Source organism: Agelaius tricolor, unplaced genomic scaffold (assembly GCF_023055355.1).
Source record: "Agelaius tricolor isolate 1412-34295 unplaced genomic scaffold, bAgeTri1.0.p SCAF_4, whole genome shotgun sequence".
In the NCBI taxonomy this organism is placed as follows: Eukaryota; Metazoa; Chordata; class Aves; order Passeriformes; family Icteridae; genus Agelaius; species Agelaius tricolor.
The window spans coordinates 40,485,376-40,629,554 of NW_027269264.1; the positions used below are offsets into that span (position 1 = coordinate 40,485,376).

The 144,179-nt window shown below is 39.8% G+C and overlaps 3 protein-coding genes and 1 long non-coding RNA gene across 10 annotated transcripts in view; 2 read left to right on the forward strand and 2 right to left on the reverse strand.

Annotated features, from left to right (window-relative positions):
- The window catches only part of MIER3 (MIER family member 3), a 23,058-nt gene extending 22,802 nt beyond the window's left edge, over positions 1-256 (forward strand). For all 4 annotated transcript variants that reach the window (XM_071425378.1, XM_071425379.1, XM_071425376.1 and 1 more), the window contains exon 13: positions 1-256. This exon is cut by the window's left edge and continues 3,622 nt beyond it. The gene's annotated coding sequence lies outside the window, so the exon portion shown is untranslated.
- Positions 257-6,474: 6,218 nt separating this feature from the next.
- SETD9 (SET domain containing 9) lies at positions 6,475-14,060 on the reverse strand. The gene is made up of 6 exons (XM_071425380.1): positions 13,935-14,060; positions 12,822-13,186; positions 11,026-11,149; positions 9,965-10,080; positions 8,799-8,904; positions 6,475-6,619 (listed from the first exon to the last, which is right to left on the reverse strand). Exons 1-6 carry the CDS (start codon positions 14,018-14,020, stop codon positions 6,532-6,534), a joined length of 885 nt encoding a protein of 294 aa, XP_071281481.1. The 5' UTR covers positions 14,021-14,060; the 3' UTR covers positions 6,475-6,531.
- Positions 14,061-15,443: 1,383 nt separating this feature from the next.
- On the reverse strand, positions 15,444-76,164 carry MAP3K1 (mitogen-activated protein kinase kinase kinase 1). Of its 3 annotated transcripts, none has more exons than XM_071425382.1 (20): positions 76,035-76,164; positions 40,681-40,831; positions 38,524-38,730; positions 36,555-36,755; positions 35,682-35,798; positions 34,978-35,126; positions 32,512-32,633; positions 31,734-31,815; positions 31,433-31,610; positions 30,723-31,013; positions 30,165-30,286; positions 29,083-29,174; positions 28,684-28,873; positions 27,105-28,371; positions 25,909-26,061; positions 24,471-24,633; positions 22,994-23,125; positions 21,856-21,998; positions 21,250-21,381; positions 15,444-19,873 (listed from the first exon to the last, which is right to left on the reverse strand). In XM_071425382.1, the coding sequence occupies exons 2-20, from the start codon at positions 40,822-40,824 to the stop codon at positions 19,724-19,726; spliced, it is 4,035 nt and encodes a 1,344-aa protein (XP_071281483.1). In that variant the 5' UTR covers positions 40,825-40,831; positions 76,035-76,164; the 3' UTR covers positions 15,444-19,723. The 3 variants fall into 3 exon arrangements, with proteins under 3 accessions (XP_071281483.1, XP_071281484.1, XP_071281482.1); XM_071425383.1 differs by lacking the exon at positions 76,035-76,164 and adding an exon at positions 74,855-75,391; XM_071425381.1 differs by lacking the exon at positions 76,035-76,164 and adding an exon at positions 56,217-56,325.
- A 76-nt stretch (positions 76,165-76,240) lies between these two features.
- LOC139589198 (uncharacterized) lies at positions 76,241-81,486 on the forward strand. Of its 2 annotated transcripts, XR_011678966.1 has the most exons (3): positions 76,241-76,824; positions 77,815-78,865; positions 80,177-81,486. It is a non-coding gene; the product is annotated as an uncharacterized lncRNA (long non-coding RNA). The 2 variants fall into 2 exon arrangements; XR_011678965.1 differs by having other exon boundaries at positions 76,241-78,865.
- Positions 81,487-144,179: the final 62,693 nt, after the last annotated feature.

Genomic DNA, 144,179 nt, shown 5'->3' on the forward strand with positions numbered 1-144,179 from the left:
AGTAGGAATGGTTATAGTCTTCCTAATAAAACAGAGATTCCAGTTATTCTCAGTTCAAAGTAACTACCCTGTGCATAACAACAAATCAAGTGACAATCGGAACATGTTTTAGTATCAGATGTTCAAGAGGAAGTCGCTGTTGTTGCATTGGTTTTAATATTTGTACATAAACACTGATTTTTTTGAGCATTATTTTGTATTTGTTGTACTTTAATACCTGGTGTACAGTTCCAGAAATAAATGTCTGGAAACCTTTCTTTATTTGTAAATCTCTTCATGCATCTACACTGTGTTTGCCACTTCATTTCCAGAGATATTTAGCAGTAACTCTGAATGCACTTTTTAAGGACTCTGCACATGCAACCATCTTCGTAGAGGTACACCAAGGAGTGAAAAATGCAGCACATCGTGACGCAGGTAGCTAATGAGTAATGGTTTCCCTCAGACATTTAAAACATGGCTAAAGTATAGCAACTCTCAGATGGGACTTAATTGTAGCTTCAAGGTAACACATTGCAGCAGTGTCACCCAGAGCTCAGACTGTATCTAAGCTGTATGGAACACATACCTGTTTTCTGGGGAAAGAAAATTCACCCAAATTCATAAATCCATGTCAAGCTAGATTACAGCTGTGTATACAAAAATTTTACTAGGCCTTAATGTTGAACTTAAACAGTTTGAAATGCTTTTTGCCTTGATTTTCCAGTCCCTCAAGACAACAAGCACTGATCTTAGACCCTGAAAAGCTGTAAAATCTTATGTACCAATTCTGTCAAATGCCAGATGGAGTTAGTGGAGTTCTCTCCTAGACCCAGCATGCTTGTTTTTACACTGGCTGACACAGTAAATCTTCAAGTAAAGAAATTACTATTTTTTTTTTACTTAGACTGGAGTACAAGCTGGTATAATTCTAAACAGAAGTTGTAATTTGCCAAGTAATGAGCTTTGTTTCCCCTGATGGAGACATACAAGGATGTCTTTCTAATGATGGCCAATACAATCTGCAAAACAAAATACCTATCCAAAACATTTCAGTTACAAGCTGCACCTCCCTTTTTTAGTTGTTTAGCATAACGGTCGATGTTAGAATAAATTATTAGGACTGACCCCATCTAGTTCTTATTTTGATGCAACTAATTGTTAGCCTTGCAGTATTGGAGTCTTAAAAATGGTTGTATTTTCGTATGTGTATATTTAAGCTCCCCTCAACTCAGTTATGTAACTTACACTTCCATTTAGGTAGGAAACCTGAGTTTCTGTCAGCAAAAAGGTAAGATTAAGTCCTTAGAGTGCTTAGGCAACAAACAGCCAAGTCATAGGATCATAGAATATGCTAAGTTGGAAGGGACCATTAGGATCATCCAAGTGCAGCTTGCAGTCCAACCTCTCATTCCCCTGCACGCAATACCCACTGCACACCATGTGTCTGAGAGCATTGTCTGAGCACTTCTGGAACTCTGGCAGGCTTGGTGCTGTGACCACTTCCCTGGGGAGCCTGATCCAGTGCCCAAACACCCTCTGGGGGAAGAACCCTTTCCTGATACCCAACCTAAACCCCCCCAGGCACAACTCCAGGCCAGTTCCTTGGGTCCTGCCACTGGTCATGAGAATGAAGAGATCAGTGCCTGCCCCTTTGCTTCCTCTCCTGGGGATGCTGAAAACTACAGTGCAGTCTCCCCTCAGTCTCCAGGCTGAACAGACCAAGTGACCTCAGAGCTGTTCCTCATCAGGCTTCCCCTCCAGAACCTCCAACATCCTCATGGCCCTCCTCTGGATGTTCTCTAGTAGTTTAATGTCTGATACTGTGGCACCCAGAGCTGCCCCCAGCACTGGAGGTGAGGCTGCCCCAGTGCAGAGCAGAGCAGGACAATCCCCTCCCTTGCCTGGCTGGTGATGCTGTCCCTGATGCCCCCAGGACACGCTTGGCCCTCCTGGCTGCCAGGGCACTGCTGGCTCATGTTCAACTTGCCATGGACCAGAGCCCCAGGGCCCTTTCCATGGCACCGCTGTGCAGCTTCTCATTCCCCAGTCTCTATGTACATCCAGGGCTGCCCCATCCCAGGTGCAGAACTTGGCACTTCCCTTTCTTAAACTTCATATGGTTTGTTATTGCCCATCTAATTTTTTATGGTCTCTCTGCCCTCAAGGGAGTCAACAGCTCCTCTACATTTAGGGTAATCAGCAAACTTAGTGTTCCTTTTCATCATTTATCCAAGTCGTGTATGAAGATGTCAAAGAGCACAGGCCTGATGATGGAGCCCTGTGGAACCCCCCTAGTGACAGGTCCCCAGTCTGATACCACCCCATTCACTGTAACCCTTTGTGCCCAGCCCATGAGCCAGCTCTCACCCATCCCATGATGTGTTTGTCCAGCTGTGAGCTGATTTTGTCCAGAAGGATACAGTGAGAGAGAACAATGGAAGCTTTAGTGAAATCCAAAAGATCACACCAATTGGCTTTCCTACATGTGCTACCTCGTCATAAATGGAAATCAGGTTCAGCAAGCAGGACTTTTCCTCTCAAGAAGCTGTGCTGGCTGTGACCAGTGTCTGAATTGTCCTCCAGCTGTTTTTCAATACTTCCCAGAATAATCTTTTCTATGATTTTACTGGGCACTGAAATGAGACTGACAGGCCTGTGTTTTCCAGGGTCCTCCTTCTTTCCCTTCTTGAAAATCAGGACATTTGCCAGCTTCCAGACAGATGGAACCTCTCCAGATTCCCAAGACTGCTCAAAAATCATTGAGAGAAGTTTTGCAACAACATCACTCAGCTCTTTTAGGATTCTCTGATGAATGAATCCTATCCATCCTGATAGGATGAGTCCTGTCAGACCCCATAAATTTGTAGGGATCCAGCTGGGCAGCAGGTCCCACACAAGCTCAGGGTCAGCTGGGAGCTGATCATTCTCAGTCATGGTCCTCCAGCTCAGGGCACTGAGACTCCCTTGGTTCATCATCCTATCAATATTATTCTTTGTTACTGTAAGAATCAAGGAAAACACTACCTGTTACTCTTGATCCTTCAGACTCCCAGTTGTCCCAGGGACCTGAAGGCTCTTTTAATGGCCCTCATACTTCTCTTTGGTTTTTTGTCTCTGCCAGTTTGAAGTAATCAAATACCCCTCTAGACTGAAGAGCTTTCCAGTAACATCCTTTATCTGAGACCCTGGGAGCCAGCAGACTTCCTGGTGCATTGGGTCCGATTGCAGGTCCCTCTGCCCTTAGAAGGGAGTCTCCTATTAAAGCCACCCCTTTTTCTGTTAAAAGACATGTTGTGATGTGAAGTACAGGTGGTGTTGTTTTACAAGGCCTCACTATTCCAGAAGGATCTTTACTTACCTCATCTGTTGTCTGGACTTCTAGTTCCAGGGCCTCATATCTCTTGTAACAGGTGTTATTCATAATTGTTTTCAGGAAGAGAAGCCTTCCTCCTGGTACATGCAGTGATCTGCTTTCAGCCTTCATCTTCAGAAGATCCTTGGCTAATTACTTTGCAGGATTCTGAGTCCATCAGCTTCTCCACTACCATGGAGGTTTGAGACTCCTGAGAGTCTTGAGAGTGTAGCTTCTCTGTAAACAACTGGTCAATCTCTTACTCATTCACTCAAATGCTACTTAACTTGTTCACTTCTTCCTCTGCTCCTTCACCCAGTTACACATCTCTTCAACCACAGCACCTTCTGCAAAAGAACTGTTTGTTGGCCCAGCCTGAGAGGCATCAGACATTTCTGGAGAGATACATTTGTCATCAGCAGGTCTGTGTCCGGCTGGAGGCCTCTGACATGGCTGGGTCAGTGACTCCAGTAGCTTGCAGGGGAATGAGCTCTGTGACACAGCAACACCACAACTGAATCTTATGCTAATATTAGCTTACACTAATAGGACCAAGGCTGAAAGGATCTTTTTGTGGCTCTTCCCACCAGATAATGAGTCTGTTTATCTGTCTCTATTGGCTCCTTACAGATGGTCAAAGGATCCCTTCCTGGTCATCCTGCTGTGTTCCTGTTCACTGCATTCTGGGTTGCTGAAGCTCCTTGGAGCTGATTAAATCTGCTGCACTGTTCCTGGCAAAGTGGCTGATTGGCTGCCGAGGGCTTCCGGGTCCAGACAGGGCTTGGGGCTGCTGCTCAAGTGATGCTGAGCTCGGGGATCCTATGAACAGCATAACCTAACCCTCACCTCCAAATCTACCCAACCAGTCACTGCTGCTGCTTCGCCCACTGACTTGTTTTGTCTGCAAGTTGCAAGGCAACAAACACTACAAGCATAAACCCTGGCTATCGGTTTGATAAAACACTTCCTCTACTAGTTCTTGGATTTCTCTTCCCTCTCTGTAAGTAAGTCTTGTCCCTCTGACAGGGGAGAAGGTCAGGATGGCCCAGCAGAAATGTGCTTTCCTGCTCCCTTCACCGTGCTGAGCCATGGGCACACTCCTGCCCTGCAGCATGACTTCTTATCCCCACCTGCTCCTTTGCTGTGGCTGGCACGCACCTGCCTGCTATGCCAACAGGCCTGACATGTACGGTTCTCAAGGTGGCAGAACATCACCAATCCCTCTTGCTGCAGTTCCTTACATGGTTCCCTGTGTTGCCAGGTGAGCTCCAGAACCAGCACGAGGAGGAGCAACTGGCAGTGGGGAGCAAAGCAGCTTGGCAGGCAGTGAGCAAGTACAGCATCACCTTTATGTGCAAAATAGAATTGTCTGAAAGCACAGCTTTGTAAGAGCAGGGAGTCAAATTGGTCAACTCTGACACCACCTATGGGCTTCCTGCTCTCTGGCTCACTCTGGCCCTTCTAGAAGCTGTGTTCTATGAGTTGCTTCAGCTCACTGCAATAGAAGAGAACAAAATAGCAGAGAAAGCATGGGGTGGTGGTAGTGGTAGTGGTGTTACTGTGCTTAGCAAGTCAGATCATGGGAGGGTCTGATGAATAGTGGCCAGGAAAGAACAGCAGTGGCCAGGAAAGAACAGCAGTTTTAATAGCAAGGGAAAAGGGACAAATAAGCAGCAACACACACACACCCCCACACATACATACACACACACACACACATACACACCCTTTTCCTGCTCTCCTCCTTCCAGAGTGCCATGGGAGCTCCCTGGGGAACCACACCCCCTGGATGCAAGTGCACTTGACATCCAGCTTCCTCCATAGATCAAGAGGTCCTAATAACCTCTGAGAGAGCTAAGAAGAGTCAGCTCAGGAGAGAAGGGATCCTCGGAGACATGGAGGATGAATTCCTCTTTAGCAGTGGTGATCACTGCTCTGATACCTTACCAAGCAGTGATGACACAAAGAATGTCACCAGAAGTCACCCTGAGCATCATCATGAAACTTGCACAACCCATGCTGAGCCTGATGCCACTGTCTCAGAGCTCTGCTGGTTAACTTCAGCTGGTTAACTGCTGAAATAGCCAGCCTCCTCTGGCAGTGAAGGACTTCCAAATGAATGTGACACGCAAGGTTCAGGCTTGGAAGCACACCACATAATGCAAACAGAACAAAGCTTTGCATTCTGAAAAGGAGATGATGCCTCAGCAGCTAAGCAGGGCACCCTGGCTGCCCCAGCCACTACCCAATTTGTAACAGCACAGCATTTCCCAGCTCCTCCTCTCTCATGAGCTTATGCCAACCACAAATTCGTTGGGAGACTTGCTTGGACTTCTGCAGTTAAATACTGGTTTCATCTTTCTGAAAGCAGTTTGCAAATAGCAGCAAAACTCATCGTGGGAATAGCTGGCCCTGTTTATACCAGCAACTGATTAATGAAGTTCTCTTGCAGAATAAAAGCAATGGAAGTTGCTACATGCCAGGAAGCTTGCCCTGAATCACTGGAATCAGGACTGGGAGAGGCTTAAAGGCACACAGGACTGGCACAGCTGAAGCCAGCGGCTCAAGCTGGCCTCAAGATGACAGTGCACTGTGCAGGTACAGTTGAAGGCCCATCAGCATGGTTCCAAAATGGGCTTCATAAAGGATCAGGACAACTGCCTGTACTGCTGTGCTTTTTAAAAGCAAGCTGATATCAAAGGGGTCAGCCTCAAGAAAACCAAAAATAGACCTAGTAACTACTGTGAATTATGAGGATTAGCATTATATATTATACAATTCAAGAGGATAGTCATTCTTATGAGCTGCATCCCTTTAAAGCACAGGAAATTAAATGGAAAAATATTACAACAGTCCCAGTTACAGACAACTGTGCAATCTGGTAGATTAAATTACATGCCCAGAACTTAGGTTTTAATTTTATGAACTACCTTATGGGCAGCTAAACACCAAGTACAACTACAGAAATATTGACAACAGCAACATCTGAGAACCTAATGATGTAAATAGCTAAATCTTCACCTGTGCATCAAATGTGGACTATTTTCAGAGAAACTCAATTTTGCCGAATTTCTACAGTTTTGCTCTCTGGATGGTAAAACAACAGTTTTCCCTTACAAAAATGATGATGAAACTTGAAGTACAGGCACCATACATATTTTATTGACACAGATTTCTTCAGTATTGAATCTGATAATTCAGCTGACAACAGTGTAGTAATTTGAAAAAAGTTCTTCTCCTTGCTTGATGTCTCTGAGAGTGACAAGAACTACACACCTCAAGTGGCTGTAAAAGAAGAAGCAAAACATGTGAAAATGAAGAGTTGTATCTTCCTTTAAATTGTTTTCAATTCTTCACTTCAAGAAGCTAAACCAATGCCCTCATCCAGATTAGTTTTGAGTAATATGCATAATGCAGGGCAGGGAACATGGGAAAACAACACTGGAATACAGACAGCAATATAAGCAAAACAAATATAATTTAAAAACCAACAGCCTATGTGGGTATGCAAAAAGGGTTTCCATTCAATTGTTCCACACAATCATTCAGAGATGAAAAGAATTAGTCAAGACTGCAAGAGACGCACTTACTCAAACAGGAACAGAAGCTACAGCAAAGTTCATGCAGCAGAAGCCACTCCTGTGGACACACCTGTCCACAGGTGCCAGCTAGCTAAAGCATCTCTCCTAGGGCACACCACCACCCAGGAAGCCAGCTCCTATCTGCACCAGAGACCTGCTGCCATCTGCAGGGATGGGTCAATGATCACAGAATCACTAGGGTGGAAAAGACCTTTAAGATCATTGAGCCCAACCCATGCCCTAACACCTCAACTGAACCATGGCACCAAGTGCCACATCCAATCTTTTTTTAAACACATCCAGGGATGGTGACTCCACCACCACCCTGGGCAGACCATTCCAGTACTTTATCACTCTTTCCATAAAAAACCTTTTCCTAACATCCAACCTATATTTCCCTTGTCATAGCTTATGACTGTGTCCTCTGGTTCTGTCAGTTGTTGCCTGGTGAAAGAGACCAACCCCTACCTGACTACAGCTACCCTTCAGGCAGCTGTAGAGAGTGATAAGGTCACCCCTGAGTCTCCTTTTCTCCAGGATAAACAACCCCAGCTCCCTCAGTCAGCTAAAATCAGGAGCTGGCAGGCAGTTTTGCACAGAGAAATTTAGAGGGGTAGAAACCCACTCCTCTAAACTTCCTTTTAATGAATGATCATGCCCTAAAACTGAAGCATGTGTTCTGGGAAGGAGAGCACATGCTTAGCGTACTGATGAACCCGGAAGTGGAAAACAGCATGAACTCAAGTCTCCACTATTCAAAATTTAGTGTGAGGCCATTTTGAAACATATGAAACAAGGTAAATAAGTACTGAGAACTGTTTCATAAGACATAAAAAGATCTAGAAACCAGATAATCTATGTTGTCAGCAAGGTATACATCAGTATTGAAGCAAGCACCTAGAAGCAGATGGGATTTTTGTCTGGTGGCAGCACACTGGGAGAAATGATGACCAGAAGACCATATTTTCTTAGACAGATTCCAAGCAAGAGCAAAATTTCTCCTTCATGAAGCAGTCCTATGGTTTATGTGCTTTCACACCTTAAGTACAGTGTCCAGGGTTCCTGAGAATTTAGTCCTACTGCTTATTTTATTAGCACTTACTTAATTATCTGCAGATTCCAAGTGCATCTTTAACCTTCACTCAACAAACTCTAAGTTTAATCAGAAAAGCCGTTTTTCCAATATGCACCACAACTTTCTCAAATGAAATTTCAGAGTACTTAAATAATTCCAGAATTACACTAAAAGTTCAGATGATCTGCTCTAAAATTCTTATACATCCTTGAAATTAAAAGGATTATCTGAGAAATATTTCCAAGTGTTCTAATTTCTGAAAAAAGTTGGACTTTCAAGTCATAAAGAGGATGTTGTAATTTTACTAATTGTACTGTAACTATATGCCCTTATATTGCACAGTGTTTCACTTGTCTCAATACAATTTTAGGTTTCTTCTTGCAAATTCATCTGCTTATTTGTCACATAAGCAGAAGACATGGAGAACAGAAAATAAGAAGCCTAAATCTGAATTATCTCAGAAGGGCTTTGGTCAAGACTGAAACAGATTTGAGATATGTACTGAAAAGCCTCAGTACTGTAATACAAAGTTCAACTACTGCTTTATGGGATTCAGAAGAATTGCATTATAGTGCAACACTGCTTGTAAAACTGTGTCTTCAGTTATATTTAAATTAGTCTATAATTAAAATTAGTCTTATAATTAAAATTAATCTATTCAGAGAGGTAACTCCCCCATATAGTTGCACACTTTTGTGTATCTCATCTTCATATGGTTTGTTATTTTTCAACCATGTCTGTCTTTTCTTTACACATGCAGTATGCTTTGTATCATACAAATCTATGAGCTCTTTCATTTGCTGCCAACCTCTCTATGTCATGGCTGTAGACGATGTTTGGAAGATACTGTTTCAGTTCTACTGGAAAATGTCCTGGCACGTCAAACTCTTGATAACACACATTTGCTGCTTTTTCTAGGAATTAAAAAAAAAAAAAAAGTTATTAGATAGGGATTAGAGATGTGTAAAAACATCAAATGTGCTGCTACAGAACCAGATGCTTCACCAAGCCTGAAAACCATTCCTCTGTTGGGAGGTACCGTGCTCCTCTGAAGGCCTATTTTGAATTACACAAGAGGTATGCAATCAACTATAGGACCTTTGCCCAGTTATCAACATGTCAATGAAGAGGCACATCTTGTTTAGTACCAGGGGTAGCTTACAGCACTGCTAATAGTGCCAAATACACAGTGTTTGCCTTTACAATTAAAAAAAAATTGGAAAATATTTTTGCCTTGTGGTAAAACATGTCAGAAACATAGGCAGGGAAAAAAATCACATACACATGACCTGGAGGAAACAGTTTCATGGAACACCTCTGTATCTCAGTGCCAATCCCCAGCAAGCTTTGCTCCTCCAGCAGCCTTTCTGAATGCTACTTGGAGGCAGAGAATCTTTAGTGTAATGGAGGCTATGAAACTCACTTAGAAGCTGAGTACGGTATCAATTCAACTTTCTGTACAGTACAACTGTTCCCATGAGTTACTTAAGACAACGATTTCCTAGATTTTGTGCATAAATGTAAGGAAGTCTAAAAAAGGTCTTACAGTTCAAAGTGAGCAGTGATAGAATCTTACTGTACATGTCACCGTGGGTAGTTTTCTCACAAAGCCTTCCGGAACAATACTGGGAAACTTGATCTGCAACTCTAAATTGTCCTAGTCCGGTGGTATTTTGCCAGATATCCTTTCCCACCGTTTCACTTTTGGGGTGTGTGCCTTTCATTCTACATACCAGGAGGGAAACTGGGGCATCAGTGAGAAAAGAAAAAGTGTATTTGAAGTGTTGCTGCATGGAAGGATTCTAACAGTCAGCTGTGACAAAAAAACCTCAGGAAAGTTTTACTCCCTAAGTGCTTGCTTTAAACAGTACTACTGCCCCCATAAGATCAATTTCCTGTTCTCTCTGTCACCTTCAAAATAATTTATATCCATAAAGCCAAACACATTCTTGGAAAATTTACCTGACAACTTACCATGTGAGCAGTTGTTGACATACTGTCCCACTGCCAGTGGGTTTTGCAGGGTGGCTGTGAGCCAGCTCTCATCACTCATTTGAAAAGGGCCAAGTTGATCTCTTCTGCTGCAAGACCTGAAATGCCCGACAGCATTAGCGTGGATCATGGCTCCTTCATCTCACAGGTTATCTTGCTTCCTCTGTAGGAATGGCCACTGCATAAACTTACAGCTGCCCAACCCACCTGGGGTGGAGGGCATGTGCATAGACCAACAGATCCCACTAGTCTGTGGTGTCCTTCAGACCCTGGTGGAAGAACCTGCACCAAACTACCACACACTCTTCCACAAATCAACATCTAACATTACCATTACAGAAGTGTCAACACCTTTCATTCATCTCTTAAAATGCCAAGACTCATTACAGTATTAGCTTTCAACTCATTCCAAAAATTAAAATCTGGTATTCGTGGGTAGTACTATTCAAACTAGGCATTAATTTCTATCAACCTCCTAGTTCTTTTCACATCATATTTAAACACAAATTGCAACAAATTATATCTTAAGGTAAATCAACCAGTTAGCTGTGTCATGGGAAGCTCAGACTGGACATTATGAGAAGATTCTTCACTGAGAGGGTGGCCAGTCACAGGGCTCCTCTGGGGAGGGATCACAGCACCAAGTCTGTCACAGTTCAAGGAATGTTTCTGTGATGCTCTTAGTCACACGGTTCAGTTTTAGGTAGGTCCCACAAGGAGCAGGGACTTGGACTTCATGAAGTAAGCAGGTTTGAGTAACAGTTCAGAAACATTTCAATACTTTTACACTACATCCTGCTGTAGTACAACTATTTTCTGTACCGGAAGGTCTCTACAGCAAAATGCATCTCACTGGTGTTATAGATGAAGACACAAGTACATAATGGATCACATCCAACATCTCTCACCCTTGTGCTGTTTGCGTTATGATCAATGCACAGGTGGATGACAATCATGTACAACTCAGGGTAAGAAACAGGGAGGATGAGGAGTATCTGTGTTTTAAATCAGATGAGTGACAATCCTCTATTTCTTCTGCTTACCTGTACACTGATCTTGACAGTCCCTTATCGTTCCCATCAATAAGGACACCATCAATACACCTAAAAATAAAGGGATTGCCAAGGGACTGGAAAAAGATGGGCTCATGCTTTCTGTATACTGTACCTGTTGCAAGACAGATATTATTTCAGAAGAAAATAAGTTAACTGTCAGAATGGGCTTTCAGTCTCCTCCACACAGAAACTCAAAGGAGAGACAGTGGGTAGGACAGAAATCCCCTCTCACTTAGTGACACTGACATCTGTAAACCTACAAACTTTCAGACATAACTTTTTGGGATGTAAAAAATCCCCTCTCAAGTAAATGAGCTGATACATTATAAAGAGAGAAGCCTCACAGAAAATCATAGAAGGCCTGAAATTAGTATCTTTGGGAGAGCTAGATAAAGCCCTAAAGCCAACTAGTGTGCTTCAGAGAGGAAAACATCAGGTGATACTTGTTCAGGAGAACACAGCTTAAGATACTAAGCTGTTTTATTACTACTGCACCAGGACTCTGAAAAATACACACAGATTCACCAAAGAATCTGAAACACCTTCCTCCATTACCACAGGGATTTTGTTTGGTCCAGGAGATGAAAAATGACAAACCAGAAACAAAATATTTCAGCAGACTGTTTCCCAAATCTGAGGGGAGGATTTAACTTGCCACGACTTCCAAAGCAGAGAAAAGCAACCGGCAAGCTGACTGGCCTGCCAATTTTCATGAAATCGTTGTCCTGCATCCCTCACACCCACTACATCTTCAGCACCTCTCTGCAGAAATCCTGCACTGCAATCTCACCTCACAAGGAGCCAGGCAAAGCCACAGGCAGGCTGCAGTGCCTGTACACAGGTCCCATGCCCAGCATGGCAGGTCAATACCCTGAGAAGGCATTTCAACAGCCCATCCTCTTGTTTTGCTCTAAGAGCTGTCACAGGAGACTCTGAATGAGCCTATGTTCACATCTGGTGTGTGACTGAAATCTGACGTGAGCTGCAGAAGTAGCAGGCTCTCTCACTGTCACTCAACAACCAGTCAGTCCATGAGTATTCAACGGCAGTGGCCAGGCACTCCAAAATCTGCACTCCACTGCCCAGGGAATGCTGCGGCTGCTCCTGATCCTGCATTGCTGGCACAGGCCAGAGACCACGGGGGGTGATTTTGCTGTATGAAACATTAACAAACCCAAAGCAACTCAGCAGAGCTGCTAGCTTGGCCATACTGACAGAATTACAACCTTTTTAAGAAATGTATGCAAATACAGTTCCAAGAAATGAGGAAGAGAGAAGTACTGATTTTTCCAAACACACTTCATGGAATAAAGTTCTGCTAAATGAAGGTTTTATTTCCATTCTCCACTTTGTACTTCTGTACTTTGAAGAAGTTCATGCAATTGTCTACTGACCTGTGTGGAGATCTCAAACCTCATTTTTCAAATCCTGAACCAAAACGAAAACCCCAAGGAATGAAACTGTTCTGTTCATCTAATTTAAATTTCTCCTGTACATTTACATTTAAAGAATCTGAAACAAGTCTTGCAGCTGCAGGAAAAATCAGGCTTTAACTACTAAAATTTTTTTATAAACAAAATTATCCTTCCCAATATTGTTTTTTATATTTCCAAAATAACTCCAGATAGTTTATAAATATTCTCATGCAGCTTAACTGGTGATTTTGCTAAGGAATAACAGAAAGAAAACCCACAGAATAAAAATTAGTGCAGATCTTTGGCATTCCATGATCAGATGGTTAGCAGTCCCATCTAACTTAATCAAAAATATGAACACTCCATTACCAGGATACATAGACACAACCGTCCCCCTCGGAACAAAACCTCTGGTAACAAAGACTCCAGTTCCAGCAGACACCAGCGAACTCCGGTCTCTGCTAACAGTGAACCCAAGCGTGTTGAACAAAACCTCCTCAGGACTAAACACATGCTGACCCTGATGGTTACAAGACTTTACTTCTGATTGCTTCTGCTCCACAGAAAGTAATTCTAGATATTGACACTTGACTTCTGGAAGTAAGGCCAGAATATCTGCTTGTCTACTTAAGTCATTTATGAACAGAGCTTTAAATGTTTTCAGTAGTGTTTCAAAGACATCTTCATCAGCAATAATTTTGTCTTGAGAGCTTTCAGGAACATATCGAAGGGTCCTGTAAAGAAAATAAAATATTTTAAAATTAAAAACATGTATTACTTTTTTTTTTTCTAAATAGAGAAGAGCCATTTTGCAGCACCAGTAACTTCAATACACTGTTGTTTTAGAAAGCCCCAAGCTTTGTTCATGCTTGTTCAAGCTAAAGCCACTGTTCTTAAAACACTGGAAAACACCGTTTAGTAAAAACTAGTACTGTTCTACTATAAATCATCATCTCCGAGTATTTACCACAAGTAAGTTAAAGCCTACTGAGCTCTCAGTGAAAAAAGCACCGAAAATAAACCATAATTATCATAATGTTTATTTTAAAAAATACGAAGTTCATTACACTTTAAATGAGGCAAGAAAAATATTGCATGGGGAAGGAAGGTTTTAATTTAGTTACTTATTGTAATTTTGTTACTTATAACCATGTCATAATAACTGAAATTCAAACACCAGTTTTCGATGGCATACACATCTTACCAAGAAGAAATTATTTATTTTATCATCCATCTATCTATCTATCTATCTATCTATCTATCTATCTATCTATCTATCTATCTATCTATCTATCTATCTATCTAATCTATCTAATCTATCTACAACGTTAAACACCATTTTAATGTCCCTAAGTATTTAATGACAGCCGAGGGGCGACCAATGCTAAAGCACTTCTGAGTGAGCTCCTGCGGCGCCCCAGAACATCCCGACAAGGGGCAGCGGGGTCTGGGCTGGCGCCCGGGGTCTTTCCCGCGCCTCACCTGCGCTGGCGGCGGAGGTTGAGGGCGAGCCAGGGCACGAAGCGGTACTTGTAGGAGCGCCAGCGCCGCCGCAGCTCCCGCAGCATGGCGGCCTCTCCCTCACGGCCCCGGCACCGCCCCGCTGCCGCGCCGCGCCCGCGCAAACTGGAACAGCCAATCCGCGATCCGGACACACGCCGGCGCGTTTGTGTCCTGAGCTGCCATTGGCTGCGAGCGGCCGGCGGGGCGGCGAGCGGAGGGCGGGCCGTGAGGGGGAGCGCAGGGGCCGGGGGTGAGGGCCCGGCTATCGCTCCGCGGGTAACGAGGCGCAGTACCCAGAGCGGGGAGAGCTGCAGGCACCGGGAATGAAAACGCATAGCTCCTGGGTGCACACTTACAGACGGAAATACACACGGTTCTCTCGGAACAATGTTACGTTGCACCTTCTGTGTTGTACTGAATAATCCGGGAAGACAAGATCAGATGAAAAGGTGGTTTAAAAATTATCTAGAAGCGGCCGTTAAAGACCACTCCTTATACTGTCAGAGCACCTCTCCAAAATCATCCAGTGCCTGCTTCCAGCGATTCTAAGGGCTTTTAGTGCCTCAGATAGTCACAGAACGAATTAGGCTGGAAGAGAGCTCTCAGATCGAGTCCAGCCTATGTCCAAACGCCACTGTGAGGATCATTGTTCAATTTTCCCTTAAACACCTCCAGGGACTGTGACTCCACCACCTCCCCGGGCAGCCCATTCCAATGTCTTATCATCCTCCCTGCCAAGAAATTCCTCCTAATATCCAACCTGAACCTCCCTCAAAGCAGCTTAAGGCCTCATCCTCACATCCCGTTTCCCGGGAGAAGAGGCCGACCTGCACCTGGCTCCAAGCTCCTTTCAGGCAGGTCACATCTGAACTTCTTTTTGTCCAGGCTGAGCCCATCCCCACCCTCACCTGAGCTCCCTGAGCTGCTCCTCCTAAGACTTGTCCTCCAGAGTTGTGATCCATGTCATAAAATGAGTGGCTCAGTTATAGACCTGAGCCTTGTTACACTTCTGTCCACAGTTTTAGCTAGTATGTGGCTGTGGTCACAAGGAGACATGAGTTGTACTTTGTAGCATTATAAGCTACTGTAGATTTAAAGGAGCTTCTGACTGACTGATGTACAGCAAGCAGCAACATCGAAGTACACAGATTGAAGGGATATACTACAAATCACAAGAATTTACAAACAGGGGCATAAACCCTTTTGGTGCCACATTCTGCCATCACTTATCTCTAAGGTAATTTAAAAAAATGTAGGGAGGAAAACAATCATTCAGCAATTGGTCTTCAAAAATTAGCAATGGCCCCCAAACCATTCTCTACAAACCACCACAGATGTAAAGATAAGAGTACTGTAATAATTTTTGGCCACTGTTGTCCTTTGGCTGCTTGGATACCTAGTGTCATAAAAAATTTATCTTTGCATGCTGCTCTTTATCTTCAGTTTTAGTTTAACACTGCCAATGAACTGGGACAAAAAGAACATGTATGCACATATTTTACTTTATTCAGAAAGCAGTTTAAAAAATACAGAGCATTTGAGAATTGGTTTTGGAGTAAAGAGAGAAATCAGACCTCAAAACACTCTAAGAGGTTACACTCCTTCCTCTGGACCTGAAATTTTGCCAAGGGTTTCAGAAATTCGAGACAGGCCCATCAAAGCAATGTAACTATCAGAATTAACTTACCATCTCAGAGCTTTACAAACATTTAAAGCTGTGCCTTGATTTATTCCACAATCACTTCAATTCCACTGTTGGCCTGCCTCATCTTTTCCAAGAACAGGAGCTGAGGGAAGGGCTAGTGTGAACTGAAGAAATTGAGGGAAAATGCAGGAAAAGGCACAGTGGCTGCTGCAAAGTGCTTGCCTGCCATCTCCTGGCCTTCCTCGGTAATTACAGAAGAAAGGTCTTCGAGACTTGCAGCTCTGGTTTCAGCAGCCGTGTGCTATAACCACAAAACAAGATACATGGTCACCACATCATATGCATATTGTGGCTCTTGAAAGTAAGGTAGTCACAGCGGGACTCGGGTTACTAAGGAAGACTAAGCAATGCTTGAAAAGTTGGTAAAGGAAATAGAGAGCTTTAGGAGGTGGGCTGTCAGGTCACAACAGCCATTCACACAAGTTGCCCCCTTTCATGTGATGAAAGGACATACGTGACATTCCAGCATGTTCTGGAGGCAGTCCTTAGCCTCAAGTGAGAACTTGCAAAGATGAAACACCATCAGACCTTCGACCTATGACCAACACACAGAAACGTGATTTTATTCCCACCGGAGAAGTCACACCAGGCACAGAGCTTTCCCTTTGCCTGTGGAAGAACTGGACGTGCCCTGTGCACATACTTGGTTTCCTAAGTAGATGTCTTTGAAATTCACTGCCGTCTGCTGGGCACCAGTGACCTCTGCCCTCCCTCCTTCCTGAAAAGGAGGCTGCAACAGCACAAGTAGGACACAGTACTGCAGGATTCAGAACTTCCATAGTAAATCAGATAAAGATACATTATAGTAAGTTTATCTCCTACTAAATCCTTGCCACATATTTTCCTTTCTGACATTTCAGGTAGTACACTTTTCTGATTTGAGAAATCAGGTATTAGAATTTATTTGAAGATTTCTGCTGCCATTTTTTTCTGAATTGATGCACTTTTATCTATCTGCAGAAAGTATCATACCTAATAAAAATAATAAAAAGTGCAGTCCTTCAAAATACAAAATTTATAGTCACAAGAAAGCATATAGTTGAAATCTGTTTCCATTAAAAAATTATTAATTTTTAAAATCTCAAAAATATCTGGAGAAAGACAAGAACTGAAACAAGCCCCAGCTTTGCAATATATGGATTGCCTGGATGATAAAAGGCTTAAGTTTGCAATTAAAATCTCAAGCAACAGAATGATTTCACCAGAAACATAAAACAACAGATTGACTTCCAACACACACTTCAATGGCTCCAGAACTGACCTAACAAGCTCACTTAAATAGGTAATTGTTACCTTTGCAGTAATGCAAAATTTAGACAATTCCTGGCTTAAAGGCATAATCAAGTGAGATTCGTAGATAACAGTGCTGTCATAAGAGAAGTTCCTTTCTTTATCACGAATTTAAAAAAATTAGTCTTTGTTGCTGCCCTTTATTAGAAAATAAGTCTTGATATATCAAGTGTATGAAATTGTGTATAAACAGTGAAGTGTACCAGAAATATTTTATTTCCATCAGTAAAAGGAATGTGTTTGTCTTACAGTAAGCAAAGGACAAAGTTTGTTCAAAAACTTTTATTTACTATAAAGACAAAAAACACCAAAATACGTAGAAATTATACTATATAAAATTGGTTCAATGGGGTAAAAACTTTTAATTAAAATATCTTGATATATTTAAAATAACAAAGGATACAATGAAGCCAAATTTCTTAACCCAGAGATTTCTGTAAAATTTGCTTGCACAGTAAGGTGCTAATAGAAGTTAGCCCTTAAGCCCTGGAAGTCTTAGGAATCAGTCACATAGCAAATATAATTTCATTGTGAAAGTGAACTTTGGTAGAAGAAACTCTATAGGACACCTGAGGTAGTAGAAACTGGAATAAACAGCAGTAGACGTTATTTACAACTTAAGTACCAAATAACATTAAGAACACAAAAATAATTACACAATACAATTTTCAGTCCAGCTTTGATCCAAAGAAAATAAGAATATTACATCACATCTCCATTTTAAAAACACCACAATTACCAGCAAGCCGAGGGAAATGCAAACTCAAACAAATGCATTTGGACACCTAAGAGGCAGTTTGAGTTTGAAATGTGGTAGGCATGGTGATCTACATAGTAATACTGATTAGCTGAGGTTCATCAGTTTATACAGTTTACATTTCTGCCAGAAACAGTATTAATCTGAAAACTGATCTTCCAGTACATGAATTGGCAAGAGTGCATCCTTTAAAGCTTGCACATAGGAAAGACTTGGAAACAATCTTATTAGAATGAGAAATTCTAAAGTGGTCAAAAAAAAGTCAAGTACAAAACAAAGCTACCAAACTTCACATTTCGGTATTATCTTTTTAACTCTTCAAAGTATGCCAATCTTCAAAAACAAAGGAATGTAAAATTTCCAAAAGAAACACATTCACAACTAATGACATGGTTTGTTTTTTTTTTTTATTAGTATGAGCACTATCATTCATGTAAACTTATATTTAAGATGTCTTGCTTCCAATTTGTATTATACACTTTTAAGGTACTATAGCTTATTTAGTTTGTCCTGAGTCTTTGAAAATAACCAATTCTATTTGAGTCCAACAATCCAACTGGCTTCTGAAGAGTTATAACATGAACAGTATTTTTTTTCAAAATGGATTAAACACAATCATTATTAGATTAAAAAAGATCCCCATTTTTAAAAAAGCAAAAGAAAAAGCTGCCATTTTCCTTCAGAATTACATGCATCAGAATCTAAAAACCTGCCTTTAAAATAATTTTAAAAAACTGTTTAAAAAAAACCCCCACATCTCCTAAAAACCAACAAGTTTTGCACTACAGGTGAAGCTTTACTTCACATTTTACTTTATCTTGATCTTCAAGTCCAAGTTTGTTTCTTGTTAAAATAAATACCTTTCTTATGGTAATATTTTTAACATTTTCAAATTAAATTACCACTAATGGCTACAGTAAATAGATGATGTACGGCAGAAGGAAAACAGCAGGTAAAACTTGTTATCAGTAGAGAATGTAACCTCAGTTTCTTTACACAAAGAATGAGATTTGCTCATTTGGCACCTGCTCACACTGAAGTACATGCCAAAGTCTCCCATAAAAAGTTTAATGGAAGCTGGGTTTGGGGGACCCTTGACATGAAACTTCTCTAAACGATTTGCCAGAAGAAACTGCTATATGAAAAAAAAGGCTCAACAACTTCTAGCATGGTTCAGACTAAGTTGCTTTATACAGAACAATCTTGTTTATTAAATAACCTATACTATCAGAGCCTTCAACATCCTTGTTGAAGGTGGCATTTTATCCCAGATTTCCAGCAAATCTGGTTTTAAAACTCTTGTGTCAGGAAAATATTCCATGACACAGCTTGCATCTTTTTTTCTAAAGACTATTTTAAAATATCCCCTTTTCATGAAAGTTAAAAATACAAAGAAAAACTTTGATTTCAAAAGAAATTACATGGCCAGCAGTAAATGCACAGTGAACCATGAGTGCCTGCTCTTACTTTATAGGAAGGCAAATGCTTTTTTTAAAGTTTCCATCAATATTTGGATTTGTTACTCAGAGAGCATCAGGTAATTAAAAGGGACAGATACAGAATGTCCTTTTAACCAGTATTGAAAACTTACTAATTGCAGAGCATCTACATGTGAAATTGAACAGTGATTGCAATATTAAAATAGATCTTGAGCCTCTCAGCTTCTAATAGTGCTGAAAAAGTGCTCTAAATAAAATAAAAGTCACTTATCTGCTAAATAATCATGCAGATTTAAGGAAAAATGTTTTTATGTTAACATAGAGCCAGATGTTTGAAAAGGCACAGTTTACAAATCTCTGCATGAATTGTCAAATGTTGCATACTGAGCTTAGGTAAAGATTTTGATTTGTCAATCACATACTTAGGTAGGGTCCTCCACTGGCCTTATGCTCTTGATGTATCTATCATTAAAGCCAGCAGAATAATATAATATATGCTGCACGTAACTGCACTCCAAGACAGTTACTGTATATTCAGTAGCATTTTCTTCAGTATTTCAGCCTTACAAATAAGTAGCTACCATGTAGTACGGAAGACTGGGTGTTTCAGCAGCTCCCTTGAAGGTGGTCTGTCCTGAGGTTGAAGTTCTAAACACCGAAGAGTCACATCTTTCAAGCCCGGAGACAGATGTGTAGGGATTGATGGAGCAGTAGTTGCACTAGCAATCTGAACAAGGGGAAATAACTTTTTAGAAGTCAGTGATAATGCCTCCTCTCCTAGTCCAAAAACATTCTACAAACTGATATTTCAGCTGATGAACTTTTCTCCATTCAGCATGTTTCCTACTGCAGTTTGAAAATTACATTACTACTTTCAGTTTATTGTCCTTACGCCTATTGCTTTTTAATTTGACTCCCTCCTGATACTTTTCTCTAGAAGTTCTCCTCACAGCAAGATCTTGCAGTGATCATCTCAGAGCAGGCCACAGGAAAAACTGCTACAGCACACATATGGACATTCTTTAGTCTACTAGCTGCATTCACTGTTAACTGGCATGAGACACCATGGAGAGAGATGAAGCTGAGCGATGTTATGCTACAAGAAGTTACACTGGGTGTGCTTTCTTGCACTGCCTTTAGTGTACTTCTGCTACTACTCCAAAGGCAAATATTTCTCAGAAAGACACAGATCCCTTCCAATCAAATTAATTTTAATGTTATCTAGCTGGATTAAAGCAGGATGACTGGGAACACTAGAGTGGCACCAGCAGATTCACAGCGATGCAGAACCAAGACAATTACATCTCTTAGCACAAGTGATTTTACTTAGAACATATCTGAGCACTGCTGTGCAATGTCTGTTTTCTGCAAACACTTCCTTTACTTGCAGCAGTATTTTCTTCATTCATGTCTACAGTTCAACTGGACCTTTAGAATTAAAAATAATTAACTGATTTTAGTATAAAAAATGAATGCCAAGATGAATGATCTAGCAAGCAAAGGAAGGGGCAAAAATCATATATAGCATGGCATATTGGAAAATATCTTTCAGAAAAATCTGATTGTGGAACATTAGTCTTTTATAAAAGGACTTTCCCCACTGTGAAATATGAATACTTACACCAATGGTTTATGGAAAAAAGAGCTTCTGTATTTTACAGGAATGTAAGAAAAAGTTAACATCCCAGTCTTCTGCCTAATTTAAGATCAACTCTACTCCTAATTTTTTTTTTAGCCTGTTACACTATATTTTTATAGTGTAGATCAGACATGTCTAAGCAACCTGGTCTAGTAGAAGGTGTCCCAGTACATGGTGGGGAAGGTAGAACTAGATTATCTTTAAGGTTCTTTCCAACACAAACCATTCTATGATTTTGAATATCATGTATTCGTATCTCTTTTTTGGTATCAGTTTCTTTGTTGTTTTTTTTAAGAAGCAAGTATGATGATATTGGTACCAGTACTGCTTCTGTGCTAACAGCTCCAACATAAAAAAAACCTATTGCAACAACCCCTGCTACACACTTTTCTAAAATTCACATCGCTGTACACAAGATTACGTGTCTTTTTTTGTAGTATATTGGTAATAACAAAATACTATACCTTAAATATCAGAGCAAGATGATTGGAGTGTTTCTCTGCGTTCCAAGGAGGTTTAGCACAAGCCATTTCTATGACAACACAGCCAACACTCCACACATCACAGCTCCTTCCATATTGCTGACCTCTCAGGACCTGAACAGACAGACACCAAAAATCAGATTATATAATTCAAAGTATCTTAGCTCTAAGTCATTTAGACGTAAACCTCAACACATCATCAAACAAGTGTATTCTGATCAACATTTCAGGCTAAGAGAACGACCAGTGATGTAAATGCCACAAGATTTACACAGGTCTAGAGAACTAGTAAATAAAATGCTTGACCAAGTAGCAAGCAAAGTACCTTGCAATGGCTAGTTTTTGAGCAAATGGTCATTTGGGCATTAGTAGCAACACTTGTGATAACAATATCTTGTAGCAACTGCTTGAAACAATGATAGCAAGAAAGAAATGTCATCATTGCCATGATCATTCTTAATCTTTAGAACAAAGGCATTTAAAACACATTTGAATCACATAAAGCAATTTTCTGTTATTTGGCTACATGAATTAGCTTAAAGACTTCAAACAAACTTTTTGAAATAGCTTTAAAAATTGGTTTCTTACCTCTGGTGCCATAAATGCAATAGTTCCCAACAATTGTCCCTGAAACTCCCCAGCACCAGTTCCTTTTGATGCCAACCTGGCTGCAGCTCCAAAATCAGCAATTCTTAATCTATGACCTGTGCTGTCAATTAGCAAATTGGCACCTGTCAACAGTACAATAAAAATACTACTAGTTGGCTTTCTATTACAGGGAAAAAGATGAACATTTTTGCTCCCTGCACCTCAAAATTATAAAACAGTTTGACATTCCCCACCTCAGTATCAAGGAAATCTAAAAATCAAGAATACGGTCTAATAACCTCACTTTTCTGTTATGCCAGAATGATACTGCACACAGCTTGAGGCTGCTAAGAGATTTCGAGAGGCAATCAAATTTTCAAAGGAGGGCAAACACACAGGATTCTGGAACAACGCCTGGAGATGGTATAATGGAAGAAAATGGTGACCCAAAGTCCTGGAGGCTTTCATTGCCTGTAGCTCCTCATGAAATTTGAAGTTATTTCATGATCAAGCAACCCTGAGTTGCTTTAAAGATGTTACAAACAATATAAAGTTTTGCTGTTTCAAAAAGAATTAGTAAAGACACATTTGCCCTCAGAATGTTCTACTTATATAATATACCTCCAGTTCACAGACAGCTATAGTGACATTAAAGGAAAAGATTCAGTAAGACTGGTATTTCCCAGTTAAGTTCACATTTTACTCAGGGTGCAACTGTATTTATGTTCAATTAGGATGGAGTAAGAAAACTCATCACAGTATCTCCACACATTAGAAATCTGGCCTCTTTATCTTGGTTTGTTCACATATTTTACTATCATTTCAGCATAAACATTAATTTAAGTAGCAGTAGTTTTAAAACTGCATGGTAACTTACTAGCTTATTTTAACCAACTCAGACAATTTTTCCAAACTATTAGTACAGGTAGCAAATACCCACAAACTTGCCACAAACATTTTGATTAATTTCAGTAGCATTTTGATTAATTTCAGTTATGGAATTTCTTATAAATGATCAGACAATCCCAGTAGAAATACCACTCCTGAGATGGTATCTGAGAGAACAAACAGATCTCAGGCCAAAACATATGCTGCTTTTTGAATACTCATTCTAAAAGAATTTATCAGTTATTCTCACCTTTAACATCTCTATGGATTATCTGATTCTCATGGAGGTAAGAGAGGCCACGTAAAAGCTGTTCTGTGTAATTAATAATAACTGATTCTTTGAAGGCTCCATATTTACTTAACAAATGAGCAACGGAACCCCCTAAAAGACAAAACAATATATTCTATCAACAATTAATACATTCTGTTAGTAGAGTGCAACACTGCATCCTAAAACTGGAACTCTATATTAGTATTTCTAAGTTATATTTCTCCCTTCTCTTCCTCCCAAAATTTAAATAATTTTGTAGGCAAAAAGCTACGTCGTTCATTCTTCAATTACTTTCTAAATTGAATTGTACATATTAAAGACAAAAGTCTTCATGCTTTCTAATGATTTTATAATTCCTTAAAAACAACACTTTATCCACACTTCAACATTAACATGTAAACAGCAGAACATTAACTATTTTTTGAGGCAATAGGTTAGTGCAACCTCCAGCAAGTATTCCCTTTAAATATTTTAATTTATGTTTGTTATCATCCAATACATAGAACTATGCAGACAATCAAGGAAAAGCAGTATCTTCCTCTATTTTCGAAAACTGGTAACAGATTCTCAAGATTTTGGATTTCAAATTTTTCTCTCAGAGTATTGTAATATAGTCTGGGCTTGAATGAGGTAAATGCAATTCCTGACATTTAACTACCTAAATAATAATATTTCAGAAAAAAATTACACTTAAAAGGTTTAGCACTCTAAATTTTGAGAAAATATTTCTTGCACTACTTATTGTAATGAAATATACTTGGGGGCTTTGCATGTTTGCACTCTGACCATAATTTAGGGTGCAATGCTTTCATTTACAGCAAATAAGGATGTATAAAACACCACTTGGTAACTGGACAGCAGCAAACATTCATAAAATTAATAAAACTACTTCTCAAAATAAAGACAGATTTTCTTGTCCCTGGTCTACACATTTATGAAAACACTTCAATTTTTTTACTAGATTACCAGTTAAGAGGTTTAAGGTTTGAATTAATTTTTCCAAAAGCACTACTTACTACTTATTATTTGAAACTTACTTTAAATGTTCTTAAATACCTCTACACAATGCCTGACACAATTCTTATGAAAAATCTCAGGACAAAATAAGTGACAGGTATTCCAAACTTTCTAGGAAAGTTATTTTTAACAATAACCTATACCTACACAGATACACTGAAAATGCACTTCAGTTGGAAATAAATCAAAATTTAAAACTTCTCACTTGGAGTCGGAAATGGAAAGAAAAGTCAGGTTTTCCAACTGTTTTAAGAGATTAGGTTTGGAAAATTCCAAATCACAAAAGGATGCACCATTAAGAATATTGCTACATCCACTTCAGCTGTTCTGTAAGTAGACCTTTACACTGACTGAACACAGCAATGAAAATATAAATTCACAACCTCAAGCCATGCAACACCATTTCAAGACTCAAATGTTATTTTCATCAGTTGTTTACCTGCCATCCATTCAATAAACAGGTTATAGTTGCTCTTCTCGCATGTAGCGCCCAACATTCGAATAATGTTAGGATGGTTCAGGTGACTCATCATCCTTATTTCTTCCCTCAGTGCTTCAACCACCTCTTCTTGTTCAGATGATGTGTTCCTGACATATGTCACCTGTTTTGAAATATAATATTCAGACTTACTAATTTAAGTACAAGTCCTGTAATCGCCTTTCAGTACAGCAGGAAGAAGAGGTTTTCACCCACTTTTTTACCTCCAACCCCACCAGTTGAGAACATATCTCCATGTGAGACAGTCATAGGAAATTAAGAGGGATCTTCTAGGGTACAAACAAAATCTTCTCCAAGTACAGAGTGGGGAAACATCCATCTTTTTTCAACTCTGTTTAAACTAGGAAAAAACCCTTGGTTTCCCAATATTGAGAAAAACGAAGAAAGAAAAGGCTTGAAATGGGATTCTGAATATCCCTTATAAAATTTTACCAATTAAATGATAAATGTTTCATAACTAAAGCTCTTACAGAAATTCAACTTGACAGATCAGAAGTAATGTAATTGGAGCCAATCTCAGCTGTGATCCATACTAAATATGACATACTGGTATGCTGCTGGGAATTTCCCCAGGCATTACCATCATCATCTCTCCAGGACCACATGACAGTCCCGCTTTTTCACAAGCAAAAGAGTTTCAAAGAAGGAAGAACTGGTGGCACATACTCTTTCCTTGAGCAACTTCAAAACATTTTCTCTACCTCATAGGTAAAACTTCATTTTTACTTCATTTTCTACACTTTTATCATTGTAGAACTGATAAAAGTGTTGGGACTAAAATGCCCTCTGTTTTGTTACTACTAATTCAGCCCTAGGGCAGCTCTAGTGTGAACAATTTACTCACACCTGAAACCTTCAAAAATCTTGACTGAAGCATGTGCCTCTTCTCAGCCACAACTTCTGTATCTATTCATTTAAATAGTAAGAATACTCACCTCCAAGCTACCTTTAGTAAGTTAGCAAAGTTGAATCAGAAGATACAAATACTAAACTATATTTCCTCCATTTAAAGTTATAGGGAAAATATTCCTGACAAGTGAGGAGAAATTATTTAAAATAGCAACCTTGCAAATAGGGCATTCATTTGGAATCAAGTTATCTGGGCTCCATTCTTAACTCAATCACCATTTTATGAACTTGATAGAAGCGAAAACACACTTGAAGAACTATGGAAGAAAATGGGCATAGAACAAAGGACTTTTTTTTTCACTCTAAGAAGACTAAAAAAGCTTGTATATATTAAGTTAATACATGCACATACAGGTTTTTTAAATTATGTTTCATGTAAGAACACATGACAGGGAGTAGAAGAAGCAGGAACACAAGAGGTCTGAAAGAGAAAAAACAAGAAAGTGAGGTACTTTCCTGAAGTATTTACCTGTTTTACAGCCATTAATGTCCCTGTTCCCACATCTTGAGCTTGGTAACAGGAAGAGAAAGCTCCAAGACCAATTTGCTGACCTTTAAGCCATTCTGCATCTTCTCTGTAATGGTGTTTTGCTTTGGTATGTCCAGGCAGGGTTTCTGGTGTCTGCAAATTAAATTCAAAATCAATTCCAAGTTTACTAACATGCATCTAAAATATAGACATTCTGAAGTGTTAGAAAATATCCAAGCTTACATGCCTCTCCTCTCCCTTACACTTCCTTGAACCGCTAGTTATATAGGTTCATATAGTTTATAGTTATATAGATGAGAGCACCAGAGTATTCTGTAACCCACATACTCTACTACATGAAACAGAGCTTCCTCTGTGTTACTACATGAAGGTGAAAGGCAAGATTAGAGGACACAAGTAGGAGCAGAATTTTTTTTTCTATTCCTTGACTCACATTTAGTTAAGGCTTTAGCTGGCACCTACAGTAAACAGAACCAAAATCATGTTGTTTCCTATTTAATTTATCCCTCCAATTTTATGCTTTACATGTTGTTACCTCAAAGGATCACAAATAAGCTTAAGCTAAGGCCTTAGCTTGCACCTACAATAAACAGAACCAAAATCAGGCTGTTTTCTATTTAATTTATCCCTCAAATTTTATGCTTTACATGTTGCTGCCTTAAAGGATCACAAATACAATACTCCTTTAATCTATTATTATTTCTTGTGCTTTTTGTTTATTTGTAAATATATATGGGGGTTTTTTTCCTGACTAATAAAGTATCTCTATCTTCTCTCAAGATAGGATGACAAGATCTTTTCCCATTCTTTCTTTCAAAAAATTAGTTTGGTTATGTACAATTGCCTTCAAAGTAAATCAGCATTAGGACTCAGTACAGTTCTACTCTTGCTTAAAATTTTTTGTTTTATTTCCTGGTTTCCCCAATTTTACACTTTCTTTTTTGTCACTTTAAATGTTGATACATGATATAATGTTTCTCTTGCAAACACCTTCTCTAGATTTCTTAATAACATGGAAGGATTCCTTTAGTACTCTCAAATTTATATCCCATTTCCTATGAAAGGGTATTGAGCACCTTCATGTTTTCTATCACTTTTGAAATATAATAGCACTGCTTTATCACTTCAGTGACCTTCAGTTGAGACTTAACCTAAATTCTCATGCGTATACTTACATCCTGCTGAATGATTATGATATCTTCACCATTTTCAACCTGTAGTTGGGGAATTACTGGCAAGGCATCTTGGGATGCTGACATTGCCATAGCAATAGCTAAAGCTTCTTCCTCTTCAGCTTCCATCTTTTCCTTGCATTTTTGATTATGATTTACATCATCTTTGTAAGTGTCATCATTTTCTGCCCGCTCAGGAGAAAGAACTGCAACTTCGGACTTGAACGTAACTGTGCCATCACTTGTTGGCATGGAGGCCTCAAGCAGGTCCTCAATACTGGAATTGAGCTCTGCATTAACATCCAGCCGGCACTTCTCATCTACTGGTGTGAACACTGTCTCCTCGCTTGGTATAACTGCACTGCTATTGCCATCACATTGGGGAATATCATTCAGGTCAAGTGTCATACTGCTTTTTAAGGTTTCTCCTTGCTTGTTCACATCACCTGGGGTGGGTCGTGATGGCTTTGGCCTATGTACATGACTGGATGGCAATGGCCTGGCTTGGGTGAAAACCGGAGAGAGTTTCTCAGGTTCTTTATTTTCAGAACAGTTTCGCTGAAACTGGAGAGAAAGTTTCCGCTGTGTTTGAGGAGAAGGTGAGGGGAGTTTGCAGGGAACAAATCCCTGAGGTCTGAGTTTAGAGACATCTGTTACAGTGCCAGCTGGTACAGATGGGTTTGATGGAGACAGAAGTGTTGGGAATAGTGACTGGGAATGACTGGATGAGGGAGAAGAGTTCACACACTGACTGTGGGGTTTTCCTTTTGTTTGAATGGCTGGTTTTGGTTGCTCAGTGGTTACTGATGAAACAGGAAGTCCCATAGCAAGCCCAGCTAGCATCTCAGAAATGTCATCTGGACTGGCACTCAGTTTTCTGTCACTTAAACCTTTCCCACTTTTCCCTGATAACTGGACAGTATTATTAGGAGTATTATTTTCTGTATTTTCTGGAGAGTTATCTGGCACAGGTAGGTGTAAAAAGTCTTCATGTCGGCATTCCCCAGAGTGCATTTCTTCCATGCCCAGCTGAATGGCTTCTGCAATTTCCATTTCATCTGCTATTGCCATCAGACGTCGACGCATCCTTGCATAATGAGTTGAGCTTGTCACACTCAACATATCTAACAGCTTTACAAAAATATGGGGCATTCTTGCTACCATTCTTGCTGCACTCAAAAATATTCTCCGTGACAGTTTGCCAACCATTGAGTGGGAATTGTCAATTGACTGCAAGGCGAAAGTTAAGAGGGAGAGAAGCTTCTTATACCTAAAAAAAGAAAAGTGGTGTTTTATAAACTGACATACTCTAGTTAACTAGTATCAAAAAAGCGGTTTCAAAACAAGGTATTTAGTTGTCAGTTCTGAAGTAGTAAGGAGATTTATTGTTGCACTGGTGCTTCAAAAATGCTTCACAGGTCAGTTGTTTTTAAAAAGACAACTACTCACTCTGTAAAGCAAGCACACTTTGCATATAAACATATGTTATTGTTTACAGGAATTAGAACAGTTACTTCTTTTATGAAATCACCAACAACAAATTCAACAAAGACTAACATTTGTATAGAGTACAAGAAAGTACCTGTCAGCTACAATATCGGCCTGCAAGACATCTCCACAGACAATGTGGGGATAAAATTCACTAGGAAATTCCAACAGAAGTCTGTCTATTAGACAAAGTCGCCCCAGCAGTGCTTGCCAGTTGCTAGATTCAATTTCATTTCCAAGAATACAGCTTAAGACGTAATCAACACCTCCGATACCAATGGATCCTATAAAAAAGTTGATAAAATGAAGATTAGGTATTATGTTCAGAGTCAACACAAAGATCAGAACTATATCATACAGAATTACTCATTGTTTGCCCAAATTAGCCCCCTTCCAAACTGTTGACAGGAATATTGTTCTCTTTGCTATGCTTGTACTTGATAAATTCCAGTATTATTTGCTTGCATAATTTACTTGTATATGAAGTTATTACCAGATTTAAGTATTTCTCTCCCAACTGCCAACTCGCCCGCTTGACCTTTACACATCTCCAATAGCGTTGAGACTGAAAGTTGACTTGTTCGACTGTAAGAAAGTAAAACCAAAAGAAGAACTCCTTTAGCAAATGCTTTCAAGGAAAAACATCCTTTTCATTATACTTAAAAAATAATCACCTAGGAATTATGTGTAAAATTATTTCACACCACCTTATTCCAGTAAATTTCTATAACCCACTCTTGGTAAGCTTACCTTACAATGGTAATGTAAAGGTTGTGACATTTTTTACCAAGATACTTCCAGAAATGTAATGTCTATCACTAATATACAAACAAAATCTCAAATTGCCTTGTTCTCTTGCCAAATGTAGCCAAATGCATAAAAACACTTCTATTTTACTTACTACTTTAACTTTAGCTATTCTCTTGCTAGACTGCTGCTGGGGGATCTCTAGCTGCAGTTTCAGAAAAAAATGCTGTTTAGAAACTAAACCTTGAGAAACAAAACTCAAGCTGGTGGAGTTCTAGTTCATCTAGTTTACAGTACAGGAAAAGAAATGGTTGGCCTGGAAGAACAAACAGGGTAGCCTAGGACAGGACGACTCAAGCCAAGGGAGTTCACCCTAAATAGCTATCTCCTACCATTACAGTTTGAACTACAAATCAGAACTATAATGTTACTGCTACTACTTCATGGCAAACATGTTACAACTTCTGCTGAAGCAGGAAGAATACTAAGGAGTACTTGCTAATAGCTCTAAGGAGAGCCATGAGAAATAGGCCAAAACAACAAAAATGGAGATGGGAGGGATGGGTTCATGACTACACCTAACATCTTCCTTTACTTTAAGGGGGACAAAAAGCCCTTACAAAAACAAACTATACAATCACTTGCCTGCAAAGCCTACATATTTCAAGCCAGAAGTTTGCAAGCAGCAGTTAGGCTAGCAAAACATTGACATATATTTACAACCTACACATTTTATTTTAACACCAACTGGTTACACATGAATAGCACCAAATGAAGCTTTAAGGTATTTCAGTATTAATCCAAAATGAAGTACATGAGACATCATACCTGTTAGCATCTGCACATTTAACTAGTATCGTCTCTACAACTGGCTTGAGAAGTCGCTGTAGTTTAGTCCTCTCTGCCAAAGTATGACAGGGAGTGTACACCAGCATGGCTCTTAAAGTTTTCTAAGAGAAAGGGAAAAAAATACATATGAAATCCAACTAGATACACAATTTTAATTTTTTTAAAGAAACGTAAATAAGCATTGAAGAGTTGTAAATTTAGTTCTACATAAATTGTGTTCAAAATGTCAGTGAAATGTTCAAAGGATAAATAGCTTACTACATATTCACTGCTAAAACTGGCCAACTCCTCTTTGAGAGTGAAAAGACATAGAAATACTGTCAATACTTAGCACTGTGGCAAGTGACAGTGAAATCATGTCCTTTTACTTATGATGAGTATCTTGATCACCCCACTTTCAAAGCATACTTGAAAGTCACCAGTGGTGCTCAAAAAGTATTAGGATTCCTGATTTCACCTATCTTCTCCCATTTCCTCCTCCTTCTAAAATGAAGTAATGTAAAATTAGTGGAATACAACAAGTAAACAACTACTTACTAAAGCAGCAACATACACTTTGTAGACAGGGTCAGCACAGACCATGGACAGCACACTGCAGCAGGATTCTACCACCACATCTCCTGAGATACTGGTCTGAGATGACCCACTAGCTGCTCCCAGAGCTCCAGCACTTGTGTTGTTTCCATTGCTGCTTCCAGAATTTCCAGTGCTTTCACCGTTAGCCAGTAACAGAGCACCACTAACATCATGGGAAAGACGTCTAAGTGCCATCTCTCGTATATTCCAGTTTCGAGAAAACAAGCAGCCAACTAGCTCCATCCCAAATACCTGCCAAGGAAGAAAGCAACATTACAGGAGTCAAAATGAAAAATGCTGCAACTTAAGTACCTGATAAGAGCAATGAAAAAGAGGAAAGATATTTCTAGTTAAAAGTCATCAAGGCTGACAGCAAAAATATGTCCAAAGGCACAGTGTATTACAAAAGATTCTGTGATAGAAATAAAACATCGTCAATTAGATGCTACTTGGTTCTATAAAAACTCTGTTAAGAGAATTTTAACTACTAAGTATGAAGTCAGTTTCAAGACATTAGCAGTCCTGAAATCAAGGTCTGGCTATACCAGACAAAAATAACGGCAGAAATTAAGGAAATACAAGTTCTCATTTTTAAGTGCATTGACCCCATGTTCAGCTAAACCCATCTTCACACTTTAGAGTCTATTAGGTCTTTCACAGAAGAGAATTACCTGAATCCATGGCTCAGCTGAATCTTTATATGTAGAAGGGATCTGCTGGACTCCATAATGAGTAAGGTTAAAATTGCTATCTTGAGTTCTTCTCTGTGATCCAACTGCTGACTGCTGCTGAGATTGTTGCTGAACCATACGGAGAACAGAAGAATCCACAGGGCTTGGTAATTCATGACTACGGATCAAGAACAACACAGATTGCAAATTAAATATCTGAGGTAAATAATGCAGCATATTCAGAAATACCAATTAAAGATCCAGAAACAGATAGCTTATTGTACACCAACTGAATCCTCACCTATAGAAATCATGAGATCTCCATTTAGATCTACAGAGTGGACAGATGAGTGGCTCTCTGTTTCTTCTGCATTCTTCTGCCCCTGGAATACAGCAACAGGATCATATGCACTGAAGTTTTATAGTGTACAAAACCAGAAGATGGAATAACTACTTCTAAGTTTTACTGAAAAACATTAGTTTTGAAGTGGCTTTTGAACTAAGCCACTTTCAACAGCCTGAGCATTAAAATATGGGTGCTTAAACATTTTTTTCTGCATGAAGAAATGCTTCACTTTAGTACTACAATTAATATTTTAATTTATGAACTGAAATTCAGGTCCTTTTGTACCTCAAATATACAAAAATTTTATTTGTTAATGCAAAATGCAAATATTTATATATTTTATTTGATGTATTATAGAAACACACTTCATAATTCATTATATAACTCTAGCTAGCTTTACATGACTTTTATGCATTCTAAAGCCAATTCACAGGGAGCTGAAAGTCCATTCCTAACCTTGTTCTAATTAGACATATTGTTTTCACTCAGGTGAACCTCTAAACCTGCAGGTAACTTCTCTATCAGAGCATCGAATTACAAACTTGGTTTGTGAATAACTGATGAAATAAGGTGTCCTGAATGATACCAAATTTTCAGAGTTACCAGTCATCATTTACAAGCAGATTTCTGGTTTTTTAACTGAACATAAAACAAACAACTCAAAAACATACTAAGCTATAATACTTTTGCAGGTTTAGAGTCACCAGAACTTGACAAAACAAAGATAGCATACATATTGACATGCAGTGGTGGTGTAATTTGTTTCTGCAGCCATCTTCACACACAGTTAGACTCTCTTCATCCAGCATGCCTAACAAACAAATGGGGCACATCTGTTCTTCTTCATCCTTCATACTACAAAAAGAGACATTTGTGATTGTAGAAGAGGCATATCAGAATTCAGAACAGGCTTTAACAGTGAGAAAAGATTAACTTCCAGTTTGGAACAATCACTTCTGGATAACTTTAGGCTATTCGTGAATCATTCTCCTAAACCTTGGTCTGAATAAGTAAGCAACCAGATTTTTAGAAGCACTGAGTACAGACAACACTTTGTTAAAAGGAAAGGCAAAGTCACAAAACACATGACATGTTTTCAAACTAGGTCAGATACCAATTAGAGATTGAAAAGCCCAGCTTTGGGCACTTAACATTTTTTCCCTAAGGCTTCTTTAAACAAACCAACCTTCACTTTTTAATTTATCATTTGGGTTTGAAAACCCAACGAATTCTTATACTTTGAAAACTACTCACATTCTTTTTCATTACATTTCTTTCAAAGTTAGGAGTCACAAGGCAGTTTTTAGCCTTTTACAAGAAACTGTAAATACTCTTTGATGAACATATTAAAACTCAAAAACTGAACAACTACTCAAGAATTTTCTGCCACTAACAGAAACTGATGGAACAGATTCGCATAAACACTAACATACATGTCACATACAGATATTTAAAAAACCTTTTCCCTTTTTTGCTGTTTCTGTTTTATTTTTATCCGCTCTAATTTTTAAATGGATAACCATTTGCCAAAAAAATTCTTCTAAACTTAAACAACATGCAATGAAAAGCACAGATTTTAAATCTACTGCAATACTGTTTAAATATGCAAAACTCTAATTACTCATGGCAAAAAAAATAAATTACAGTTGGTGTGCATCTAAAACTTTGCAGGCATCCTGCATTTGTTCACCAACAATATATTTTCAAAATAAAATTAACTTGTACATGCATTATTTCTATACACATGTATTCCTTTCTATTTCTCTGTAAATGCTTACAAAGCTGTTTATTCCTTGAAAGCTCCACAAAGTAAGCTTACAATTAAAAATAATTCTCCACATGTGTGTGTATATATATATATACATTAATTAGAAACTTATTTTTGACAAATTAGCAGTAAGCAAAACATAATTGCTAGTCACAGGAACTATCAGAACTGAGTAAACTTCTAACTCAAATGAATCTGATACTCAGTGTTATTCAATTCCTATATCATACACATTTATACTTGGACAGAACAGTAGACAGGCAGAACAGTAGCTTCTCTGATTGAATCAGTATTGCAGGGTGAATCAGTACCACGAGGTGTACTGGCAAACAACTGAAAATCTTTCCTCCTGTAAGAAGTGATAACTAATGCAGCAAAGTTCACAATCCTGTGGCGAAAAAAAAGATTTCCTACACAAAGCAGTGACATAAAAGGAACTGGCTTGCCAGGTAAGTAGTTCCAGAGTAATTATGTATTTAACAACTTTGTTTATGCAACTTATTTACAGAGACACAGTTTGGAAAAATAAGTAAAAGATGAAATGAGAATAAAGGTAGTCTGTATATCAGAATTATAAACCTGTCTGAATATATTCATCTTACTATATGCTCATTATCACAAAGTAACATATCAAGGTACTCCTTAAGTTAGATTCCACTTCATACAAAACAAAGCCTCAATTAGGCTTGCTGTCTTTGGTCTGACCTCTCTAAATGAAGTAGAGTTTACCCACTAAATAATGCAAGCACAAATTATTTGTTAAAAAAATTAATCAGTATCTTTTCAAAACCATGGAAAAGTATGTACAAAAGAACTCAAGTAGAAGTAGTCAAGGAAAAAAATATGAAAGAATAACACATCACTGGAAATTCATAGACAAGGCATGAATTCACAGGCATAACTAGTATGTTAATAGCTCTCTTAAAATAATTTAATCAACCATTTTTAATTAGGTAGTTTTAAAAACATATGCTTGCTTCTGTTTTTATATTTATGTACGTGTTTATATAGTGTGCATTTAACCTAAACATTTTTCAGTGTATTGTTAGAGGCACAAGCTTTTCTCCAAAGCAGGACAGGAGACAAAAAAATCACATTTATTCTTTTGTTAACATTGGCACAAGTGCTGTACTAAAAAAAAAGTTGCAAACAATAGGCTCCCAAAGTTGACGTATGCTTCAATCTGCACTCAAGATTTAAAAGTTTGTTTCGCAAAACTATTTTCACAACTTTACTTAACATCTTCCAAACAGAAGTTACAAAACAAATATGCCGACTTGGTACCACAATGACTAAATGTATGCTTGACTTGATTGCTTGCAAATGCAGAGACTTAACGTGGCTTGAAATGAACGCAGCTTTGAACGAAAAGAATGTAGGTGACTCTGAAACTACAGAATAAAGCTTGTAATTCCTTTAAAAAATACTAACCTGTTTTCTGAACTAGATGTAGAAGTACTAGATGATGACAATGTATGAGAATTTGACATGCGTGAGACAAACTTCTGGATGGTGTTACGAGATGGAGCTTTGATCCTCGAGCTACGCCTACTGTGATATTTCTGGAACAAACTCTCAACCTAACATCAGAAAAAGATAGCAACAGTCTTATTTATGCTATGAATATCTTGTAATTAAAAGTCATATTACCAAAGCGTAAACTACTGCTAACAGGAAAAATCTATTCACCTTCACAATAATGCATTAGCAGTCGCAGCAGCAATTTCAGAAGTCTTACTACTAAAAAGATCACAAGAAACTTTTTACACCAAAAACTTATCTGCTTATTGAAAATAAATAAAAGCTTAAAGTATACACACAATTACTTCAAAATACCCACATTTTTTCTTCCTTTTAGCAAATCAGTGAGACAGATCTATAAATCTTAATAGAAAATCTCATGAGTTGAATTACTCATCAAACTACAGCTCTCTAGTATTTATACAGTTATGTCTTATATTTGCAGGTAATTTTTTCCACTTACAAAACTCCTGAGACTGAATTAAAGATATAATTATAAACATATGTTCTTGTTACTTTGAAATCTAACAGTTTTCAGTATGTTTCAGATAGTGTCCTAAAGACATTATGAAGTGTATTCTAGATCATCATTACATCTATCAGAAATTGATTACCTCAAAGTTCTTCAGCGTCTTTCTCCAGAGCATTGGATCTGAAGGTTCAAGTTGAAAGACCCTCAGCATAACAAACAGCAGATGAATACAAAAGGTCCCACGGCCACAGCTACAAGTCTGCAAAGAAAAGAATGTCCTATGGTTCTATTGACTTGACAATTTTTCCACATTTAAGTGTATCATAGAACATACCCACCCCTCAACAAAAATAAGTATTTCATATATAGGCATAAATGTTCTCTTGCATAACCTTACAAAAACAGAGAATTCCTAAAATATTATTAAGAAATGCATACATGAATGCATAAAATTACGACACCAGTTTTCAATTTATTTTCTTCCCCTGCCCCCCTCTTTTTTTTATCAACTGAAGCTATTTTTATGCTTCATACTGGAAGTATGATGTCACAAGATGACATCAATCAAACTTAAATGACATGCTTCTGTTCACCCAACCTGGATGTGTCCCAGTACTGCATCACATTAGTACCAAGAAAGCCTATGAAAAGGATCTCAATTATGGGTATGAATGAATTGTCACACTATTAAGAGAATTATGTGTTTGTAATTTATACACATTCCATGAATAGAGGAATTAACTGACCAAATTTTAGCCAAGAACATCTAAGACATATAATTCAGAGCCACTTCTAAGAATAAGTCTTTTTTTCTTTTAAAAAAGAGAAACTTTTCAAATGTAATGTAATTTGCAAATTACAAACCAATTTTGGTATTGCATGAGTACAGATTAGAACTTTTAAACATTAATTTATAGAACAGTGATCATCAATTGAACGAATCTGGCTTTGAACAGTTTTCTGAGGTTAACTATGAATTGATAAAAGCTATGGACAACACAAAGATGTTCCCTACCTGAGGCCCAATAAACACTCTGTATTTATTATCAGGGCTGTCGCCTCCAATTAAGAAGGAGTTGGGTCCTATCTGCTGCAGCAGGTACAGCCTGGCTCGCATCACTTTGTTGACTCGGCGATTTGTCTCCTCAGGGCTGTACGGGGAGAAGCCATCCGGAGATGGGGCTCGTCGAGGCGGTGTGATCCGTCCGCTCTGAAACTACACAATGCCTCCGTCATGAGCAGCCAAAGGACAAAAAAATGTTTAAATAGGTATGGTTTGTTTATCTATTTACAGAGTAAGCGTCCCCAAAACCTGGAACTACTACAATCCGTTCGACTATATGATTTAAAAGGATTACTTTTCTCCCATGCCCAGTAGCCAAGGGCAGAAGAAAATTGAAATTCTGCAGCTGAAACTTGTCTGACACCAGGACACAAAAGAAGTCCTTCAAATTGCTTCTTATTTTCATGTTGTCATAGGTTGCCTTACCATATTACTACTGAATTATCAATTGTAATTCAATCTGAAGATAATAAGGGACTTATTACTCCATAAAGGAGATTATTCTATATAGCTGTAACACTAATCTATTTCCTAAATGAAAAAATGCTATGACTGAAGGTTAAAAAAGGGAATATAACTTCAAGATCAAAAGTTTATTTTCCAAAGAAAATAAAAAAAAAGATACAGCTTGCTCCCTTTTCCACCAGTTAAGCAATTTTTAGATGAGGATGTTTTGGGATTTTTTTAATATTGTTTCCCCATAATCAAAAAGTAAATGGCCCAAACATTTTGGGAAGATTGTCTTCATTTAAGTTCTTCACATTTCTAAAAATATGAGATGCACTAATGGCTCCATCCCATTTCAGATCTTCTGCTTTTATTTGTATGCATTGAATTTCATGTTAGGATGAAAGTAATAATGAATTCACTGTCCATCATATAAGTAAAATATAAACTAGATTTCTAATGTTTTTAATGTGAAGAGTTAATATAAAACAAAAATCCCAAGCAGGTAAAAATAGTTGTTTTCTCTTATTTAACCTTTCAATTTCTCTTGTCAAGAGGAAAGGACCAGTGCTTCTGTCCTGTCCTGTAACTGATACTTATCTCTAGTTCAGAAGAATGGCAGTACATATTTTAACTGATACTGGAAAAACTTGTTTAGAACAATGGGAAAATAAAACCAATTAGATCTTATTTATCCTCTAATTGCATTGTGAATTGCACTGTGAATTTAACTGTTGATGACCCTTTTTACAACAAGCTAGAGTGTTAGATATTGCTCAAAATATACTCTTGGTCTTCTTTAATTAAGCCAGTTACTCTTGCTCAAAACATTCTATTCTAGATGTTCTCTAGAATGCAGTGATAGTAAGTGTAGACTTCTAACAAAGTACATGCATAAGTCTTCCCTAATCTGTACATAAAGGTAAGTTCTGAAATAGAGGATCACTACAGCATACCAGTAAGACTTCTCTACAGGAATTTTCATCTCATCCACAGTCCCATCCTTAATGGACGATACCTGCCCAGAGAACTGACAGGCAGGAGACACTGACTACAGTTATTAAAAAAAAAGAAAGACAAGAAAAAAAACCCCCACCAACGAACAAAAAAAAAACCAAACCAAACAAAACAACAACAAAAAACCACTCACCAACAAAAAAACTACCAGCACTTCTTCATGCTAATCAAGCTAAGAAAACATACATGTATTCATGATTGAGTACTTATATTTCTTTGTTTATTCCTTGAGTACTTATATTTCTTTGTTTATTCCCTAGCAAATGAAAGCAGGACTGAAGGAAAAAGAAAACACACATGAGAAATACCATATGAGATATATGGGTCACTCAAGTGATATCCTGTAATAACCTCCTTATATCAGCATCTTGCTCTACAGAGGAAGGACCAGCTGCCCCTATAAGCAAGATTGTAGAATATAGCCAAACTGAAAATTACATCACAGCTTGCAACTTACAGGCACTGGAGACACCCTTTTTCTTCTAACACCTGGTGACTCAGATTTAACTGTCCTAGCAGATGATGAAGAGGAACTGCTAGGAGAAGGACTACGTCTTCCTTTTTGTGTAGGTGAAGAAGCAGTGCTATGTCCTTCAGCTTGAAGATCTAGACAGAGTTTGTTCATTTCTGATCCATCTACTTTTCCAGGGATAGGTTTCACCACCTTGCAGGAATTAAACCAGATGTTAAAATTATTAATTGGTAATTTACATTAAAGCAAAGCAAATTAATAAATAATTCCTTTGTTGTAATTAAGTTGTTATATGGATATCCAAATACTTCTTAGGCCATACTACTAACATTTGAGAGGAATTAGCTTAATGATCTATATGCAACACAAAAGCAAGAACCTTTCTTCCTGTCAGTTTGTGCAGCTCATATTAGTTATGGCAAAAACTGATTTGATTCTCAAAGTACTCCTGTAACTATCATTCATGATACCTAAAAAAACAGCTGTTTCCCCATTGGGATAGTAGAAGCCAAGATAATTTTCTTCTCTACAGGTACTGTTCTTATCAAGAGCTATAATACTGGATCCATGCATTCCACACAGTACCAGCTGAAAAATACTAGGGCTACTATTTCTTTAACACAACACTTTTGCAAAACAAAGACTTCAAACATGGAGGTAATCCAGCAAAATTAAGTATCCCATTCTTTGTAAAAACCATGCCCAGGTTTTTTGTCTGCCATACAAGCAAAACAGCTACACCACATCCAGTACTGAGCTAACCACTATGCATGGTGGATAGAGGGGGTGCTCAAGCAAAGGGAGCATATACACAGTAGTGCTTTGTTACATCAACACTAAATTTTGACATTGAGAATTGGAATATTTCAAGACATTATTTCAGCTTTCTGCCAGCCAGACCCACATAATGCATAAGAAGAGTAACCTCCCTGGGAATCAAATTAAAAACAGTCACATTGGGTAGATTCAGTTTTAGTTCTTCATTTCTCAATGTCTCAGAGACTTGACTCAACACTGGAAGGAAGTTCCAAGCAACGACTCAGATAAACAGAGCACATCTCTCCTAGAAAGTTCCAGAAGTCTCTTTAAGACAAAAACTGACAGGGGCTTTCCATCCTCAGGATAGTAAGAGATACTTGGACTCAGTGCCCAGTTACAAAAGCGAACAGGATACAAGAGAAATATAAAGAATAGTGAAAACCCTTTTTTCCCTCCTATCAATTAATGCAGTAATATCTCTCCTTGTCTGGAAGATCAAAATGCAAATTCATGTACCTATGGACAAACTACTTGTGTTAAAAACATCAGAAGTGTCAAATTACATAACTGAGAATCTAGAGCACCAAATCTTGTATTAACACATCCAAAAATCTCAAGGGAAGTGGGCTGAGGAGGGAAATAATTTCAACCTATTCAGTAACCCAAGAGCATTTAATTTTTTTAAGTTAAAATTGTGTTATTTGAACCTTTGAGGTAATGGGTTTGGTGCACTTTTAAGTATTTTCAACATTACTTCTCACAACAGAACCAACAGAACCTTCTTATTTCTGTTCCAGAAAAGCTGTCCCCAAACACTTGCCTATTGCATCAGATAATCTTAACTTTACATTAGTGGTACATGGGAGTCATATCAACCAACTATGTTCATAGGTAAGTAATGGGTATTAATTAAGCAACATTATAGTGAATAGAATTGGAACTACTCCTAAACTATTTCAGGTTTGATCTACCTACGTTTCTTAAAAGCCATTTATGCCAAAGCAGGATCCAAAAGGCTGAGAGAACACTGCCTTGCAAGCTTCATGAGAGCGGAGAGCTGGCTGAAGGAGCAGCAGAGCTTGCGTTTGCTCCAGGCTTTAGCAGGTTTTTACCCTCGGTCGCTGGAGGGCAGCAGCGCCGCAGCCGCGCAGAGCGCAGCGCCGCGATAACGCCCGGGCACAAAAACAAACAGCGACAACCGCGGGACGCTGCTCTCAGCCCGCCCCGCTGCCCTGACAAACACCGCGCAGGAAACGGACACGAGCACCACAACTAAGAGTAGAGACATTGTAAAGAAAAAAAGGTTTCTAATAGAAAGAAATTTAAGTGATTTTTATTTGCAATAGCTGCTACAGATACTGTCCTTCCATCAGTGACACTCACCACAGGGCCTCTTCTGCTTCTTCTTTCCAGCCATTCATGCTTCCAGGCTGGCATACATGTTGCCTTGAGTTTCTCCCTGATCATGCGCTCTTCTGGGCGGTCATCCATCTTCTGCAACCCCCTAAGGGTTTCTTTATTCTCCATGTCACGACTACAGCAAAGAAAAAAAGTCATAAACACAATTAATTTCAGTTGAAGTATAATGTCACAGCATTCTTAAACTTTGTGCCACCCTATTCTCCCTCTCCTTACAATGCAGCTGCTAAAACATTATTTCCACCAGACTACAAAAAGCCTTTTAAGAGTTACAACTAATCTCTTCTGCCATTTGAAGCAGAATACCTGTTTAGAAGGATATTTCTTTAAAATGTGTGCACTGCTTGTAGCATTGAATACCCAGTAAAAACGAAGATCTTGGCAAATACAAAACCAATACAAAAATTATCCTCTATGTAATGTCAAGCCATTAATCAAAGGCTTCAAAAATGTTGCAATGGTTCATACATTTTTTCTTCATTTAAAAATTATTTACCAAGTTAATATTAATTAAAGACAAAAAATTCCCATAATCATAGCACGCACAAGCATGAAACTATGTACCTAGTGCTTCTTCATATATTAACTCTGCTCAAAAACAGAGAACTCATAAACTAACACACAGTAAGTATCAGAGAATACTAAAATGGCCTGGGTTGGAAGAACTCTTAAAGATCATCTAGCTCTGACCCTCTCACTGTGGGCAGGGACACCTCCCACTAGACCAGGCTGCCCCATCCAACCTGGCCTAAACTGTATTTAAACTAGACACAGAAGTCACAAAATTAAGGCTAGTGGCCTTGTGAGTTCTTTCCAGGCGACTAATGGCTCATGAGCTCTTAAAATCAGTAAGAGCAAAATACAGTAAGAGCAAAAATTCACAGCAAGTTCATATCTGTAAAATGAAAATTTAATCCATTTGGGCTTGTAATTTCTCACCTACAGCAAAGTAGTTCCTTGTGATTGCTGGCAACAACAAAAAGGCAAGAATACTGTCAGACACTGAAAAACAAATATGAACAGTCTGGAAGATTTCCTGATTCTGCTGAGCTATCTGCTAAATCACCAAGAAAACCACATTCTTAAGCAGCAGCACATGATCCCCACCCATCTTCTTGAAGCCAATCTCTTTCAAAATAAGCAAGCTTGATTAAGCCAACGGTCAGAATGAGATTTTATTCTAAAAATAAAATCACAACTTAAAAAGAGAGTAAATAATAATTTAGCTACAAGCACTGCTTTCTTCCATGCAATCTCAGCTTCTAAAACATTTAACCATGCAGTCACAACTGCATTTATGTATGATGACCTAAAAATATATCCCCTGCAATCTTCATTGCAATAAAATTATGTTAAAATTATAATTCCTATCTTCAGCAGCATTGTATTACTGAGGTCATTTATCACAAATAAACATGCTTTAAAGAAAATGAGAAGTTTTTGCAGGTCAGAAGGAGAGTACTGTTATTTTTTTTCTTCTCTTTTTGTAGAGACAAAGGAAACAAAGGATTGTGAGGCAGGAAATAATACTTCCTGTTCAGTGCTGAAATGTAATAAGCAGATGGACACTGTAAAGAAAATATATTTTCTTTCAGGCTAACTTCTAAACCTACTATTAATAACTGATTTTAGATATGCAGAACTGTGTGATTCTAGTGATTAAGGACTTAAAAATATTTATAAGTAGAAACAAAATCCACCTAAGAATGAATGTTTTTTCAGAGGTAGTAAAGCATTCATGCTTGCTTAATTTTAAAAGTAATGCAAATGAATTCCATAACACTGCCTTCTAGATACAGACACAAAAGTAGTGATAATTAATGAAAACCAAAGATGTTATAGCAGTAGGTAGGGTTCAAATGAAAAACATGCCTGAAAATTTCAAATGCAGAAGAAACTACTGTATAAATAGTCAACTTTAAATTTTTTCCTCAGTCAAAAAATCTGTTCAAGGACAAAAAATATTTTATAAGAACACAGCTCTTAAGTAACATAGGCACAAGTTAAAACATGATTATTTTTTATATTAGTTACTTCATGGCATGAACCATCTCGGTTGCACGAATACTTCATATACTAGACAGAAAATACCAGTAGTGAAAGAACCACACAGTATTTCATTTGTTCATATAACCATGATTAACTTCCCAACTGATACAAAAAAAGTCTTTTAGAGGCCCTTGGACTTGAATTCATGAACAATGTAATACAACAGTAGAGGCTTTACAATCTCTGCTTGTTCTCTAAAAAGCAGAAGCAGCTATCTTCCTCTCATGTGACAGCTAAACCAATCTACTCTTTTCTGCACAAAGAACTCTTGTGCTTTCTCTACACGCAGGTGGGAAAGACCAACTGTGTCTGAAAGCTTTTGCTTAGTATATCAGTTATCTCTTGCAGAATTTAAGTTGTATGTTTATCCATATGTATTTATTTTTACTTATGGAACACAACTTCTTAAGTGATCGAAACAACTTCATATTTTATATTTTAAAGCAAGCCTTGGCTAAAATATTCATTAGAATATTCGTACCTGCTGGGTCCATGGAAAAAATATTTTTCCTGCGACTGCACCGAACTCCTACATACTGCAAGATACCCTCACCTTGTGACCCTGAACCTACACGGTTCAGGGTTTGGTTTTTTTTGTTTGTTTTGTTTTTTACATCTTAAGCAAACTCCCTCATCTATTCCAGGCAAGCTAATGTTTTTCTACACAGCAATGTCTAGATTGCCAGTATCAGATCACTTTACCTCAGCACAAAATAAAAACAAGAAATCCAGAGCATATTCCACCAAGGACTTCATCCTGCAGTGTACAGAGTATTTTGATCTTCACAGAGCAGCATCTATTTGCAATAGCCACATACTTCAATGATTCTCAGGTGGTGTTTAATTTGAATCAGAGTACAATGCTAATGAGCTAGCTAAAAACAAACCTCAGAGAACATGCTTGAGCCAGGAGAGCCTTACATTTCTCAACAGCCCACTTCTGTGCTTCATTAGGAAGCAAGGATTTTGCTCTTAAATGTTTCAGCTTCTCATGAGTCAAAGAAAAAAAGATAAAAGGCACTTTTTTTCTGATAAATTTTAACTTTTTAACTTTGCCTCCCTTCCCCAACTCCAAGTATCTTCTAAATTCTTTGTATTGGTATTTTCAAAACAACAGACAACAGCTCCTGTATTAATAGTCAAGAAATTCCAAAGAAATGGGTCTAAACTGAGTTCTAGAGTACTGAGCAAGGTCAACAGTGTGATGAATACTGGAGTTTAATGCATAAGATCACTGATATACACTTTAATAATTCCTTTATTAACTTTGGATTATTTGCTTCATGAACTACAAAACTCAATACAGTAAGATTAACACACTGCATGGAAACAATCACTACAACATCTTACAGACCAGAGAAAGCAAAATGTCCTTCATTTCTGTGTCTTAATTTTGAAGACCTGCAAACAGCAATTGAGTAGCTAGATCATTAACAACTTGTTTTCTATGGATCAATGACTCAGTATTTTATACTGAGGTATGCATTACACATGCTATTTTAGTGAACTATGGTAAAGTACATAAGCAAACTTTACTTCTAAGAGCTTAGTGAATTCAGTACTAATTCTCTGTAAGTATTTTTCTTACAGAAGTATATAATGGCATATGAAAGCTCAACTGTAGCTCCAGTTCATTTGCCAATTGTACATTTCATTGTACTTCTCAACAATTAGATGTCTTGGCTTCCCTGCTATCTTGTATGGGTAAAAAAGCTTTATCCAATAGCCAGAATGGACACATTTTATTAGCAGCAGGAAGACAGAAAAAACACAAGCTCTGAAAGAGGAGTCAATTCACCAAGAAAGGGAAAGGAAGTTCTATATGCTGTATCCAAGTATCCAGTCATAGCAAGAAGAAAAATTATTAGTTGCTGAGTTGTTTGGTTTTTTTTTTAAACATCCGAAGCAAATTAGCAAAAGTAACTTGCATATGAGCAGTGGTCAAACCATGGGGAACCAGAAGAAACATTATGAACAGAAGTAGTCACAACATAGCTATGTCAGAACAATCAATGGAGTTACTAACAGGTTTGATGGAAGAGCACTGGATGAGAAAGAACACGTACAGCAGACATTTTATAATCTGTCCAATAAAAATGCTATCTATTATAACAATCACAAATGGAAGTGACCTTAGATGAGATATAAAGATCTCATTTTGAGGATCTTAAGCAAGAACTAAGAATATGGTCACCCAGCTAAATGCAATCCAAGCCTCAACAGGTCCCAAGAACACCAGGCTGTTGGCCAGGCTGCCAGGAGGCATGGCACATAGGAGCAGTGCTCAATGTGAAGAACAGGGACAAAAGAGTTAGCCATTCCCTGAACTGAGGAGGTCAGCTACTACTATGTTAGACAACTTCCTGCCACAGTTCCAGCACTGCTCACGGTTTCTCTTTTGCCATTAAGTACTTCTAATGAAATCAAGATTAGTAAATAAGAAACAGAGCAAGATGGACAAGCCATGGTCTGACCTCCTGACATGTCTCCTGTTCCTTCTCCTGATGATTTGCTACTGCTGATACCTACCATCTAACTACACATGTCCATTCAAACAATACAAAAGGTATGGCACATACTATGAAAATCTTGACAAAGAACTTTCTCATGCTGGTAATAAATGGCAGCAACTGCCGCTTAACAATAGAATTGAATGGGCTACTTCCTAGAGACAAAGGTACTTGGCTTCCTAAAATAGTTACAGACACTTTAGCTGGACATTATAGAAGCGTGAAATTTAGTTGTATTACTCTGTTAAGAGTACTCCCTCCAAGGCTGGTATGTTAAAAGGCGCAATTGTCAAAGAGAGTATTTCACTGCTAACAGGACAATATTCACAATCAAAGCCTAACTACACAGACTGAGCCATCCCCTTCAGTGGAACCTCAGGATCATCCTTCCTCTGAGCCTCAGTGATGAAGGTTCAAAACTCCAAAGACAGATGTCAAAACATACAGAGGTAGATTTCCTGCATAGGTTTTCTAGCTCCTATGAAGTAAAATTCACCTATATAAAACATTTGTTTTATTTCTTGCTCTGAAACCACCTAGCTAATCCTTTGAGATACATTACTCAGTAGCCACAGAAAATGAGTCCTCCTACAAAACAAGAAACAACAGCCTCTGTTTGCAACAGATACTTGCTACGAAGCTAATGAAATGGGCTTCTGTCCAATGTATTTCTTAAAAAAGCTATCAGACACCTCACACCAGTATTACAGAAAAGTTCTTAGGACTCTCTAATTCTTTCTCTCATTATCTAGTCAGCCAGTCACAGTCCAGATTGATCAGGGTGTACACACAGGTGTTTTCAAAACAGCAGTAAAGTTACATGATCTCTCGGACTCTACACTTCCATACTAAATGCTTTAGAGAGAGAAGTTGGTACTTTATCTCTAAAACCCTTAAAGTTTATGCCATTATTGAACAGAATTTGTAGGACTTCCAGGAGGTAGATAATTTATATTGATACAAGAGACCCAAAGGTAATAATAATTGTGTAGTTTAATTATTTTAATTATGAATTTTGCTTAATATACCCAAAATGAGATTATAAAGGTTCATATACTTATTACTATATAAAAAACTTCAGCATCCCAGCAGAGATCAGAACCCAGTATGCTCAGTTCATGTTATGCCAGCTGAAGAGAATATGCAAGTCCTATCCCCATCATGGTGCAACATAGCACTGGGTCTTATTTCAAAAACAGCAGTAATGTCATTACAAAGACTGAAGAGGAGTGCTCACTGACAGCTATATGACTAGTTCACCAGCACCAGATTGCAGGATCTCACACACAGGTGTTAGGGATTCTTTCCCCCAGCTCAGCCCTCTAGAGCTGTCCTCTAGCTCTTACTGAAGTGGAAGAACAAGTTTTTACTTGTTAGGTATCATGTAAGTCAACTCCCTTTTTAACAGAATCAAATTCTTCACTTCTAGAATGAAGTTTGATCTCTTAGGCACCAAATTGATCTTTTGCCCCAGATTCATCAAGGCTGAATGATGAATTCCTAGCTCAAATTAGGAATACTAGCTGAAATGTGATTGACCAACACATAGAAAGGATCAGGTCGGAGCAGATACGGCCATCGCTGATGCAGAACTCGGAAGCCAATAATGGAAAGATGAGAATTAAATGTAGGGTTCCTGAGATACAATTAAATACAATTAATTAAATACAATTCCTTAAACAAAGTTCTCACTGGAAATGATTTTGATATGTCAATATGTCCAGTACATATCCTACTGCTTCAAGTGTCTGTCCTATTTTTAAAGACAAAATTTCTTATTGTATATTAGGTGTCAGAGAAGAATAAAACATCTCCACACATAATGCATGGGATTAAGAGTTTCTAAGCCAATTTTACTCCCCTGTCACCAGTAGAGAACATCAGATATTTTATACAAAAAATTATGCTTTGAATCAGCTTAAGATACTAGGGTTAAGCAGATAAACCTGCATCACATTCTCCAGCCTCAATGAGAATGGTGGAAATAAGATACAAACAAGTAACTTGGACAGGAGAATTTAAAAGCTGCAACCTACTAAATTATTTCTGTAATAGTTACAAATAAGAAAAAAAATAGAATGTCTGGGTGCTGTTCAAAATGGCAGAATCATCAGCAGATACCAAATGTTCAGAGATTACTGGTGGAAAGTTCTCTCAGCAAAATATGATCATAAAAATGAACAATGAAAGAAAGCAAATGAAAAAAACTGAAGGCTTATATATATTATTTCTGGAAAACAAACACAACATACTCTACAAATTTTAGGTCTTAATGACTGGTTAGTTTAGTCTGGCCTCACAGAAGGGGACAAGGGATGCAGAAAGAAATTTTACAGGACTCCTCCTGCTCTTTCTGAAGAATGATCTGACTGACAGGCTTTCATGATAATCATTATTTCTCACCAGGGTTATATTTGTTTCTTCGCATACACTGCTGACAATTACAACCAATTATCATTGTTATCAATTAGTTATACTGAAGTGGCAATCAGAAGTCATGAAGCAGGCCCCTAGTATTCTAAGCATTCCAATTTGTTTTTTTAATTTATGTTCTGTTATTTGGTACTAATTTTTTAAAGTTTAAGCTTTATCTTTTTTCCTCTTTTCATATTTCTTGTCTATATATTTATCAATCCAAGTCACATTGGGAATTTATATAATTAGTGTGATATCATGATATAAAGAGTAAGCTATACTAAACAGGCACTAAAGAGAGATATGTCTTGCTCACTGACAGTCAGACCCATTCAAAAAGGCCTTGTGCTCTGAAGATTCATGTATACACTGAATTTTGCTCAAAGGCCAAAGTGGGCTAAATGTTTCCACAGAGATTTCTGACTCTGTGGAAACATTTAGCCCACTTTGGCCTTCTTCTCTGTCACAAGAAGTTTTCCTACAATGCAGAAATAACATAAAAAATTCCTTGCAAGCCTATTCTGAGTAACTGCTGGGTGAAAAAAATATAACCCCAGCAACCCTGAACCACTTATGGTAGATACCTATTGAAGAGCGTTATCTTCTATCAGCAGAGAGCCACCAGGGAACTGGCTCTCACCATGAAGATCCAGATTTAGGTTCTGCAGATCCTTAGTGCTCACAATGCAGTGGCTTTGCAGGTATAGACTGCTCTGTGCTGAAAAGGGTTGTCTCCTTTGGAACAACGAGAACTTTTGATGGTATCTGTCAGCTAACCTAACCACAGGCCAACCATACACTAACTACACCCACTTTAACGATGGCAGCTACTACTGCAAATGTTTATTTTTTAAAACAACAAGCTACCATGACAAAAAAAAAAAAAGAGGAAAAGGCATTCAAAACTTCTGTGAGCATATGGCTAAAAATGATACAGCCTCAGAAACTCTTGTTTTGTCTCCTTAAAATCTACAGAATAAAGAGAAAAGTACAGGAATCTTACCAGATAAGGAAGAGAGTCTTTAGCGAGACAATTTTTTAAAATTAAAAAAAATCAGTGAAGTTAGCAAGCAATAAAAATATTTTTCCATAATAATAAATCAGGGCTATATAACAAAACAAGAAAGTCAATATAGGACAGTAAGTATACTTCTTAAAAATATATCATTGTTTCTTATCTTCAGTGGGTTCCCCAGATTTGATCTTAAAACTTTGCTGCTTTCCCATCTTACTTATATCAATGTATTTAAGTTATATTTAAGTTTTATAAAAGTATTTAAGTTTTTAATTTATAGCAATGCATACTCATTATGAAATTTAAATCTTGATACTAACTAGAAATTACATACTGTCAGAGTAAAAATGCAATGAGCTCATTTCCGTTTGATATGGGTCTGGGTAAAGGAAATGGGTATTTTTAGCATTTGCTTAAAAACTGACTTACAAATTGCAGACTCATTCACATAGCAGTGTGAAAGCATAACACAAGAGAAGCATTACTCCATGAGAATTTCAGCTTGTCAGCAGTGACTTGAGGAAAGACACTGTTCCATGCAAATCACATCTGATCAGAAAGGTTCGCACTGAAGTTTATAGATTAACCATTTAATCCCAGGCTCCTAGGCACAATACATTCAAGTGTGCACAAGCGACTGCTAATAACAGCATCAAAAAACATGGGCACCCCCCCATAAAAAGACAGAAATAACATTACATTGATCTAGAAAGATTCATCAGAATCTGATAATATAGACAGATACTGCACTTATGCAAAACATGCTAGTATATGAAAAGGAATAGTCTGATTTCATCAAGACATACCATACAAGAGGAATTAAAAGCAGTAGGAAGGTTTATACAGTACTTCAGGGATGATGTAACAGTAAGAGCTATTAGGTCAGCTGGTATCAGTTTTCCTATTTGTGAAACATTCTTAAAAAATGAAACCAGCAAAACTAATTCATTCTTATCTAGTGACAAATATGTGGTCCTTCTAAGACCAGGTTCATGAAGTATTTGACACGAAGGGCTAAGTCTTAAAGCGACCCTAGTGGTGAATAGAGATGCCTTAATTATGTTCAGATTTCAGTTAGCACACTGACTGCCAGCAGACCATTCCCAACCTGAAGGTTTTGTGGGCTACCAAGAACTGTCATCCCTCTGCTTATAAAAACCACTGCTCAGAACATACAGCTCTACACACTGATTGCATCTCACTCTGACCACTATCCTGAGATCTCTAGAACTATGGCTTCATTCATTACAGAAAAAGTAATAAGTGGAGGGGAGCGGAAGGTAAATTGCACTTCATGCAGAATGTCATCAGATAGCATTCACTTAATGTGAATTTAAAATGTTGTGGAGGAAGCTGAGGGTGGCACCTTCACTTTTGCCTTTCAGCTGTCCACCAGAAAATGCTTTGGCTACTTGTAATTACTTGCATTTATTTTGGCAATTTTTGACTCAAGCATTTTTTAGTATTCCCATGCTTGCCAGCTTTAAGAAATATTATCTTTCCTCCAGGATTGTGTGGAGTGATTGTTTAGCAAAAATTCTTAAAGTACCATCACTTTACTCATTACACCACAACTTTGCACACTGAAAGCCACTGCATGCATAAGGCAGTACAAAAAGACTAAAATATATGACCTATTGGAAAAAATGAACCACACTGTGGAACATCCCCAAATCTACACAGATATTTATTCATCTGCAACTACTGCTTTATTCAAACATTCTGGTTTGTACTTACAATGTAGTTGGAACTACAGGGTAGGTGTAGCTGGAACTACAACGTAGTTACAGCTGGAACTACTATGGAACAACGTAGTTGGAACAAATCGGTCTCTAACCTCACACAGGACTTTGAGACCACAAAATATATTGAACATAAATAGTAACATTTTAAAATGAGTAACAAACACTAAGTAACATGAGTAACAATCATGTCACCTGTATGTACAGTTGGCAGAATGCTAAACAAGCTCCTACTGCTGTTAAAAACACTTTTGAAGAGGAATGCAGGAAGGCTCTCCAGAATTGGATAGTTAATATTTTACTGTCTTCTCTAATCAGCACTACAGCTGAGTAAGAGCAATTACTGCTCATTACTACATCCTCCCAAGGGTCATTTGGGAGCATGGGGTTTGGCTGGGAAAGAGTTACAATAATTGTACCTCCTTAAACTTTTATACATTATTGATGAATCAGAGTAGCTAAATTTACCTTTTCTTTTTATTCATCCAGAAGAATCAGAAAAGGAGGAAAAAAAGTTGTGAAAAATGTGAAACATATAAACAGGAAAAAAGACAGGCAATCATGGAACAGAAGTCTTGTGGGCATACAAAGGAGTTCAAAAAACAATAAAGAGCTAAACAGTTGAACTGAAAAAATCCCTAAAATACTTATTTCAAAAATATTAAAAAGTAATAGCAGCACTCACTGTTTGCTTTATGATCATGGATAGATATTACATAAAAGTAACTTTACAAAGATTCTTCATTTATCCTAACCCACAAGCACATAAGAAGAAATAATCTTGATCTTTCATGAAGAAGCCTCACATTGCTGAAGCTACAAAAAAATATGATTACAAAAGAGCTCATTTACTTTCCCATTGAGAAAACTACTGCACTGTTTCTAAGACAAGCACCAAAGGTACTTTCAGTGGAAATAATGTATAATTTTTTGGAGCACAGGAATATAGAGATATATGTATACTTCAAGCAGAGGAAGCATGTTTTCAATTATAAATATCTTTCTCTCACCTATTTACCCTTAAAAAAAAGTACTCAAGAAGCAGAATTAAAATGATGCACTTAGAATTCAAGTTTAGCTTTACCTGGGATTTGAGCTAAATATTTAAGACTGGCAGTCATCATAAATGCAGTGATTCAAAAAGTACATGATGACCGATCCTTCTTTATAACTATCTGCACATTAAACTTCTTGCTTCATCAGAAATTGACTGTCAACATTCAAGACAAAAGGCCATGATTTTCTTTACATTATTGACCAGTTAAGATATCAGTTACCATTTAATCACTTAAAACCAACAACTACTCAGATCATCTTTCAGGTAGGTGGCAGCAAGTCTGTGCCCATCCAAACTTTTCAACAATAAAGTTGAAGCACAACTGCAAGAAAAGACTTCAAGCCATGAACTAGCAACCAAGAAAAATTTGAACTGGCACGAAATTTATCCCTAGTAAAGGACCCTGAAAGTTTATAGACAAGAAGCTGTTAGTAACCACTTGTGCAGTACCCTCAAGCACTGCTTCAGCTGAGATAGCAGCACTCTGCAAAGTCCATGGCTTTAAAATAATAAAAAAACCCCATTAACACACAAATGTATTTTCAGATTTTTAAACTGCTCTCCCACATAGCCCAAAAGACAAACATTGTGCTTGTTCTGCAATAGTATATAGGCTTTTGTGGACTACTCATGTAAGCTCATCAATGCAACCCTCAAACATTCATCTCCTGTCCACAGTTGTGTTTGACCTCTACCCCATCTAAGTTAATTGAACTGATGGAGCAGTTCTCTGAAATTTATACATTATTATTAAGCTTCCATTTTGAATACTAAAATAATAAAACCAAAATCCTTTAATGAATATTCTGAATATATGAAAAATGCTGGGATGTTCCCACATAAGGTTCACAATGTCTAAATATTCTGCATTGTAATGACAACATTTCATTGCTTCACTTCACTACGGCCTCCACACCCAAAGGAATCAATTTAAAATTTTGATATAAAACACGTGGTTAGGCTCTCATGAAACACTAAGGCTTACCTGAAATTTACAGTGACATGAAAGCAGTCTAGTTCTTCTGTGAAACCAGAAAAGCTGAATGTACTAGAGCTTTTATAACATTAACTCTACTAATAAAAATTAAGATATGCATAAAAGAAAACTTTTTCCCATATGCCAAAATTAAAATAATTACGAACACTTTTGATTGGTTGAAACATCCCTTAACCTCACAGACAAACAAAAAAGTTCCAGGATTTTCTCAAACTTCTCATGAAACATGTTTGAGAAACTTGTGTAAAGAAACTTCTGTCTGGAAGATGACATTTCACTATTACACATAAGAAGTGAGGTCATACTGAAATTAGAATTTCAAGTAAGTAAATTTGGGCTTGTTAAGAAAGCCTTCTAAAGTAATGTTACAGCATGGTTTTCAAATATCTTTATTTGCAGACTTTTTTCAAAACTGTACCTTTGTACAGAGAAACCCTGCCTTTCTTATTTTAGCTTTTTTAACTATGCTGTTAATCCTGGACAAATATGCAGGTTTGTAGTTCAGAAGTACCTGTTCTACAAAAGAAACTAATCAAGTCATATGTCAGCTTCTAACTTTTTTCCTTTTTTTTTAAAATGTCTTCCCTGACTGTGCAGATTTGGAGACTACTAGTATAATTGATGTGGCTGCATTTATATTTGGCCCTTCATACCTTTAGCTCAGAAGTCAACTCTCAAAAACATCCTCAACTGAAAGTATTTCATTATCCCAACTACAATTTTTCCACAGTTCTCAGCAGGCCCCTCTAAAAAAATAATATGCCCAGTCTATCATCCATTTGAAACAAGCAATCTAAAATAAGGAAAAGTTAAATTACAATTACTTTGGTTTTATTCCACCAACTGATTAACAACAATCATTATTAGGAATTTGTAAGTATGATTCAGGCAGCAGTGGAAATGAGAACATTTCTGTAATTTACTTAAAATAGTTCAAAAGAAACTTCAGTCGTGAATAGCACATGCTTTATTCAAATTTTCCCAGCATGCTTTTGTTTTTGTAAAAAAGCATCAGAACTTTGATTTTCAGTTTCACATGCACTGTACTTGGAATATTTTGGGGGCTTTGTGGTTTGTTTTTTATTTGGGGGGGTGGTGGTTGTTAGGGAAAAAAATAACTTTCAGGACAAGTTAAAGCTGTATGGGAAAAGCACATGTGCTTTGTCAATCCCTGGTATAAATATCCCTCATCACCCATGGAAGGATGATGAGCAAAACTATTTCATATTCTCTTTTGTTACCACCAACATATAAAGCATTTTAAAAATCAACATGTTAAGCAGAAAGCCTGCCACACAAAGCTCTGTCTACAGGACAGTATTTTCATAGCTCTTTTAAGTTGTAAAGCAAGAACTTTGTATGCTGCTGCAAGCATATCATACATACTCCTCCCTACAAGGAAATTTCAACATGAGTACTACTTTAATGCACAGATATGTTTTACCCATTACCTGGATCTTCCTATGTACTAAGCCTTAATGCTGCCCCCTGGAAAGTTGGATTTCAGATAGTTTCCTTAGAATTAATTCACAATTAACACTTTAATGACAAAAGGTCAGAAAATGTGGTCTTGTTTATGGACACATCTACCTGCTCTAGAGAGATAAAGCACAATTGCAGCCCTCATCTCCTAGAGCATCTCCTGGTTTTTAATTTACCACCTAACACTGCCACTGCAACCAGTGTGACACAATTCAGCACTGGATGGAACACACAAACCACAGACTGAAGGCCATGCCACTGCTGAGGGCCACACTTAAACACAGTCCAGGTGTTTGTGAGAAAATGTCATTACAGCAGTGATGTGAATCTAGACTCACGAGACAGCTGTGCTCCCCTTCTCAGGGCAGGGCACTCTTAGACTTGACATATAAAGCTAGAGTAAAATTTCAGACTGAAGTAGCGATTGAAAACTTTGTTTTCTATGCAGTTTACTTCAAAATAACTACTTTCTGAGGTCAATTTTTAAAATTCATTTTCTAAAATTAAATATAATATGAAATATTGAAAGGCTATTAAGAAAAAAACCTGTGTAGTTAATCTTTTAAAATCAGTCATGCACAAAAAAATTGCAACATTTTCCCTAGTTAGCTCACTTGAAAACACAAAATCAACTAAGTAGGAATGCCAAATGTTTGTCTCAAAAACTGAAGTACAGCTGACAATTTTCTTCTGGTATTTCAACTTAATCATGTACTCATACAATAAAGGGGAAATTCAACACAAAATCTACCCTACAGGCCAGAATTGAACTAGATCACAAAACAGAAATATCAGAAGTACATTTTTCTGCCAGATAAAGCAGCTTCCAGCAAAACAAAGTTCTAAGACTTTCCTATTTACAAGCAGAATGTGACAGAGCTATTAAGGTATTTTTAGCATTATAATGAAGTCTTTGAAAAAAAGCTGAAGTGAGTCTCTGGGGATGTTATCAAACTGAATGTCACACAGAACATGTGTAAATTGGAGGTTCTAAGAGGTTACTGAGAGTTTATTCCAGCTGACAACACAGAAAAAGTAAAAATTACAAGTTTTTTATTTCTTTACCAAGCAGCTTTCAAAAACTTGAGGAATGAAAAGCAAAAAAGTTAAAATGGTTTTTCAGAGTATTCATCTTAAAGTAAACCTACTTAAGGAACATATCCAAATTTCATTTCTTCTTATGTCCCTCTCTGCCACTCCATATCAATTAAAGAAAAACTAAGGTGCTGGGTGTACTTTGTCAGTTTGGTCATGGACCTCAACCTCAGACATAAACATCTCAGATTTATAGATTAAGATGATTTAAAGCATTAAAAAATCATACCAAGTTTTTAAAAAATAATAATGAAATGGAGTACCTAAAATATTTATATGCAAGTAGAATTTTGAATTTGCTGCTAGAGTACTCTTAGATCAAGTACTAACATTAGAACTAGAGTGGTAACAAGTCTAGAAACATTTGAGGTAATACCCAGGCTCTGAAAAATAGCTTTTTATGCAATCCAAAGAAGAAGGGGCCAGAAGCTATCCTAACTTGGGTAGGTAACCTGTTGAAACAGTCCCATATACCATCTCTGTAGACACAAGGTCAGTTTAAGGAGCTCCTCTTCTCTACCTAACTTATTCATTTCTATTTATCCCTACTGATATTGATCTGACTTCAGAACCAAACCCCAAAATACCACCACACATTTTGAAACTTTAAGATGGAGATGAGAAAATGGAAAACTGTTGGTCTGGATTTGATCTCCAACCTAATTCATGTAGTGCTCCAACAATTTCCCAGGAAAACAAAACAGGATGATACTTCTGACAAGCATGCTTCTTTTACAGTATACACATGCATTGTAAGACAGATTTATTCTAGTGCAGAAGATCCCCCACATGCAGAAATAAGATTTACCATACTAAAGACTACAGTTCTGTAGGATGAAGAAAGTCTTATGACTAAAATAAAGCTGTCAGAGCAGAAACAACAGTCCTCAAAAGCTGAAATTTGTTCTCAACCCAGCAAGATAGCATGAGTTATGACCTTAAGCCAGGAGACTAAATGTATTACAAAGTTTAACACTGAAAGCAAGTCATACCACCTTTTTTTCCTTTTTCTATTCAAGAAGTTACCCCCAAAAGTAACAACTTCCTTTGTTTCTTATTTATTGTAGAAAGAAAATGCTACATTTCCAGGACAGAAAGGAAACATATCATTATGACTAAGCATAAGAATAGAGCTTACAGAGAACTGCAGACCTTGTGCATTCACAAGGCTCCCAGCTGCACCGTCTGTCGCTCCACAGGATCTCCCCACAGAAGCATCTTTGTAAGTCCAAGCTGCAAGTCCATCCAGCCCAGCATCCTCTGTCAAACTGCAACTATCTGTGCGTGCTGTGATAAAACCACACCAGACTCTGAGCAGCTCCTCCCACTAGATTCTTCCCCACTTTCACCAGCCAATACGTGGCTTCAGCAACGAATTGAATTTGTTTAAGAGGAGGATACCTCCACATGAATTTGTCTGATTTATTTTTTATCTGCTTTATCTTTCATCTCTTGCTTCATATGTAGACTGTAGTCTGTAGACTCTAGAAACTGAAGGCATGCCATGTAAAATGACCCAAGAGGTTTAAAACATGCTGAGCTGACCTCAGAGAAAAAGTAAAAATTGTGTTCACTCAGCACACCACAAAACTAAAAAAAACCTTTATGCTGGAAATAACTGCAGTACAGAAAATCGTTAAGATACATGCTAGAGGTAAATGCCCATTGTTTATTTGAATATATATGCCACCTCTGTGTATAAATGTAGGTCAGGGAACAAACCCCCACTGTTATAAACCAGGAAGACTGTAGGCTGGGGAATACAGTAACTTAAGGAAATTACCATAAAGACACACGCATGCCTTGAGCTTCTTGCTTCTTCTAAAACCCTCATGCAAGTATTAAAAGAGTTGTAGCCATCAAAACTGCTCCTGCAGGCAAGTCAAAAGAGAGGAGAGTGCTCAGGTATCCTCTGGAGGTATTGAGAAAATGCACTCATCTACAGGTACAGGCTTTGCTTTCCTTATTTTTGCTTTGACTAAGTTTATCTTGAAAAGGTCTTTGACTTCTCTAGGCAGAACATATTCCATGTCTTTGACTTCTTGCCACACTATCAGCATTATTACACAAGAAACATGCAAGCAATTCCACTGTTTCAATGTTCAGAAAATGTTAAACCAGAAATGCCATTATATGCTACTGAATTTAAACTACACTAACAATTATCCAATAAATTATTCAATGAGTAAGTCCCACTCAAATTAAACTGGCAGAGAGAAAAACCCAAGTGACCTACTTGACCTTTTGGGGACAGAAAAAGGAGAAACTGTAGAAGTACAGTTTATGTTAAAACTCTAAAGAAAGCTGTCTGTGCCATCAGACATTCAACACACACATCTGTCAGTGTTATCATGTATATACAACTCAGAAGAGGAGAAGAAAGGCAAGCTCTACTTTATGAAGGTTTTCCCTTAGGCAACTATACTAGCAAAAAAAATCTTAAAAAAATAAGGTCTATTTGCACCATGGTATGTTAAAAAATTATTTCTAAATTATACAAGAAAAAAAAATCAGAAAATTATTATAAATACTAAAAACCATAAAAACAACAACAGAAACCCAAAACAAAAACAAACAAACAAACAAAGCCACCATCACCACCAAAAAACAAAACAAAGCTCAAATGAAAACCCCACCAAAAAACCAAAACAAATGTCCAGTTAGCTTCCTCCCAAACAGTAAAGTTAAAACAGAAACATTTTGTGTCCTGGAACATGTTCCTTGGAATCTTAGTAGCTCTTCCTGCTGTAGGCATTGAAGTCTCTGACAAAGAGTAAGAAGTCAGTAATTTCCTCCTTCACAAAACTATCAAAACAACTGTCACTTTTTCAGCATTTAACAAGCAGACAGGAACAGATTACTGTACTCAGATGGTGCTAGTGTTTTATTATCTCACTGGAAATGGAACCTCAGCTATGAGGGGAGGCTGGCAGCAGAATTTAAGATAAACAAAACCAAAAAAAAACCACTTCAGATTTCTGAGGCAATCTACAATAAAACGGCAGTCTCTTCCCAAAGCCTAGCGAGAACATGACCAGACACTGATCAAGAAAGATGCATTCTCACAATCTCTAAAACACATTAGAGTGGTATTTGCCATAACAAAGACAGCATTAAGACAAAGAAAATTACTAATTAAAGTTTAAGAAAGCTTCATAAGGGCTCCTTCTCTTGCAAAGTAAGAGAACAAAAAAGCATTTTGCCGAAGTCAGCTGCATGCTTTCGCTTTCTCTTATCTGACTAAGAAAAACCCCTTCTCTCTTCTTGCATTGCAGCTTGCAAAAAATTCTACAAAAAACAGTTATTGACAGGCAGATATCAGAAAAACAGAAGTTAATTTCAAGCACTGTTAAAATATCTGAGCATGTTTTACAAAGCAATTTGTTTATTACATTAAAAAAAAAAAACCTAAAATGGCCAGACAAAGTAAAACTACAGCAGTTTGTTTCAAAAACTAGAAGAGGGAAATGTGTGTGTGTGACTTCGTGTTACATGACTTTTGCACTGAAGTGTTCCAAAAAGAATAGTATGCCAGTTGACTTGAAGTACATCGTAATTAAAGAAACTTGAAAGGTATGATCAGCACAGAACTGAATTTTACAATCCGATGTCACAGTTCAGCTTCTCCTTAGATTTGTTTAACTAATAAACAATTTACTATAACAGAGCTGTTAAGAACACAACAGGAAGTGTTCTGCTGGAGATGAGGACTTTGTTTTCTTGCACTGCAGAATATACTCACTGGGACTGTTCTTTGTGTTACCTCTTGACTTTGCACCAAGTCGAAAGCAAACTCACCATCCCTAAAGATTCAGCTGCACGAGGTAAGCTACAAATACTGCAAGGTACTTGTTACCTGTAATTCATCTCAGAAAACTTTTATACCAGTAATTTTAAAGATTCATCTAGGAGAGGAAACACTCCTTAGATCTGCCTTCTTTTTTAGGGAAAGTTGTTTTCCAGTTCATAAAATGCAAATATTGATACTATAGTGTTATTATCTTTACAGCAAAAGAAAACTTGTGTCATTCACATGTAATACATTTAGTTGACAGTAATATAGTAAAGAAAACATGGTCTAATTTAGGAGATGTTACTATGTAACTAGCAGCTGGATGCTCCATTTACAACTTATTTCTAGTTTCACGGTGCATTAGACAGTAAGCTACTTATCCATATCCGATGATATCTTTCATCCATAGCACAGCATATCATACTCTCTTCTCAGTCCAGGACCCAATAAGCAAAGAGAGAGGTTTGCATTTATGTAACTGCATTAATTTAAAAGCAATGTTCCTACTAAGAAGAAAAAAGATCATGAAATCTAGCCCATGAATGGAAGTGCTGTCAAAAAAATTATGATTAATGTGGGAAGCAACTTACCTGAACTTTTAAACATAATTTTATTCAATCAACATAGCGATAATTTTTGTCCCTTATGAAGGGCAGCAAAATACACATGGTATGAGAAAAATAAGCGAAAATGTCTATATCTAATCTCAAACACAAACGCACAAGTGCCACTAATGTCTGGGGGGTGAGAAGAAATGTTATCTTTGTCTGAATTATTTTCTCATTCCATATAATCACCAATTATTTGTTACAATTTTAAGTAAATCCTGATATTATAATGTATACCCCCTCATTGCTTCATTCGATCATTTAAAGCACAATTTCTAGTGCGAAACATTGTTAAGTTGTCATAAGAACAAGATATATTAGAGCTCTTCTGGTATTAATAGTGGGATTTAATTGTACTTCCCAGGACCTCCTTGGTAATAAGACACTATTAAAGAGCATTTAATAAATTTAATTAAGTATTAAACTGAAACATAGGTGTAATTAGGAAAGAATATGCACTTAATTTTAAATCTTATGTTCAAACCTTATCTATACAATCTTGCACCAACAAGAACAACTTTATTTAAACAAGCATAGCACAAGTGTCTGAGCTTTCAGGTAAGAAGCCAGAATCATAAGCCCACCTCCCAAAATCTAGTACAGAACTTAACTACAGAATATTTTGTCCCTCCTTTTCTCCCTACTGTTTAGTGCAGTGAAGAAAAAAAGAACAAACACCTGAAAAACCCACAAAGGCAAACACAGAAGAAGAGGCCATAACTGATAATGCTGAAGAGGTCCAGAGTGTTTCAGCAAAGCCAAGTCCTGACTCTTTTCCTTTCCACATCCCGCTGGCAGACACAAATCTTTACCAACACAGACTACAAGTTTCAAGGCTGTCTGAGAAACCATCTTGTCTTACAAAAGGCCCAGCAGATTGATGGTTTGCAAGTGTTATCATTTCACTTCAGACCTAACCTAAAAGTTCCGAGCCTAGTAACTTCACAGCACTTAATTCACTGAGATACTCTTTCTGCATTGTAGTTTTAACAGGAATTTCTGAAACTAATGCATATCAGAGAGTTTTAACTTCAATTTATTACCCGTTTCTTATGAAATCTCATATAGATTTGACCACCACAATGCTCTAAAATTAGAAAGGCAGTAAGTGAATTCTGTGCTTTCAAGGGTGTTTTAATCTGGTTTCCAGAGCTTTTCCACTTCATTTTATTTCAGGGTTCTAAGGGAAGGTTAAACTAACACTGACTGAATTTTCTATTTCTGTTTAAAAACCATCTCATAAATTCTTCATGCAACAACAAATCCTGGTCCATTTAAAAAAAAGAAAAAAGCAAAACACCAAAACTTATTGGCTCAAATTGGAGGATGAAAGCCAGTTCTCATCTCAGACTTTTAACCAAAAGCACCTCAAGCAAGATATGTATTTTGAGAAAAGGAAATTTTCTGCATTATTCTTGGAAGATTCTTAACTACTTCCAACTTCAAAGTAATTATGTAAATAACATTTAATAATGTGTACTCATTCCTTAGCAAGTCAGAATAAACCACATCACTTGGAGAAACTGGCTGATAAATGCACTCTTCTGGTGCTTTGTTCTGTCAGCTTTAAAAAAAAGGGCACTACATTTCTGAAAAAGGTGTAAGACTACTAGTGACTATTTTCCTGTATTGTTCCCTTCCCTTCCTCCACATTACAATAGCTTTCCAATTGATATCAAAGCATCCAAGGAGCAGTTTCATTTTATAAAAAATGTCAAGGTTCCAAAGCTGTTTCCAAATTTAGGCTTCACATTGAAATAACTAAATCTGTATTTCAGCTGTATTCAAAACCAACCTTTACTTTCAGCATAAGCAATTCTAGTTAAAGACGGCAGAGTAAAGAAAAAAGAACAGAAGAGCCATTTCTTTCCAGAGAACATATAAATCAAATACCAACATGAGAAATTCAGAACTATTAAAAATGTAACTAAAAATTAAAAATTATTTTTAAAAAATTGTGTAACTAAAATGAGGTTTCTTTTCTGTGTGAACATTTAGACAAAGGTTCTATCAACCTAGAAAACAGCAATACAAGACAATAACATGTTTTAAAACTCCAGTATTAAAAAAAAACCCCAAAAAACAACAAAACAAACCAAAACCAAATCACTGAATAAGGGATTTGACAGTTATTTTGGGAGGAAGTTCACAGTAAAAATGGGACTACAATGAATAAGAATCCAACTGGATATAAAAAACAAACAAACAAACAAAAACAAGAGGAATTTGCTAGTTTGAAGTTTTGGTATGGTTTCTGAGCCTTTTTCAAGTATCAGCAAGTACTTAAGGCACAGGTGAGGCCCAGCTCATTTAATCCATTTTTGATTTGATGAAGCCAAACTCATCCAGAACCGATTTCTGTAAATCTTTATATCCACAATTATGTTAAAGTATCTTTAGAAAGTAAAAATCTAAATTGCACAGTTCAAAAGAGTATTTATCCTTGTGTTTTATTATTTAATTCCTCCTGAAGCAAATTCCTCACTCTTTGTATTAGACTCATTTGACCAATCTACAGATTTTAAAGTGACTTCGTGCATTTGCCAGCAGCCATAACTGACTTCATTCAAAATTAATGAAAGAAAATTAGTGAAATTAGTGAAAGAAAAATGGAGAGCTAATTATATTCAAGAAAATTAAGTCTTATTTGTAAAGATGAGATTGTCCCATCTGCCTTAGTAAAGTTTTCCTTTAAGTTTCATGGGTGTTTTTTGCACAATCATAGGTGAAATCTAAGTCTTGTGTTGTCCGTATTTCCATAATCTGCTGAAAGATTTAATATCAGAATCCATACAAAAAAATCACTATAGCTTAAGACACAATGTTGTTTTTTAAAGCAACATATTTAAAACATAGGAAACACAAACTAGGACTTGAAGAGATAGTAATGGAAATCATAAAAATATGGGAAATAAAAGCCCAAGATTTCACTGAACCAACTTAAGAAAGGATAAATTATGCCACTTGTTGTAGAGGAAGTACCTTTCACTCAAAGGAAATCAGTAACAACAACTAAACCTGAATTCCCTGAGGTGCTACCAAGAAACTCATCAGCACTGATTCAGCACATGAAATGATAAAGCAGCAACAAATTAAAACAGAATACCAAGAACTCTGAGCATCGTGGCAGCTTTATGAGTTAAGAGTTCCACTTGTGATTACCCCATTGTGCTATGACTTCTCTAAAAGGACTTTCAGCTTCAGTTGCAACAATGTGGCACAGTAATAATTCTATCCCAGAATTTGTCTGATTATTCCAATTTCATATTCCCCTTTAATTTTATTTACTTTTCTACACCATGTAAGGTTTTTTCCTTTAAAGGAAAAAAAAGTGGAGGAAAGATGGCTATACCTCTTACAACTAGAAAGTGCTCCAGTTTAATGGCATATTCACATACTCAGAGTTTAAAAGGACTCACATAAAATCAACGCGTGATCTTAAAAGTTTCACCACCACCACTGAAACACATTTGCAATATGCTCATTTTACAGCCAAAAGAATACTATTCTGAAAGACCTTTACAAGACAAATGCCTAAGAAAAAGAGAACAAAAAAGCATTTTCTAAAACATGTAGATAACTTATTAAATTTGAATTTAAAATATTCAAAGATCAGGCAAATATCACACTAATTTTATTTCTTACCATGAAAACTTGTATGTCAGCAGCAGCGTCTCAAATATGGGACAGTAACTGGCTTTCCCAGTCTCACTTCTTTAAGGAGGTGTGCAAGTGCTTTTCAAATCATTATGAAACCACAATAATATATAAAAGTCTAGAAATAAAAACAAGTTTCCAGGACACACTGGTGTAACTATAGCTGGGGGAAAGTCTGCATGTGAAATTGTGACTTGCTAATGGACTGTTTATGGAAATACTTTTCTCAACAAGTTAATCTTTTACTAGGTACTGGAATGACCTGACTGTGAACTAGAAGCTGAAGACTCATGTCACCCATTGAATTAATTGCTACATTAAAATGTCAGGCAACCTGGGACAAGCAAAGGGTGACAGAGCCCCAAGCCCATGCAAACATCAGAAAGAAAACACACCTTTGAAATGTTTTGAACAAGGCTGACCGCAGCCCAGAACCAGTGAAGGACACACTGTCACGTAATCCTGTCCTGGAAAACCAGAAGGCATTTGCACAGTCAGCCTCAGGAACGCTCAGATGTGCAACACAAACTGTATCACTCTGAACAGTCTCCACAGGGAAGGTCACCACTTTCAGGAGACAGACTTCCCATACTTGCTTAGTATGTCTGGGTTAAGCATTAGCTAGCCAGTCATGCACCTACACAAAATTATAAACAAGCTGCTATATGAATATGGAAGAGCAGAGTTCTCAGTGCTTACTCCTTGGCTGCCCACTCACAACAACTGAAAGACCAATGCAGTTACACAGAAAGGGTTAAGAATTTTAAATCCTGTCATTATAGATTATTTTAGCAAGTGCAAATAAGTATACAGTAGCCCAACAAACCCTTATCAAAAGTCACCATGGTAAGAACTAACCACTTCCCTTGTGAGAGCCAGCTTCATCCCCTCCCAGTTATAAAAACATGCCATTTATTTGAACATGGAAAGGGAGTAACAGTGCTAGACCCATATTGTCTCATTTCCTATTTCCTTTTAAGTATCAAAATGCAGGTCTTTTCACAATGAGATTCAGAAATGCAATGAAGCATACATTGGGCCTTCAGGAGATAAAGTGAAATGCTGGTTCTTTAAAATGAACTTAATGGGAGAAAAAGAACAAGAGCGTTTTTTCCTCCCCCAAAGTGGTTATAAAGAAACATGAGGAAAGATTGGACAGACTGACAGTAAAAAAAAATGCCAAAACCATGCCCAATAATAACTGCACCAAAAAACTTTGCATAATTATTCGTGGTTTCAAGCAAAATTCAGTAGTTTAAAAATATTAATAGTACAAAATCCATATGCCTATTCTGTACCTCCACCAAATGAGAAATTTATTTGTCACCATGTCTGATGCACAAATATTTTGAGATCTGGAGGCAACGGTGTCTTCTCAACCAGAGATCAACTGACAATATGAAAAAAAGAGCCTTCCTAAGGCATCAGCTCTCATAATACAAGCTGTGTTCTCCCCACAGAGGGGAGACACAACACAGTTGGTCCTAAGTAGTATCATCAGTTGAGCTCTTTTGCATAGATGACATGTCACATTTCTGAAAATGCTGCTGTAGTATAAATGAGCCCTGCATCTGGTTTTGGCTTTGTTCTAATCCAGTTTGCCTGCTTACTAGTTGTGCAAATCAGAGCTTTAGCACTTTTGGCTCTATGATCAGAAAAACTTAATATAGCTTTTGTGCCAATGTTAACCAGAGAAGGTAAATTTCTTCAGTAGTCTTTCCCCTCACAAACATTAATGGAACAGACCTGAATTATTTCCCAATAAGCTGGATGAAACAAACTGAGTATTTTTTTAAAATCTTAAGTCTAACTATTCATAGCTACAGGTCCTAGGCACATTAAAGAAACAGTCACCATCTTGATTTGACCACCTGCACCATTGTATCCTTTCAATCCAGGTTTTAATCATGACAAACCCATGAGTTTTAGATATTTAACAAATCAGTATGCACCAAAAATCAGCATAGCCTAGGCAAAAGCAACTTAAGCGTGCTAATTAAAACACACACTTCTATGTAGAGGTTCTGTTACGGCCAGGAGGTCTTGCAGTTTGTAGCACATACTACATAACCAGATGTTGCACCCTTCTTTTTCCTCGCAAAGTTCTACAGAGGTACCGAGTGCCTGAAGCATCAGAGGCAATCCAGCTTGCTAACTTTACAAGTCCTAGAAAAAGTTTTATGTAGCTGCGTGCCACAAGGTGCAGAGAACTTACCTAGTACAACAGATATGGTAGCTTCATCCTGCTGCCAGCTGCTACACAGAGCTGATAAGCAGAGAAAGCTCACTCAGAACACTGACAGAGTCATGTGCAACTCCAAGGTGGGCATAATGGTAAATTCAGGCACCGATTTTCCTCTGAAGAGGAATTTATGTTTTGAACAAACCCCACACTAGTTAGTCACGTACTTAGTGATAAACTGCCTTATTTCAGGCTAAGGTACCAATATTACAAATATGGTAGATACACATAAAGTGAACAGTTGCACACAAAGAATACCAATAAAGCCTTATAAGGCTCCACCACTGTTTAAGGTTTTTCCTAGAGGCTCATTCCCAAAATTAAAATCTGTGTTTTTGTCTCAGTTCTAGCTATTTAGGTCGCAACTACTTATGCACATGCAAGTATGTTAAATACAGTTGAAATACTAATGCATACAAGCTAAGCTGCTTCCTGGGAAGAAATACTTTCAAAAAATTATGTCAAATAAGAAAAAGTGAAAGACCTATTTTGATGAAGCTCCTATGGAACTCTGTCTACATGACAGAAACTGGCAGATTTCCTACTAGTTCCCCTTGCTAGTTCCTCAACAGTCTACCCGGTAGGCTGAAAAGAAGCCAAAAATCTAAAAGTTCTGGCTGTGCTCTGCCCTGCAGTCTTGATTCCCAGGGTCTACAAGCGGCTTGCCCTGGCACTGGACCTCTATTCTCATTTGCAGTCAATTTTAAAATAAAGGAATGCAGCTCATATGTAGCTGATTTCAAAGTGTCAAATCAATTCTCCTTCTCCACTTGGCTTTGCTGGGCATCATCGCTAGCAGCAGCAGAACTGTAAAACTCTGCCACAAACATGCAACTCAGAGCAGGTCAGAACAAGCTAACAGTAGAGCATACTAATTTACTGCTGAGACACCAGGGAGAATTAAATACTTCAGCACATTTACCGGGACAAGACGGTTTACTGTTGTACCTGAACGTGCTGGAACTTAACCACACGCTTAAAAGACAAATCTTGCAATACAGTAGCACTGTTCTGCTTACCATACATACACTTAACTTTTCACAAAAGAGCTACTAATCTATACTTCAGAGTTTTCAATATAAATAAGAATTTCAAGATCAAGTATAACTTGTGAGTTAACAAGTGAGTTTGGAAAGATGAACAGTAAGCAGTTTCATTAGTTTACTACCATAGTTTACCATAGTTCATAGTTTCAATAGTTTACCACCATACTCAGCTTGGTTAAAGACACTATTTTTCTGAGAACTGCCACTTTTCACAAAGGTTTGTGACATTATTATTGAACTGTATCCCAAAGAGCAATAGCCAAGGAAACTTACTGGCACTGTTTTATTTGCAACAGACAGTAAACATTTGAATGAGATGTCATCAAGACCTTTTTCAAGGACATGTCAACGGGCAATGTTCAGACCAAACCTTTCCAACAATTTTTTTTTCTTCAGAAAGGGAAGTCCATCTTCTACTGTAGAAAAGAGACCGGATTTGCAGACAGTCTAGGAGTCTGCAAATCCTGACTTCTCTCCTTTTGTGGAATAAAAAACCCCCTCAGACTGAGAAATTCTTTTTGGCTAAAATAATGAGCATTTCTCAGGTACAGGAAACACTTGACATTTTTTTTATATTATACTCTGGTACTTTCTAAGCCCTTTTCCTATATTTTCCATTCCTAAGAGAGTCAACTTGGAGTCACTGGGCTTCGAAGTATCTATACAAGAAAAAAGCATTCTCTTTCAGGATTGAATCCTTTGCTACCAGCAATATAGCAGAAATGAGTGACAAAAGTAACCACATTGAACAGAGGATGCTGGCATGCAGCATAAGCCAAAGACAATGAGCAGGCACAAATCTCCCAGGTCAAACACTTTGCCAACCCACACCTTTTCTCACTCAGCTTGACGAGTGTATCAGTATATGCTGCTTTACAATGCTGAACACATCCTTACATGAAAATACCTTACAACTTTGAAAAGATGGAATAGCTTAATCGCAAATATTTATTGTTTTATTATGTGCCCTCTCACCACAAAAAAGAACACTCAGTCTGCATGGTAATCTTCACAGTGAGAGAAACCAAGCAGATCCAACTTTTCCATGTAGGTTTGGCATAAAGTATTTCTAAAATGACAACACCGAAGGCCACCTACATTGCTCTCTGCCAGAACTCTGTATGGCTTCAGCCATCTCATTTTATACCTTCTTGTCCACAAGGCTGGAGGGGAGTGAAGCGGGAAGCTTCTTCTCCCTCTTCTTGTACTACTGGTTTAAAGCAAATGCAGAACAATCTGCATGTCCTTAAGATCTCTCTTCCATGTACCCCTGCTCTTCCTCCCAAGAGCCTCTGGGAAGGGTAAGAAACATGCAGTTGCAACTCAGTAAATTCTTCTCCAGGGAACAAACTAACTTTTAGTTAATTTTAGGAAGATGTTTGAGGAAGTGTGTAAACAAGGCTGTGTGGAGCAGAACGTATGAGGCCACCAGTCCAAGCCCTAACCTTGGAGGTTCAAAGAGAAAGCAAGTGATCCTGGTTACTGTGACCCTGCCAGAAACCAGGACCCACCCCCAGCAGGCAGATACTGAAAAGCTCAGCTGCATTTAGTGGGCATTTTAGAAATAGTTTCCACACCATGGAAAATCTAATAAAAACCCCAAAGCCCTTGCACTTTCTACAGGCTGGGACATTCGATTTGCCTGCAGAGATCAGGAGACCGACTGTAATAAGCTGTTCATTACAAATCAACGAAGAACTTACAGTTAAAAACCCCAAAAATCAATGGTAATTCTATCTTTACAGGAGAAGCCATTTTATGGATCAATATAGAGGCATTACTGAAATATCTTTTTAAAAATAAACTTATGTATATTAGTACAGTTTTAAGAATAACTTCATCCAGCTCCACACAATTAAAAACTAACTCTTCACTCTTCCATTTCAAGTATGAAGTGTGAAAGAACTTTACTCAACTACAGAAGCCATTTCGTATGTTTTATTTATATGAATAATCTAACAAAATAATAGGCAAAGCAGGTCCTTAATATGAAAGTTAAGTTATCCCAAGTTTTTAAGAATACATTAACACTGTCTCAGCAAGCTTCCATGCTAATCAAAACTGCAATAATTTCTTACATAAAGCAAACTGTAATCCTGTAGCCTAGAGTTCTGTAGAGGCATTTCCTTTAGTGAAATAACAGACATCTCAGATCTTTACTTATGGAAAGATTTAAGACACTAATTATAGATGCAATGCTAAAGTTAAAACCTGCAATCAGAGAAAAAAGATTGAAAAGACTGTTAATATCAGACCTTGCAACTCCACCGTCTAAACCAATGAAAGAAGAAACCAAAAAATAAACAAAAAAAAAAGATAAACAGAAAAACTGTCACTGACTAAGCAAGAATTTTCGAACTATATATTCAGCAACCAGAAATTAAAAGTACAGTCATAATTCAAAGCAATAGCAATATTGCCTTAGCCATGGTGGTAAACAAACACTAGCCTGCTAGAGTGTCTTAATCTGACAAGCTCAATAAACTGTACATGAGCTGCAAGCTTCACCACACCTTTGACAGATACTTACATTTCTGTATACATCTCCAAATGCAGAGCACTTACATATTATCTGAAGGCAAAATATCATCCACTGACCTTAGAAGCCTCCATTTTAAAGAATACTAAGAATTACTAAAATTATATTGTGCAGACATTTTATTTGCAGTAGAATGGGAGGTAATATAAATACTTTGTATTAAAAAAAACCCCTTAACTGTTTCTCAATTTGTTATGACAAATTAGGGTTAGGGGTTTTTTTCCCCTTCAGCATTTTAAATATTTAGACCAAGCTCTTTCAGCATCCAAAAGGAAAAGTCCTGGAGAGAGAAACACAATGGTTATATATTCGAAAATCATCAGGCTGCAAGATGGTATTTCAGAGAAATAACTACTGAAATGAAACACATATATGAAACACACCTTTGAGGGTGAACTGCCAGTTCCCAAAAGTACCTGATCATCACTGCTGACAGATGAATAAGAACTCATTTCAGTTTGCTCAAAAGCAAGATGACTGGAGGCTCAAGAAGAGGATGGGGAAGAGCTCAGAAAACAAGATGTCAGATGTGGCCAGGTGTCAGTGAGGTCAAGCAGATGCAACTCACTTCCCAGCACTCTATTTCCACCTTCCATAGTGACCCTGGACAAGGAGCTGCAGTACCAGGAGCAGCATGGGAAATGCTAGGAAAGAACTGAAGCTGTCCAGCATAATAATCACATTAGCAGTCATTTAACTACTAATTCGAATACTAGGACAAGAGAGATGAGAGCAGACAGTATTATGCTATATTTCCATGAATGATTTGAATAGTTTACACTTCATGGACACAATGAAATATATGGAGATACTGTGAAACAAAGGTAGACTGTCTTGAATTACAGTTTAATCTCACAAATAGGAATACTCCATTACATTTTAAGTTTAAAGAAAAAACCCCACTTTCTGCAAACATCTTAAAATATTTAATCATCACATGCTGAACACTATTTAAAAAAAACAAAACTGGACATAAACAAGCCAAAAAAAAGAAGGATTGATGCCTCTCTCACCTTTTATTATGGCTATTTGAAAACTATTTCATCCATTTCCAGATAGAACATAAATTATTTCCAATTTCAAGTTACTCTTTGGTAGCAAGTAAATAGAGCTACTGTGTTTTCAGGACATTTTACAGCCAATAGTCAACAAAACTGATCTTCTAAAAGCACACCAACAAACAAACAACTACAACAAAATAAAACAAACAAACTCCCAAAACTCAACAAAAACAGAAAAACCAAATCCTACAATCCAAGAAACAGACAAAAAAAAGAAACCAACCAAAAACCCACAACCCCTCCCCCCACCAGCAACAAACCAAACCAAAACCCCCTCAAAACTCCAAACATACAGGAAAAAAATAGTCAAGACCAGAACACTCCAGTTCTACTTGTGCAGTGTAAGACTGGAAAGCGGAAGCAACCCTGCAGGCAATACACTCAGCCTTCGGGTAAAGATAAAAAGGGAGAGTGGCAACAGAAAGCAGCTCTCCACTTAACCACGTTCTCCTTGTCATACAGAGACAAGTAATGAAGCCCTTCAAAAGGCTTTCTGTCCACTCTGCCTTAAGAAAAAGAATGAACTGTAATTCTAGAGCTTTAAGTGAGCGCAGAGCGGATAAAAAGTAAATTAAGATGACCCTCAGGTCTCTGCAGAGAATCCTCTGAGAACACTCAGATTAGCCTTAGAAACTCAGAACTCAAACCAGATCCATCCTCTTATCACCACTTCTGCTGAAAACTAGCTTTACAAGTTTGTTTAAAAAACAGCTACATGGCAACGCGTAATTTGTATTTTAAACAAGCTTAAGCCAAGTTTCACCAATACTGGAAGCCAGTGAAAGCCAACAGAAGCATTCCCATAGTCATTACACCCCCAGATTCTTGTTTCTACTCCTGCCTCATGCCTCCCTGCAGCAGCATAAATCTCTGCACAGCTGCGCCATTACTTTTGAAAGCGCTAGTACAATAAAAGGTCTTGTGAAGTTCAAATCCATCATACAGAAGGAAAAACTGGTCTTCAAATCTTGTGCTCTGCATGTTCAGCCTTTGGGTAAGATATGACTACACACGTCTACACACAGGTATTGCACTGGGCAGACTTAGACTTCACTGAGTGACAGTAGAGACTGAACCTTTAGTATCACTAAATCCAATGAGACAGAAAGCTCCAGATTAGTTAGTTACAAGCTATTTACTTTGCACAGGAACAAAGAAACTGCCATACCAGATCAGAGCATTTAAGCAGAACCCTACCACTTGCAATAACTAAGAGTGATAAAAATCAGACATGGTAGAGGGTGAGGTGACCCTCTTCCAAAAGTACTCCCAAGCCGCAGAGCACAGAAGAGGTAGAAAGGCAATCTTCTCTCACCACAGTATCTGCTCAAACTGGAAGCAGAAAATTTGGTAGCTTATTTACACAGATGGTTACAAACATCAAGCATTAGAGACTTGGATAAAATACATAATTATATTTTACCTTATCTGGGAATTGCCAAGATTAATAATAAGATATATATTTTTTTACCTTAGTTACATACTGACAGAAACAGAAAAAGTTTGCATTTCAGTGACAAAAAAATCCTTGGCCATGCTGTGCGATCACTGTAGATGCTCTCCTGTTCCCACTACATCTCCCAGTGCTCTGTTAGAAGCATTCATGTCCTCCTTTGAAAGTCATCAAAGGTGCTACAAATTGATAAACAGGGCTGAAACTGATGAGCTTTTACTAACACACTTGTACATACAGACAAAACTTCAGTTTTACAGTGTGACTTTGGTTCCTCTAGCATGTGTCAAACGCCAACTGCAGAAAAATACAGTATAAACATCTACAAGGGGAGCCTTGCAGCTGAACTATCTAGCACATGCCTTTTCAAACACCTAATTTTCATGGAAGTCACAAAGTATGTGGTTATAGCACACAGATGAACTGCACCGTTTATTTCCTTTCATTTTTATAAAAACATGATTGCAGCAATATAAACTAATGGTGTACTTGAGAAAGTAATAAGGCATCTACACCAATTTCAGATACAAATATCACTTTAAGGTCTGGATGTTTTAAAAGCATATTGTTAAGCTCACAGAGAAGGAAGTGCACTTTATCTCCATGGATTTCCCTCATGTGACAAGAAATCACACTACAGTTATCAATGAATTCACTATTTGACTCTTGTTATGAACAAAAACAATATATTGACAATATATACAATATAAACAATATATATGGGATAAAAGATCTGAAGTGCTTTATCATGTTGAAGCTGCAATTCCTAGGAAAACAGTTCCCTTCTTCTCTTACAGTGATACAAGATAGCTTAGACCCCTCACTGCTATAAGTGAAAACATTCACTCTACTGCTTGACGTGCAGAATGCTTGAGAGCTTGAAGGAAAAAGGTAATATTTACATCTATAATTCAAGCTTCAGTTTCCCTTCTCAGGTTCATTTTGAGGCTCAAGAAGTTCTTCCAGCACAAACAGAAACAGAGAATCTATTTAAAAGGAAGTAACTGTAATACCAAAGAGACTGATAGGGGGACTTTGGAGCAAGCATAATATCTTCTAACTAATAGTAGATCCTTATAGGAAACTAGCTGCATTCAAAGCGTGCCTGATAAAACATTCTTTAAATTATGCCTTTAAGTTTGCCTCTTAATAAATATCTGGGCAACAGCTGCCCAGGTAAATTTAATGTGCACTACTGTTACTCACATATAAATTAGGCTCTCTCCTCCAGCTGAAACAAGTCAATATTAAAATGAGGACAGATAGATGTTTTAAATTTTTTAAGCAGCTTGATAAAGTACTACTTGGTCTAATATCTGTTTATTGGTAATACAGCACACAGAATTACTGAGATAATTAATGAGCATTTAAGGGTATTTCTGAAGGACAATCATTGTTAAAATTGTCATGTATTTTCAACTGCCATTATAATAAACTCAAAGCAGACTCACTGAAACACTTAAGAGAAAAGCTTTTGGCATTCAGTATTTTCTAAGATTTGTTAACATTCCTAGTCAAATAGCACAAAGTGCTTACAAGTATTTTAACTTGTATACACACTCAACACAGTGATTTGGCCAAATACAGGTACCTAAAAGTAAGCAAAATTGCCCGTGTGAAAAGGAAAAAAAAATCCACAGCTGCTTTGTCATTGCTGCTGTGGGACCAGCCAGCAAGGATGGATGCAGTGTTTCACCACTGATGCAACATACATTGACCTTCCTGCACCTCCAGCGTTGAGCCTGACTCCCACTTGCTATCACCATGAGACTCAGCCTCTTCAAACATATTCTCATATTCTTTTTTTTCTTGAAAGCCATGAAACTTGATACATTATTAATGTATTACAATATGCAGTACATTACGATATCATGACTTTATAAAAACAAAGATGGTGCTAAGAGTTTATAAAAGGACAAGGCACTCACTAAAATGTGTACATCACTACCGTTCCCCAAAACATTTACAATTTCCTGCTAATCCTTCTGTAAGTACAGAGCCATTTCTTATCTGCACAATCACACCACAACAAGTATTTTACACCGCCCTAGCCACAGGCCAAAATCCATCTGAATTGCTGAGAATACATATAAACAGGACATTGGTCTAGAAAACTGTTCTTATTACAGTACTCCTGTGGTAATTCAACCTTTAAAAAATACTCCTGAGGTTTGACTGAAAGAACACACAAGCCATATGTCCAAACAGGAATAATATATTTATGAGGTTTAAATGATGAGTCAAACTATAAGGCATCATTAAAATAGGTCAATGGGTGTTAATACTAAGTTCTAAAACTACAGAGTACACACCAGATAAAACCTTACAAGAGATCCAGGTGAAATTGTCATCTTGACATCAAAATTACCTGGTCATACTGCAGTGTCTACACACACGTACACCAGTAAGACCCAGCAAGTACGTGTTAAAGCTGAAATGTGTTCTAAAGTACTTAAACTGCTTCACTGCGGGCATAAGTTTGTTTCAACCTGAATAGCTGCACACATGTTAAACAGGCAAAATAGTGGCAGATCACAAGGAAGTGGACTTATCAATTAGTACATATAGAAGGCAAATATAGGCTGCAAACACCAGGGCACTGAATACAACCACTGAAATTTTTCACCTAGACTAAACCACGACAAAATTACTTTCTCCTAGAAAAACAACGAGGATATTTATGCTTCAAAGTCTTTCCTCTTCTTACTAAAAGAAATCAGTTCTGCATTATCGCGAAGCTGCGAACTAGAATCTGACTTCGGAGAAGTCGGGGGGAGGGGGGAAGGAGAAAATAAAGACATAATAAAGTCGATTACTCAGTTTTGCAGCAGAGTGCTCGGGCAGCGCCCGGGGAGCCCGCAGGGCAGGCGCTCAGCCGCCGCCCGGCCCCGGCCGCGGCCCCGCGGGCAGCTCCGCGCTCGCTCGCCCCGAGCCCCAATGGCTGCTGACACATCCGGCCCCGCCACCGCCCCGAGCTCACACTTCAAAGCCTTTCGGGACTCCGGCCGAAGTCAAGCACAAACGCACCCCGCAGCCAGGCGGGCCGCCCCCCGCGGCTCGGCTCGGCTCCCGCGCAGCCCCGCACCGCTGACAGCTGCGGCCGGTGGGGCAGCCCGGCCCGGCCGTGCCCCTCCCTCAGCCCCGGACCAGGTGCCCCGCGGGAAGGCGGGCGAGCTCTGCTCGCCGCACCCCAGCGCTGCGCTCCGCGGCTGCTCCCGCCGCCCCCGCATCCGCTACCGGCCCGCGGCCAGGGGGGAACGGGGCGGCGGAGCCCTCCCGGAGCCCCGTCCGCAGGAACAGCCCCGACGCCGCCGCTGTCACGCAGCGCCCGCCGGGACCGACCCTTGCCCGCCTCTCCAGCCTTAGGCGCCCCTCACCTCGCGGCGGGGGACGGCTCCATCCTCCGCTCCGCAGCGGGGTCCGTCCCCGCCGGGCTCCTCGCCGGCAGCGGCTCCAGGAGCTCGGCGCAGCGGCTGGGGGAGGTAGCCGGGCTGGCGGGGCTGGAGCGCGGCGGCCCCGGCAAGTAGTGGAGCAGCAGCGTCTCGGGGGGCTCCGGCGAGGAGGAGGAGGAAGAGGAGGAGGCGGCCGGGGCGGCGGCGAGGAAGAGGGGCGCCTCCGGCAGCCGGTCCAGCTCCACGCTCCGCACTTTGCGCAGCTGCTTCCGTCTCCAGTCAGAGCGCTGTTCTCGGCTGCCGCCGCCCGCCTCCCGCAAGAGCCCCCCGGCGCTCCCGGCGACGCTCCCCGCCACCGCGCCGCCTTTCAGGCTCCCGCAGGCGGCGGCGGCGGCCGCCTCCGCGCCGCCGCCCGAGGATAATCCCGATGACGAGGCGCGATCCCCCGCCGCCGCCGCCATTTTCTCTGTCGGGTCACATCGGGCTCCCGAGCACCGGGGGCCGCCGGCGGACAGCGCGCTGCGCAAACGGCGCCGCCTGCGCAAACGGCGTAGGGCGGGGGCGGACGGCGGGCGCGGATTGGCGGCGGCGGGCGCCGGGGGCGGGGCCGCGCCCGTAGGTGCCGCGGGGCCGCACCCCGCCCGCCCCCGCGCAGGTGTCGGGGCGGGGTGGGAGCCGCGCCTGCCGCCGCCACCGCCGCTGCTCCGCGGGGCTGGGGCCGGGGCCGGGGCCGGGACTGGGACTGGGACTGGGACTGGGACTGGGACTGGGACTGGGGCTGGGACTGGGGCTGGGGCTACAGCCACGGCCGCTGCCAGGGCTGGAGCTGGAGCCGGACAGGGTCCGTCCGGGCGGCCGGGCCGAGCCTGGGAGCCGGTGGAGGCGCCCAGCGCGGCCGCGCCCCCACGCGGCCCTCCCCACGTGTGGGAGAGCGGCAGGGGCTCCTGTGGCCCCGGGGCGGGCAGGCGCGCCGGGCTCCCCCGTGCGGGGCGCGGAGAAGCCTTTCCCGGATCTCGGAGCGCTCCCGCTCGCACCCCCGTAATGAGAGCCTGTCCTGTCCCCAGCATTGCCCTGGCAGCCGGCGAGCGGCCGGGAGGAGCGGAGCGCCCGCGGTGCCTCGCTGCGTGCGGCCGAGGAATCGCCTCTCCAGTGTGCCCCAGCTCACCTGGTCGTCCCTCTCCGGAGTCAGTAGGAAATTACATGCACATCCCCGCTCGTAGCCTCCGCGCGTCCTTCGCCGGGCTGCCCTCAGTGGGCCGGCGCCGCTCCCCTCATCCTCAGGTCCTCATTCTCCGTGTCTGCAAACGACGGAGAAGCGTTAATGTCCCGGAGCACGCCCGCCTCCATGTGTGCGCAGGAACGCACATGCAGATGGGTTATACCCTGCCACGCACACCTACCGCTGCGGCTGTTTCCTGAGAGGCTGCGAGAGAGAAAGGCAGGAGACATCACATGACCGAACCTTGGGAGGTTCAAGTAAATTTTCTACTTGTCGGGGTTTTCTCTCGACCGCATTGGGGTGGTTTTGCTTTTTGATCTGAGATGAGAAAACGAAAACCCAATATTGCTATGCATACAAGGTTGTTTTCAAGATGGTGTGTTTTTTAGATAAAGTAGAAGTCACACAGTTCAAAGCACTTAAGCTGAATATTTCAGGCTTTTTTCTCAGAATTTGGTGTAACATCCAAGTGTAACATTAACTAAGCGTCTCAACAATGGTTATTAGTATGGTCAATTTGCTGGGATCGGTGATTTCATCCTCTCATGAGGAGATAGGAAGAAGTTTTTCCCTCTAGACAAAAGCCTGAGGACACTCTTTGTGCTCTATATTCTTGCAGAATAATATCAATAGGTAAGGCCTTGAGGTCACACCAAGTGAATTATTTAGGTGGTCTGCCAAGATGCCGCACCACCACTGTCCTTGTGCAAGTTTTTCAGTGAAGGACGCTCAGAAGGTCAGTTGAATTCATTGTCATCTTGCAAGTATGGTTTCTTTAGGATAAGCAGATCATCTAATATTCTCTTGTAATGTACAACTTAGAGATATAAATTAAATCTGAGTTTCATAAAGGTGGTATTTGACACTTAAAGCCTCTGCTGCAAATTAGAAAGAGTTTTCTGGAAGAGTCCCAGACCAAGACACATTGACAAAGTGAGAATGTTACTCATGGGAATAAGATAACAAAGTATCCACTTTGTAGACGCAGCATGAAATTAGTTCCATGCAAATCAGTGCACTATTATATCTTTTCAAATATTCCTTTCTGCCACAAAATCACATTTACAGAAAAAAGAAAGAAAATAACCACACAAATTCCTATGCTTTTAAAGACATTTAAACAGAACAAGAAGATGACTTTAGGTATTTTATAAATGCTCATCAAATGGAAGAGGAATATCCCTTTCATTAGTGATTGGTTGGAATAGAATACAGAGAAGAAGAAGCATGTCTTCAATAAAAGTAAATCTAGGAGGTAAGGGTGCATACAATGCGTATGACAGTTCAAGGGGACAGCTCTCTCGGGGTGTGAAGGCTCCAGCAGGGGAGAAGGAAACAGGAAATTCAAGGAAAATGTCAGGGTGGCAGTGGGGTACTGAGGAGTGTGCATGTACACTGAGGTGAAATATTTTCTGGAAAGGAGCTAAGAACAGGGCAAAATATAAAATACAGGGACAGTGAGAGGCACCACAATAAGAAATAGCTAATGCCACTCCTGTTAAGGCATTACTTTGCCTTTTGAGTAAGGCCAGTCTGTCAAGGTTTTGCATTACTTTTGGATAAGATGCAAAGTGGAATTAGTATTCTATCATTTAAAAATGCATGGCATGCCTTATAATGGTTGTTTATCCTTTCATTACTGGTTGAATTTCAATTCTAATGAAGTACATTCTGCCTATAATCCTTTTATTCACCTTATTTTTTTCAAATGTGTGTTTCTCCACAGTGCCTTGGCCAGAGAAAGAAGCACAGTGGATAATAAAACCCACCTTCCATTCCTCACTCTGGAACACTATGTAGTGTACTGCTGGCATGCAATACAGATTTATGCACAATATAAAGGCTCTACCACTTTGAAATCAGAAATTGAACATGATGGTTGACATCTGTGTTTTCTCATTTGCTCTTAAAATTTTTTGCACTCAAATAAATGAGTTCACCTGATTGAAAAAAAAGTACAAAACTTACTGAAGGGCTCTGAAAGATACTCAGTTACCTCTTGCACAGATTATTTCCCAGTCTATCTAAAACACAGCTCTAGAAGGTAACCTGAGACTTTTAGCAGTTTTTAGTCACAAGTAGCGGCACCCAGGGTTTGTTATGAAACAGAGGCCTTTGGCCTCAAATTAACATCGTGCAATATTTGGAACATCTACTGTTGTACACAAAGAAACTTCTGTTTGGGAACACACTAAGATTTTGCAAGCCAAGGAGTTTCCTTGTTGCACAAAACTTGTAACAGTGTAATGAATAATCAACAATTTTCAACATGCTAGAGATAGGGATCTGCTGTGCCCCTGAATACATAACCTAGGCATCATCATGCACAAACAGAATAAATATGAGATAACACAGTCCATAGTTTCTGGTCTTGACTAAACATGCAAAAAGTGTTTTAATACTGTATACAATCTGGATTCTCCACGTCTTGTTAGTCTGTGTAGAAAGACTTATCCCCACCTTTATCTTCTATTCATTCTTTCCGTTGTGAGAAAGGGAAAACAAACCCACTTGTGAGCCAAAATCCTTTCCTGTTTACTCCTCTGTAATGTAATGGAAAAGTCAAGCAGCTAAATGAGAACCAATCTGAGGACCTTTTCATGCTACTTTCCTAGGTCTTACTGAAAATCTTCTGGCATTACTGTTTTCTGTAGAAATGCTTTGCAATCTTGCTGATGCACCATTCTTACTTTATAGCATAACAGGTATACCTTTCAGAAGAAATTTCCTTCAGAAAATCAGGATCCTGTAACACTTCTCAGGAGAAAGAATGTCAGGTAAAACTGGAATCTGTTCCAGAAAATTATAGAGGTTTTGCTCACACACTGGGAATGTCTAGTCTACTGCTATTTATAAATTTCTTTCTTTAATGTTTTTTTCTTTACTTATGCTTTTCATTAATATTTTAATGGAAAACACATTTAAAGATTTTTTCCCCTCACATTTCAGTCCACATGGTACTGAACTTTTGTTAAAAATGATTTTTGGATCTGTGAAACTGAAAGTGATGTTTTGACCTAGGTTTCAGACACATAGTATAAGGAAAGAGCTGTACTTAAATCTCCTTGTTCTGCCAAAGCATGTAATAACAGTTCCCCAATTCCTTTTAAGAAATAATGGTGATGATGCTACTTACAACACTCTTACATTGTCTAGTCACATTCCTTACACTTAACAATTTTTTTTGCTGTAGCATCTACTCGTGAACTGGTGAACCTTTTGGTCTATGTACCATATGATCCCAAGCAAAAAGGTGATCTCTTTCCAAAGAATTTGCAATTTAAGTATGAAAGACAGGCAAAAACAGGCAACAGAGCAATCAGCAAGCTAAAGTGTAGTCCTTCTACAATATATCTGCTGCCTTGATTTTTTTTTTATCACTTGTTTGTACATTTTGCACTAACTACTGAAATCAGTTCAATTTTTGACCTCAGATATTCTTTAGAATATTGATAGCTTGATGTCTAACTTGGATATTCTTCTTGGCTGTACTACAGAGGACTTTTCTGGCCTTGAATAAGTCATGATCCTTTCATGGTTCAATTTTTCCCAGCTGTAACTGCGTAACAAATATATTTACCTACCTAAGGCATGACACAAGGCTGAGGGTTATAATATTATTGAGTTTCAAGATGAATCCTTGCTCAAAAGATATGTATTAATGAACTGAGTAAAACCTGTTAAACCTCTTCTCATACATCACTTATGAAGATCTACCAAAATTATTGCAGCCATAAGCTCTTTTTCTTATATTCTTCCCAACTACTAAATTGACAGCATAGTTCTCACCTGGATCAACAATTCCATCTATTGCAAGCACCACTATCTGTTAACTCTCTGGGGGAAAGCAACTCTACCATTTCAGACTCAGAAAAACACTGAGAGCTCAATTTTCCTTCACCCTGCTGCTACCACTGTTAAATCTCTTTCAGCCTAGGTGTTTGTTATTCTTTCTGTTCTATGAGTCAAAGACACAAATAGAAGTGCAGCTTTTAATAAATTGTGGGAGCTTTGTTCCTGGAAGCTACAGATTTCCAAATTACTGAGAAACAGATGCAAGAATTTCACTTTTATTTTTGTCTCAACAGGATGGAAGAAGGACCACTTCCTCACTCTCACTGAAGAGGAACCTACAGTTATTCTTTTCCTCGGCCTGCTGCTCATCACCCTTGCTCTGCCAACAGCAGAATCACACAGTGCCAGCTGCAGTAACTAGAGGACAGTGAATTGAAAACAGCATAAGCATTCAACCATCAGCAAACATTAAAAGCTTGGTTGGTATATCTCAGCATGGCTGTGGGCTGTGAAACAACAGTCTTGTGTGATTGATATATCCAGCACATACCACACAATCCTTTTGAGCATCCTGCAAAAGAAGAGCAGACAAGAGTGACACAGTTTTACAGATAACCCTGGATAACTGCCTCCCTGAATAATTGCCAGACGGACAAGAGACTGGCAGGAACACTCTCCACAGAGAACCCTGCTTGCTTTCTCCAGAGCCAGTGCATATCTGAATAATCATTTCCGGGTGCAGTAATGGCATCCAGCCTGACACATTCTCTCCCTCCTTTTCATTTCTGTTCATTCCACCCTGGCCCACCAGTCATAATGTCTGTATGCTTCCATTCATGATGGCCAGCAATGATGGCAGTGCTGTTCCACTTCCTAAATCCAGCAGGTGGACCTGCCAAGGACCTCACAGCTGTTGGAGGAAATAAAGCTCAGCAGCAACATCCATGCCTAACTCATCATATGACCCCTTTATGCCAAACCTGCCAATTTTCTGGCACCATGGTAGAAGTGAATCAAACAGCTATTAGCTGTAACAATGTCAGGGAGTCTACAGATCTTAAGAATAGTTCTGGGATCCTTTATGTCCAAACAGTCAGATCTCTACCATCACCACCACCAGCAGCCTTTTCTTTAGAAAAGTCTGCATGGCTTTTTACTAAGGCTTTTAAATCTCTTATTCCCTCCAGCAATGTAGTTGGCACAACACTACTTTATTGCTTGTGTGCCAGTCACAGTCCCTGAGAACAGTGTTTCCAAAGCCATTTAATCCTGGTGTCCAAAGCTATCATCTAAACTAAACATCTTTAAAAACCATATGATCTGGACATCAATAGTAGGCATTTGCCTATGCAATGACAAAGTGTTTTGAACATGGTGTTCTTTCAACGTGTTCTGTGCATAAATAAGTAGGAGTCCAGGAGTCATAAAAAAGTTTCCCATGTGATTTCTGGAAAGAGAAAATTGTACTGGAGATTTCTGAGGAAAGTAACATTTCAGTTCTAGTCTTTGATTGTATTAAAATCAATAATCTTATCTTTGTAATTCATGAAGAGCTGGCTCCAAAAGAAATATAAAGAAATAAAATATATTTTTGCAAAACAAATTTCTGACCTTTCTTGTGTTCTACTTTACTGATATGATATTTTAAAAAAATATTCTATCTATTCAACAATATAAGCAATACCTGTGGAATTTGATTGCTGTTCCTGAGGTTTTTCATTTATAAAGCTCTAGCTGTTATACATCATAGCTTCCTTAGCTACACACAATTAATTTGTAATTTTTATGATGTCTGGATACTAATCCTATCAATAAATCATGAATAGAAAAATCCTTTATTTTCTGCATTCTTATCATCCTTTTGTTAGGTACTGAAATCACAGAAAATTACTGTTGCATTAGTTGGTGGTCTTTGACATTTGTAAAGTGATTTTTCATGTAATATAAATACATGCAAATACATTTAATATGTGTGTTACATATATATGCTGCTTCTTTAGTGGATTTGGATTAGATTTTGTGGTTTTGCAATTTTCATCTTGATCATTTCATCTCACTGATGTAACCTAAAAATATTATCAGTGTACAAAGCTGAGCTGACTTCAAATGCTCTATGTGTTTGCACTATGAAAGGCTTTGAGAAGCAAGGAATGACCTTGACAAAACATTTTGTGTGGATTTGGGAGGGTACATTACTCTAATGCTTGCCAAGGTAGGATACACAATTTATTTTGACTGATTGCCTATCTTCCTTGTTCTTTGTGGTACAAGCCAAAAGTTTTCAGATTTTGAGTCAAGGTTTGCAAGTCTCCAGAGCATAACTGACGACTTACAGTTGAAGGTATTATCCATGCAAGCCACTTCCAGTTAGTTGTGTAACAGCCTTAATCCAGTTTTCTGATCATGACACTAACAGTGCAAGTCAGATCAGTTAAAAAACAAATGTCACAATTTTCTCTTGAATGTCATTAACAAAGGAACAGTACTGAGATGCTGCATTTAGTTTCATTCCTCTACACACAAGATTTGGAAAGTGATTTTGCTTACAAATATTCACTGATTTCATTATATTCATTTCTTTAGGTGGTTTCTAACATCTTAATTATAAGCTGCATGAACAGTCTCCCCTTAAATTTCTATCCAAGATAATAATGTGTATTAACACTTTTCCATATTAGTCATGGAAGTCTTGAGATTATAACTACTTGTTTGCTCTGTTTAACCAGAACAAAGGATCCTTCACAGGGTGGTAGCACACCTTTCAGTCTATAGTAAGAACTACTGCAGCCACTTTCTAATAACTTCTTTCAGCCTCTAGTGAAATATGTATATATGAAGTATGGAGAGATAAAATAAAATGTAGACTGTTGATACTAAATAAAGAAAATTATACTCTTTATTTTTGAGTTCCTAAACCCAGAACTTTCTGAATTTTTCTCAAATTTATTTGTATATTCTAACTCCCCATGTTTACTATGAATTGTGACAACACATATTCCTTCTTTCTCACAAAGAACTCAGATTTATTTGGATTTACTTCAGTAGAAACACTTGCACATTATTGCAGCAACAAAATAGCATTTTAAATATGAGGAAAGCCTAGCTTTGATATCCATTAGTCTGCAGGTGTAAACTCATTAAACCTTGAGGAAAGGTACCTTTCTCTTTGTATATGAAAGCACCCTTCTAGTTCAGGTCAATCCTTTATTCTCTTATCCTGCCAACTAAATTTTAGTAGAGGAGATTGCCTTTTGCTGCATCTTTAAGCAGTACATAGATATCTTTATTTCTTTCCCTGACTAGATTCCCTTTCTTTTCCAAATTTCTAAAAATCCCCCCAGATACTTAAGACTCAGATTTGCATTGTGGGAATCTTCAGTTTCAACACAATGGTCTGATATGATACATATTTCTGTATATACATGTCCACCAGAAGCTGCTCTTTCAGATTTTGAAGGATTTGGGGTAGTATATACACTACTCCATGAGTGTATAGGTATCAAAGAACAACACAGCTCATCTTTTTATCATATTAAGTAGTCCGGTGTTTGAAGACAGCTGAAGAGCATCTGAAAAGTATCAACAGAGGAAGTTATGAAAGAAGAATATGGCCAATTGGAAAAGCCTGCAGAAAGTTAAAAAAAATCCTATTTTTCAAATGCAGTATTTCCCCTAAAAGAAATGGTGTAAAACAACTACTTTAAATATAAAATAAACCAGTACTATTTCTCTAACTCATGTGAACATGTATGTTAATCAGTCAATAAAAACAAAATTCTTTATAATCTTTTCTTCTTAGTATTGTCTTTGGTTCTTATTTTTCATTCTAAAATATCACTAATGACAGCATATTAAAGAGGTATGTATGATAAACTTCTGTCTTCTCCATTCTTCCCTCTTTTTTAAAGTATTGAAAATAGATAAGTTAAATTCAAATGCATTTTGATGATGTCAAGAAAGGCAAAGTCATAGCTATGAAGAGAAAATGTTTCTATTTCCCCTGCTTTCAACAAAGCATGAGATAAACTGTTACTTTTTGGAAAAACAGTGATTCATATCTGAAACTTAGACTAGCTTTGTAAACATGTCAAACAATTTGTTTAAAACCACAACCATAGTATATTTGGTGCAGATGCATGTTACAGAACCATGTGAAGGTGTTTGTTTTGGTACATGGAAAGGCATTCCAACCATCTTATTTTAGTAATTGTACCACACCAAAGACAACAAAAGCTGTCCTGAGATTGAAGTGTATGATGCTTTCAAAGCATGCTCATTGTGAATATTCAGAAGGTCAGAGGTCTGAATTCCACTGATGTCTTGCATTCTAGTCTTGTTGCAGAAGATGGGAAAGTATGAATGAAAATGTTGCTAGTAAGCCTAAGCTTACCATATGATTTTGTGAGTATTTTGGCATTCATTGGTCTAGAAGAGGATATACAGAAGCTCAAGAATTAGAGAGGCAAAATCTGTCTACTTCTCCTTTGCAATCTAAGCTTCTGCAGAGCACCAGTCATGGCCCTGATGGTTAAACTCCAGGGATAGGGGAAGGATTCTGCTGTCATTCCTGCTCCCTGCACTCCTGGTCCCTAGGCCCAGAAAGGCAACATCTGTGTCCTCTCTTTCCCAATGCCCAGCTTTTATGATTCTGATAATTATGTTGTCCCTATGAGAAATTTAGTTTCAGAAGAACCTCTTAAAAAATGAAAAGTACTTCTGATAAACCAAAATTCTATGTGTTATTGTCTCTGAAAGGTATGTTAATAGTGATATGAAGATCTCCTTAAACACAGTATTTGTTGTTAAGTGAACTGTTTGGGTATCTCTACACTTTTAATAGTGTAATTCTGTAACTATCCATGCTGTATTTGTATAACAACAACTCCTAAAGCATGGACAAATGAAATCACTCAGAAAAGTGCTATGACTCAGAAAAATCATGGTCTAAGCTGGAAATTATATCAGATGAGACCAACTGCTCTGGACACCAGGCATTGGCCCATTTCCTTATGAAATGATAAAAGGGCTTCCATGTCATATCTTAGCCTTTTTTTTCTGCCCCAGCAAGTAATGTTTTAGAGAGAGAGAGATCTTGTGTTCAGTGTTTCTTGGTGTAGATGTCATTGACTACATTTAAGATGCTGTTTCTCTTAGATTCAAACATCAAAGTGCTCTTTCAGGAATGCTTATCAACTCATGTAAAGCAGAATGTTTCATTCTCTTCACTGCAAACACATGTACTTACCCCACAAATTAATAGAAAGTAATCTAGGATTGAACTAATTCATCTAGGTCATTACATTCCAAGGTACTTATTCTGTCTTCCAGTTACAGCAAAAAAACCCCACATGAATATTTTTAAGCTCTAATAATTTTTTAGATTATATGAGTCAGACACAGGGGATTGTGGTGGCATTATAGCGAATAACACAGCTCCTCTGCACTTAAAGAACATGCACAAAAGCTACAACTCCTATCACAAGACACCTTGGGCAATGAATCCTGTTCAATTTTAGCTAGTTCTGGGTAGTAGAAACTATGACAAGGGGCTAGGAAGTCTGCAGAATAAAGAGGCTGTACTGGTCACACCCTCCTCTTTGCCTGCACTGGGCTCAGCAAAAAGCAAACTGAGCTGGCCAAGAATAAGTTGATTCAGCATGCTTTGCTGAAAAGGCTCTTAAGCTGTTCCAGACAAAACTATGAGGAAGGATGACAGCGACAACACAATCTATCCTTCAGGCTAAGTCTCCCTCTCTACCCACTGCCAGGTTTTGAACTGCTGCCAAAATGAATCATCTTTACTTTAAAATACACTAGGAAGTTCATGTCTGGCACAGGTTGTTCCTTATTTCTTTTTAATTGTCTTCCATGCCTGCACAATCTACTGAAAGTTTCAAATACAGTTTATATTGCACACCCAGTAATGTGTGGTTTAGCTTCAGGTAAAAAGGCTGGACTTTGTTTGCTGTTATTTGCACGTTCATTTGTACAGTGTGATCAGAAGCTAGAACAGGAAGAGGTGAAAGCTAATGAGAACTGATTGAGACTGAAGTGCTTGCTTCAGAAAAATTTTACCCTATGCTGCTTGACCTACAAAGGCATTCCCTTTCTCCTGCAGTTATTGCTTCGGGCTTTTTCTTTGGTCTTGTTTGTACCACAGAAGTTGCAATGATTTAACTGAATCAGTTTCTTAAGGAACATATTTCCATCAGAGTAATCTGCTTGTATGAAGATTTGAAGCCCTCTTGAGTAATTTCCAGAGATAAGACCTTTTATTTAGTATAGGCAAGTCTTTCAATTAGGTTTTTCATCAATAGATCTCAAAGCACTTTGTAAAGTAGGTTACTGCCATTTGCTCTGTTTTTCAGATCAAGAACATATGAAATTATTTGCTTACTGTGTGCATGTAGAAAGCTGGGAATAAAAAACACTGTCTGCCCAATTCAGTGTTTCAGCCACAAAACCACATGGGGTTTTCAAGTTTTTCTGACATAAATGTGCTTTGAGGATCCAATTTCTGCTAACATTTTAATGATATATCAATGATTTCATGGTAATCACATTAAACTTAAAAAAACCCTGAAATAATAGGTCTTATTGGGTGTACTGTAAAGTGGTGGGGTATTGTTTATTTTTAAAATACAATAACAGCTCATCTTTTAGGGTTTGCCATGTGAAAAATATTGGAAGCACCTCTAAAATATCTAGAGCCTCTCTTCCTCCATCAAAGTCAGGCCATGGGTAATTCATTCCAAAGTTATATTCAGATACAAGTAAACCATCTAAGAGTCAAAGTGCAGTGCTATAGCAGGATGTAAATCAGCCAATGTGTGAAGATACAACTGCTTTAACAAGGAGCAAGAAGGAATAAACAAGTTTGTACTGAAACACCACCTCACTTTCCATCTATCTTCAAAATGCTGAGATAAGTGGAGCTTATATTATCAGTAAGGCTGTCCTAACACTGGGCTATCAGGTGCTGGTCTGCTGGTGGACATTTTTCTATTAAATGTTCTTCTTCTACCACCGAATCTTAAGGAGGTAGTCATGCCTTCATCTTTGGAGGTTTCCAAGGCTGAGTTAAACGGCCCCACAACTGATCTGATTTAGTGCTGGCAAAAGGCTTGCCTTTAGCAGGAGGTTGATCTGCATGTTTTCAGGAGAGTCCTTCCAAGCAATACTTCAATAGTCCTGATGTGAATGCAACAGATCTTGCATTTAAGTTGGCCTGTAGTAGCTGAAAAAAAACCTCAACCCACCATCGTGAGAATGGATAAGGTCTTGTAGAATTACTGAATTAGGAAAGTTCTTCATTTCAGAAAAATGGAAATACTCAATTGTGTATTGTGTGGAAATACTCTATGGTACAGTCTCTCTGCTAGGGTAGAAGAGGGATTAATTGGGTTTTTATATTAGCCAGGTCTTGTGTGCAGAAGCATTTTATTAATTGGTCACTGTCATTAACTCAGTTTTACTGATGAATAAGAAACTGAGTTCATGTTACAAATGATACTTAGCCTTTTTTTAGATCTTGATATTCTTTCTTCCCTTTGCAATAATAGAGACAAAATTGCAGATCAGCATGATCATTGTAATCTGTAACCTTTTTCTTTGTCTAACTTTTTTGGCCTGGACTTCTAAAGGCTACTGACTTGCAAGAAGGATGTGATCATGGGAAAGGTACCACAGTTTCATTTTGTAATAAATTCCTAGCTAGAACTAAGAAGACAGATACATATTTTGTTCAGGGAAAAAGGCAAACCAAGAGAAGTACAAACATCCATGTCATATGCTGTGTAGGGAATAGTCAATCTGAAACTATAATTTTCATATATTAAATAGTTTAGTTAGCATTACTAATAATTAGAATGAGGCAGAAGAAGTTAAGGGAACAATTCATACATAAAAATGTAATCACATCTTGAACAGCGTTTGGCATATAGTTTTTGTTCTGACCACAGTGGTAAACTTTGGGTAGAAGTATTATACTTCTAAAACAATGACATGCTTATGTTTAAGGCCTTTCTTTGGGGATATCTAAAATATATTTCGTTTCACACATCTCTATACATTTCTCTATACATTGCTGTATAACTATGAATAATCTTTTGTACTGCTGGGTTTTCCCAGAGCAGTTGATGATGAATAGTAGCTAAAGTAACACTAAAGCAGAATTAGGGTGGGCATTTATGAAAGTTACCAAAGTTATTTTGTTTAGAATGGAAGTCAATGGTATTTATTCAGTGTCTCCTGCTAAGCTCATTCATAGAACAGTATCTTGCTATGAGAAATATGTGTACATCAGGACAAAATTAGAAGCAGACTATATAAACATGAGTACATTAGAGTTCTTGAACACAAATTCACTGTGGTCATTTTACAACTCTAGAAATCATCACTTCAGATATAGAAAAGTAACAAAATTATAAGAAATCATATTTAAAGTCCTGGGGGATTTTTCACTAGTTTTTTACTTGTGCTGGAAAATAAAATTATATACAGAGCAACAGATACATATTAGGCATATTCTGAGACACTAAATCAGGACTCCTGCTGAATTTTGTTCACAAAATCATATGTTATCCTTTTATGTAACTGCTGACAGTACCATTAAATGAAGAACAGCTGTCAAACTGTCAGCTCATGCATCTGACATGACTTGATAAAGAAGGAAAGTTATATGCAATAAATTAAATGGAGTTTCAATTAAATAATCCTTTTTTTGTTGAAAATTCTGAAATATATATTAAAATACTTTTGGAAGGGTAAAATGATATGCAGGCTTTGTGCCAATGTATATTTAATGAAGAATACAGTACAGGAAATTAAGATACACATGTGGATAAATTTGCTGCAAATAAAAATGTGCAGGAATAAGCCATGGATTTCTACCTGTTCACATTTTACATTTCCCACAGTTGCTGTATGAAGAAAAGTCTTTCCTTGCCTCATTTTAAATTAAATAAATGTGTTTCTTATTAATTTCTTTTACTTTAGTTTGTGGGTTTTTTATAAACAGGGACTTTTTTTTCACCACCTGAAAATTAGAACATTTTTGGAGCATAAATCTCCAAACACTGGAGCTGGAGAATACATGTGTTTATAGCCTTCTGGATCACAAGCGGTGTCACACTCAAGCCCTGCACTCTGGTCTGGGTTGTCTCCTTGCCCATACTGGATTACCATTAAACATGACTCTCCATCAGAAGCAGATTTGTTCAAGGCATCACCAAACTTCTGAGCCTGGTAGCTTGGTCTCAGAATTCCCTGTTGTCCCTGCCCTGGTGATGTCCCCTCCTGTCTGGACACTGTCAGGGCCTACAGCCATCCTCATCCTCATTTCCCATGCACATGTACATGAAGGATGGCAACCGTGGGAGGTCCTGGCATGACCAAGTCCCATCAGATCTCAGGAGAAAACCCGGCAGGATGAGGCTTGGAGGACCTGAGATTTTCCTACAGCTCTGCATACTTTTTACTCACCCCACTGTGATATGTGTTCTAGGGAGGGACTGTCTTCTATGGCTGGTTGTAGCTGCCACAATAGTAGGGAAATTCTGATGGGCAGGTTTTGAAAACAATTGAGAGCAGGATATGCTGGGATGGAGCATGTTAATAAAACAGGTCCCTTCCCTCTGAACACAGACTGACAAGAAGGCTGGACACAGCCCAGTCTACCCTACAACACAGCCATGGGACACTGAGACACGACCATCATTTCTGTCCAACCACTGCTTGGCCTCCTTCTACCCAACCAACCACAAAAATCAGTTAATAAAGGTAAGAAACAGAGGGTCTGCTTGCATTTTACAAGGCAGTTATGTAACCATATATGCAGAATTTTAAAAGACCAGCACTACTGCTTTTATGATCAGAAGTGTCATTCCCTAATATCTGAACTATGTAAATAAAGGCCATGAGTACATGCAGTTAAATGTAGATCAAAGTGTTCCTGATTTCAAGACACAATGCACAAAGCAACAATGTTTTCTGAGACTGCAACATCAAAGACCCTGAAGAAGGCAATACAGATTACTGTCAGCCCATTCATATTTGTGACTTCTAATATTTCCTTCTGTAAATAAGAAGAATGAGGAAATGATCCAGTTTATTGTCTTCAGACAAAGAAATCACCACATCTGTGTGCTTTGGAGTAATAGCAAATCATCTGCCTGTAGCAGCAGGAGAATTCTAAGGGCCAGAGGATGGACAGGTCCTTGTTATATTACATTGTTGTAAATGTAAAGGTAACTTACAAACGTGTCCCACTGCAGGCCTGTGATACCCACACAGCAGCAAAGCACGAACATGCTTTGTTTTGCACTGGGAAGCCAAGAGACAAAGGCAGCAACTTGGCAAGCCAGTAAGAGCAGCCAGAGAATATGTGCTTTGCAGCAGCACCTCCCCTTCACTGGGACTTTGACCTAGTGACATGGTCCCAGGGACCTGAACACAGGTTCATCACCTCAGCTATCCCATCTGCCTCCCACAAGCAATCCCATGTATTGCTGAGAAGAAGCTTGAGACACTTGAAGTTTCATCAGGATGTATCAATTACACCTCATATAAAGTTCTTGCAATTATAGGCAAAGATAAGCGTTAATCTCATCTCTAAATTAAGGCAATTATATTAAAATTTCTTTTTGCTGCAACCCCTCCTGCCTAATTTTACAGCAATATTTAAAAAGAAATATAAATGGATAGCAAGCAGTGTCTGTTGCCAAGGCAGACTAGTTTGTCTGTTGCCTCAGCATTGTGAAACAGATGTTGTGAAACATCAACTGAAAGAGGCCTAGCCAAAGACCCAAAAGGGGTGATTTATGCTACTAACTTGAGAAAGAAAACTGTCCAGGACTTTAAAAATAAATAATGCATTGGGCTCTATTAACTTATTTCTCAAATTGTTGCCAACTTCATACTGATTTCAAATCTTTATACACTACAAAGCACCCAGCAGTAGAACTGTAGAACTTGGCAAGGAATTAGCAGCTGAGAAAGACAGAGGAGATGAATCATGATCATACGGATACAGCGCTGCACGCACACAGCACAGAAAACTCTGAATTTTGTAAATGTAGGATAGTCATGCAAAATTTCAGTATTCTTTCAGATGCAATACATTCACACATTTTAACAACCTGTAACATAAGAAAAGTTCTACCAGAGCCATTTTGGAGATCAGAATTCGAAGATCTGAAAGGAAATAAGCATTATACCATCCCTTAGAGCAATGTTTATCTTGCAAGTGATGCAAAGAAGCATCTTGCATTTAGACAAATGCAACTAATTTCAAAAAGAAAAAATTGTCAAAAATTCTGCATGCCCTCAGTCTACACTATGTAAAACAAGGACTACTGAAATCTGTGTGACCTGTACCAGCACTCATCAGCTGGGTGATGAGTGTAAAATGGAGGGAAAACATGCTTTTAACAACACCCAAGAATGATGTTTTCTATGTATGATACTTTCTTCATTGTAAAGAGGTGGTAGGTGCATTGATATTGTATCCTTTGCCCGTGTGAATCACTCAATACTACTTACTTAGGAGAACTTAGTTCAAAATAGATATGCAGCATCATATTACTCTAAAAGAAAATTGAATGTTATTGAGAGTAGAGCATAAGTTTACTTTTGATTACACTTATTTTTATAATATAAAGCTCTGTAATTTTTTGAGTCCATGAAAATACACCCTCTAACAGTTGTAATTAAAAGAAGAAAGAAAAAAGAATTATAAGCATTTCATGGAATAATTTTATTTATTATTAGTTTTCTTCTTACAGAGCTAGTCAAATAAGTAAACAGTTAGACTGAAGTCTGTGATGACTCACCATGTCTGAAAAGAAAAGGTATTCGTCATTTTGCAGGTTGGATTGGGTTAGAATAATTAGATCAATAAGAATAATTTCTTGTTCAGGTCTTGGGTAGTTTGTGGTAGCACTTAAAAAAGACTACAGAGTGATTTCTAAATGCCAATATTATTACATTTCTTCAAGGTTACATATCCTCATCTCATGCAGCTGACTGTCTGAGACTAAGGAATGATCATGAGAAAAGTTCATGTTTCTAAATGGGAAACCAAGACTTCCAGGGCAGGAAAGGATTCCAGCAGTAGCACTTATGGAATTAGTATGGCTGTCATACATAACCTGTGGTATTCCGCCTGGATAAGGGAGCCTCATAGTTGCTTCCATCACAATAATATAGTACTTTTATGAAATGTAAATGGCTTTATCAAAGAGTGACTTATAGCCTAAGTTAAGTAGTTTATTCCCTGTAAAACCATGTATAGCTTTTTGTCATAACAGGAAAAATTTCAGACTTGATGCATATATTCTCAACTTATTTCTCATTGTACAAATTGGGGGAATAATTATCTTCATGCTTAGAAAAAACAAAGTGATCAATGAAAGGTTTGGCCCTTCCTTCCCTCCAAAAAATCTCATGAAATTTTATTTTTTTTAATTTTTTTTTTAAGTCAGCTTGATACACAAGAAAGGTTATGTCCAGGAAAAGTAATTCACAGTTTATAAAAGATTAGACTGTTCTTACTGCTATACAGCATTGGGTGTCTTGTCTGAACTCTATTGTTAGAGCTTTGGCTCTGCTTCTCTATAATAGACCAGATGCTAACAGGGGCAGGGGGACAGATTGGGGAATATCTGCCTTCACTATGGAGTTTGGAATAAAATTTGCATTGTCATTAACAGGAAAACATATTCCTATGGCACTTATATTAAAGGCAAAGGAAGATTAATTTCCCTCTTGAAAAAATAAAGGAACACATGAATCTAGACATGGGAGGAGGCAGTGGTGTCTAACATAAATAGAAGGTTTTTTATAGCAAAGTGATATTTCAGGGTTAAACATACTTTCCTGGACTCAAAAAGTGAATAGAAAGGTCAAGATCTTTCTTTTTGGCCAAGATGTATTTTCCAAAATACAGCTTATAAAAAGTTTTATCACTGCCTTATGGAGATGAAATAAACTAAACATGCTGGCATTCATGGTGATGTGATGGTGATATCTGTGCTGGAATGCCTCTTCATATCCCGTTGTCTGGGGAACACTGGGTAGGTTACTCAGCTGGCCATGAAACTTGTCATGTTACACATATTTATTAAGCGCTAACTACATAAGCATATAGAGTTTAACATGACCCTGATAACTCTTTACAATTGACTAGGAATCTGTTATGGCACATCAGGTCCTGAGGGATTAAAGAACTTGTTATATATGTATTTCTTTCATGCCATTTGAAGGCCCTCTGGTTAGCTGGAATTTCAGTGCAAGAGACTATTTTACCCTTCTGGAAAATCACTACTCTTACCAGGTTGAACCTGCTCTGCTGAAAGCAGTGCTGGGGACTTCAGATGCACCCAGGCACAGCACTCTCCACAACTGTGAGCCAAGGGACAGAATCACTTTGAAAGGAACAGAGGCACTTTCCTGGATTTTAAGTTACCTGATGTACATCCATGGTTAAGTATCATTAATCTTTCAGCAGAAGTAAAACCCTGTCATTTGCATTTTAATATGTACAGTGAAAAAAATATCCAGAATATATATTTGAGTATACCTATTACAGAGCTGCACTTCAGATTCTGTTCCTGCAGGCTTGTGGATGTGAACACTGGAAAATTTAATTCAAAATGTGCGTGACTGTACATTCATGTGTTGCTCTGGAAGCAAAGCTGTAGCCAGGGCACAATGCACGCTTACCAGGATGCTGTGCCCTGGTCACAGAGAAAATGGGGCAGCCTCGCAAACCAGAGGCTGGCTCTGAGTTAGATTGCGTGCCTGGCTCTGCTCTGCAGTTCATCTTATTCTGTCCTTAGACAAGCAGTCACCTCGGGGCCTTCAATGCCCTCAGCACTCAGAATATTGTCAATACCTAAGGGAAAAAGAAGGAGGAATTGCAGCACAGATAAAAGTCACTTTGAGGCAATAAAATGCCATGTCAGAAAAGCAAAAATCATGATTGGATACAGAAAGCAGGCAGACAAAAGGTCTGAGCCATATCTTTTGCTAGTATACACATACTATTTCTGCATGGCTTGAACCCATGTACTATAATTACAAACACATGTTTACAAAATTCAGGGTGTTGTCTGCCCACATTTTGGGGAGATACTTAGGAGGATGAGAGGTTTTCCTATATCTTGCACACAAAAATAATCAAATCACAAGTTTAAAGCTGTTAGTAAAAAGTTAAATAGGAAACACTGTTTTCTGTTGAAAATGTCAATAAACAATCAAATTTTATTTCCAACAGTGTCTAATGACTGCTTTAGTAGATGCAGATTTTTGACAATCAGGAAATATGCACTTGTCTCTCATACACACCAGGTGTTTATATTTTTTTATGATCAGTGTAATTATTTTTATACAACAAAGTACCTCTAAACTATAAGCCTTCCTTCTTGTTTCCTTTCAGTTTCTCTAAGCCTTGTAAATACAACCAGTAATGAAATACAGTATGAACATGGAGACACAGGAAAAGAGAAAAAATTGTGTTGAAGTGTAAATTCAAAACTTTTCATTTACCAAAAATAACCAACTATTTTTGTAACCAAGGTTGATTATTTGTGCTGAAGGCTATAGGCTCTTACTGTTGAAATTCAATCTAGCAAGAATCTTTTTTTATGATTCATCCTGGGAAGGTATCATAATTTCCCAAAGTTCAGAGAAGCAGGGCATCTGTGTGCAAGAAATAGACCTTTACTATGTATTTATGAAAGAAAGAATGCCTACAATGTAAATGCTTCCTGTACTTGAATAAGAAATAATATTGGGGTCTAAAATCATCCAAAATATGAGAAAATTATCCTGAAATTCTATTTCTCTAAAGACAAAGCAAAGATATGAACACGTTAAGGCTCTTTGCTTATGGAAGGGTTATACATAGGTGATACTTTGATTATCATGTATGTTGCATATTTCTGAGAGAATTTATAGATTTGTTTTCAGTTATGCAGAGGGATGAAATGTAAAAATAACCTTTACTAGATAAAATTGGAGAAAAGAAAGGAGACAGATACTGACATTACTTCCCCTTATATTTTAAAAATGGACAAATAAGTGTTCTAAGATATAAATTGATCAGTAAGTATGGTCAAATTATACAATACTATTCAGCAAGGTCATAGCTTTGTAACCATGGAACATCACATCCCATGCTAGCTAACACTGAGAATTAAGAATTATTGCGTTGGGAATAGGTCATCCACGAAGACAGGAAGTATCAAATTAAGCATTATTAAAGCTGTATAGTAATCAGTCAAGAAAAATCCAAACAATTTTCAGAAGACACTAGCTTGACTTTTCTTTGCAACAGCTCAAACAGAGAGGCTATTTGATCATGCTGTTGCTGAATGAAATACATTTTCTGTGGTTAAAATCATAGTAACTGAGGTTGTCACCACAGGACATCATGAAGAACCTGTGGCACATCCTGGTCTCTGAAGAAGGAATCTCTACTCCAGTGCTGTAGCTCAGAAGCTACTCCTCTGAAGTGTGAAGGAAAACCCAAACACAAATACATTAGCCAGTAAATTTCTTTTCTGATAAGTGGTTTATATACACTTGCAGATTTTTGGGGCCTTCCAAACAGAAGGAGGTTGAAAAGCATTGTTTCAGCAAATTTCCCACTACATAATTAATATTCTTCTGACTTTAACCATCTCCAATTTTCGCAGCATTTCCTGTTCCCTTTCACAATGACAGGGCTGTGTTGCAGGGAAATACTTTTAAGGAAGAGAGTTTCTTGTGTATCTTGCACACAAAATGAACCTAATCACAACTGAAACAATATTGATTCTGCCCTATTTCAAAGGCAGGCACAGATCAGAGCCTCACACAAAGCTCAGAAGAGATACAGAAATTGAATGCTAATAGCACAGCCTATCATGCAAACAAACTTCTATAGCTGACAGATGAACATACAAGCTTAGCCACAAGTACTTAATTTTAAAGCAGTTCTTAAGAGCCATCTGGGTTCATCCAGAGTACCCCAAAGATTACTTTTACTGAAATTAAACTGGAGAAAGCTGCTCTCAGTTAAAGAGTAGTGTCCCATAACTGTGGACTGAAGGCCTGGATCAGTTAAGAGCAACAAAGAAAGAATTATTTATTTTGGGGTTTTTTTTCTTTCTGATGAAACGTTAAAGAGAATTAATATGTCTTTTTGACCTGATATTGTGAGTTATTCAATTATTATTCTATTCAAGTTACTTAGGCTGGTTAAAGAGATTAAAAAATGCATAATTCTCTGAGTAAGATGAGACATCTCATGAGATTTGGCTCTCAGACTCCCTAGACTTCTATACATACTTCTGTTAACCTTATTTAGTGTTAATATAAAGACATTGACAAATACTTTTTTTTAGAACAGTGTATTTTCTATCTGATCCATCTAATGACCCTAAATACAATGTTGTCTCAAGTACCTTATTTTACTATAAGCATTCTTCTTTCAACACACACAAAAAGAAAGAAATAGTGTACTACACAGCCTCCTTTTTATGGATGATAGTAGTGGCTCCTGGACTCCAAGTGAGGTACATGGCAATAATTGGTGAGTAATTATACAAAGTAAAAAGCACACTCTGATTCTCTCCATGGGAATTTGGACTGCGTTGATTTTTTGGCAGTGGACTGAGACTATTTTTGGTAGCTTTATTGGAAAGAATCCAGGAAGTCAGTTTCATTTTAGTGACAGTATCTGTTAATGAAATACATGGGATTTCACTTAGGTTAGCTATCTTGTAAGTGATTACTAAATGGGAAAGCTCTTCAGGAGGCGCCCAGTTTACACCATGCTTAGCTAGCAGAGCTAGCTCTCCACAGGCAGCCTGTCTGTCTGTCTCCATGTAATTAGGGCCTTTCTCCTTCAAAAACTGCCAGGCTCTATTTACATCTTCTGTTTTCCTTGTGACCTTGAACAAGAATATCTTCTTGGCCCCAGAGGTCGGGACACGGGAGTATCTGTTTATATAAAACACAGAGTGGTGGCCCTACAGGCTCTGCTTTCTCTCCTGTTTGTCCTCAGCAAACCTACAGCTCTATCACAGCCCTGCTTACTCTTAGATAATGTGCAAGTGGGCATCTCTTCACTCCTCCATTTTGTCTGGTCTTTTATGGCAGATGATTTTCGTAAGAGAGGTTGCTCTCCTCAGTGCTTGCACATTGGAAATCTGTCTGCAAGGATGGGCATAAATCCAAATGGTAATATGGAGAATATTCACAACTGTAGTCATAGTAACATTACCTTGGGTCTTCGTTTCACCATTAGACAGATGACTTCTCTTTCTGTCATGTGTTTTTTTGTCATTTCTTCTAGTGAAAAAAGTAAATTTAGTCTGCTTATATTCTTTCATACTCCTGGAAAGTCTTCCCTGTAATTTACAGTGAGCTGTGTTTAACTTTGCCTGAGTGTTAGTCCTTACAGCATTAAAATAGTTTGCTTTTGGTTGTGTTTCCTTCTGGAAGAGTTTCTACTAACTTTTAATTGAAATTAAAAGAAGACTAGGAGGTATCTTGCACATCGGTGGGTTTATTTCAGGATATGGTTACAATTGCTAATACTGATTTGTTTAAACTCTTGCCAAATGAAGAATGAAATGCTGCATGAGAAAGAAAATGGTTGCTTACTTACTGTAAGAAGAAACAATGTAACCAAGTGCCAGTCATGTATCTAGCCAGATTAAATAAATAAATAAGCCTAATTTTAAATTCCATTCGAATCCCAAAAACTTACTCCCAGGAAGGCATCCTGGGAAAAAAAAGTGTCCTCTATATATATAAAAGGAAGAAAAACACCACCATTTTAATAAAAAAAAAAAAGATTAAAAATGTTTTGGTGAATACCTTGAGGTTTTCATATAGCAGTTTTTAGTATTTGCTTTTATAGTAGTCTACTCCAAAATGAAATATGTTTTTCTTACTGTGCTGTGGGACATAGCACTATTTTCCTTTTCCCACAAGTCAGAAGCTAGGACTCACAAAAAGCAATATTATAGTGACAGTATTTTCTCTGTGAAGCTCTGTGTAAGACTTCTAGAAAATGACCTGCTGATCATTTGTGAGTAGCCAGAAAGCTGAAGAGGGAGGGAAAAAAGTTGGGGGGGAGGGGGGGGTAGGGCAGGAAGTTCTATTTAACTCTTCCCTATTCATAGACCAGCTGTGGTGCTTAGGTGCACCAGGAAATACACAAGATTGTGGTCAAGTGTACCCAAGCTAACAGGAAGCTGGATTTGCAAGCTCTTGAGTATTGCAGGATGTACTTTCAGTGTATGGGTAGTTTTAGCTCACTTACTAGTCCAGAGTTGGCCCAGGCTCTTCCCAAGGGACAGCCAGTCACCCAAAACAAAACCTGTGAAGGTCAGCCTGCCGCACACTTGTGAGTCTGCAGGGGAAAGAGCTGGGAAGCATTATTTATAAAACACGTTGCCTGCTGGGACGCAATGTCTTCCATCTGAAATCCTGATCTGAAGGCATCTAAATTAGCCACTTTCTTTCACTTAGTCTTTCTCTGTTTTTCAAATTTGACTCTGCTTCCAATATGTAATAGCCAGCTGTAGGCTGCTTACATGGGAGATTTCACTTCTCCTCTCACTGGCTGATTCAGATGGTTTACCTGACCTCCCATTTTCCACGTGCTACTGTGGCTGGTGACTGCCTCTGAACTCATAATTTTGAATAGCCAAACTCTCTTTTGGGTGGAACCTTAATGCCTCTGCTTGTCACCTTATTCTATGGCTACAAGGATCCAGATCTCGATCAAGGTCAGCTGTGAAGCAATGTGACTTTGTAGCAGGGTGCTGGTGGGAGGGCAGGTGTCCAGAGAGTTTTGGGTTTGTGTGTCAGTGTGAAGGGGCTGTGAGGTGGTTGTGAAGAGAAAGCAGCAGGGGTAGCCTGTGGCTGGTTGCCTACCTGCTGCAGGGTGACAATAGTATTTCCCTGCCTCGGGGAGATTCATGTCCTTTGTTAGGCACTTCAGGAAAAGTATTAATCTTCTCTTTATTTTTGCATAGCTCTCACAAAGTCACACAGATTTTTACATAAATAATAACAAAATACCTTTTCTCAGTAGCTGATCTTAAAGCACCACAAGAAAACATTGTTAGCCCCATTTCAGTGATGGTGAAACTAAAGTCTGGGGAGCTAAATGGTGTGAGGTGACCTGGCCAGCTTCTGGGCAAGTTAGCTCTGAAGAAAGCTTAGGTTTCTTGAGCTGTATCCCGTGACTAAACTCTGTAAAAGGTTAATTAATACAGCAAGATATAGCCTGTAATAAAGCACTTGATCTCACACACTGTGCCCTGATATCAGGCAGTAGGAACACAGGTGAGTCTGGTAATCTTCTTGTGATGTTTCTTTCAGTCTTCAAGCTAACTACTGCACTAAAAGGAAGTTGCTGAAGTCTTCTGTTTCTACATATGCTACAATGCTAATTATCCTAATTTGTTAAAGAGGAGGCATTTAGTTCCATGGGAACCATTTGTGCAGATCTTTGAGGTGTGTTATGTATTACTCATAGTATCTGTTCTGTATCAGCAACTCAGGCCTAATTCTTTCCTTGTTGCTTTCAAGGAAAGTTGAATTCAAGCGTGTTATTAGATGCTGTATTCCTGTACAGATTGTAGGAAGAAATATCACACTGCATGGAACCAGGTTGTAGGAAGGGAAAAGAATGTCAAAGTGTATTAATTATTGTAGATAAATTGTCAGAAAAAATCCAGGGGAGGCTTGAGGAGCAGGGCTACCTACTCCAAAGCACAGTCTGAAACCCTCTCAGCAACAGAATGTGACCAATCAGAGAATCACAGAATGGGTAAGACTGGAAAGGACTACAGGATCATCTGCTCCAACCTCCCTGCTCAAGCAGCATCATCCTAATGACACAGAATGCCATTAAATGGCTTTTCTGAAGTTTCTCTGCTGAGTGGAGGTGCCCATTAGGGGCATATTGATCAGCAAATTAATTGCAAATGGAACTGAAGAAATAGTAGAGATCAGGGAAGCCATTGCAAGTCAGCATTTGTAGGTGATCTGCTGTTGCATGCATAATGCCATCCACTGAGGTGCACATGTGAAAATATGGAATATGAAAAATGAAATGTGCACTTCGCAATACTGACATGTTTATGAGAAAAACTGGTGTTACCAAATACAGGAAAATATCCTCTGTGCAATATCCACTCGGTGACCCAAAGGCTGGGCCCTCAGCCAAGATCCTAAACAAAAGTAATGTGTTAAGATGCACGTACTGTTGACTGGAGCCAAAAGCTGCAGCTTCTTTGGAGGACTGCATGCCTGTACAAGCTATGTGGCATGAGTGCAGGTATCTCTCGCATCAGTAAAATGTGACAAAGTAACACTCTGTCCTCTCAGATATCTAAATTTACTGTAAGAGTTTGATCTTGAAACTGTGCAAGTCTGCAACAGTTATTTGTCCCTTTACTGGATTCCTGCTGCTCACGATTCACCAACACCCAGGCTTCTAAGCTCTGGTAAAGAATTTTACCTGTGCCAGTACACCCAACTGAGCATTTTCCAAAGGATTTCACTGATGGGATTCACCAATTCAACAGTATTCTGTATTTATATTGAGTATTTCAGGATTTCATGGAGACAGTAATTAATCAATGGGGAAGGGAAGGGAAGGGAAGGGAAGGGAAGGGAAGGGAAGGGAAGGGAAGGGAAGGGAAGGGAAGGGAAGGGAAGGGAAGGGAAGGGAAGGGAAGGGAAGGGAAAAAAAATCATCTGAAATGACCCATTGGCATAGTAATGTAAGCAGAGTAGGAAACCTAAGCATTCCTGATGAAGTAAAAAGTTCACTAGGAAGTTTATATCTTCCTATTTTAGTCTGATAGTGTCCTAAAGCTGCAATATGAATATTGCTTCCTATCTGTCGGATTCCATCTCTTTACTGACAATTATTCTTAGCTGTTTTTAGGCTTCAGATGCTCTCTTTTCCTATATTTGGTGGAAAAATGTGAATTTAGATGTGCATAATCTCTTTTTACTACCAATCTATGTTCAGAGAAAGTAATACAATTTCAGACTTAAGTGCTTAAAAATTATTTTTGAAGTCTGAAAAGCAGATTTGTGGTGTGAAAGAGTTGTCTGCCAGTAAGTTCATACTTTTCTGGTATTTTTAAAACCTTGAAATCATAACCACAAAAATGAGTAACATTAAAATTGGATACAAAGTGCTCTGTGTAAAGCTTTTTTTCAGATTGAGTGAAATAAAATTAGACATCCATCCATTTAGAGCATCAAAGGTCTAAAGTGTATTTCAAATATCTGAATTTATTTTTAGATTTCTTCTGCATAATGAATAGAGGAAAGAAACATACTTCCAAACTGTGTGTGTTAATGTGTGGATCATATGCTTAAAACTATATTATTTCATTGTTTTAAGTTGTACCCGGGAAATCTGGTAAATATTGGGTTTTATGCATATTGTCCCCATAATGTATACAGCTCCATTTGATTTTAGAGGGAAAGAACAATAACACAGTCCTCTCCAATGTATTGCAAATAATTTTACCAGTGTTTTGAAATAAATGCAGAGCTTCCTCTGAGGAATGTGCCTGAGCCTGGAGCTGCAGCAAGGTAGACATGCCCTGAGTCAGGGGGCAGTTCCTGGCTCACTGCCTTCCCTTGTCACAGGCCCAGGACACTGCCACCACTCCCACAAGGTGCTGGTGGCTGCTGGCTGGGCATGCCCGTCTATTGCACTCACACTGCACTCATCCTTGTCCCACCAGCCCCCTGCCTGCACACTTTGCTGGTAGTTTGCACAGTCATCGCCTCCTGGGCCAGCCAAGCAATGATGAGGACTTGCTGCTGCGGCGTTCCCTGCCCCTGTGCTTAGCTCTTGGCAAGTCAGGAGGCACTTGGGAGGCATTTGGGAGGGGTCGTACTGCAGTGGTATCTCTCTGGTAAACAGTTTCTCTTTTACTGGACCTTGTCACATGCCCCAGAGAAATTGTTTGGACAATTTTTTTTTTGTCTTTTTTTCTTTAACAACAAGGAGGACTGGATAATGCCTTGTAATGTGAAGTTTTCTCTTCTGTCATCTGTGAATGTCAAGTGCAATTAGAAGCTTGCAGAAGCAGTACAAAAGCTAATCCATTTGGAGTCCTCTTGAGCACTTGACCTCTTTTTATCTTGGAGCAGTGAGCTTCACAGTTTAATGAAGTGCTTCTAGACTGTTGGTCTTCAGCATCACTGGGTGTCAGCTTCCCTGAATACAGATTACCAGGACCACCTTGCTCACGGTGCAAACACCCTTCCTGAGTGAGCGTGGTCCAGCTGCAAGGCAGCACCACAGGGCTTGTAGGCCAAGGTCACTGTGAGTTGTGGAATCAGCCTGACCTGGGTAAAAGACTACTATTGTTCAAGAATTTTATTCAATAGCATTTTGGGCCAATTTTGCACTGGAACAAATGAAATTAACAGTCCAGAGAGAATCAGAAATCTATACATTCAAGTCATCCATGGTCATATTTCACTTACTTTTATATTAATTCTGACTTGGTTACATAAGGAAAGCCCGTGCCATAGTGTGGTGATCTCAAGTTACACCATTTATAACCCATAAAAGGAAAGAAATGCAGAAACAAACCACTAACCCCAGTGGAAAAAAAACACCCCCCAAAAATCAAAAATCTCTGAGCCTAATCACCCCTTGAACATCTGAAGCCTACCCAAAACCTGACTAATAAATGGACTGATTGTACCATGCCTGAAGGTCACAAATTTGGAACTATTTCTGACATCAGGGGAGGAGGAAAAAAATTCCAAAACCTGGAACACCTTGTGCAGACTTCCAAAAGTCCTTCTTCAGCTGAAGATATGTCAGTTCCAGCCCTTCCCCTTTCCTCTTAGCTGGTTATTAGCAATTCTGGAATCTCTGTCTCCACAGACTGGCAGCTGAGGTTTTCCTTGGGGTTCCTTTGCTTTTGCAGCAGTAATTGAGTTGTTAGCAGACCCAGCTGTTTTTTTGGGCTACGCTTGGGCCAGCCCAGAAATGAGTCTGGCACAGGACTTTTGCATTTTCTGTTGTGTGTAATCACGTGTTAACTTTTTGCTGTTTGAGCACCTTTAGGCTGAGGGAGGCTGGTTACAGGAAGTGATGATCAAGTTTGAACAAATCCAAGCATCTGATATTTTCCACCTGGGAGTTATTCATGAATAACAATCATATTCCAGTAATATCAAAATTGCAAATCAGTTGAACAAAATAGTAAAAGATTCAATTTTTAAATTACTATTATTTTGGGATTTTTCTGAATTATCAGTCTAAATTCATCTTTAGGTGCTGTAAAGGGTAAACATATTGTGCTTATATAGGGTAGTATGTTCAAGGCCCAGTGGATCTGCTATTTTGTTCTGAAAGGGAATACTGTACATCTTAGGTCTATCCAAAAGCAGTTCCAGAGGTTTGTTCAAAACAACTTGCCCTCACAAATTCTGGGAAGCTGCTTTAACCAAAGAGTTGAGTGTAACAGACTAAAGCACAAAATGGCTTCTTCTGAGGTACGTTCAAGCCCTTGGCAGCTTGAGGCGTCCATAGCAGGTGGTGGATTTGCTATAAGTGGGCAATTTATAAACAGAGCTGACAACTGGTAAAACAGAGTGTCAGGAGCGCGGCATTCCTGAGCCGGCGGTGCCTTCCCTACGGATGCTCCCCAGCGCGCGGTTCGGAAGAGCGACCTGCCTGAGCAGGGCCAGCTGCCTACAGCACAGCACAGCCACATCAGGATGTGCTGCAGTACTGCTGGGAACCTCCACAGACCACTGCAAACCAGCCTTTGCTCCTCCCTCCTTCCCTAATCAACAGTTAATTGGTTGATTCTTGGTTAAGACAAATCCCTGTCTGCGCTTTGTGAAGAGGAAAACGCCAATGAGGTTTTACTCAGGCTTGCTTTTAGATGTTGTTTAAGGTTTTGCTGTTTTCTGCATAAGCATCTTGGATCACCATATGTTTGCACTCACATGTTTTTGGAGCTTATTATTTGCCTTCGCTGAACATTTTTCAAGTTAGGCTGAAGTCTTGAGTGATTTAGAAATGGTAGAGCATCCTCCAAAGAGACAGGGGTTGTAGGGTTTATTATAGCAGATGTGGCTGTAAGGGAGGCACTGGTGCTGCACAGCGAACAGCTGGGAGGCTGACCCTGGCCTCCCGTTCCACCTCATGGACTGGATGATCCATGCTTTCATTATGCTTTCTTAGGTCAGCCAGATCCAGTAGGAGCAGAACAACAGAACTGTGTCATGACCCCTTCACAGGTTTTTATTTGCTTCCATCAAGCTAAACAAGCCAAGGAACAGAAGACTAACTAACTTTTCTTCTGCTACTTGAGTGAGCATCTGACTTCTCTGAAGGAGCTCTGGTGTTTCAAGCCTTCAGCTCGTCCCTCAATGCCCAGGTAGCACTGCACCTGCTCTCACTTCTCATGGTGTGAGAGAACACTGTTTCATTACTCTGCCCACGAGGACATCTGCTTCTGCTTTGCAAGCAGATCTTCTCCATTCTTCCCTTTACTTCCGCTTTCTTCAGGAGGTCAGATATACAGAAATATGATCAATTTTTTTTTTTTCACATTCCTGCCCTATTATTCTGCCAAAAAGGGGCTGCATGTATTAATCTTAACACTCGTATTATTATTTTTACTTCCTTAGCCAGAAATGGGAGGCAGACCTAGCTATGATCCCTATACCAGCATAGTAGCTCACTCAGCAAGGCATTCTTTCAGGGCATTGGAGACGGGTTTGAATCCTTGCTCCATTGGATTGCTACTGGGAATTCATTCAAGGGGCACTTCCTCCTGCTACCATTCGTACTGTATAAGTAATTAAATGTTCACTGGGCTAGAAAGGTGTGTTTTACCCTGGGCAGTAAACTCCTCAAAGCAGGATGTTTTTCCTCTCCAGGTGAAGTGAAGCTCTCAGCATCAGACTACCCATGGTTCTGTGGCAGGGCTTGTATCTGTGCTCTCCCTGCCACTCTTCTCTAGAAACTCATCCCAGGAACCAAGGAACATTGATTGAAGCAGCTCATGCTGGATCAGATCTGCTGCTATTTTTGATTTCAGCAAAGGCACATTTTCAGCAAGTAACTGTTTCAGCACAAGGCTGCTAAGCAGTTAGAGACGTGCTGGCCAGGACACTGATGAGCTCTGACAGGCACTGTTTCAAAAAGAGTGGTGGCAGGTTCTAAAGGCAGAAATCTGGATGGCTAGTACTTGCATTGTTACTGCTATTTATAGCCCTAAACCAGAAAGGCCTTTAAACACAGCAATGGCCTATGATTGGGTAGGATTATTTACCGGCTTTAATTTCAGAAAATCTTCAAACACTTTAGTAGATCAAGGCTGTGGGGAACAAGCAGTGAACAGTTTATCTGCAAACCCACAAATGTGAACATTGTAAGATACAGAGATATCTGTTCTCCTAATCATCCATGGATGTTATACTGCATTGTATAACAGGTTATAATCTGAATACACCTACAGCAATTTAGCAGTGATATTAAGCATATGCTCAATTTTAAACATTTGGATAACATTTGCTAACAGGGGTGATGTTAATCATATGCCTAATTTACAACAGTTGGGTAACATTTGCTAACAGCAATTGCTCTTTCTATATTTTTGTGATTTATTTTTTATAGCTGCTAGAGGTACCAGGAGATCATTTTAAAATGTGCTTAAATTCAGCCTCATTTTGTAGAGCTCTTCAGCATGGGCTAAATATATGCCAAATAGTTTTTCCAGGAAGGGTGTTTTCCAAAATTAACAAGTTTCTCTAAAGAAGCAAAATGCCCCCCTATGTCACAGAGACTGGTGAACTCTTGTTGACTTTTTTAGAGGTCTGATGCTGTCTGTGTTTCAGTGTCCCTAGAATTTTAAGAAGGCCTCAAAACAGTCATATCCAGCCTATGGAGTTCTGCTCCCATATATTCAGATAAAGAAAAAGAGTCTGTAAAGTTACAAATTAAGGTTTGTTTAGGCAAAAAAGTGATCAGGACCTTTTTGTCATTTTATGTGTAAAGAACTATGTATGTATTTTGTATGTTTTCCATATGAAATAAATACAAATAGATATGGGACCTTTTAAGGAACTATTTATCAAACATGAAAATAATTGTAAGTCATTCAGTCAGAGAAAAAATATAAACGAGGAACTGAGATTAAAAGCAGATATTTATTTATAAATAACTGTAGCTTAAAAACAGCAATCTATAATCAGAACCAATGTTTACACATTAAAAACCAGCTTTACCAAAGTAAAGTGCAAGACATTAAAAAAAAATAAAGCAAAATTAAAAGAAACATGGAAACTTGATAAACATTTATATAAAGAGGAAGTCAGATGATGTAAAAGACTAATGAAGTAAAGAAAAGAATACAACAGATAGCCTAATGCACATATCAGCAGATACTAGAGAGAAAAATTAACTCCTAAGATTGTGAACTGAAGCAGACAACAATGATGGAATATTTCAGCTGGTCAGTATATATACATTTTTTAATTATTCATAACAACGAAACTATTAATTGCAAAAATATTAAAGGAGCATAGAAAGCTGAAGCTATTACAAAGTCATTAATAAATCAGTAAATCAAGATAACTTGTATCTGAACATTTCAAAAAAGCTTGTGGGTTACGCAGCTTATATGAAATACTCTCTAAAGCCCTAGAAAACTTCCAGAGAACTGGGAGGCATCTATTTCAGAACTAATACTTCTAAGGAGAAACCAATTAAAGAAGTCTAGGACTCATCCTGATCTTGATGTCAGAAAAATAATGTTGATATAGGTCTCAATTAGCAAAAAATCAGGGGGTTGGCTCAAAGAAACCTGAAGAAAATAACAGTACACATACTTTCCCTCTCTCTTATTCTGTACTTTGACAATTGTATCTGAACTCCTCTGTCCCCTCCACATCTTCACAATGCAGGAATGAAACTGGCGTGGGGTGTTCAGGCCCTGAGCCTCTGGGATGGTGAGGGGCTGGGGAAGGATCTGCTGCTGGCCCATTGGGTGGTGAGACCCTGGAGCAGTTTGCCCAGGGAGGTTGTGGATGCCTCATCCCTGGCCGTATCAAGGTCAGGCTGGGCAGGATTCTGAGCAACCTGGTCTAGTGGAAGGTGTCCCTGTTCATGACAGGTGGTTTGGACTAGCTGAATCTCTAAGGTCTCTTCCAACCCAAATCACTTTATGAGTCTATGAGTGTTCTTAGCAGAAATGTGCACATAAAAAAGACACTTAATTTGGTTCTAGATTATATGATATGATATTAAAAGACACTTATTTCAGTTCTATACTATGAGCTAGATAGCTCATTAATGCATTAAATAGTTTAAATACTCTACTTAATATGCTACAAATATAATTCCACTTGAGTGTGTACCAGCTGAATATACTTACACTTCAGCCTGTGCCATTTTATGATTTGATTAGTGGCTTAAAAAAAATGTAATACTATTGTAAACAACTTGCAATTTACATAAGGACTTAGAAGGGGAAGAGGGATGGGCTGTAGATACACAGTGCTCTGGAGGTCTCTGTGGGATTGGCAGTGGAGAAGCAATGTGTACTGCAGAAATGCCAAATCTAAGATTATGCTCTGGGCTCAAACACAAACTAGGCCTACGGACAGGAAAGCAAACACTAGGAAAAAAGAGCTAAAACATGTTGTAGATAATCAGGTACAACATAAGAGGACATGTGACTGCTTTAGTAAAGGCTAAAGGCCTTGGGGCTACAGCAAAATGCCTCCTTCCTGGAGTGAGGCCTCCCTGTCCTCACCCAGCACATGGCAACCACTATGCTGTGTGGAGAGGGAGACACCATCTACAGCCACCCACAAGGGCTTGAAACAGTCACAGGAGCAGGCACCACGCTGCCTTCTGCTATCCCTAGGCAGGCTGCCTCAGTCCTTATTTGGAACACCTGCATCTCTTTTTGGAGTGCTTGGGTAGCCCATACAGACTAAGTGATGCTGAAGCAGTGAAGCTGGTGCAGAAAGAAAGAGAAATCCCACATGGCTCCAAATCAACAACTTGAAGCCGTAGGGTTTGTTGGCTTAGCAGATGTGTCTGCTGGAGCATGCCCAATCCCTGCTGTGGATGGGACAGCTCAGAGCGTGTCTCCAATAGAGTGTTCCTACACTGGGAAGAAAACAGGGATCCATGTCTTGGAAAGACCCTGGAAGAAGCTGAGGTGAAAGCTGAAGAAAAATTGATTACATAATAGTTCTGTAGCCCAGACTTTATACCAAGGTGAATTTATACATGGTTGGTGATCACTGTATGCATGGAGTGCTGTTTGTACAAAGCTCTTTGGAAATAATGATATATTTGTGAGCAGATGTCTCCTATCACAGGTCTGAACAAGTTCAGGGAATACAACCAACTAAGAGTTTGAAACTCCCATGCATCGCGTCAGAAATAATGCTGTGCCTGATGTGTGTTTGGTACATCTCATCCCCCTACTTCTCAAACCAATATCCACACCCTTTCTCTCTATGGGTTGAAAAAGTGGTGTGTTTACTGGCAGTAGTCAAGCTGTGTCCACTGAATTCTGCTGATAACTCAGCTCTGCACATGCAAAAGGGACATGGCCATCAGGCTCTGGGCAATATGCCCGCGGGGTCCTCCGGCTCTGCAGATGATACCCCAGCATCCCAAACCATGCTGCATCCTACTGGGCCACCAGAACTTGAAGGGCAGGCTTTGTTTTAGGGTTTTGCCTCATGAATAGTAATTTGTTCTGTGGTGAAGAACAAGGGGCTGGCATGTGACAACACGGTGTCTCCAGTCAGTCTGAAATCTCCCAAACCTCCAGCCATGACAAGGAAATATTTATATCTCACATGAACAACACGCCAACATTTTCTTTCTTGGCTCTTTTTCACACTCAAAAGTGCTCTGTATCCACTGATTCTTTCCAGGGGGAGGGCAATAGGAACCGACATGAAGTCAGTCGGATGTCCTTTCATGTCAAGCATCCTGCCTCTCTGGGAGGGTAGGGGTAAGTACTGCAAAGCAGGAAGCAAGAAACCTTGCAAATGTAAAAACCTTGCAAATATAAAGCACATTCACCACCCCTTATACTTGTGTTCTTAGCTGATGATTTGTACCAAGCTCAGTAGTTTGCCTCTCTTCTTCATGTGTTTGCTCCCAGATAAGTAAGAAATACTAAATTTCTGCTAGCTCTGGAGTGCAATAATACTGTGTGTTTCACAGGACAACACTAAGGAAAAGGACAATTTCCTACATTTAAAATTGTTGCCTTCCATTTCTTAGGTTCAACTTCCATTGTAAAAGGTGTCAACTGGCAGCTATTTTTATATATTTACAGATTCTTCCCTTTAAATTAACTCTCTGTAGTCTTTCAGACATGTCTGACATGACTTAAACTCCTACTTCTCTTTAAAGATTTCTTTTCATTTCAATAGTGTCCCTTCTCGCTAACCAATATTTCTGATGAATTACATATTAATTTAATTGCTATTTTAATGTCTCCATTATTGTGTTATGTATATTGTCCTCATGATCATACTACCTACCATATAACCAAAATTTAAGGCTATAGAAGACTATCCAAGATCAAGTACTCCCTCCTGCTAACATTTATTAAAATAATTTGTGGATTCCAAATATCTGTTTCAAAATAGTAGTAAATAAATAAAATAATTTTTAGTAAGATTTCCATGTGCAGACATGGAAGTGTCATCACAGGAAATATTTCAGTAAATTTTCCCAGTATGTTCAGCAACATAAAAATATGCTTTATTTTTCCTCCCATTCCTGAAATTCATCACTGGAGCTGATCTTAACCAAAGCCTTAGTTCACTGAATGAAGAATAGGACATTTCTGTATGGATTCACAAGGCACTTTCTGTGGAGGGAGACAACACCCTTCCTTCAAGTGGTACTATTAAAGCTCACTAAGCTTTGAGGAGTACAATGGTACTTATTATGAAGAAACATAGAATCATGGAATGGGTTTGGATTGGAAGGGACCTTAAAGATCATGTAGTTCCACCCCAGTGCCATAGGCAGGGACACTTTCCACTAGACCAGGTTGCTCCAGAAGCTAAAGCAAATGTTTGAGTTCCTCCTCCTTGGCCTTTTCAGACAATGTGTTTTTAGTAATGAGCTTCTACTGCTACTTAGCTACCTCTGCAGCATGGTCAGAAATGACACAGTCTGAATTAAACCTGTTATGTTCCAGTACTTCACTGGGACCTTTCACAAAGGGTGTAAAAGGATGAAGGATAAGACTTTAAAAGTGTTTTTAATATGACACATGAGAAATGACCTGTTGGAATGGGAAGCTTTCCCATACTCCACTATTAGGCTCAAAGCTTAACAATTAGTTTTGGTTATCAAATAATGGGCCAAGTTGCCTTCTCTTTGCTTTCAGTAATGTTATTGGCACAACAATGTGCACCAGAGATGCCAAAGATAAAAAGGTTTGCTAAATGCCTCAATAGAGAGGGCACTTCACAGTAGCAACAGGATTTCACACAACAGATCCATCTCTTATACAGGCTGCTCTTAACGATTTCAAACTCACTCATTAGAGTGACCTGTATGAGGACTTTCTGCCTTGATGGCCACACTGATGAATGGCGAGGAATAGAAGCAAAGCAGGTCAAACAGAAATGGAAATTTTCAGTTTTCCTGAAAAAAAAATAGTAGCAAAAAATACTTTCTTTTTATCTGATACGTTTCATTTTGCTTCAACATGCATATTTATTTCGTGATCTTTTCTTTAGTGCTTAGGTCTATTTTAAAAGCCTTTACTAAATAAAAAAGTGGAAAGGTAAAACTTCTATGATTTCAAAAATTAGCACTTGATTTTGTCAGAATGAACTACGGCAATTCAGAATCTTTGGAACCCTCTAATTTCTTGTATAATTGCCTTCTGTTTTCTAAACAAAGGTGATTGCTGAACCCAGTCAAAATTTGCACATTGTTTCTTCTACTAACACTTTCAGTGACTTTGCTGTTAACAGGAACCATTTCCCTCTCTCATTCTCCAACATTTGAAGCAATTTTTGAAGGCTTTCATCTTTCACCCAATTACACACCTGTATATTCTTTCCCTCTTAGCCTCCTAAGTTCCTGAATTCTTCCTTACGTAGCCTGCAAAATATTCATTTCCTTTTGAGAACATGGAAGCCTTAATCCCTGTGGGTTGCACAACAAATACCTCCAGGAAAAGCCTTATTTCACCAGAAGGACCCACAGCTCCTAGGCAGCACTGCCAGATCTCCGTGCTTGGCCAAGCTCCTGGCGTGCCCCCCAGAATGCACCCAGGGCTGTGCCACCCCGCTGGCCTGCACCCATGCTGGTGCCCGGTGAGCAGAGCAGAGGGGGCAGCTGTGGCCAGGGCAGGGGAATGAGGGGCAGCAGCACACAGAGCAGGGGATGTTGTGACTGGCAAACAAACAGGGATGACCTGGTTGTGTTGGTGAAATCTCCAGGAGCGTGGATAAAAAAAGATCACCCCCATTAACCCTCTTAACCACATTTCCTTTTAACGCGTAATGTGACACGTCAATAAAGTGTACAGCTAGCTGACAAAGGGGGATCATTTCTAGAGTAGCTCCATGCAATTGTATGTCTGATGACCATATGCTTCAAGAGTCACCTCAGAAGAGAAGCTACATTGCTGTCTATATATCTAGGAATATTAATTTGAGGGTATGTAAGTCCTCAGGGAGTAAGGTACTCTGCATGCAACAAATTGAGAAACTATTCTAGAAATGCCAGAGCGCTTCATGGCCTAATTCATCTAAAATTTTTGGGCCCTTTGAATAGCTAAATAGTGACTTGTGAATATTCTTAATGACTCCACATCACTCACTGGCCACATAAGCTCAGCTCTTGGGAGAGTGTGGTTCATCCCATGAAACACTGGCTGTAGCCGTGGTGAGGAAGGTCCCCAGCAGCAATCTCATTCGGCAGAGGACCAGGTACCTACTAGAGATGCCAGCCACAGGATGACAGAGATTTCTGTCTTTCAGGTTCAGACCCATGTAGCACACATCTTCCTGAACCTCTGAAAGGCAAATATATGAGCTAGTGTCAGCAACACACACTCATGCTCACAGCAATGCAGTCCAGGCAGCATTGTGTTTATAAAAGATATTTGTTTAAGAACTGCTGACAACTTTTTTTCTCTAACAACTTCACTGCTTGGTTTGGCAACCAACCCACCTTTCAGTCCTGGCCTCAGACTCAACAGTCTTTGCCACCTTAGCAGCCAAGCCCAGGGAGAAGGGGCAGGCACCCCTGTGCAGTGCCCATGGCCAGCAGCACCTGTGCCATGGCAGCCCCAGAGCCCCAGCTGCCAGCATGGGCTCGCTCCAGGCCTTATATGGAGATAGCATACACCAACCTTGCGCAACTCGCTTTTTCTGGAATCCAGGAATAAATGGTGCTGGCACAGAGAGGTGGCTGCTGGAGCTGGAGCCACGCACAGGCACACACCCAGGAACACATTTTGTCTCTGCAGCCATTGTGCAGCATTCTGCTGTGTGGGAGAGCACTGGCCTCTGCTCTGTCCCCAGAGCTCCAGGTTCAGCCATTTGGCTGTGCTTACTGCTCACTGACCTTCCCCCTGCACTTTCAGCTCCATCCTGTCTTGCTAAGGACCTGGCAGGAGTGCTATGAATTTCTCAGGTGTGTCACTCATGCTTGTTCCCTCTCCTGATCTAGTTCCTCTCTCCACTTCTGCCTCTTCTGCTTTAAATCTTTTCCCACCTCAACCATCCTCAAATACCTTTCCTTTCTGTCTGCCTTTTAAACTGATTTCCTAGCCAGGATCTTAAAACACAGACATGTAAGATTTGTATGATATCTGTTGCTATTGTTGCACCTCAAGTCAAATGGCTGAGAGCAAAGCTCACAAGAGCATATTTCTATATATTGGCCCAGAATGAAGTTATTCATTAATCCAAGCTGTTGTTGAAGGTCTGGCAAATTTTCTCTGACATAACTACTTTTCAGAACAGTGAGAAACACAGCAGCACTGAAAGCCATTACTGTGAATAACTCCCAATCCCTCAGGTTGGATATTTGAGCAGTTTGCTCTTCAAGTAATTAAGGAGAAGCTAATCCCTGCAGGATTCACAGTGCTCGTGGGTCTTCCCAGACACGAGGTGAAGGGCAGAGACTTCCACACAGGTCCTTTATCCTCAGATCAATAAATCAAAATCCTTTCTAGACAGGATCCTATTTCACACTTCTCTTTCATGAGTTTAGGAAACAGAGATTCATTCTGGAGGCTTGCATTATCTTTGAGAAGAACTCTTGCTCTATCATGTGGGGAATGAACGTGGCCCATTTCAGCATATTCTTGTGATTCTAATCTGTCTGTGAATGGAGAAAAAACCCCAATATTTCAAAACAATATTTACAGATCAAATTATCTCCAAGCAGCAGTGGGAGCCTTAGGGAAACTGGGGAGGGAATTAAGGGACAGTTCATCTGTCATAAGTGCTGTTCTCTGTGTACTTGCATCTGCGCTGCAAGAGCAAAAATGTGAATCTCCAGTTTCTCTCTGAAATCTGATCATTTATTTGTTCTGCTTATATTCGAGAGCAATGAAACAGGATATGAAATTAAATTAGATCTCTCCACACTGCTACAGGGTACTTCCAGGCAAATGCCCTAACCCACAGTCTGGAGTGAAGCCAGAAGTGTCCCAGCATCTGCATTGTTCAGGACAGGGGATGTGTACTAATAGACTGAGCAGAGCCAGACACAGATCTGAGCAGCAGCTTGCATAATGCTTATCAATTAGCAGAGCCCTGGCAAAGTGTGGGCCCCTGGGAGCCCAGACTGCAGCAGATGAGGCGGAGGAGCAGCTCAGAGTTAGCCCACAGTAGGCCCCTTTCCCAGGGAACAGCTTGAGGAAAGCAGGGTGAAGCCCTGAATGCATGCAGGATGGATGTGCCATGCTAGCTGCCTTGAGGGCTAGAGAAACCATTTTCTTCACTAGAATAGATGTAGCCTTTCAGTTTGTCTTAGGTGTGTCCCGGTATGCATGAAAAATAATGCTCTCCAGGGGATTTAGGCATAGGGGCCCTTAATATCTGCATCCTAAAGCCCACAGGCAATGAGATGGGTACCCAGATAGCAACACCAGCCAAGAGGGAGGTACTATTGGGCATGCAAGATAGCACAGCTACTGTTGCCTGAGGATATTTTTGCCAGAAACTGTAAGTGCTTTTGGTATTTCAAGTGCCTCAACAGGTTAGACAGGTTTTTTTTTTTAAACTGTTTTCTTGCAAAATAGTCACCTGAAACCAGTGCATGCAGCACTGGAGCTCCTCAGCACTATTTAAAGTCTAGTTTGAGATCTTTGTTTAATGGATTGATCAATTCACTTAGATGTAGCCAGAACTTCTGCTTGCAGTCTGTTTCCCATGCAGTGCTGGTGCAGCATGTAGCAGTTTGTCTTACTGGTGGCATTATCCTGGTACCTGTTTGCTTTTGCAAGGTGTGAGGGAATCAGCAGAGCAGGTCTGCATGCTGCAGAAACAGGCAGTGAGTGGGATTTCCCAAAATGTTCCTGGCAAGTTTTGCAGCAGCTGTGGGTCCCTGAGCTTTGTCCATCCCCTCTCTACATCAATGTGACTACTTCTAGGACAGAAACTACCAGGCAGATTCATAAAGCAATTGCTGCTGTTATGCTTTACACCATTCTGATCTGTTGCTATCACTGGATTGGGCTCATCACTGTTCACAGGGGGTGATCTAAATAAATCTCAGAAAACTTGTGAGTCGTTATAATGACTTACTGTCTTACCTATAAGCAGACTTCGTCACTGCAGCTGACTCTTGACTTACATGATCATTATGATTCCTGGAGCCTATTGAAAATTGCCTGATAGGTTTGAGCCTTGTCAACATTTGTGTCTTAACTTTATGATGTGTAGTTGTTTTAAATACACTATTTTATGCCATGAACTATTTTGTTTAGGTAATTTTTCTCCACAGTCTTCTTCAAGAAACTTGAAACTAATAGTCATGTTTCAGTTAGGTGGAATGTTTAAAAGCTCACTGAGTGAAAGTCAGAGGAAATCTTCATTATCCTGAGCAGAAATCAGCAGAAAAAGGGAGTCCTGTCTTACAGACAGAAACAGAGATGGAGAAAAGCCTGCACTTATGCTAACAGAAGTTCTTCAACTTCCTGAGGGGGGATTGGGATCAGCTACTAAATGAGAGATAACACAGTTTTTAGTTTTAGGTTTTCTCACATCACCTTTAAATAACAGCATGCATATGAATTTAAAGCATTCTCTATGTTCATGTTGAGCCCACACTGGTAAAAACCAAACAGGAGAACTTTCTTTGTTGATAATGACGCTGTGTGTTACTGCAGAGAACACAGACCTTCTCTATATCCAGGCTGCAGCCAATTAGTCATGGGGAAAAGGAGGAGATACACTGGATTATCCAGGGAAAGCCAAAAGAATTGAAATTTGTAAACAACTCATAAATTAAATATTTTAATAATTTAAATATTTCAGCCTTGAGTCTGCCATGGACAGCATCTCTCACATATGAAAAATTGGTTTATGGAAAATGCATTGATATAATCTGACACCATGTCAGAGCATATCAGAGGTTTAAAGAAAACTCTGTTTTCAGAGAAGCAAATTATTGGGTTCCTACTCCAGACACGTGTCTATCCTACTCATGTCAGAGAAGTATTGTAAGGTTAGAGTTGCCACTGAGCTTTACATACGACATAACATTCCCAAATATCCAAATTCAAGTGAGATTGCACAGCATGGGCCAAATTATTCACTGAATACATATCATATACCTCTGCCTTACTGACCTCAAAATGAAAAAGTCTATGCAGGGTTAAAACCTGTTTTACATCCTTAAACACTGCTAACTCTCTTGTGGGATAGAGGAAACTGCAGTGAGTTAATGCAAAGCAAGATATGCATTTCAGGAAGGACATGCACAAGCAATCAGGACTGTGATGGATGATCTGTGGAGATGTGTTGCCCAATTTCAGCCTTTCATTTAGATATTGGATAATATATCAGGTGCAATATAAATGTTATTCCTTCAGAAAAAGGAGTGTAATGAGTGTTATAACAGTCAAGATAAATGATATTGTTTTATGTAGCAGGTAAGGGGAGACAAGTAATCCTCTCTAAACAAACCGAGACAATAATATAACAGGTGAAACATGATGAGCAGAAATGGTTACATGAAATCTTATTTAGTTGCATAATATTATAGAAATAACAGTTATACATTATTTATTAAAGGAAGCAGAATCCTGCACCCCACAGATCTCTGGAGAGCTGTTGGTAATAAGTACAATGTTCTCTCCATAGCAATGCTCTGCTTCATTATTAATGAGCAGTCTCATGAATTAACCACCTCTGTAAGTGCACACAGCACAACTGCCTTTAGGAAGCCACTTTGTTATTCACAGAATCCAAGAACCCTGAGGCTGGAAGGAGGCTGGAAGGAGCCTGGGAGATCACCTCCTCTCTCTGCCTGGTACAGACCTCTCAACATTGTCAAGCTTTCAAGCGTCTTCAGCAATGGTGGAAAGATTGGCTTAAATGGCTGTGCTACACAATATGTGATTGACTGCAAAGTGGTTTTAACTTCCACTACCTTGATTAGACAGCTATAACAACTAAAACATCTGAAAAGGAGAGTAGGTTTGCAGGAAGCACAAGTAGCTAACCCAAAAGCTCATTACACCTATAATATACTATGTCCAGGGCATATTGAGCTGCCAACTCCTTTGGATGCCCCTAGGGAAAGGCACTGGTGCTTGTTGGAGCAGTAGGGCTAGAGGAGAGTACACGCTGAAGAGAAGGGGTTTGGAGCAGTCTAATGGTTAGTTTTGCTGAGGGCAAAATGTTTGAACTGATTGACTGGCATTCCCCTGGTCAGCTGTCTTCCTTGCATGTGGGATGTGCTTGTACTAAAGGCAAATTTTGCACATCCACAACTAGGAAACCACTTGAAAACACTGTTTTGCTCTTCCCCTGATCCTTCTCAGATCATTGATCTGCAGCAGCATCCGTGGTAAAGCTGTTGCAGAGCAGAGGCAGTCCTTGAGAGCAGCCTTTGCATTCATGTGTTTCAGAGTAGAACACCCCTGGTGTGGGGAGGCTCAGGCTCCATCTCACATGGATTTCAGCATTTCAGCAGTTCTACATGACAGTGGTGAAAAGCACCAGCTCCTCTGTCCCAGAGCTGTCCTCACAAGGGCAGTCTCTAGCATGTCCTCTGCAGGATGCTCACTTTTCTGCATTCACAGACCCAGCTACAGGTTACCTTGTGGCTAAGAGTGAGCAGCCTGTAGAAAACTGATCCCACAGGCTGGGATTGATTGCTCCAGGCTCTGGCTTTGGCAACTGCCTGCTAAAGAATAAGCTGATTTGAAAAGACATTATTGACTCAGCTGCAACATTCGGAAGGTCTTCAGCAGAGGCAGGGCGGCATTTAGTCTTAGTATGGTATCCAAAAACAGCTTGCTCCATTGTTTTCTCTAGGTGTGCCTTTCTTCTTTGTTACCAGGAAAGGGTTGGGGTAGATGAATATACACTTGTCTAGCACTAGATGCTCAGCATGGAAATGTGATGATTTCACTTTGGATGTTATAAGCTGCTCTGTACCTACCACATTAAGGTTGCAATGTCAGCACTGCAGTCAGACTGTATATTTTTGGAAAAGACCCTGATTCTCCAGTACCTCACCAGCTGCTAAATCAGCACAAAACAGGAGTCAGATTCTGCCATTTAGATGTTTTATGCAATGTCTAAAGGAGAAAAGCAAGCAGATGATTTTAGATGTATTTTAGGGCAGCTGCATGCAGGACAAAACCACAGCAGCACAACAAGGGGGATAGGACTGTACTAACAGACTCTGCTGCCTCCAGCTCCAATGCTGCCATGCTCTATCACCATGGCTCTATAAAGCAAATGCACCCAGTGAGAGTAATTAGGCACCCACAGTTTATGGAAATGAAGCAGGACTGGGAAATTGATATTGGACTCCCATTTTTCACAATGTCAAGCATCACCTGGTGCTGCTGAAGATGCAGGGGTTTCACGCTCTTTGCACTCACACAGAGTCAGAAGTGAAGGACTCATAAGCATGAGTCCTGCTGAAGACAGGCCAGAAGTGGAAGGAGTTTGGCTCCCTGCCCAGATCTGACATCCAGGCTTGAGGCAAATGGGGCACCTGACAACCCCCTATCAGCCCTACTGGGATACAGAACTACATGAACCTTTCTCCCTTCAGGAATGTGGGCCGCTTGCTGCATCAGGGTAGCAATGGATGATGCTGTTATGAAAAGACTGTTTTGGGATGAATGCTGTCATAGCTCCCAAATGGAATTTTTGCAAGGCAGATACACCAGGCTGAGCTCATGAGGCAAATGTATGAGCAGGGGAGGGGCTGCTGCTGTGAGAATAAGGGATGAGCTACAAGGTTTTGCTGTCAGGGAATGCAGGGGGAAGCCCAGTCACCTAAAGGCCCAAGGAACCATTAATAAAAGTTAAAGACATTGGTAGCTCTGAATGGGAGCCAGCCTAAATCCATGGGCATGCTACATTTAAAATTTATTTCAACAGTTAAATTCATGAAAATTAGGTTAAACATTCAGTGGCGGTGGAAGCATCGGCCACTTATGGTAGGAGAGATTTGTGATTAAGTGGACAAACAGTAATAGATTATATTAACTCTGATTACTTCTGTGTTTCTTTGAGATTAAAATATGAAAATAGAATGAAAATAGTCCTTATTTTTGACATGGAAATAGGCTTCAATTGAAAGAACTTCCATTCTGGTGAGCAAATTAAGGACATATGAAGTACAAAACGTTTAGTCCATACTCAGCCAAAAAGTTGTATTCAGCAAAATGCTACCAACAAATTGACATTCTGTTGAAGGCTGCAGTGATCTGTACCTGAATATTCTCTATATACAGTATTTTCAACCATAATTTTGATAAGGGAATAAGGGGTGAATCTACAAAATTGGCTGAAAAATATTGCCTGGCTTTTGAGGACAGGATAAAAAATAATAAAAAAAGAAGGAAGACCTTTCTAGACTGAAAACAGGACTAACATTGAATAAATGGCATTGAATAAAGACAGCTGTGATATATTATGAAGTAGAGATCAGTGTGCTGATGCAAAGTGAGTAGGCAGTGGTCCTGCTGTAGGACATCAGGCTTGTGGTGGAGGCAAGAACAAAAGGCTGTGACAAAAATGGCAGCAGTTATACTGTTAAGTATTATCGGGGCTACCATGTGAAAATCGTGGGAGGCAATTCTTCTGTATTTGCTTGGGTAAGGCTTTTCAGCTAAAGGGAATTCTCTACACTTAGACTCAGCACTTAAAGTTATAAACAAATACAGGAAAGTCCAAAGAAGTTCAGAGAGCAAAAAGAGAAAATGCAGCTTGTGAGGAGCTGGTTTTTTTCTGACTCAAAAAGAGAGTGCTGGAAAGTGACACACTAGCTGTTACTGGAACAAAATCCAAGAATAAATTACTTGCCAAATTCAGCATGAGTGGGATAAGGTGTAATTAAGTTAACTAAAGGTCTGCATGGTTAGATAGAAGGAAAAGTTTTCTAACTCTAGAAGTAGTTGCTACAGTTGCTTAGGATCATTGTGGCAACCATGTCTACCATATGTCTATGTCCCTGTCAATGTACAAATGCTGTTTGGGATGCTGTGGTTATGCTTGATATGGCTTTATGTCCCTACAATTATATGGGAATGTAGAGCTTTCCAGCTCTGCTTTCTAACTGTTACTGTGCAAAACCTCCTCTGCTATTGTGATCTAAATCCTACTACATCTTTTAATTAGGAAGTTTCCTTCCTGTATATATTGCAACCATTTAAAATAAAATTTTGGTACTAACAATGATCATTTCTAGGATAATCATAACATTTTACCTATTGCTCTTCATAGGATAGGATAATCACAATATCTTTTACCTATTGTTCTTAATACTCCTCAAAAAGTGGAACTTATTATGGTCCTTATTCATAAAGCAGAGGCACAGGAAGGTTATGACATTGCTGAGTGTTTGTAAAGTACTCTGGTAGTAAAACCAGGCACATAACCCAGGAGACACGTCTCCCAGGCTTTTCCCTGCCTGCCAGACCACATTATTTATCCAATAAATTATGCTGGTGAGGATGGAGTACCTAATTCACAGCTCAGACACAGATTGTTTTCCCTAGTAGCATGCAGAAACCATAATTCTCTGAATGCAGAGGAAGTCCTAGCTGGTGACAGTCCAAGGTAAAATCCATTCCACATATCTCTCACAGAATGCAGGTTAATACAGCCTGAAAATTGAGGCCATGATATTAAAGTATAATTACCTCCTTTTTTCTCTGATGAAAAAACATGTTGTTCTGATTGTGAAACTGTCTATGATTTGATTTGGAGAAGTAAGAATACTTGATGTCAACAGAAACTAATATTGTCTAATTAATTAATGTACCTCATGATGCAATATGTAATATAATATGTTTTCTCACAGTATTGTGCTTTCACAGAGCTGCCATTCACTGTAAAGGTTACTATCTTTCCTTTTATTCCAGTACAAAAGCTAACTGTAAAACTGGAAATCTTTCTGGGAAATTTCTTGGATACACAAAGAACATACAGGCCTGTTTTTCGATTTTCAGTGCTTTCTGAGATTCATATAAAGGGTTTTTTGTCAGCTTCCCATAGTTAGATGTGCAGAACCAGGTCCTGCAGGGCTGCGGTTTATTTTGCAACTTTCTCACAACTTTTATAATTGCAGATGTACATTAAGATAAAGTGTGAGTTGTTTTGCAAGAGTCTCTTACAATTTGCAGATTCCTGTGTTGCTGGGTTTGCTGCTTTAAAAAATGCTGCCTGTTCAAGAACAAAACCAGTGAATGCCACAAAAGTGCTGCTTTTTCAATGTTCTTGCTTTCTGTTTTTTACAGACTGCTGTGTGAAAAGCTATGTCACACTTTACGTACGAGTAAGGAGGAAATAGCTTGACCCTGTTGATTAATTATTGTTTTGACATTTGGTGTTTGCTTTGGAAAAACTTCTGAAAATCTTATGAAGAGATGAATGCTCATCCTGCTGGGTATCCCTCACATATCAAAAAACTTTCAGTCACTTCAGCATGGCATTTTCCATTCTTTTTCTATTCTTCTCGTTCTTTCTTTTTTTCTGTATCAATTACAACCATCCTGTGCTTGACAGGACCAAAAAATAGCCATACAACATAGTCCAGACAAAGCAATTGCAGTGACTTCAAAGAAGATTTCTTCAGTCTTTTAGCCACAATTAGATGCCCAATGCTCCAGGAAAAGTCTGTTAGAAAAGATGGTTATCTAATGTGCTATTGTGCAACTCAGTAGTACCTGCCTGCACCCAGAACCCAGCCTTCCCAGAAGTGTCAGAGCTGGCAGTGACAGCTAAACGCAAATGCTTTATTTAGGATAAACAGATTCTGGAATGACCACACACAGCTGTGTTCACACCTCTTACTGGTGTCAGCTGGCTAACATCAAGATTAGCATAAACTTTTATCAATATAATAGGGAGGGAAAGAGGAGAAACATCACCATTTATCCTGATTCAACAAATGTCAGAATGCCTGTGGCAGCAGGAGATGGTGACCCACATAGTGATGGCACATACACATACTGGGGTGTGCAAGGCAGGCATGTGTGTTCCATGCTCAGGAACATGCCCTCAGGAGACCAGCTTTGGCACTGGGCATAAATATGTTTAACAAAGAAGTAATACACCTGTGTCCTGTTTAACTTGGTCAAATAATATCCATAATTTGTCATTCAAGTAGTTTGAATATTAATTTTTCACATTGTAGATCCAAATTAGTCAAATGACATTTGTCCAATAATTTAAATCCCCTAGTGTTTCAGGAAATAGCTGGTTAAATTATTGGTAGTTATTTCTACATTATTTACTCAGTCTTAATAAAGCACTGAAGTGTTGGTCTGAGTAAGTTTGCTCCCGCTGGTATTGTAGCAGTGTCCCTATATATGCTTCAGTCCCATGATGCCCCTTTCTGATGGTTTTTGGTTCACAGCATTATCCCTGGTAGCCCTGATGCCAAGTGCACTGATTTCTTAGACTTCTCTGGTTTGCAAGCAGTGCCTTATGAGCAACCCTGTTGGTTCTGTGCTCATTTATGAAAATTTACTCATGATACCAATATTAGCAAGAAATAAATACAAGTGATATAAGTGTGAAATCACCCACAGTTTACACATGGTCTGAATGTGATGGGACAGCCTCATCTCATGACAATTGAAAGTGTGAAACTGCCTGCGCCTGCTAAATCATCTTGCTTTATTTATTTAGGTGAAGTAAAATATCCCTGTGCTTTACACAGTCTTCTGCCTGCATCTAGCCAGACGCCTTCCTCCTGCAGGACACCTGCTGCGCCCTGAGCCCCTGCCTTGGGAGGAGCTGGCTCTGCCCAGGGAATACCAGGGACCGGAGGAGGGCATGGTGCCAGGGCTGGTGCGGTGTCGTGGGTCAGGATGGCCCCAGGGAGGGTGCTGCCAGGTCAGGGCACATTCCGGGGCCCAGGCACTGGGGGACACTGGGCACTGGGACCAGCGAGGGACATTCCGGAGCCCAGGCACTGGGGGATATGGCACACATTATCCCGGCAAATCCGCTCCTGCTGGCCCGGCTGCTGGGTGCTCACAGAGACAGCGCAGGTGGGTGATGCTGAGGACAGGAGAGACTGTTCTGTCAGTCTCACAGACACTGCTCTCACTCCCTCCTCCATGGAGGGTCCTGTAGAGTTTGCTCTAGCAGAGGGGCTGGGCGGGCAGTGCTCTCACCATGTGTGCTGCCTCTCAGCAGACAGCTGCGTCTGCTTTTCTGCCGCTGAGCAGCTGCAGAGGGACGTGGTCACAAGTTTCCATCGCTGTCTGATCCCTTGCAGTTTCTGTAAGTCACTTGGGCAGGAACCTGAACAGGAAATATTTTCTGGAGTGCAAGGTGCATTTTAGTAGCAAAACTGAAACCATCAATGTCAAGTCTGAAAACCAGATGGCCAATAAAAGTAAAATACAGTTCATTCAGGAAGCACATGAATTGATGCAGGATGTTAATAACTCAGTGGCTTGGGTGGCTGCACTGCTTCTGGCACAGCAAGACCACCCCACTCCTCTTGGCTTCTTCATCTGTAGTCTGCCTGTACCTTGGGAGGCCAAGGATCAACCAGCACTGGGAAAGGAAGTTCTGAATATTGTAAAGAAAACTGGTTTTGACACAGGGACCTTTATACAGCCATCTGTAAGAATGAACGTTCTCTGGCCTGATCCTGACCACATCACTTGTGGGCAACTGCATAAAAATCAAGGACACTGCCTGGCAGGAGTGGCCCTGGGGTGCCCTGGAGCAGAATGCCCTCGTGGGCCTCTCAGTGGGATGCAGGGGATCTCTCAGCTCCTCTGGCAAGCCAGCCCCGGGGTCAGTAGTTCAGGGTGGGACAGCACAGTGAAATGTTTTTCAAACCCTTGTGTCCTAGAGAATATGGTTCAGCTTTACCAGCAGGCTCACAGCGCCAGAAAACTGAGATGCCCTTACCACAGAGCGCCTATCATATACTGCGACTCTAAGCTCTTACATAGAGGCTTGCTTTTTTCTTTTTCCAGTAAAAACATCATCAGTTTTTGACAAAGCAGTTCTTAAAGTGGTTTGTTTTTCAGCTGAAGGAAAAAATTATCTTTAGGGAAATATCACTTCCCAATTTGTTCTGCTAAGCAGCAGAGATGTGCAGAGCAAAGCAGAGATCTGCAGATGAGGAGCTTGGTCAGCAGCTTCTCCCAGCAAAGTCAAAGCACCACTAGTTCATATGTGGGAAGAATGCCAGGAAGCCAGAAGTATATTCCCATGTCTGTGTGAAAAATCCTCATATCATATAACAGTACTCATTAAGAAGCATCCACCGGCTATCACAAACTTGATGCTCCTCATGTAATTAGGAGCTGCACGGGTATAAAAATGTCTCACATTCAAAGAATGAGTAATTATCTAAATTTCTGCGAGTAACTGCAAGTCCAAATTCCTCAGCAATCTCTGAGCAGTTGCAGCCTGCTTTGAACATGCCCTGCTCAGGGTGATGAAATCAAGGAGGCTTACAGCAACTTTGACTGGAAAAAAAAAACCAGCCCAAACCCCCCCCAACAAACAAACAAAACAAAACAAAACAAAACAAAACAAAACAAAACAAAACAAAAACCCAAACCAAAACCAAAATCTAAACCAAAGAAACTCCTGAACATTTCTTCAGAGCAGCCCACAGCTGTTTGGATCTGCTTTTAGACACAAGGCTTTCTGGAGCTGGGAAGGCATCTTTGGGCCTGCTGAGGCTCACTGCTGACACAGGTTGCCCCGGGACTGCACTGGGATTTGTGCACAAAGCACAGAGACAGGGGCTGGTGCTCTGAGCTTCACCTCTCTGCTGGGCGACAGCTCCAGCCCCTCCGCCTGCTTCTCGGGCTTGTTTGGTTTGGTTTTGCTAAGCACTGCTGCTTTCAGTTCCTCTACAATAACGGAGCTTGTGTACAGAAAGGTCATCCTCAGGTCAAGCCAGGATATTTTATCATTTTTTTTCAAACCTGGTATGCAGACAAGCCTTATCATGTAGAGATAAAGTGAATTTAGGCATTTTGAAAAAGATACTGGAAAATGTTAAAAATAATCATTGGACCATAGCTTTTGAATCCTTTCTTTTTCTGTGAGCATCATTAATGTGTTGTAAATGTGGAATAAATGCCCAGTGTCCCTGAAAAGAGCACAATAACATAGCACATCTGGATCAGAATGGGTTTATAAAAAACATTATTAAAATGAACTGACAGGATTAACCACTGTAACTGAAGAAAATAAAATCCACATTTCCCCACTGAATGTGAGCTGCATTTTTACCATATAGGGAAGTATGTGTCTCTTTTCAGCTGCTAGCAAGAATTGATCCAAACAATTCTTTTCCTGATTTTAACTTCAAGGCTAATCAGTGTAATCATTTTGTGTGACAACCCAGAGAGCTCTGTGGTGGTGATGGTTGTTGTTTTGCTAAACATCTCCCTGAGAAATAGATTTTGGCCAAAGGCAATGTCATGTGTTGTCCCCCCTCCTGTGTCTCATTGTTGTGTATCTAAAGTCTGTGCCCAAGGGCAGCTTTTTTCTCCCTGGGTATCTGGATATTTCTCTGGGGAAAGGTATTAAACAACTCTGCTTTGCTGCTGCTATGCCCTGATTAGGCAGTTAAAAATTGGGTTAGCAGTGGCATGGAGGATTTATTTCAGGTGTTGTGTGCTCACCAAGGAGTTCCCTTGGTCAGTGTGCTCAAGTGTGTTAGGAAAACATCTGTAGACTCAGTCCTGTTTTGGTGGACACCATGCAAGCACACTTGTCCTGCAAAAAGTGTGTTTGTCCTGCAAGTCTTTGACTCTGCAGAGGAAGAACAGCCTGGAGCTGAAGTTGGCTGGCCATGTTGCACTGCTGTAAGGCCACTGCCCTGGGAGGGTGTGGGATCAACTCAGAGAGTGCCAGAATGCAGTAACATCGATTACCAGCACCCAGTCTGGTGTCCAGTTTACCATGGCCAAGCTCATCAGCTGAGAGGAGGGTCTCACTGAACAAGAGACATGTATGAGATGTGACTTGTAACACTAGCCCAAGACCACAAACCCCTCTCCTTGATCCCACTGGCCCTATGATGCCTCTCTTTCCTGGCAGAAGGGGCAACCTTCTAGGGAGCTCACTGGGCTGTCCCATTCCTTCCAGCAGCACAACTTGCAAGACAGCAAAGCAACCTTGCTTCAGCCCAGGTCCACCATGGTAAACCAAGGGAACACCCTGCACAGCAGGAGGGGACACTGGGGTCCTCCAGGAAAGATGCAGCCAAAGAAACTGAGAGGATTCTTCTTTCAGCAACAGAAGAAAGGGAAATCATTTCACTGATGGACCACTATGCTTTAATTTTTATCTGTTATTATTGATTTTAATAATGCTCTGGCTTGCTGAAGTTAGTTTTGTGGAATATATCTTCTGTTGTGAAAACTGGAATCAGTGTTAACTTCTGTGGAGCGGGGTTGAACCTCATGGCCGCAGCCCATCCATGCATTTTATTGTCACTTCATCAAACCTGGGAGTAATATAACCAGTCCTGGGACAGCCTGTACAATGCAAAGGCATCTTGAGGGCCATAAAGGGCCCCAGATACTATAGAATCAGACCCTACAGATGCAGTTGTAATAGGTGATCAGTATGAAGAAGTTTGCATGGCTAGAGTTGGTGAGAGAGCAAAGGGGACTCTTACCAGCATGATGCCAGCAGTCATGTAGTTTGAGTGAAGGTGGGCAAGCTGGCTCTTTGGTCATGGTGACTGACTTCTCTGTTTTTGCAGCTGGATTCATGGGGAACAAGACACATGGAGATCTTTTTTTGGGGGGACAACAGAAGAACAGCAGAAGTTTTTTGGCTGCCCAGCCAATACTCTGAGTGTGTCAGACCAGGGCTTAACTGCTGGGGAAGGTCAATGGAATACACTCAGAGTAAGGAGGTAAAGGATGTTCGTGAATATCATACAGCCATTCCAGCTGTGCCATCTCCCTGGACAGCCATGCCACAGAGGGCAAGTTCTGAGTCATGGACAGACCCAGCTGGCCCCAGGCAGAGCCTGCCAGACCCTGCTATTTAACTGGAAAGTAGAGAAGGCATTTGTCTGCACTGCCAAGCAGGACAAGGCACCTTTGATTCCTAGCCATGACCCCCTCCGCCTCAAAATGTGGAGGGTTTTCTAGGGAAAGAAAATGGCAAGATTACACACATTTACCACTCCCTTCCCCTTTGTTCTCACCCAGTCCTCTGCACTGTTTCATTAGGACAGTATTTGGCTCCTGCAATGTACTGAACACATCCACAAAATGCAGTGAGTCAAACCAACTATCCATCTTCTTCTGCAGGTGTCTTGGTTTTCTGGATATCCAGCATATCTGAGCACCTGCTTAGACATTGCCGGGATTTGACATGGGAGTATAAAATGATGGATCCTTTCTATATCTCTGGGATTCATTACAAAGTGCTAGGAATCTGTGCAAAATGAGATCATCCAGCCAAAGAGAGTGTGAGAGACAGCTGAAATGAGGAATATACACCTGCACCAGGCAATTCAGCAGCAAGTTATGAACAATTACCTCTCTGCTTGCTGATTATCTGGCATAATACCCAAGAGAAAAGGGGAGTATTCTCTTCTGCAGGTTGTTGGTAGCCCCTGCAGTCTGCAGACAAGGCAAGAAGCAAAAAAATTGTTGCTGTCCTAGACATCAGAAAGGTTTCCCTTGGGCCAGCTGTTTTTGTAAAAGCACCAGGCTAGCTTTAGTTTGCTAAATTTCAGGCACTAACAAACCTGGTTTGCAATGTAAAACATTGGAAAAGTATTCAGTGAGCCAAAAGTCCAGTTTTCTCTGGTGTAACCAGCTGAATTAAGTACAGCTACATGGGGAGAGGGTGGAGGCTGTGAATTTCATCAGTCTGAGAGATATCTTTGAAATTCTCGCATTTTCATCATAGAAAAAAGGAACATCTGGACATATTGTGCAAGGGCCACATTCTGCTTTCAGTCATGTTGAGGCAAACCCAGAGTAGTCCCAATGGGACAATCCAAGATTTACCCCAGGATAAACAAGCACAGGATCTGTCACCATATTTTTGATTTTGTTCTCTAAGCTTAAACTGTTTGTGCCCTGTGTGCACTAATTTTCTGAGTTGTTTTCTCCTTAAATGAGATACAGGAGCGGGAGGGGAAATCGAATAAGTCTCCAATTTTTCATTCAATTGAGATTTTCATAATTCCTAGCATTCTCTAGAAACCTTTGTCTTGTATCACCCTTTCTGAACTTCTTTTCTCCCCTGGGCAACCTGTAAATTATTATTTCTACCTTCCTCTCCCTCTACATTGCTTACTCTTCTTTATTTTCCACTTCCAGTAAACAAGAATTAACAACTGAGAGTTTTGTTATTGTTTTTATTTTCCCACTGGCTCCAAAGACCTCAGCTAAGAAAACAAAACAAGACAGTTCGCTCAGGGCCATGCTGGGAATTGTACTTTTCAGCTGTCTCCACTGTATGCCTCTGACACTCCACAAACTATGAAGAGCTGAGGGAACAGGAAGAGGCTGTCAAATGCAGCAGTCTTGTGCTTGTTTGTTTTATTTCTAATTTGTCTTAATTCCTCTTCTTACTCTCTGACTAAACCTTCAGTTCTGTCATCTTTTGAACAGAGCCAGATTTGAAGCTGCAATTTTTTGAGTGAAAAATAATCTCAGGAGTAAGACTCACAAGCAGGGCATGATTTTTGGAGATTTGCTCTTGACACCTGAGGAAGTTCAACTTCTTCCAGTAGGGTAGCTCACACACTTTGTGAAACTAGGGTCCCTGTGAAAGTATTCTAAAGAGAAAGGAACCAAAAATACTTAGGTTCAGCTTTGCATCCTGAGATGCTCAGCAGTAAGAGACAGCCCAGCTCCGTCCCGGGTGCTGCACGTGGGTGTTGACTTCTGTGTTTTGTTGGGACATGCAGGGGCTCAGGTCTTGCCCACTCTGCTTTTCCTCTTGCATGGCTAGTGCATTAGTCACCCAACACATTTTTCTAATATTTGTATTTATAATGGGGAAAAGGGATATTTGCTGCAGAAGTCCCAGGAAAAGTGTCTGCAAAGAATATGGGCACTAGCTTTTCCCACCTGTCCTTGACTTTCCTCCCACTCTTTACCACGAGGCACCTGGGAACTTGTAACATATTATGCTTGAAATCATGGCAATTTTAAGGTAGCTGCCTTTTTTCCTGAGAAAGTAATGTTCTTGCCCTGGTAGACATGAAAAAGCATCTTCATACAGACATTTCCTGATGCTTCTCTCTGCCAAAACTAGAACAGTGAAGCAGAAGTCGATGCTCAAATAGCCTTGGTGTAAGGACAGCCTGATGCATATAATGCATATAATTTAAAAAAGTTAGCACAAAGAAATGGTTGTTATTTTGCTTAAACTGAGCTCAACTCAGTAGCTAATTAAGTACAGACTTTTTCCATGGTTATATGCAGTTTTCAAATTCCTATAACACAAACTGTTTCAGAGGATAAGTTAAATACAGAATGCATTGAGTTTGGTAGAGAAAGTTTAAAGGTCTGCATTTTCCCACCAAAGCTATTTCATATCAGCTACAGAGTGGGGGTGTGTGTGTGGAGGGGTTATGACCTCTTTTATTTTTACAACTATTGCCATGATTTCATAATACTGGCAGCAGTCACTTCAAGAGAGGGACTAGACTTTATTACTATAATTATATGCTAGTATGTGGGCATAAAACAGAAAAACTTTTCTATAGATAAATGCCAGTAGCAAAATCCTTTTGTCCAACAAGCAGTCCCTTAGCAATGTTATGAATATTATATTGACCTCAATAAAAGCTATGCCAGAAATGTCTACTGTACATGGCACAAGTCCTGTGTTCTTAGGCAGCTTTGTTCTGAGAAATGAACCGCACTGAGAGCATGCAGCACCTTTTATTTGCAAAGCATGTCAGAGATGTTCACTCGTGGATCATAACAGTCCATTGTGAGAGGTAGTGACACCACCTGAAATGGGGGAAAACAGGCAGGGAGGGTTCAGTGGCTGTGGGTTCATGCAGACAGTGTGGTGCAGATGTAGGACAATACAAGGCTCAGCCAGCCCAGTGCCCATGAGCATACTGAATTTCTGGGAGGCACAAAAAGGAAGGATGTATCCTGTATGGAAGATGAAGCACTGAGCCCCATCCCACTGCTCCCAGACAAGCCCCCTGTGCTGGCAAGTCAGATCCCACCCTTGTGGGAGCTCCATCAGCAAATGGAGCAAAGATGAAGGGGTTGAGGATCAGGGAAGACAAGAGCTTTGTTGAGGTCCATCACTCTTTTTCAGCAGCTTCTAAGGCCTTTCAGCCCAGCTATGAGAGTTGCAGAGCCATGGTTCTACCAGCCACCTAAGCCCGCCTTGTGTGAAGCCTGGGTTTCTGGTGATGCATGAAATTGGAGTGCAGCCTGGGTAGTTCACAGCCTGGGCTGGGAGATCAGGGCCTGTGCCGGGTGGTCCCTGCAGCACAGAGAGAGCTGGGAGAGGTGGCAGCAGCGATCCTCCAAATGTGAGAATACTAAAGAGAAAAAATTTTAGCCTGAGCAAAAGCTGACTTTGCCATCTGAAGTGATTTTAGATTTGATGACTCTCATCTCATGAATCCGCACCCCTCTGGGCAGAGTGGGACTGATGGCTGGTGAGGCAAGGGCCTCAGCTAGGGACTAGTTCCCTTGGCACAGGCTGAGTAGGCATCACTAGCAATTTAGCAAATACTAAAAAAAGGGACATGAACCACAACAAATTATTGATCTTGACATTTTTTTCTTCGCATTTCCAATAACCCTGTCACTGTTTTCAATAAGGTGATAGAGAAATACAGAGTAGTATATCCCTCTTTGAGGAATTTTATTGGTTTTCTCCAGTGCCTCTTTCCAGCTGTGTTAAATTTTCCATCAATGAATTATAAAAATAACAGCTTTGTCTCATGTTAGCTGGAGTTAGTAAAATTACTTTTTGTGAATATTTTACAATAATATTTTTGAGTACTTTAGTTGTTAGTGATCTGATTTTGACCGGTAAAAAATGGTATTTGCCATTTTTGCATGTGGAAGCAGTATTGATGTATGGCTAAATAGCAAGCTGTTATTATTAACCATTTGTTATCAGTCTTAAAAACCATGCAGTACCCAATGTGTTTCTGCTTGACTGAGACATTTCCACTGTACAAAGACATTTCCACTACACGCTTCACAAGTGTGAAGAATTTACACCTGAAGGCCTGATTCTTCTGTGCTGATTTTCAAAGTTGTACTTACTCCCTTTTCAGTATGGTGGACCTGGTATTGACAGTATTAACAACCCTGTAACTAGGTTGAAATTTGAATCAAAAACTACCACATGCAAAAGTCATGCTGCTGTTCAAGTGTGTGAGGACAACCAGAGCTGATCTAGCTTGCTTCTGACACCAGGTATATTTAGGAGTAGTTTTAGTATGTGGCATGTTCATGATTGAAAGTAAAAATGCAGTATGTAAAGACTACCAAAAGTGATGGCCAAACAGCATAGGCCAACCCAGCACTCATGCAAGAGTACTGAATTCCCCATCTACTCACCCCACAAATATTTTTGGCATTGTTTCCTTCAACTGGCACAGTCTCTTCCAGGTGGAGTGCTCATCCTTACAAGGATCAATGATAGGCCTTATTCTGTCTGTAAAAGATTTTTCTTTGCTTCCCATTCAGCAAGATTAATGAGCAAAGGCTGCCAGCAGTCTGTGAGATCACAGCTGGGTTGCTGGTTTCAAGTACTCAACACGAAACTTCAACAATGACGAAAGAGAAAAGGTGCAAGATAATTTTATTGTACTGATGTTCTGGTAATTATTATTCTCAAACTCCCACCCCACTAGTCTTTCTCATAGCTCATAAACAAAAATAAACAGAAACTTGTTTGGTCTCTCTTTTCATACACGGAGCCATAATAGGATTAGTAGAACACCAGCAGGGCAGCATAGGGCTGATCTGATGGTCTGCATAGCCATCCCACACTGCCTAGACCCTGGCTAGAAAATGGAAATATATTTGGGAGAAGCCAAAAGATCAAAGCATGTTCCCCAAATAAGGAATCATTAGGCATGGTCTTAAGATAAGGGCCTACATTGCTCTTTTTTTTTTCTGTTGAAAGAATATGAAGGAATTACTCAAGTCAGAATTGTTCAACAACTAAAAAACCTGAGTTTGGCTAAGCATAAAAGATATCCACCTCTGAATTACTTTCACAGTATGCACAGAAGACCAAAGGAGGACCAGTCTGTTGTGTCAGCAAGGGGAATAAAACAGTTTTTCACCCTTGCAGTGGAAATACAGTGACTGAAGAACAGACACAGTTTCTTGTCTTAATGTTCTGGTTTTGTTGAAGCACTCCACCAGTGTGTGAGAACCCTTGGCAGACCATGAGCCTTGTGCTGGCAGGAGCCAAATGCCCACTGGTCCCCACATGTGGGGTGAGTGCCAGGGCTGGGCAGGTGCTGGGTGCAGCCACAGGCAGGGGAGCAGGAGAGTCAGCAGGGAAAACAAACCATGTATCTCAAGATGTATCAAAAATATATCAAAATCCTAGTGATATATCATTGCCCCCCCCTCCCCCCCACAGTTCAGGGGATTTCCTAACAGCTGTCTTGAAGACTGGTACTCACTGATAAAAATTTAATATTAAGCATTAATAATTATAATTTATTAATAGATTTTATTTATCAATATTATATTTATAACTATGGCTGCCTGAATAGTCTGCTTTTCTGTTTCTGTGCTCCCAATGAGCTTCAGTTTCCAGGTCCAGTGTGGCAGTTCAGGGACAAAGTCCTTGGTTTCCCAATTTTGAAATGAAATGTTTATGTGTAAACTTTACAATTTGTGCTCACAATTTATCAGAAAAAAATTAAACCCCATACAATTGTGCAATGCAGTTTGTAATAACATCATACTTTGCAGAAACTGTTTATTACTTGTCTATTTTTGAAGTTATGTGGAGTGGAGGAAACCAACATACCTCACGTGGGCCACTTCTCTAATTGGGCGTGCTGGATACCAAAGGGGACCATTTACATTTGCAGCTGCTGGTAGATATGCTAAAATTAGACTAAATAAAAAATAGCAGCTGCATTTGTAGAAACGAATGAAAGCTGATTCACAGATGAGAGGCAGCTTGGGGGACTCAGGCATTGCAGCTAGATTTGACACAAAGGCTGGTCCAGTGTAAGATCCCCATGCCTACAAAGACACAATAGACCATAATGGTAAGCCAAAACTATGTTCAGCCCAACTCCATTGCTGGGGAAATCCTTTCACTGCCTTGGACTTTTTTTTTCCCCCCTCCTTTTTTTTTTCCCCTTTTTTTTTTCCTTCTTAAACATGTGGTACAATGTCTCATTATGTAGGAACACGCTTTCTTTTAACATGTCTGTCTTCTTCTATCCCCTCAGCCTCCCCCTCAGACTTTCCTTGGACAACCACACTCATTGTGGGCAATGCCAAAAAAAGCCCACTCTCTGCTTGTGTCCAGCCCCATACTCCGTGCTAACTACATGCCAAGACATTGACAGAGTGCAGGATCTTTCTCAGCAGCCATGTCAGGCTGGTTTTTTTTATAGGATTCCCTTTCAAAATGCTAGTGCAGAGGAACTTCATGACCTCTTCTACCAGCAGCTCCATCTTGCATTGCCCCATGCATTATATTCAGATAAAAGGATATATTGTGGGATTTAAGGCTCAGTCTGTGTTACGGGGAGGAGGGCACAGAACGGGCAGACTGCACAGGCTGTGCTCTCTGAACAGTCAACTGGACTTTCCCTGGACAGAAAATACAAAAATTCTAACTGGTTTTCAAAGGAAATCTCAGCAAAATTACTTCCAGCCACATTTGATTAAAAGGACTCTCTCTTGTTAGGAAGAGTGGGACTGTGCTGTTCATGGCAATACAATTTAATTGCAATAATTATACAGGTTGTACAGGATTCCAGTGTGGTGTGTTGGAGAAATTGATGTGACAGTACAGAGTCAGTGAAGACCTTCATGTCAGGCTGTTCACTCCCTGCTGCTCTGGTTTCCATGAAGGATTTTTAGCTTGGACTCCTCACAAGCACAGTGCCCTGGGAGCAGTCCCACATGCCCTCAGCATGCCTGAAGTGCAACGCAGATCTTTAATCCCCAGGTACCGGAGAGCACATGCACAAAAGCAGTCTGATGCCAACTCTCAGGCAACTTCACCTCCACACTTGTGCAAAGTGGAAGAGAGTCTTCACCACCGAGTGAGGGCTCAGCTATCCTCTTTTCTTCACCTCCTCTTTGCTTCCACTCCCAGGTCCTACTGGGACATTGTCTGGCAGCCACATCACCTCTGCCAGACTGCTGCAGCAACAGCTCTTACCATTTGGCCTGTGCAGGACTGTGCTGACAAGCTGTAATTCCTGCTTGAACCAAAAGGATCCAAAAGCAAGGCAGAGGTTACCAACAAGTTGCATTCACCTTCAAACAACATTTCTGAGCAGATCCTTCCCTCACGCTCCTCTGCACATCCACTCCTTGCCCCAGGGTAATTTCCAGCAGAGCCTTGCAGCTGCCTGGCAGTCACTCTGCCTCTGCAGTGCAGCTGAGTCCCCAGATTAAATTCAGAGCCCTGTAGGACAAATTGAGTACTACTGTTGGTAAAGGGCCCACCTCCATAGCTGAGGTAGCAGGACCTGGATTTCTGACTTCCTCCTTCACTGAGAAAAGCCTTGTTTGAGAGTCATCTCTTAAACTCTGCAGACTCATCCTCACTCTTAAATAAAATTCTTGGATTTCATCTTATTTTCAGGGTCCAACTTCAGTCAGAAAGTAGGACAAAATTTTACTGCCCTCTACGCTTTGGTGCTTCTGCCACTCCCTGGGAAAACAGGAAATGTACAATAAACCTCATTGGACTGAAGATGCAGATGAGCCCATATCTCCTATTTGAGGAACTATTAAATTAGAGAAGGAACAATTACTGGCTGCATACAGAAGGGACTGCCCAGTGTGCATCAGATCTGGACACATACTGGGCAGAGTTTGATGTAACTTGGGAGTGTTCTGCCAAAAACCAGAGGCAACTATATTTATGAGGAGGAACTTTTGGAAGTGCAATTTTGTTATGAGGCATCACAATTCCACTTAAGCCTTCCTTTAGACCAGTCTTTTCCTTGCTGAGGCTTAAGTGTCTTGTTTAATGGTCAATGACCTTGGATGCCAAAGCACCAGACAGAGTGGGGGCCCTGAGAGCTCTCCCTCTTGGCCAGTTGTAAACCATGCTGCAAACCTGTTTGATAGCCCTTGTGTGAATGGGGCCTTTGTTAGCAACTGATGAGTAGGATGCTCAGAGAACTTGGGAAAGTATGCTTGGCAAGTAAACTCACCTAACTAATAATAAAAATACTCTTCAAATTTGCCAGGCTTCTTTGCCTCAGGCAGGAGCAATAAAGTCAATGAATTGTTTAATGTGAGGAAATAACAAGAGAGGGAAGAAAACAAGCATACTGTTCCCTGATGCTGTTTTGGGATTTCTCTTGTGTTGATCCTGTTCTGGATTGACAATAAAAGCCTTTGGCATGCATCCTGCAGAGAAATCAAAAAGGATAACAGATATGTGATTCTGTTGAGAGTTATAGCACACCTAAGCATAGGGATGGACTCCCTGATCTAAGGCACTTTTCATTTGTAGCTGGGGTGATCCTCTATCTGGCAGGCACATGTTTGATTTTGAATGTCTTAACAAGCCAGAGTACTTTCATGGGAACACTCTCAATGACATGGAGAGCTGTTTTAAATGGCAATCCTCCTCCACAAGAGGCCCAGAGCAGGCACTAATTAATGGGATGGGTGTAGCACATACCTGCCTCTGGTGGGAAAGAGCTGAGCCTGAGAACTGCATCTCTGCATATCCAATCACTACATTCTCCTCCCTGTAAAGCCAGAAGGCAGAAAATAATTTTAACTTTTAAGAAAAGGCATAATACCTTTATGTAAGACAGGAACTTGACTTAGAAATTGTACTTCTTGTGACCTGGACAACAGTTCCACCATTTTCCCATCACTTTTCACTGTCATCTCTCAATGGAAGACACAGCAGCCCTGAGCATTTTAAGGAGGCAGACATATACTAAGAGCTTGTAGATTAAAGTGAGCACTAAACTTGTTAGGTACTAATCTTGTGCTTTGGGAAGACTTCTTTAATTCCCGAGTTCTGCATCTTAAATGACTCTTTACATAACTTGCTGTTTTGTGTCTTTTCCTAGATAGTATATTGGTAATCTTGGCTTGAATGAGATGGATTTTTAGGTAGTAGTTCCTATTATTTTGCAATTCGTAGTTAAATACCAATGGATTTTTTTCCTTCTAGTAGCAAAGAAATAGACAGAGGAGAGAGATTTTAGCTAGGTCTACTTTTGATTATGGTAAAAGAATCACAAATCTGAAATTTCCTTATTCTTATTCTATAAGCTGTTATTGGGATGTGGGAGGAATGGCATTTTCTGCAATGCCTAGTGGTGCACTACCATGCCAGATCATTACAATGCAGATTAAGACCACACCACTCCATGCTGGAAAATGCCATGGACTGGTTCCTGTGTTGCTGTTGTTTCTGAGATTACAGATCTCATCAACACTTAGGTCTGGGCAGTGCTGAAGGTGGAAGAGCAGAAGAGTCTCATGGTACAGCAGACACATTGCTGAGCATCCTAAAGCTACCACAGGTTTCCAGTCTCTTGGGTTAACTTTATCAGAATAACACATTTTAAACCACAGAAATATGGTCTTTAAATGGGAAAATACAGACTTGAGGTGTGATATAGAATAAAGCACACTTCCACAATTTGCAGAGTCAAGCCCCACTTCAGATGCAGCAATTTTCACAAAATCACAGATTTACAGAATCACAAAATTAACTAGGTTGAGATCATCAAGTCCAACCTAAGACCTAACACCACCTTGTCAAATAAACCATGGCACTGAGTCCCACGTCCAGTCTTTCTTTGAACGCCTCTAGGAATGGTGATTCTACCACCTCCCTAGGAAGATGATTCCAGTGCCCAACCACTCATTTTGTGAATATTTTTTTCCTAATGGCTAACCTGAACTTCCCCGGTGCATCTTAACACTACGTTAAGGTTGCCTAGGGCAAGAGACCGACCTCCACTTGGCTACAGCTTCCTTTCAGTTAATTGTAGAGTGTGACAGCCTCCCTGAGCCTCCTTTTTTCCAGGCTAAACAGCTCCAGCTCTCTCAGCCACTCTTCACAGGGCTTGTGTTCCAGGCTCTTCACAAGCCTTGTTGCCCTCTCTTTTTTTTTCCAGTGGCTTCCTGTGTTGCAGCAAAGTTCTCACTGTCCTCTTCAGATGCATATGAGAGACATGTTTTCTCCATCATATTAAAGGTTCAGGTGTGGGTCCACTTAAGTGAGGCCTCTGCTCTCTCTGTCTTTTACTGACTGCTGTTCGCAGTTTCTCTTATCCCATTGTGCCTCCCAAGGCTGTGTACATGCCCAGCAGCTGGGCAGGATGTCAGCACCCCACATGTCACTCACTATCAGACCTTCCTTGCTTGCAGGCACAGTGAACAAGAGAGACAGACAGTCTCTCTTCCATGTGGGATGACATTGCACACTGCAGGTGGGAGCTCTGCCGTGGAGTGAACAAGAGGGAACACTGAAGGCTGGGTGCTGGAGCCCTGAAAAACATAGGGCTGCAGTTTGTAATCCCAAGGGAAAATTTGGCTGTAAGTACAATGCAGTGGAAAGCCTGGTCTGGAAGTGCCTACCCTCCCCACCTCTCCCTCCTGCTAGGACGGGAGGATGTCTGCTGCCAGCAGTAACATTCCAGTGAAGATGCAGCTGGTGCCTCCATGCGCAAGGCAAGCTGCAAGTTCCTCAGCTCTGTGACCACCATCAATAATGCATTCACAGGACAGGACAGGATGGAAGAGTCAGTCAGCTAACAGTGCTCTCAGGCTGCTCAATGGCACCATTGTCTCTCTGTGAGCACAGTGAGCACCCCGGGCTGTGCATGTGCAGAGGGCTGCACACTCCCTGTGAGGATACACCAGTAGGGCTGGCAGGTTGTGCTCTAATCTCAAGGCAGGCTCAGCCCAGGCTGTCAAATTTGCTTAGAATGAAGGAAATCATGTTTTTTCCTGCCTTTCCCTCCTGCCCCTTACTTAAATAACCTCTTCTGTTAAGGAAGAGGCCCAGATGGCAAACAGCCTGCAGCTGTGCTGCCCAGGGAATAGTGCAAGGAAACAAGTCTCACACAGCAGGAATAGCTCATGGACTTGTTGGAGCTTGTGCAGAGCAGGACTCCTTTAATCACCCTTTCTCAAGGTAAACTGCATACTTTCATTCAGCTTCATTTCTATGTTCCCCATTTTCCCCTCCCATTTGGTGCAATTAATTCAGGTCTGGTCATAGGTACTTGTGCAAGGCTTTTCACACTCAGGGATTTCATTCACACACAGGGAATATCATCAGGTATTTTCCTTTCCCCACCATCCCTTCACACAGATGTTCTAGACCATGTACTACCTGACGATCAGTTCAAGTCTAGCCCTCAAAATCTGCTGAACCTCTACTTCATGTGGATATACCTTAACTCCAATACTGACTTCACCCCACAACAGGGGGACTATTTGCATGAGTCAAGGTGCAGGAGATACACCCTCATCCTTCCGTATCCCTTTTCTACTTCTGGCATAGGTATACATAGTGTTCAGCACATAATCTAAAGCTTGTCTCTCTTCTGTTTCTCTGTTCTCAGATGTCTAAAATCTTTATTTAGAAACAGAGAAGGGAGGACACAAAAGGCTTGCAGTGCTTGTTGATGTGTGTTGAGGGTGCCCTGAGCAGCAGCCACAGTTGCAGAGTAGCTGGGCAGATGTGCGTGAAGGAATCAAATCTTTCTCTAGGCTGCTAACATAAGTGTGATCAGATGGGAAAGATTAAAGTATAATGACATCATTTTATGACATCGGGATCTAAAAAGGTCTTCTTGGCAGGGGACAACCAGGAGCAAGATGGAATTTATCAGAAATTTGCTAGCTAAAGACCTGTAACTAACAGTATTGTTTTGGACAGGTTTTTGGTTTGTTTCCATAAGGAAAGATGGGTTATAAAATGTAATAGGTTTGATGGTGTTTCAGGGAAGCTGGTTCAGTACATGAGGATGGGACAGGTGAGGGTACCATTCACTGAGAAGTGGCTCTCCTGTCTTTGCTTCCCATGGTGACGGGCCACCAGCTCAGCAATGGTGCCAAGGCAGAATATGTACGATGGGCAAGCTGGGGCATTGCTCAATGGGGACAGAACTAACATGCTCAGCATGTGTCCTGGTTTCCAGAAGTTTAAGGTTTTGCTGAGGTGAGTACTCTAAATAATCTTGGCATTGCATTAATGCAGCTCTCTGCCAGCAAATTCCACAGCATTTAAAATAAGCAATTTTCTCCTTAATATGCATTTAAGAATCTGTCATTGCTCCCTGGTTGTGCAGGTGGCATGATTTTCTGCCAGCGGCATGATTTCATGCCCAGCTGTAGGTAAAGGACCTGCTGAAATTCTGTGGAAATATGCCAGTTTTGCCTTGTACTTTACAGGACTGAAACAAATTATATTTACAGGGCACAGCTGCTGACAGAACTGAATAAACCATACATAGGGTTATAAACAAAACCCCATTAGAACCCCATTCTTGCTGGTCACAGTATCTCTCATATAAGACACAGCTCTCTCCCTTTCTTTAGCTCTTTCCCTAATACATCTTGCAACACATATCCATCTTAACTCTCTAGGGACCATAGTATGGCTCTTTGCTTTTGCTTGTATGTGTATAAATGGCAACTGGAGAGAAACAGCCCTTTGTTTTCTTCGGCTAAGCTGTACTCTGAGCCAAATACTCTTCTCCTGCATCTCCAGGCAAGTTTTCTCAGACATACCCAATCCAGCTACTGCCCTTTCACTGCAGGACAGCATGTCTTCCTCCCTGTGCCAGTGCTGCCATTCCCTGGTTCCCCACTACCTGGAGATGCTGCCTACCTTACTTTCAAATTTCCTACTTATCAAGACTTGAGATTTGTGTTACTGTAATCCATCATATAATTCCAGTGCTTTTAAGATTTAGGTCTGTGTGCCTAACATCCTTCCTCCAAGATTCTGCCTCTAATGATTAAGACAAGGAAGAGGGACTTTGACTCAAACCAGTCATGGCTCTTCTGATCTCAACACAGAGAGACCTGCACAAGGGTAAAGGTTTCAGCCTGCTTGCATTTCCCCTGCTTGAGTGCAGGAGCCTGGTGTGGGTTCAGGAGGGGACATGAGTGGCTGTCCCCTCTGTCCTTGCTGGGACAGAGTTCCCACCAGCAGTCTATAGATGTTGACAACTTGGTAATTCCGTGAGCTATAAAACTGGTTGGTCCTGTTTGACTCTAAAACTTTGATCTAGAAACTCCCCTTGGGACCCATGAAAACACAGCAAACTCTACATTTAAATGGGAATTTTGCAATCAAAAATATGGATAATCCAAGGGTCATCAAATTAACAAACACTGTGATGCAGTTTAGTTTTGTAAACACAGTGGCTGCAGCTAAGCTCCCATGAAAAGCCACAGGACTGTGAAAACTGAAATGTTTATTCTTACATTACATTCAAGGACACTAATAAAAATAAAATAAAGTAAATAGACACTGAGACCAGAGGATTCCAAAACACAAGTAGGGAGAAAGTCTGAAATCTGAAATGGAAAAGAGAAAGAAATAAGGATTAGTTATTGAAGCTGTTTTCATTTATTATATTTCCCCTACTGCTGCTTGTCAGGACATCCAAACCACATGTTTCAAGGAAGATTTTTATGCTGGAAAACCTTAAGTGGTATGTTTAAAGGGAAGACCTGTTGTCCAGCACACTTTTTCCTTAGTCATGCTGGCTGCAAAAGAGATGGGTGGTGCTGGTGATGGATTATTCCCTTGCAAGGTGCTCTATTGATTTCCTGGAATGTATTTACTGGATGAATCACACACAGAAGTGCTAAGGGGACCATGGAGTTTCCCTTGCAGACATGCATCCACTTCTGTATGTAATCCTTAATTAGGTAAGCATGTCCAGGTATTGGGCAATACACAGGAAGCCAGTATCTATAAATGCACAAAGAGAGCTGGAAGGTGGCCAGTGTGACACCCACCCACAAGGGGCCAGAAGGAGCATCCCTGGAACTACAGGCCTGTCAGCCTGACCCCACTGCTTGGGAAGATAATGGAACACATCATCTTAAATGTGATCACACAGCACACACAGGACAACCAAGGCATCAGACTCAGGCAGTACAGCTTTAGAAAAGGTAGGTCCTACCTGACCAACTCGATCTCCTTTAAACCACGTGATTCTCCTAGTGGATGAAGGAAAGGCTATGGATATAGCCTACTGGACTTCATCAAAGCCTTTAATACTGTCTCCAGTGGCATTCCCCTGGAAAATGTGACAGGCCATGGCTTGGACAGGTGCACCCTTTGTTGGGTAAAAACTGCCTGGATGGTTGAGCACAGAGAATGGTGGTGAGTGGTGCCACCTCCAGCTGGCAGCTGGTTGAATGGTGTTCCCCAGGGCTCAGAATTGGGCCCAGTACTGTCCCATCTCTTTATTAATGACCTGGATGAAGGCATTGAGTGCAGCCTCAGTAAGTTTTGAGTATACCACCAAGTTAGCTGTGGTGTTGATCTGCTGGAGGGCAGGAAGTCTCTGCAGAGGGATCTGGATAGGCTGGATCATGGGCTGAGGCCAGTGGTGTGAGGTTCAACAAGGCCAAGTGCCAGGTCCTGCCCTTGGGTCACAACAGCCCCAGGCAGCTCCACAGGCTGGGGCAGAGTGGCTGGAAAGGACCTGGGGGTGCTGGTGAGAGCAGCTGAACATGAGGCAGGCTGTGCCCAGGTGGCCAAGAAGGCCAATGGCATCCTGGCCTGGATCAGCAATGCTGTGGCCAGCAGGGCCAGGGCAGGGATTGTCCCCCTGTGCTGGGCACTGCTGAGGCCTCACCTCCAGTGCTGGGTCCAGCTCTGGGCCCTCACTGCAGGAAAGGCACTGAGGGGCTGGAGAGAGTCCAGAGAAGGGCAATGGAGCTGGGGCAGGGGCTGGGGCACAAGTGCTGTGAGGAGCAGCTGAGGGAGCTGGGGGTGTTTATCCTGGAGAAAAGGAGGCTCAGGAGTGACCTTACCACACTCTACAGCTGCCTGAAAGGAGGCTGTGGCCAGGGGATCATCTCTTCTTCCAGGTAACAAGTGAATGTGACAGAACCAGCCTACAAAGCCTCAAGTTGTGCTAAGGGAGTACCAGATTGTACATCAGGAGGAATTTCTTCATGAAAAAGACTGTCAAGCATTGGAATGATCTTCCCCAGGAGGTGGTGGAGTGACTGTCCCTGGAGGTGTTCAGCAAATGACTGGATGTGGCCCTTGGTGCTATGGCCTAATTGACAAGGTGGTGATCAGTCACAGGTTGGACCTTATGATCTCAGATTCCTTTTCCAACCTAAATGATTCTGTGATATTCAGGCATCCCTTCAGGCCACAGAGGACACAGCAGTACCCAGTACCTTCATTTCTTCTTGTGAGAAAGAAGGGTAAGGAGGAGTGCAGAGACAAGATTTCTGAGCAGCTTGAGCAGTAGTTCTGATGGCTCCACAAACTCTCTTGTTTGTCATCTGCTCTCACAGTCTTATGCTCTAAAATTTATAGGCATCTTGCAAATCCAGTGCAAACTTTCTCTAACCAAATATTTTGTCTTCCCTACATTTTTTCTCAAAAGCTTTCCACTTCCTTTCTTGACTACTCATTCTGCCTTCCTTGTTTTAAAAATCCAGCACTTTAGGCTCTCCACACGGTGTTGGAGAACCTGCCCCTTCAGGTGTTCCTTCATGCCACCTTCAGAAAGCTCCATTCTCCTGGCAAACCCTCCTGACTTCTCATCCTTTATAATCCCTGCTTTTCTCATGACCTGAATTATTATCCCTGTAATTTGTCTTGTCTTTGTTTGACTTGTCTACCTTCTGTGGGAAGCAGTGGAGAGTGGAGAATGGGGCTTGCTCTGTCTCGAAGCTTGCTACTATCTGAGTCCTCTTCAAACAGCAATAAATCTCATATCTGCCTCATTATGCCTCTGCTTCACAGTCTGTTCAGTCTGGATCTGATGGAAAAGCCCTCTGGCACATTGGGATTGCAGAACAGGTCTCCCACAAGCTCTGAGGGACCCAGGCTGGATTTTCCCTGTGAGCACAGCTCTTTCAGTCTACCCTGAGGCCCAAGAACACGGCAGGTGTTCAGAGTGCCTGAGGGATGGTCTTTTTCTTTACTTAAAAATGGAGTGGAAGAAAGGACAAAAATTGGGGAAAATATTACTATAAATGGAGAGAATCCTATTCCCTGCTGGCAGGAGCATTTTGTGAGTCATGGTTATTTTCTTTTGAATACAGAGCTTCTCTGAGCTGATTAAGTGGAATTAACAACACACTCAGGAATCCTCATAGTTCCCTGTTTCTCTGATCCCTGTGGCTCTTGTTTTACCTCTTCTGCCTTTGGGAACACTAGAGGAATTTATTAATGAGGTCCAATTACCGAAAATTGTGGATTTATAGTCAACATTCTGGCTAAGGCTGGAAAGGAGCTTTTAAATCCTTGGGAATTTAAAATAAACATCAGAACCCACCTTCCCAGGCATTGTTGCTCCCCTAAACACCCAGAACAAGAGCTGGCCAGTTATCCCTACCAGATGCATCACCAGCTCAGGCTCCCAAGAAGCAGCAGATCACAGGCTCAAGATGCCTCTCAACATACTCTACACACTGGGGAGACCACAGGCCAGAAAGGGTTTCAATTAACTGTCCAATTATTGCATTTATTTGATCAAACCACTTGTACTGTGTGCAAAGCAGGGACTCCTGGGAATACTTGATGCTAACTCTGAATGAGGGGTTGAGCTGAAAGGCACTCAGCAGGTCCTGGCACATCTTCATGAGTTCAGAGGGGCTCCTGCAGCATTGATTTAATTTTGGCCTTTGTCATCTTCTAGCTCTTTTCACAGACAATAGACCTTGAAAATGGACAGCTGCTGATAGCAGTGTTGAGAGTCCAAGATTGGCAAGAGGTTTTGTCACAAGTAGAGTGACATTGTTGGTGTATAATGAAAATATTCTGTAAAACTAAAAGAGCTAGGTTTATGTATATAGTTCTATATTGCTGAATAAAAGGAGCTGGTAATTGATTCCTGGACCTGAGGACAGGTAAAGCAAAGTGAGTCACTCTATACCACCATCTAATTCTGGATGGGGTCCCTAAGGAACAATTGTTATTTTTGGTGTGTTGTAGAGTTTTTTTGAACATGCTTGCAAATAAAGACTGCAGAGTTTTCTGCAATTCATCTAAACAGTGGGTTTATAGTATAAAACTTAGTATATGCATTGCATGAGCTTGGGTAGACCATGTGGACAGTGACGGTTCAAAGTCTTTGGGAAAGAGTTGAAGGAATGAGGAACTAAGTTTAATGAGAAGAACTTATTCATG

Excerpts from the sequence above, each read along its gene's own strand:
- SETD9 (XM_071425380.1), bottom strand. The coding sequence starts at position 14,020 with ATGCTGCGGGAGCTGCGGCGGCGCTGGCGCTCCTACAAGTACCGCTTC. Across the intron at positions 10,081-11,025 it reads CTGTCAAGATCAGTGTACAG|GTCTTGCAGCAGAAGAGATC; the intron begins GTAAGCAGAAGA and ends CGGGCATTTCAG. Across the intron at positions 6,620-8,798 it reads TACAGCCATGACATAGAGAG|CCACTTGAGGTGTGTAGTTC; the intron begins GTTGGCAGCAAA and ends CTTCTTTTACAG.
- MAP3K1 (XM_071425383.1), bottom strand. The coding sequence starts at position 75,330 with ATGGCGGCGGCGGCGGGGGATCGCGCCTCGTCATCGGGATTATCCTCG. Across the intron at positions 31,014-31,432 it reads CAGCTGAGCCATGGATTCAG|GTATTTGGGATGGAGCTAGT; the intron begins GTAATTCTCTTC and ends CTTCCTTGGCAG. Across the intron at positions 23,126-24,470 it reads GTTTATTGAATGGATGGCAG|GGGGTTCCGTTGCTCATTTG; the intron begins GTAAACAACTGA and ends TTTGTCTTTTAG.